At 44.7% G+C, this 144,179-nt stretch overlaps 1 protein-coding gene across 6 annotated transcripts; it reads right to left on the reverse strand.

Annotated features, from left to right (window-relative positions):
• Positions 1–22,870: 22,870 nt before the first annotated feature.
• Positions 22,871–97,964, reverse strand: LOC139571333 (inactive rhomboid protein 1-like). 6 transcript variants are annotated; one of them, XM_071394120.1, is made up of 17 exons: positions 97,635–97,964; positions 52,676–52,828; positions 51,193–51,332; positions 30,774–30,882; positions 29,807–30,013; positions 28,494–28,613; positions 28,136–28,305; positions 27,635–27,892; positions 26,970–27,081; positions 26,721–26,795; positions 26,444–26,605; positions 25,969–26,069; positions 25,717–25,875; positions 25,380–25,556; positions 24,995–25,148; positions 24,337–24,560; positions 22,871–24,156 (listed from the first exon to the last, which is right to left on the reverse strand). In XM_071394120.1, exons 2-17 carry the CDS (start codon positions 52,790–52,792, stop codon positions 23,961–23,963), a joined length of 2,481 nt encoding a protein of 826 aa, XP_071250221.1. In that variant the 5' UTR covers positions 52,793–52,828; positions 97,635–97,964; the 3' UTR covers positions 22,871–23,960. The 6 variants fall into 6 exon arrangements, with proteins under 6 accessions (XP_071250221.1, XP_071250219.1, XP_071250220.1 ...); XM_071394118.1 differs by having other exon boundaries at positions 22,872–24,156; positions 30,663–30,882; positions 97,635–97,963; XM_071394119.1 differs by lacking the exon at positions 97,635–97,964 and adding an exon at positions 68,972–69,083 and having other exon boundaries at positions 22,872–24,156; positions 30,663–30,882.
• Positions 97,965–144,179: the final 46,215 nt, after the last annotated feature.

Here is a 144,179-nt window from a genome sequence, read left to right on the forward strand (position 1 = left end):
CTGTGTAATCTGAGGGAAATATGTGTCTTTAATATGGTCATACATTTGGCAGATGGCGAAGCAGTCAGATGTCTTTTGTCCTCGCCTTGTCCCGTGTATATATCTTTTTAATATTTTCTTCGCATATCTTTTTTTTTTATTATTCACCTCGTATTCGGAATCCCGCAACAGAAACAAGCCAGCTCACTAGCTACTAGCTACTAGTCAGCTAACCACTGCTAGCGGTCATCAGCTAACCTTTAACTCGGAAAGCTCTCGCCAGTTTGTACAACGCTACTCAAACCAGAGCATAGCGGACATATTTTCTCTCCATATCCCTGGATTCCTACCGCAAGCTCTGGACATTTTCACCTGGATCTTCGCAGCTAGCTAGCTGCTATCCGAGTACTGGCTAACATCGGTCCCGGAGCAAGCACCAATTAGCCTGGAGCTAGCCCATTCCAGGGCCTTTCTCCCGGCTAGCTAAAAGTGGCCCATCAGCCACTCCTGGGCTACAATACCCGGACCCCTTTTACTGCCGGTACGGGGCACGGAACCCCGCCGATCCTTTATGACTGGACTACAACGTAATCTGCTCGAGGGGGTACTAAACTGGCCTCTACATCACGAACCGTACTAATCCATCACGACTGATCTATCAATGTCACCGCACTCGGAGGCCAAAACAGACTTTCCTCCGTCGAGACGTCCCTCTAAGGCCCTTCTGCTAGCTTGCTAGCCCCAGCCTGCTAGCTTGTTAGCCCCAGCCTGCTAGCTGTCTGAATCGCCATGTCTCCTGCCAGCCCAACCACTCACTGGACCCCTATTGATCACCCGGCTACGCATGCCTCTCCCTAATATCAATATGCCTTGTCCATTACTGTCCTGGTTAGTGATTATTGTCTTATTTCACTGTAGAGTCTATAGCTCTGCTCAATATGCCTTAACCTACCATTTAATTCCACCTCCCACATATGCGGTGACATCACATGGTTTAAACGTCTCTAGAGACAATATCTCTCTCATCATTACTCAATGCCTAGGTTTACCTCCAATGTACTCACATCCTACCATACCTCTGTCTGTACATTATGCCTTGAATCTATTCTATCGTGTCCAGAAACCTGCTCATTTTACTCTCTGCTCTGAATGCACTAAACGACCAGTCCTGATAGCCTTTAGCCGTACCCTCATCCTACCCCTCCTCTGTTCCTCTGGTGATGTAGAGGTTAATCCAGGCCCTGCAGTGCCTAGCTCCACTCCTACTCCCCAGGCGCTCTCTTTTGTTGACTTCTGTAACTGTAAAAGCATTGGTTTCATGCATGTTTTAACATTAGAAGCCTCCTCCCTAAGTTTGTTTTATTCACTGCTTTTTTCACCCGGATGTCCTAGCCGTGTCTGAATCCTGGCTTAGGAAGACCACCAAAAGCCCTGAAATTTCCATCCCAAACTATAACATTTTCCGACAAGATAGAACTGCCAAAGGGGGTGGTGTTGCAATCTACTGCAGAGATAGCCTGCAGAGTTCTGTCTTACTATCCAGGTCTACTATCCCATTGCACTGAGGCTAGGAAACACTGTTACCACCGATTAAATCCACTATAATTGAGAATTTCAATAAGCATTATTCTACGGCTGGCCATGCTTTCCACCTGGCTACCCCTACCCCGGTCAACAGCCCTGCGCTCCCCACAGCAACTCGCCCAAACCTCCCCCACTTCTTCTTCACCCAAATCCAGATAGCTGATGTTCTGAAAGAGCTGCAAAATCTAGACCCCTACAAAACAGCCGGGCTAGACAATCTGGACCCTCTCTTTCTAAAATGATCTGGCGAAAATGTTGCAACCCCTATTACTAGCATGTTCAACCTCTCTTTCGTATCGTCTGAGATTCCCAAAGATTGGAAAGCTGCCGCGGTCATCCTCTTCTTCAAAGGGGGAGACACTCTAGACCCAAACTGCTACAGACCTATTCTCGGGCCGACTCTTTTCTCCATATATATCAATGATGTCGCTCTTGCTGCTGGTGATTCTTTGATCCACCTCTACGCAGACGACACCATTCTGTATACCTCTGGCCCTTCTTTCGACACTGTGTTAACTTCTTATGGCTGGGGGCAGTATTGAGTAGCTTGGATGAATAAGATGCCCAGAGGTGCCCAGAGTAAACTGCCTGCTCCTCAGTCCCAGTTGCTAATATATGCATATTATTAGTATATTTTGATAGAAAATACTCTGAAGTTTCTAAAACTTTTTTAATTATGTCTGTGAATATAACAGAACTCATATGGCAGGCAAAAACCTGAGAAAAAATCCAACCAGGAACTGGGAAATTTGAGGTTAGTCGATTTTCAACTCAGCCCCTATTGAAGATACAGTGGGATATTGGTCATGTTGCACTTCCTAAGGCTTCCACTAGATGTCAACCGCCTTTAGAAACTTGTTTGAGGCTTCTACTGTAAAGGTGGGCTGAATGAGAGGGGATTGAGTCAGAGGTCTGGCAGAGTGCCAGGAGCAGGTCACGCGCATTCAGATGAGAGGTAGTTCCCGTTCCATTGGCTTTTTCTGAAGACAAAGGAATTCTCCGGTTGGAACATTATTGAAGATTTATGTTAAAAACATCCTAAAGATTGATTCTATACATCGTTTGACATGTTTCTACGGACTGTAACGGAACTTTTTGACGTTTCGTCTGCAACTAGTGAACGCGCTTCGTGAGTTTTGATTTGTTTACCAAACGCTCTAACAAAAATAGCTATTTGGACATAAATGATGGACATTATCGAACAAATCAAACATTTATTGTGGAACTGGGATTCCTGGGAGTGCATTCTGATGAAGATCATCAAAGGTAAGTGAATATTTATAATGTTATTTCTGACTTCTGTTGACTGCACAATATGGCGTAAATCTTTTTGTCTTGATTGGGCTCTGAGCGCCGACCTCAGATTATTGCATGGTTTGCTTTTTTCTGTAAAGCTTTTTTGAAATCTGACACAGCGGTTGCATTAAGGAGAAGTGGATCTAAAATTCCATGTATAACACTTGTATCTTTGATCAACGTTTATTATGAGTATTTCTGGAAATTGATGTGGCTCTCTGCAAAATCACCGGATGTTTTTGGAACTACTGAACATAACGCGCCAATGTATATAGATTTTTTTAATATAAATATGAACTTTACCGAACAAAACATGCATGTATTGTGTAACATGAGGCCCTATGAGTGTCATCTGATGAAGACCATCAAAGGTTAGTGATTAATTTTATCTCTATTTCTGCTTTTTGTGACTCCTGTCTTTGGCTGGAAAAATGGCTGTGTTTTTCTGTGATTTGGCGGTGACCTAACATAATTGTTTGTGGTGCTTTCGCTGTAAAGCCTTTTTAAAATCGGACACTGGTGGGATTAACAACAATATTACCTTTAAAATGGTATAAGATACTTGTATGTTTGAGGAATTTTAATTATGAGATTTCTGTTGTTTGAATTTGGCGCCCTGCACTTTCACTGGCTGTTGCCATATCAATCCCGTTAACGGGATCGCAGCCATAAGAAGTTTTAACTAACCTCCAGATGAGCTTCAATGCCATACAACTCTCCTTCCGTGGCCTTCAACTGCTCTTAAATGCAAGTAAAACTAAATGCAGGCTCTTCAACCGATTGCTGCCAACACCTGCCCGCCCGTCCAGCATCACTACTCTGGACGGTTCTGACTTAGAATATGTGGACAACTACAAATACCTAGGTGTCTGGTTAGACTGTAAACTCTCCTTCCAGACTCACATTAAACATCTCCAATCCAAAATTAAATCTAGGATCGGTTTCTTATTTCGCAACAAAGCATCCTTCACTCATGCTGCCAAACATACCCTCGTAAAACTGACTATCCTACCGATCCTCGACTTCGGCGATGTCATTTACAAAATAGCCTCCAACACTCTACTCAACAAATTGGATGCAGTCTATCACAGTGCCATCCATTTTGTCACCAAAGCCCCATATACCACCCACCACTGCGACCTGTATGCTCTAGTTGGCTGGCCCTCGCTTCGTATTTTATTGTGTAAATCTTATATTTTATAATGTTTCATGTTTTTCCCCAAACACCACTTTCCATCGATTTGTATATTAGAGCCTCACGCCAAATTGAGTCAAAGGCTTTTTTGAAATCAACAAAGCATGAGAAGACTTTGCCTTTGTTTTGGTTTGTTTGTCATTTAGGGTGTGCAGGGTGAATACGTGGTCTGTCGTATGGTAATTTGGTAAAAAGCCAATTTGACATTGTTTTCATTGAGGAAATGTACGAGTCTGCTGTTAATGATAATGCAGAGAATTTTCCAAAGGTTGCTGTTGACTCATATCCCATGGTAGTTATTGGGGTCAAATTTGTTTCCACTTTTGTGGATTTGGGTGATCAGTCCTTGGTTCCAAATATTGGGGACGATGCCAGAGCTGAGGATGATGTTAGAGTTTAAGTATAGGCAATTGGAATTTGTGGTCTGTATATTTTATAATTTATAACACCACAGGCCTTTTTGGGTTGGAGGGTTTTTATTTTGTCCTGTAGTTCATTCAATGTAATTGGAGAATCAAGTGGGTTCTGGTAGTCTTTAATAGTTGATTATAAGATTTGTATTTAATTTTTTTAGGGCCAAAGGTATGGGTAAACCACTTCTTCAATATATCTCAATTTTGGATAGATAACTCTTTGTGTTTGTTTTGTGTTTTCCAATTTTCCCAGAAGTGGTTAGAGTCTATGGATTCTTCAATTACATTGAGCTGATTTCTGACGTGCTGTTCCTTCTTTTCCCGTAGTGTATTTTTCTATTGTTTTAGTGATTCACCATGGTGAAGGCGTAGACTCAGGGTTTCTGTGTCTCTCTGTTTTTGTTTGGATAGGTTTCTCAATTTCAGTCATTGTTAATTTTCTTCAGTTTTCTGTTTGACACTTTTTGATTTGATAGGGAAGCTGAGAGGTCAAATATACTGTTTAGGTTTTCTACTGCCAAGTTTACACCTTCACTATTACAGTGGAAAGTTTTGTCCAGGAAGTTGTCTAAAACGGATTGAATTTGTTGTTGCCTAATTGTTTTTTGGTAGGTTTCCACACTACATTCCTTCCATCTATAGCATTTCTTAATATTATTCAGTTCCTTTGGCTTTGCTGACTCATGATTGAGTATTGCTCTGTTCAAGTAGACTGTGATTTTGCTGTGATCTGATATTGGTGGCAGTGGGATGACTGTGAACGCTCTCTAGCTCTTTCTCTTTCTTTCATCATTGGTGTACAGACTCAGTGTGCCAATGGCATGAATGTGAATCGTGAATACAGTGTGTGGGGGAGTTGAGACAAATGGGTTAGAAGTGACTCCTTGGTGTGGTTTTGGAGATCAGTCAGGCTGGTAGGAGGGTCTAGGCCTCTTTAATAGCTGATGGAGGCAAAAGATGATTGCTTGGTCTGAAGAGCCACACTCCATCAAATGTGTGCTGTAATTTTGTCGCTGGGCACTGACAGGATCTGTCTGTGATTGGAGGAGAGTGTGTGTGTGTGTGTGTGTGTGTGTGTGTGTGTGTGTGTGTGTTTGTGTGTGTTTCCTTGTGCCTCAGACCTTGGGAGGGCTGACTGAGCAAGCCTGAGCTTGCCCTGGTGATGTTACAAAGCCTGTCAGAGTTGAAGGATAGTGGCAACGCCAGCTAGGATAATAATTCCCTCGTCATGCGTTATCAGACCAAATACACAAACACCACGCAATAGTCATTATATATCTACCAAACCTAAATCAAATGCATAAGGTCAAATACTTGAGCTGTGCTTGGTTAGTTTTGCCCAGTGCAATGGAACCAATGAAATAGCATGGAGTTTGCACTTTTGGAACTAAATCAAGGGGCACCTCAAATACTTTTATTATACATATTTGACGCTATTTGACATATGTATTTGACCCAGGTCTGGTACTGTATCAACCTAGGTCATATCTGTACGTCAATATTTCTTCTTTATCACTGCTCCAGCTGAACAGGAGTTTTGCTTCGTTATCCCCTGGAGGAAGACTCTCAATCAACGGTTGTTGACGCAGGTGACTGATAGCTAGATAGCAAACAGAAGGGAGAGACGTTTAAGGTACGTGATTTAAGGGACAGGCAGGCTGCCAATACAGGTGTGAGTCTCCCTGCTCACAGCCACAAATCTATAAGAAACAGATACAACATAACTGTGGTTTGTAGTTGGTTTGAGATAGTCTGTTTCACTGTTTGGGAAGGCTGTGATTCCAGTAACAGCAATCTAATCACTTTGACTTTTAATTGACTGTAAATCATGTTAGAGCAGTGTTTCTCAATTCCTGAGTATCCTCAGGGTTGCACTGTTTTGTTCCAGCCCAGCACTTGAATCAACTAGCCACAGATTTTATGAGTGGTCCTCTTTAGCTCATTTTGTAGAGCATGGCTCTTGCAATGCCTGGAAAGTTGGTTTGATTCCCGGGGTCACCTATATTTTTTTTTAGGTTGTTTTGGATAAAGGTGCCTGTAAAATGACATACACCGACTGTACCAAACATTAACACCTCCCTAATATGGAGTACTGCAGGTGGTGGTGAGTACTGCACGTGGACAGATAAGTACTGCAGGTGGTGGTGAGTACTGCACGTGGACAGGTAAGTACTGCAGGTGGTGGTGAGTACTGCACATGGACAGGTAAGTACTGCAGGTGGTGGTGAGTACTGCACGTGGACAGGTAAGTACTGCAGGTGGTGGTGAGTACTGCACATGGACAGGTGAGTACTGCACGTGGACAGGTGAGTACTGCAGGCGGATACTGCACGTGGACAGGCGGATACTGCACGTGGTGAGTATTGCACGCGGACAAGTGAGTACTACAAGCGGACAGGTGAGTACTGCTGGCGGACAGGTGAGTAATGCAGGCGGACAGGTGAGTACTGCAGGCGGACAGATGAATACTGCTGGTGCAGTATTCAAAGCCCAATACAGTACAGTACACCTATTTACTACACCCTTCACTCTGTGTTTGAGATATTGAGTTTTTCGGGTCTGTCACTGACAATTTACCTAGCCTGCAATTACCCTAAAAGAGTTCAAGAATCTGCAGAAACTATAGCTAATTTTTTGTGGATGGTGGGCAATCATCAGGAGACCCAGGCTCTGACAGAAACCCTGCCACCCACCACAGACACACAGTACAGCTACAACTCTGGAAACAGAATTGGACTGTTCAGGTCTTGATGATCATCAGTCTGGCTGTGTTTTCATGTGATGGGGTCAATAATAATCTATGGATCTGAGCTCTGGAGTGATGAAGGGAGCAAGAGAATAGAGAGAGAGAAGACATGAAGAGACGAAAAACAAAGGAGACAAGATAGATAATTTACAATGTGAGCTGATTGGTGACAAATAAGTAACTCTTGAAGAAAATTACCCCAAATCATCTGTTTGGTAAATGATATAGACTATAGTGTACAAAACATAAGGAAAACCTGCTCTTTCCATGACATGGAAGGTGAATCCAGGTGAAAGCTATGATCCCTTATTGATGTCACCTGTTATATCAAATCAAAATCAAATGTATTTATATAGCCCTTCATACATCAGCTGATATCTCAAAGTGCTGTACAGAAACCCAGCCTAAAACCCCAAACAGCAAGCAATGCAGGTGTAGAAGCACGGTGGCTAGGAAAAACTCCCTAGAAAGGCCAAAACCTAGGAAGAAACCTAGAGAGGAACCAGGCTATGAGGGGTGGCCAGTCCTCTTCTGGCTGTGCCGGGTGGAGATTATAACAGAACATGGACAAGATGTTCAAATGTTAATAAATGACCAGCTTGGTCAAATAATAATAATCACAGTAGTTGTCGAGGGTGCAGCAAGTCAGCACCTTAGGAGTAAATGTCAGTTGGCTTTTCATAGCCAATCATTATATCCACTTCAATCAGTATAGATGAAGGGGAGGAGACAGTTTAAAGAGGGATGTTTTAACCTTGAGACGAATGAGACATGGATTGTGTATGTGTTCCATTCAGAGGTTGAATGGGCAAGACAAAAGATTTAACTTCTACTTGCTACGCATCCCGGATCCGGGAGCACCCCCCACAGTAAAAAAGCTGACTAGCATAGCCTAGCATAGCGTCACAAGTAAATACTAGCATTAAATATCATTAAATCACAAGTCCAAAACACCAGATGAAAGATACAGATCTTGTGAATCCAGCCATCATTTCTGATTTTTAAAATGTTTTACAGGGAAGACACAATATGTAAATCTATTAGCTAACCACGATAGCAAAAGACACAACTTTTTTTTTACACCATTTTTTCCCTGCATGGGTAGCTATCACAATTTCGACCAAATAAAGATATATATAGCCACTAACCAAGAAACAACTTCATAAGATGACAGTCTGATAACATATTTATTGTATAGCATATGTTTTTTTAGAAAAATGTGCATATTCCAGGTATAAATCACAGTTCTACATTGCAGCTGCAATCTGAAATAGTGCCGAAGCTGCCAGAATAATTACAGAGACCAACGTCAAATACCTAATTACTCATCTTAAAACATTTCTGAAAAATACACAGTGTACAGCAAATGAAAGCCCAACATCTTGTGAATCCAGCCAATATGTCAGATTTTTTAAGTGTTTTACAGCGAAAACACAATATAGCATTATATTAGCTTAGCACAATAACCAGAAACACAAGCAATTTACCAGCAGCACAGGTTAGCGATCGTAACAATCCAGCAAAAGATATATAATTTTTGACTAACCTTGATATACTTCATCAGATGACAGTCCTGTAACATCATATTACACAATGCATATAGGTTTTGTTCGAAAATGTGCATATTTAGCAGCACAAATCGTGGTTATACAATGTGATCAGTGGCAACAGTTCATGCATTCTGGCTCGCGCCATCTTGGAAAGGCACCTAATCTAATCAATAAATAATCGTAAACTTGACTAAAAAATACAGGTTGGACAGCAAATGAAAGATGCATTAGTTATTAATGCAACCGCTGAGTTAGATTTTTTAAAATTAACGTTACTAGACATACAGTGTGCGTTACAGCCAGACTAGTGCCGCAATAATGGCGGACAAATCCGTTTACATTTTTCCACATAAATACGGAATAACATCATAAATAACTCTTACTTTTGGACGAGCTTCCATCAGAATCTTGGGCAAGTTGTCCTTTGTCCAAAAGAATCGTTGCTTGGTTGTAAAACGTCGTCTTCAACTTCGGAATTAGCAGCTAACAATAGCTATGTGGCCACAACATGCCCAAATGTTCAAAACGCAATACTAAGGAAATTCCGAAAATAGCAATATACTCGCATAAACTGATATAACTCGGTTTAAAATAACTTCGTTATGATGTTTCTAACACCTATATCGAATTAAATTACAGACGGATATATCTAAGGCCGATAACTGAGCGTTTCAAAATGCCATCCTGAGGTCTTGCTTTGCGTAATGACGAACGACGAAAAGAGAGCTCCCTTCGTTCCTTGGCCTTTTATAAGGTCTGAGATCTACGCAGAAACTCCATTCCAATTCTCATTGGTTACTGGCATCCAGGGGAAGGCGGGTGCAGTTCATGTCAACCCATAGGATACATACAGAGCTTTAAACTGATCTGAGAACAGAGCCTCATTTTCAGACCTTCGCAGTTCCTGTCATGAATTTCGCTGCAGAAAGAGTTCTGGTTCACCCACAGACATAATTCAAACGGTTTTAGAAACTAGAGATTGTTTTCTATCCAATAGTAATACTAATATGCATATTGTACGAGCAAGAATTGAGTATGAGGCAGTTTAATTTGGAGACGATATTTTCCAAAGTGGAAACAGCACCCCCTAGATTGACAAAAGGTTAACGGGGTATGGTAGTAGATGCAAGGTGCACCAGTTTGTGTCAAGAACTGCAACGCTGCTTGGTTTTTCACACTCAATAGTTTCCCATGTGTATCAAGAATGGTCCACCACCCAAAAGACATCCATCTAACTTGAAGCAACTGTGGGAAGCATTGGAGTCAACATGGGACATCATCCCTGTAGAATGCTTTCGACACCTTGTAGAGTCCATGCCCTGACGAATTGAGGCTGTTCCGAGGGCTAAATGGGGTGCAACTCGTTATTAGGAAGTTGTTCCTAATGTTTTGTACAGTCCGTGTATGTCCCTAAGTCAAGTCAAGGGGGGGATTAAATAATATGTCATGGTCTTTCAGTCCATCTGATAATGCTGTTGATGATAATAATTGATGAGAAATAAGACTTAATTCATCACTTGAGGACGCAGAGGATTCTGTCAACCAAATTTAAGCAGGGGAATAGTTCATGAGGTATATAACCAGTGATGGGGACTGGCTGATCCTGGCTCTCACACATTCAATATATTGATATAGGGTGATTTGAAACCAATAACAATATGATCATTCATCCAAATCTACAGTAGCCTTCATGCGTGTGTGCAACGCAACCGTTTGTGTGTGAGTGCATGCATGCGTGTGTGTTTGTTCTGTTCCCAGTGCTGAGTCAGAAGGGGACAATACATTAGGCCCTGACCAGTGATATGGGCTGCTCCTTGGTCCAGGCAGGCCTCTACTTGCCCTGTTTACTGATTAAACAGGTGTGTTTTACCAAGACACATAGTATAACAATGGCTGCCTGCTTCCTCACAACTGTTGACCCATCACACAGTACAGTCAATGGAACACAGTACAGGGAGACAAGACATTCTAGTTCTTTGGAACAAGAGGTCATGTGGACATTGCATTCTGGAGTGACGTCATCCATCATGATGGATGGAAATATTTATACTTTCTCTATCTGGTTAAACATGGTGAATTACCTGTGTGTGTTTGAAAGGATGTGAAGATAGTAGTACACTGATTCTCTCCCCCCCCCCCCCTCTCCTCTCCACCCCGTAGCTATAATAACAATCCCTGACCTTACCCAGAATGCATCTGTTCTATAAAGGCCACCCACATCCCTCTGAGAAACCAACCATTAGAGAGACCTTGAGAGAGAGGGGGCATTCATGGAACCAGCCTTGTTAAAGAGATCCCTAACGAGTAGAGTGTGTGTGTGTGTGTGTGTGTGTGTGTGTGTGTGTGTGTGTGTGTGTGTGTGTGTGTGTGTGTGTGTGTGTGTGTGTGTGTGTGTGTGTGTGTGTGTGTGTGTGTGTGTGTGTGTGTGTGTGTGTGTGTGTGTGTGTGTGTGTGTGTGTAATTAGAGAGAGAGGACCAGAGAGAGGGGGCTTAGGGGATCAGGACGGGGAGACTTCTGCAGGGCTGCTGGGGGACACAGGGCCTTAGCAGGATGGGGTCTGGAGCTGACAGGTGACAGGAAGCGGGACAGGAAGGTGTTTTTTAAAGAGCAGATGTAATCTGGAGTTGATAGTGCAAACCTCACACCCCTCTGATGGACCAGGAGCCCAGGCAGTCACACAACCACAACAAACCAAGAGAACCACACACCCCTCTGATGGACCAGGAGCCCAGGCAGTCACACAACCACAACAAACCAAGAGAACCACACACCCCTCTAATGGACCAGGAACCAGTGTGGATGCTATTAGCTCAGTGTATTAGACTGCTCTCTCGCTCTCTCTCTTTCTGCCAGGGGGAAGGGGGCCAGTCAGTCACAGAACAGGTGGCAGATAGGCCATGTGTGATTCAGGCTACCATTATTCACAATCAGCCGTGTCATTGGAGGTGGGCTCAGACAGGTGCACTGTGGACTCTCTCCCATCCCCCTCACCTAGCCTCCCATCCCCCTCACCTTGGCTAAGAGCCTGGGGGCCTGTGGGCCTGGTGTGTGTGTTGCTCAAGGCAGAATGAAGAGAGAGAGCCTGTCAGTGACCACCTGCCGAGCAGCTGTCAGGGTCCAGTTTCAGGGTCGGCTTTCCAGCCAGGGTTGCAGTACCTGCCCGCCTGCCCATATCCACCCATCTATCAATTTATCCATCCATCCACCCATTTAGCCATTCATCCATCCATTTAGCCATCCATCCATCCATTTATCCATCTATCTATCATCCATCCATCCACCCATTTATCCATCTATCCATCCATCTATCTTTCAACCCATCCATTTATACATCTATCTATCATCCATCATCCACCCATTTAGCCATTCATCCATCCATTTAGCAATCCATCCATCCATCCATCCATCCATCCATCCATCCATCCATCCATCCATCCATCCATCCATCCATCCATCCATCTATCTATCTATCCATCTATCTATCAACCCATCCATTTAGCCATCCATGTATCCACCCATCCATCCATCTATCTATCAACCATCCCTTTATCCATCCATTTATCCATTCATCCATCTACCCATCCATTTATCCATCCATCCATCCATCTATCTATCAACCCATCCCTTTATCCATCCATCCATTTATCCATCCATCCATCCATCCATCTACCCATCCATTTATCCATCCATCAATTTATCCATCCATTTATCCATCTATCCAAGTTCCCAAGTCAAGTCGGGAGTCCCTTGATAGGCAAAAAACTGCGGTCCATCAATCTTTGAAGCAACATTTCATAATATAGAAAGCTAGCTGACTTACGGTGTTGCACATTAGTAGGACTAGCTAGCTAATACAGTAGCTACTGCAGTGAACTAAGCAAGACTTTCTGACATCACTACTGGACAAGTCAAATCAAAGTTTATTTGTCACGTGCGCCGAATACAACAGGTGTAGACATTACAGTGAAATGCTTACTTACAGGCTCTAACCAATAGTGCAAAAAAAGTATTAGGTGAACAATAGGTAGGTAAAGAAATAAAACAACCTTAAAAAGACAGGCTATATACAGTAGCGAGGCTACATACAGACACCGGTTAGTCAGGCTGATTGAGGTAGTATGTACATGTAGATATGGTTAAAGTGACTATGCATATATGATGAACAGAGATTAGCAGTGGCGTAAAAGAGGGGTTGGTGGGTGGGACACAATGCAGATAGCCCGGTTAGCCAATGTGCGGGAGCACTGGTTGGTCGGCCCAATTTGAGGTAGTATGTACAGTGTAAAAAGAGGGGTTGGGGGGGGGGGCACACAATGCAAATAGTCCGGATAGCCATTTGATTACCTGTTTAGGAGTCTTATGGCTTGGGGGTAAAAGTCTAAGTCAGGTGGAGTTCTGGACTTGAGTACTTCAACACTGTGTTGAGATATCTGACGTAAGACAATGGTTTTAGATTGGAAAGACAGACATAACATTTCCATTATGGCTATTCCATGGAAGGCGTGATTGAAGTGGGTATGCATAAGGGTGAAAAATGACAAATGTCCTTACAATAAGAACATTTACTTAATTAGAGTGGAGAGAGGGAGAGAGAGAGAGAAACATAGCAAACTAGAATGCTATTTGGCCCTAAACAGAGAGTACACAGTGGCAGAATACCTGACCACTGTGACTGACCCAAAATTAAGGAAAGCTCTGACTATGTACAGACTCAGTGAGCATAGCCTTGCTATTGAGAAAGGACACCTTAGGCAGATCTGGCTCTCAAGAGAAGACAGGCTATGTGCACACTGCCCACAAAAATAGGTAGAAACTGAGCTGCACTTCCTAACCTCCTACCAAATGCTATGACTATATTAGAGACACAGATTTTCCTCAGATTACACAGATCCACAAAGAATTCGAAAACCAACCCCATTTTGATAAACTCCCATATCTACTGGGTGAAATACCACAGTGTGCCATCACAGCAGCAAGACCGGATGAAGAACAAACACCATTGTAATTACAACCTATATTTATGTATATTCATTTTCCCTTTTGTTCTTTAACTATTTACACATTATATGACATTTGAAATGTCTTTATTCTTTTGGAAATTTTGTGAATGTAATGTTTACTGTTCATTTGTATTGTTTATTTCACTTTTGTTAATTTTCTACTTCACTTGCTTTGGCAATGTTAACATGTTTCCCATGCCAATAAATCCCTTAAATTGAAAATTGAATTGAATTGAGAGAGTGAGTGAGTAAGAGGAGACAGAGAGAGAGATAAGGAGGGGAGAAGAGAGGTATAGCCCACTTAAAATCTAATCAGCATCTCTATAGGGCCATGGATGGAAGAGAGAGGAAGGGGAGGATTGGGGATGGGAAGAGAGAGGCTGGGTGAGTTTAATGGCACTGTGTGCCCCTCTCAGTTGTCTTAAAGAGAGAGAGAATGGGAGAGAAACAAAGAGAGAGAGAGAAAGAGAGCGCGAGAGAGAGCGAGCGAGAGAACGCTGCCCTGGGTCTGAACCCCGCCCTGTGCAACTGGGTCCTGGACTTTCAGATGAACCGCCCCCAGGTGGTGAAGGTAGGAAACAACACCTCCACTTCACTGATCTTCAACACTGGGGCCCCACAAGGATGCGTGCTCAGACACCTCCTGTACTCCCTGTTCACCCATGACCGCGTGGCCACGCACGCCCTCCAACTCAATCGTTAAGTTTGCAGACGACACAACAGTTGTAGGCCTGATTACCAACAATGACGAGACAGCCTACAGGGAGGAGGTGAGGGCCCTGAGAGTGTGGTGCCAGGAAAATAACCTCTCACCCAACATCAACAAAACAAAGGAGCTGATCGTGGACTTCAGGAAACAGCAGAGGGAGCACGCCCCTATCCACATCGACGGACCGCAGTGGAGCAGCTGAAAAGCTCCTCGGGCTTCCTCGGGGTGTACACATCACTAACGATTTGAAATGGTCCACCCACACAGACAGTGTGGTGAAGGCGCAACAGTGCCTCTTCAACCTCAGGAGGCTGAAGAAATTTGGCTTGGCACTTAAAACGCTCACATACATTTACAGGTGCACAACTGAGAGCATCCTGTCGGGCTGTATCACCGCCTGGTACGGCAACAGCACCGCCCGCAACTGCAGAGCTCTCCAGAGGGTGGTGCGGTCTGCCCAACGCATCACCAGGGGTAAACTACCTGCCCTCCAGGACACCTACATCACCCGATGTCACAGGAAGGCCAAAAAGATAATCAAGGAAAACAACCACCCGAGCCACTGTCTGTTCATACTACTATTATCCAGAAGGCGAGGTCAGTACAGGTGCATCAAAGCAGGGACTGAGAGACAGGGACTGAGAGACAGCTTCTATCTCAAGGTCATCAGACTGTTAAGGGAAAGGGGGTAACCTAGTGAGTTGTACAACTGAATGCATTCAACTGAAATGTGTCTTCCGCATTTAACCCAACCCCTCTGAATCAGAGAGGTGCGGGGGCTACCATAAATTGACAACAATGTCTTCGGCAATCAGGGATTTGATCCAGCAACCTTTCGGTTACTGGCACAACGCTCTAATCACTAGTCTACCTGCTAAATAGCCATCACTAGCACATTAGAGGCTGCTGCCCTATAAACATAGACTTGAAATCACTGGCCACTTTATAAATGGAACACTAGTCACTTTATTATTGTTTACATATTTTGCATTACTCATCTCATATGTATATACTGTATTCTACCCTATTCTACTGTATCTTAGTCTATGCTGCTCTGACATTGCTCGTCCAAATATGTATGAATTCTTAATTCCATTCCTGATTTGTGTGTTTTGCTGTGAAATTGTTAGATATTACTTGTTAGATATTACTGCACTGTTGGAGCTAGAAACACAAGCATTTCGCTACACCCGCAATAACAGCTGCTAAACACGTGTATATGACAAATACAATTTGATATGATTTGAGAAAGAGAGAGCGCGAGAAAGAGAAATACGTTTTGAGGGAGAGGGGTATACAATAGAAAATACAAAGTTGAGAGGAGAAAGTGAGCCTACACTAGTCCTAAACTAGTCCCATCTAAAAGGTCTGGATGAGTGAACGTAATATGGCATACTGCACTCTTTCATCACTGTACTCTATACTCCTCTGTAAACTGGTGATCTCTGTATACCTGTCGCAAGACCCACTGGTTGATGCTTATTTATTAAAACCCTCTTAGGCCTCACTCCCCCCTATCTGAGATATCTACTGCAGCCCTCATCCTCCACATACAACACCCGTTCCGCCAGTCACATTCTGTTAAAGGTCCCCAAAGCACACACATCCCTGGGTCGCTCCTCTTTTCAGTTTTCTGCAGCTAGCGACTGGAACGAGCTGCAGAAAACACTCAAACTGGACCGTTTTATCTCCATCTCTTCATTCAAAGACTCAATCATGGACACTCTTACTGACAGTTGTTGTGACATGGTGAGGTTGGACCCAGGTGCAGAGAAAAGACCAGACAAAGAATCAGTGGTTAAGGATGACTTTACTGAGAAACTGTAACAGAAGGATCACAGTAACACTGGAAAAACAACAAACACTAAGTCTCAAACTCACTCAGGAGACAAACGCACACAGCACACAATTCAAGCTTCAGCAAAGAACAGAAAACACACAGAAAACACACAGAAAACACACCTCTTAACAGGGAAATCATAATGAGTAAATAGGACACACCCGAGAGTCGTTCATGTCTCTAGAATGGTCTGTGCCGCCCTCTGGTGACAGGTGGAACCATGACAGTACTCTCACTTGTAAGAGCGGCTCCAGCCCGCGACATCCCAGATCCAGAATGTCGCGGGCAGGCACCCACGCACGCTCATCGGGATCATGGCCCTCCCAGTCCATCAGGTACTGCAGGTTGCCTCGGACCGGACGAGCCTCCAACAGATGCCGGACAGTGTAGGCCGGGGGACCATCGACAAGTCGAGGGGGCGGAGGGGCAGGTGTGGGACGAGAGAAGGGACTGGTCCTTACCAGCTTGAGAAGGGAGACATGGAAGGAATGGACAGACCCTCATAGACCTGGGAAGCTGAAGACGATAGGTGACCAGGTTGATGCGACTCATGATCTTGAATGGTCCAATGTAGCGTGGAGCGAGTTTCCACGAGTCCACCTTTAAGGGAAGATCACGGGTGGACAGCCACACTCGTTGACCCGGTAGGAGGAGCCGAAGAGGCCTTCGGTGCCGGTTTGCCTGGTGTTGGTGTCGGGCAGATGAGCGGAGAAAGGAGTATCGCGCTCTGATCCAGGTGCAGAGACATCGTCGAATGAACGCCTTGACTGATGGCACCCCGTTTCGGCCTCTTGTTCAGGAAATGGGGACGGGGGGTGAGCATACTTCGCCCAGATGAGGAACGTGCTCCAGTTGCTGGCCTGGGTGGAAATGAAACAACTTCTCCAGCTCCTGGTTGGCCTGCTCCGTTTGTCCATTCGACTGTGGGTGGAACCCCGAGGAGAGACTCACTGACGCACCCAGAAGGCTTTCCAATACCGTGCGACGAACTGGCGCCCACGATCCGAGACAATGTCCTGGGGAAGTCCGTGTAGTCGAAAGACATCGGTAATTATGAGATCAGCGGTCTCTTTCGCTGAGGGCAACTTGGGTAAGGCAATAAAATGGGCTGCCTTGGAGAACCGATCAATGACCACCGGGATAGTGGTAAGCCCTTGAGATGGAGGTAACCCTGTGATAAAGTCTACGGACAGGTGGGACCAGGGCCGGCTGGGAATGAGCAGAGGTTGGAGCAACCCAGCCGGTCTCTGTCGAGAGGACTTGCTTTGGGCATAGGTGGAACAGGCCCCAACAAAGGATTTCACATCCTCAATTAGGTCGGCCAACCAGAATTTCCATCTCAGGAACTCCAGTGTCCGATTAACCCCTGGATGCCCAGTTAATTTAGAGGAGTGTCCCCATTGTGGCACTCGAGAACGGGCTGATCGCGGAACATAAAGTCTGTTAGTGGGACCCCAGCCGGGGTCAGGTTCTCGGGTCTGGGCTTGTCATATCATGGTCTCTACTCTCCATAACACAGGAGCCACAATGCGGGAGCTGGGGATGATGGGCTCGGAGTCCCTCTCCTCGTTAGAGACATCGTGTTGGCAGGACAGGGCATCTGTTTTCTGATTCTTGGATCCCGGGCGATAGGCTAGAGTGAAGTTGAACCTGTTAAAAAACAGAGCCTATCTTGCCTGGCGAGTGTTCAACCTCCTGGCTTCTTGAATGGAGACCAAGTACTTATGGTCCGTCCAGATCACGAAAGGATGAGGTTCCCGTCCAACCAGTGTCTCCACCCCTCAAGGGCCCACTTGACTGCCAAGAGCTCCCGGTTACCTACATCATAGTTGTGGTCTGCTGGAGAGAACCGCTTGGAAAGAAAAGCACATGGGTGCATTCTCTTGTCCCCCTCGTTCCGCTGTGAAAGGACCACCCTGCTCCGGTGTCTGAGGTGTCCACCTCTGCCATGAAGAGAAGAGTAGGATCAGGATGAACGAGGATGGATCCGGAGGTGAAACATCCCTTAATCTCCATGAATGCCCTGTCAGCCTCAGGGGTCTAGCCAAAACGGTTCTGGGACTTGCGGGTTAGGGCTGTGAGAGGAGCTGCCACCACACCAAAGTTCCGAATAAAACACCTGTAAAAATTGGCAAACCCGAGGAACCGCTGGACTTGTTTGAGTGAGGCGGGACGGGGCCAGTCAGTGACCACCCTAACCTTAACAGGGTCCATTTGGATGCCTGCAGTAGAGATAATGTGGCCCAGGAAAGAGACTTGGGATACATGGAACTCACACATCTCAATCTTGATGTATAGTTGACTCTGCATGAGGCATCTCAGGATTTGGCGGATGTGCAGGATGTGTTCCGGAAGGGTCTTGGAGAAGATCAGGATGTCGTCGAGGTAAACAAAGACAAACCGATTCAACATATCCCTAAGAGGGTCATTGACCAATGCTTGGAAGACTGCTGGTGAGTTCAATAATCCGAATGGCATGACTAAATACTCATAGTGGCCAGGGGTGTTAAAGGAAGTTTTCCATTCATCTCCCTTCCTGATTCTCACCAGATTGTAGGCGTTGCAGAGGTACAGTTTGGTGAAAAGATCTGGGTCCCCTGGGCTAGCTGCAAGGCAGCGGACATCAGGGGTAAGGGGTAACGGTTCTTAATCGTGATCCTGTTCAGCCCTCGGTAGTCGATGCAGGGAAACAGACCTCAATCCTTCTTTCCCATGAAGAAGAAACATGCACCAGCTGGGGATGTTGAGGAGCGAATGAAACCTGCCTCCAGCGACTCCCGGACAAATGTAATTGTCCATGACTGCAGCTTCAGGGATCGAGAGGGAGTAAAGACGGGCCCGGAGAGGGGTGGAACTGGGTAGGGGTTATATGGCGCAGTCATATGGACGATGAGGAGGGAGGGTGGCGGCTTGCCTCTTACTGAAGGCCTCCGGGAGGTCTAAGTATTCGGGAGGGAGAGTGGAGAAGTCTTGGTCTTCAATGGATGCAGGTGGACGCAGCAAGGCTCTAGGTGGGGTCTTAGTCCACAAAGGCTTGAATCTGGTGCTGATGGTTGTCCCAGTGGAGGGTTGCGGGTAGTGACAGACGGTGACTGGGTAGCCGAGGGGTAACTGCACAGTTCGTCAGGGTCTCCCCTTGTCCTGGCGAGCCCTGGCATTTCCCGTCAGCTCTGGGCAGGTAGCATGGAGATGGTCGAGACCTCCGCAGTAGAGGCAGCAGCCTTCACTCATGCGCCTGTCACGCTCCTGTGGGCTCAGACATGTGCGTCCCAGCTGTATGGGCTCCTCAATGCTGGGTTCGGGGGGCTTGGGTTGCTCAGGAAACCGGGATACTGGGGTGGTGTCAAAAAAGCGCCATCTCATGCGTTCTCGGAGGCGGTTGTCGATCCTGATTGCCAGGGTTATCAGGGACTTGAGGTTCTCTCCCAGTTTCTGAGAGGCCAGTTCATCCTTGATGGAGCTAGACAACACCTGGTGGAAAGCACTGACCAGTGCCTCCGTATTCCACCCATTCTCGGCGGCGAGGGTGCGGAACTCAATGGCGAAGTCAGCCACTGGTCTGGCCCCTTGGCGGATGATGAACAGTTGGCTGGCCGCTTCTCATCCGCCGACTGTGGGGTCAAAGACTCGTCGCAGCTTGGCAGTGAAGGCTAATATGGAGATGCAGGATGGTGGCTGCTGTTCCCACACCGCCGTTGCCCACGCCAGGGCCTTGCCTGAGAGTAGAGAGATTATGTAAGCGATCATGGCCCGATCATTATGGAACGAGGAGGACTGTAGCTCGAACACCAGAGAGCCCTGGGTGAGGAACCCCTTGCATCCTCCCGGGTGGCCGTCATACCGCTCGGGGGCTGGGATCTTGGGTTCCCGGTGCAGGTTTCCTGGAGGAACTACGGCGACACCTGTAGCACTGGATGATGAGACTTGGGCATTGGCTGCTCCTGGGTTGGGGTTAGACTGTGGTTGGAGGGAGTCGGTAAGTGCCCGGAGGGTATCTGATGTCAGGAAGAGTTGTTCTTGCTGCCACCCCAGCAATGCTCCTGGGTGATCTCTGCTGGGTCCATGTTGTAGGCTGAAGCTTGCTGTGACATGGTGAGGTTGGACCCAGGTGTAGAGAAGAGACCAGACAAAGAATCAGCAGTTAAGGATAAACATAATACTTTACTGAGAAACAGTAATGGAAGGATCACAGTAACGCTGGGAAAACAACAAACACTAAGTCTCAAACTCACTCAGGAGACAAACGCACACAGCACACAATGTAAGCTTCAGCAAAGGACAACAGAAAACACACTTCTTTTAACAGGGAAATCATAATGAGTAAATAGAACACACCTGAGTGTTGTTAATATCTCTAGGACGTCTCTGCCGCCCTCTAGTGACAGGTGGGAACATGACAGTTCTGACTTGCCCTTGGTGCTGTTGTCTGTGCCCAATAATGTTTGTACCATGTTTTGTGCTACTACCATGTTGTACTGCTGCCATGTTGTGTTGCTACCATGTTGTTGTCATGTTGTGTTGCTACCATGCTGTGTTTTCATGAGTTGCTGCCATGCTATGTTGTTGTCTTAGGTCTCTCTTTATGTAGTGTTGTGGTGTCTCTCTTGTCGTGATGTGTGTTTTGTTCTAAATTTTTATTTTTAATCCCAGCCCCGTCCCCGCAGAAGGCATTTTGCATTCTGGTAGGCCGTCATTGTAAATAAGAATTTGTTCTTAACTGACTTGCCTAGTTAAATAAAAAACAATCTATAGGTGGAGAAGCATCTGTAAGGTGAGATTCGTGGAATAGCACCTAAACATACTATGTAGCTATTATACCTTGGCTGAAAATAAGGGTTTGTCATAATCAGCTTTCCTTCAACAGGAAGCTTGAGTGTACATACTAATTAACACTCAATTACAGACTCTCTCTCTCTCTGTGTGTGTGTGTGTGTGTGTGTGTGTGTGTGTGTGTGTGTGTGTGTGTGTGTGTGTGTGTGTGTGTGTGTGTGTGTGTGTGTGTGTGTGTGTGTGTTGGAAGGGGCTGGTGAATCAAGGAGAGGGGGATGGAAGAGAGAATTAGTAAACGACAAAAGAGAGGACTTGAAGTCCACCATAAATTATAGACTGTGTGTGTGTGTGTGTGTGTGTGTGTGTGTGTGTGTGCGAATGTGTGGGAAGGGGTTGGTGACTCAAGGAGAGGAAGAGAGAATTAGTAAACAGCAAAAGAGAGGTATTGACGTGCACCATTAAGAGTTGTGTGGGATAAACATATCAAACACTGAAATCATGAGAGGCCAGAGCCATGGAACAACATGGGGTCTCTAGTTGACATTAGCCTACATATCCTCTTGCAGAGATAATGTTGATAACACAGAGTATTATAAATGCATTATACATCTTACTTTAACAGCCATTTAGACTAGGTTTGTTGAAGCTTATATATGAAGGCATCAGATATGCATCTTATGTGACATGTCCCTGATAGAAGCCACTTACTCAAAAAAAACTCTGCCCTCTACTGGGGGAGGCTCTGCCCTCTACTGGGGGAGGCTCTGCCCTTTACTGGGGGAGGCTCTGCCCTTTACTGTTGGAGGCTCTGCCCTTTACTGGGGGAGGCTCTGCCCTCTACTGGGGGAGACTCTGCCCTCTACTGGGGGAGACTCTGCCCTCTACTGGGGGAGACTCTGCCCTTTACTGGGGGAGACTCTGCCCTTTACTGGGGGAGGCTCTGCCCTCTACTGGGGGAGACTCTGCCCTCTACTGGGGGAGACTCTGGCCTCTACTGGGGAGACTCTGGCCTCTACTGGGGGAGGCTCTGCCCTCTACTGGGGGAGACTCTGCCCTCTACTGGGGGAGGCTCTGCCCTCTACTGGGGGAAACTCTGCCCTCTTCTGGGGGAGACTCTGCCCTCTACTGGGGGAGACTCTGCCCTCTACTGGGGGAGACTCTGCCCTCTACTGGGGGAGGCTCTGCCCTCTACTGGGGGAAACTCTGCCCTCTTCTGGGGGAGACTATGCCCTCTACTGGGGGAGGCTCTGCCCTTTACTGGGGGAGACTCTGCCCTCTACTGGGGAGACTCTGGCCTCTACTGGGGGAGGCTCTGCCCTTTACTGGGGGAGGCTCTGCCCTTTACTGGGGGAGGCTCTGCCCTTTACTGGGGGAGGCTCTGCCCTTTACTGGGGGAGGCTCTGCCCTTTACTGGGGGAGGCTCTGCCCTTTACTGGGGGAGGCTCTGCCCTTTACTGGGGGAGACTCTGCCCTTTACTGGGGGAGGCTCTGCCCTTTACTGGGGGAGACTCTGCCCTCTACTGGGGGAGACTCTGCCCTCTACTGGGGGAGACTCTGCCCTTTACTGGGGGAGACTCTGCCCTCTACTGGGGGAGGCTCTGCCCTTTACTGGGGGAGACTCTGCCCTCTACTGGGGAGACTCTGGCCTCTACTGGGGGAGGCTCTGCCCTTTACTGGGGGAGGCTCTGCCCTTTACTGGGGGAGGCTCTGCCCTCTACTGGGGGAGACTCTGCCCTCTACTGGGGGAGACTCTCCCCTCTACTGGGGGAGGCTCTGCCCTCTACTGGGGGAGACTCTGCCCTCTACTGGGGGAGGCTCTGCCCTCTACTGGGGGAGGCTCTGCCCTCTACTGGGGGAAACTCTGCCCTCTTCTGGGGGAAACTCTGCCCTCTACTGGGGGAAACATGCATGTGCAGCAAGACACATTCACACAACAGAAATTAAGTGGACACAGACAGAAAGCTTTAGTTTGTGTTGCTGTATTGTCAGGTACAGATAAGCAGGTAGCTAAAACGCTACCCTCCAAACACTCACCACTCTTAGACAGCAGTATACAGTACATGTTAAGCTACAAGTGGTTTGTCTAGTCTAACACAGAGCACATCTCAAATGCCACACTATTCCCTATCCCCTATGTAGTTCACTACTTTTTCAAAACGTAGTGCACTATATAGAGAATAGACCCAATATAGTGCACTAATAAGTTCACTGTATAGGGAATAGTGTGCCATTTGAGACCTAGACTTGGACTTAGATTTAGACCTAGACTTGACATTAATAACCAAGGCACCAGCGGCAGTCATCCTACAGTACTAAACATATATTTTCTTTCTTGGGAGATAGCTTCCTGTCTGAGGTCATCCAATAAAACTCTTAGTTGGCTTTATGACTTGTGTAGAAAAATACAAAACAAAATCCATCCACAACTGTGTGTGGAGTCAGTGGCTGTTGTGTGGTCTGATGGCCACAAGGTGGTTCTGTTGGATCAGTTTTAATAAGAAGAGAGGGGAGTGAGATCAGTGTCAAGGCAAAACAGTCACATATTACCCCTTTCCACCTCTCTCTGTCTTTATGCTTTGAAAGTGACCGGTCACTCGCTAGCAATGTCCATATAAACAAAACTGAATGGAGACAGATCAACAGTTCAACAGTTATTAAGATCAACCGTTATCAGTTCATTTTTCCAAGATTGGCAATCTTCACGTCCAATGTCCTGAATGCTACACCAAATATTTCCGCTGGTCCGGTCCATGCCGTGACGTTGCTTTAAGACTAGTCTTGTTCACCAGACTTGTGTCCTGCTATCCTGGTGCGTGAGGCTATACTTCTTTGAGAATGTCCATTCTAGTTATTGTAGTTGCACGGTCAAAGGCCTGGTCAGTGGAGGTGGGCGTTGAGGTCGTACTTGTCACAGAACTTGTCAGTGAGGGGAATACAGGTGAGGTACTCACACCACTCACACTTGACCTGGTGGACGTAGAACAGGACAGCCAGCCCTGAGAAGAGTCCCAGGAACACCAACAGGAACACACAGATCTGGACACGCTTACGGTACATGTCCGAACGGCCAAAACTGGAAATAATAAGAATAGATCATATAATCAGATAGTGACGATGATTTGCCAATAATTAGTAATACTAAAATCCCTCTAATTACCCCAAGCAACTTCAACCCAACAACCGAGTCATGTATATGTCAAAGCGTTTACATACAAACAAACAAAAAATATCACGAAATCAACAAACTTCTCACCTGATGTACGGCAGGAAGGCGAAGGAGAGGAAGAGTCCAGAGATGAATCCGGAGATGTGGGCGAAGTTGTCTATCCAGGGCAGCAGGCCAAAGGAGAACAGGAAGAGGACGACACACAACAGCTTGGTGAAAGCCCTCCACGGACGCTCCAGGATCTGCCAGCTCTGGAACAGCTCAACAAACAGACAGGCCAGAATACCAAACTGAGAGCCTGCTGGACCCACCTGGGGAGGAAGGGAGAGTGGGAGTGTATTTTACCTCAGCTCTGTAGGGCAGGTATCACGGTACAGTGTATCTACAGTATTTACCTCAGCTTTGTAGGGCAGGTATCACGGTACAGTGTATCTACAGTATTTACCTCAGCTCTGTAGGGCAGGTATCACGGTACAGTGTATCTACAGTATTTACCTCAGCTTTGTAGGGCAGGTATCACGGTACAGTGTATCTACAGTATTTACCTCAGCTCTGTAGGGCAGGTATCACGGTACAGTGTATCTACAGTATTTACCTCAGCTCTGTAGGGCAGGTATCACGGTACAGTGTATCTACAGTATTTACCTCAGCTCTGTAGGGCAGGTATCACGGTACAGTGTATCTACAGTATTTACCTCAGCTCTGTAGGGCAGGTATCACGGTACAGTGTATCTACAGTATTTACCTCAGCTCTGTAGGGCAGGAAGATAGCGCTGGCCAGGTTTCCAGTGATTCCAGAGACAATGTAGATGATAGAGATCCTCAGCCAGCCAGCCAGCTTCTCTAAGTCCCTCAGGATGGTCATCTGGAACAGCACCGACACCAGGCAGTGCAGGATCCTGCACACACACACACACACACACACACACACACACACACACACACACACACACACACACACACACACACACACACACACACACACACACACACACACACACACACACACACACACACACACACACACACACACACACGTTATACATTAGTAATGCGGGAAAGACCCTGAAAAAGACACAACACCATGACGGACATGAGACACTGTGATTCTGGGGGAGTTCCAGTCTCACCCAGCATGGAGGAATAGAGAGAGCCAGAGTCTGTAGAACTGGTCTGGGATCTCAGGGTTGAGGAAAGGCAGCAAGCCACACACATCATCCAGACAGGCCACCTGAGAGCAGAGAGTAGTCTCCTCGTGGAAGTAGCCCTTCATAAAGTCACAGTACTCTCTGGACGTGATCTCACACCTGAACACACAACACATTACATTATTACAACACACACATACCGTTCTTACAACATTAACAACTTATAGCAGCCTGCACACACAACACACAGTATTACATCACAATACCATCGCAGCGACAACGTATAGCTGCAGAGACAGAACAAACAGAGTGTCCTTACCTCCCTTTCGTCCCGATGCAGCAGGGCCGTCCTGTGATGGCACAGTCTACGTGGGGGAGGTTAGTGTGGTTGCCTGGGTTGTACCTGGTACACACTGGCCACTTGGTGATGTCATCAGGCCACTCATGAGGCGATACAGAGGCTGGCTCCAGGCAGATCCTGGAAGGAGAGGAACAGAGGAAAGAACGTTAGAGGAATAGAGGGAAGAGGAGATATAGAAGAAGAGAGGGACAGAAAAAAGCAGTCTATTACCTGGGGTCCTGGTGGCAGACTGAGCCGTGCTGACGGACCTTCCCCTTCAGGAGAGGAGCACTGGGGTGATGAGGCCACTTCACCCACACTGCTAGAGTAGACTGGAGAGAGAGAACAGGGGAAAGAGAGAGATGGAGAGACAGATAAAGAGATGGATAGAGAGAGAGATAAAGAAAGAGAAAGCGAGAGAGAATGAAAGAACGAGAGAGAGAGAGACAGAGACAGAGAAAGAAAGAAACCACAGGGATAGAGAGAGAGAGGGATAGAGAGAGTGAGAAAGAGAGAGAGAGAGAAAGCATGAGAGAACAAAAGAACGAGAGAGAGAGAGAGACAAGAGGGATACAGAGAGAGAGAGGGACAAGAGGGATAAAGAGAGAGAGAGAGAGGGACAGAGAGATATCAGATCTCGTAGGACGTTAACCAGTACACGACTCTAACATTAGTCTAACATTAGTCTAACACCAGGGTGACTCACAGAGCACTCCTCCTGTGAGGTCTGGAGACAGCCGGAGCGGTCGTTCCTCACACAGCAGGCTGAGTCCCTCTCTCTTCCTCTCTTCTCCTGGATCAGGTCATGGACCTGCTGGTCCTGACGCATGCAGGGGGAGAATTTAGCCCCCAGGTGGATCAGCGCCTCCTGCAGGCCAGGGGGAGGATGTGCAGTCAGAACACAGACAAGGTCTCATACTGTACCTGACATTGAGGTTTAAATGATGAAACGAAGTCCATTCGCCTAAAAAATATACACTTACCGAATTTGGTCCCACCCAAAAGTTTTCTTGTTGCACAAACTTGACATTTTCATGAACACCTTTATTTCTCAATACCTAAAGAGAGAGAGGGGAAATGCCAAAGGGTTTACAAAGTCAAATACACAGACATACCACACGGATTCAATGGATCACTCATCACATAAGGCACAACCTTCATAGCAACGACGATACACCCGCCACTGTAACTTGTAGAACCCAAACTACAGTATAAAACAATCAGTGACTGACCGAGTCGACGGTCTCGTGCTGGGAGAAGCCAACAGGGGCAATGCCGTACAGACACACAGTCAACATGGTGATCAACAGGTGGACAAACATGATCCAGTAGGTGAAGAAAGGCCTGCAGAGACACACAATATGAATAGGGTATCCCAGACAGTATAGCAGCTTGCCTCCTCTGTTAGAAACAGTACCTCACTATGTCAGTGTGGGCTTCCCACTGAAAACAGCTGCAGCGACTAGGAGAACAGTTTGTAGTGTACACCAGTGTACACCATTGTTTCCCACATGGAGTGCCAGGGACTCGAGAGTGGACCATCTGTTACTGAGTCACACAGTCCTGCTGTATCTAGAGGCCAGGTCAGTCAGAAAAAAGGGTGCTTTCATGTGAGTCATGGTGCAGTAATGTTTGGGAACCACTGGTCTACACTATCCTGTGATGACTCATGCTGTATCTTATCTGGGGCCAACTCAGACACAGCTGCTACCTCCGCTACGGCTGTGACTGAGCTCTTCTCCTGTAGTATCGTAACATGTTAGACATGTGACCATGTTAAAGTGCAACTATGTGACCATGCCAGAGTTGAAGTCAATTGCATAGCAATGTAGCAAATTCTGAATTTGAAATAGAAATTAAGAAGAATCTGAAAATCCTCTAAGACAATAAAGTGTACCTGTGGTCGTCCATGTCCTCTATCTGTTGCTGGACGAAGCTGTCGATGCGTTTGCGGTAGGTTCTGTTGGTGAGCCGTCCCACCATGCCTAGGCCGTAGGGCCTCTTCTCCCTGGCAAAGAGCTTCTTGACAGGCACTGTGATCCGCTGGCCCCGTCGCTGCACACTCACACTCACCACCTCCTGCTGCAGACGCACCTTGGGCTGGACCAGAGAGGTCCCAGGTTCTTTACCCTTACGCCAGCCTCTTTCTAGGGGTCTGTTGAGCAATAGAAAAAGAGAGAGAGACAGACAGACAGAGAGAGAATGAGAAAGATATGGTACCGAAGGAGAGAGAGAGGGTCAGAAGAGGGTGTGTGTTAGGTGAAAACAGGCTACAGTAGCAGAAACAACTTGTTTGTGTCTGTCTGTGTGTCTGTGTGTCTGTGTGTGTCTGTGTGTGTGTGTGTCTGTCTGTGTGTCTGTGTGTATGTCTGTCTGTCTGTGTGTGTGTTAAACTCACATCATTAGGTGACTCCTCTCCAGTTCGTTCTTGTCCAGGGCGCCACCTGTGAGGTCACTCTCATCTGCAGCTGTGTTAGACTCCTCCTCTTTAATGGCGGCCTCAGACGGAGAGTCAAACACATCGTCTGCATAGGTAGACAGCTCCTCATCTCCTCTCCTCAGACCATCCTGCATGGAGGAGGAGGAGGAGAGGAGGAGGAGGAGGAGGAAACGAGAGGAGTGGAGAGGAGAAGAAGGAGGAGGAGGAAGAGGAGGAAAAGATGTGAAGAGGGACAGGAGAAACTGTGTGAGTGTGTGTGGTATCTGTGCGTGAATGTGTGATGGGACAGGTGTGTGTATGTGCGTGTGTTACTCACCCTAGCAAAGAAGGAGGTGTCCAGCTCATCAGGGAAGTCCACTGTGTCGTCCTCCAGGAAACTCACTGGCATGAAGCTCCGCCTGCGACACCGCTGGTCCCTCTCCCAAACCGTACGGCCCTGACACACACCATCATCACCATCGTTGTCATCATCACCGTCAATGTTATACCCTCTGTTATACATTTATTGCATGATAATACATTACTGTTGTGTGTGACAGGAAGATCAATTCCATTTAAATTCCGTCAGTAGGAAGTAAATTTAAAATAGAAATGGAATTGACCCCAACCTCAACCCGAAATCAAGAACATACCAAGTAAACAAAGGGTTGACAGTGTCCCCAGACAAAACTACACAAATGATTGTCCTCTCTGGCTTCTGACAACCAGCTGTGAACAGTGGCCATGATGATTATGATGCTTTGACCTCAGGAGGCGGGATTAGCCCTGTATCATTCAATGTTCCAGTTCCAGAACACACAACACTCTACTGGATAACAGACCAGACACACAGCTGAGCCTTCTGACTGGAGGACAGGACTGACAGCAGTGTTATCCTACTGCCATCTGTTAATGGGGTTAGGGACATGGACCAGGGCCCTGTTCAAAAGTAGTGCACTATATAGAGAATAGGGTGCCATTTGGGATGTAAACATTTTCTCATCAATCTAGTCATCTATCTAATGTCCCCCCCCGACCCTGCCTGACACCCAAGAACATGTAGATAGATCTATCTGTACCCCCCACCACCCTGCTGGACACCACAGGACATGGAGATAGATCTATCTGTACCCCCCACCACCCTGCTGGACACCCCAGGACATGGAGATAGATCTATCTGTACCCCCCACCACCCTGCTGGACACCCCAGGACATGGAGATAGATCTATCTGTACCCCCCACCACCCTGCCTGACACCCCAGGACATGGAGATCTATCTATCTGTACCCCCCACCACCCTGCCTGACACCCCAGGACATGGAGATCTATCTATCTGTACCCCCCACCACCCTGCCTGACACCACAGGACATGGAGATAGATCTATCTGTACCCCCCACCACCCTGCTGGACACCACAGGACATGGAGATAGATCTATCTGTACCCCCCACCACCCTGCTGGACACCCCAGGACATGGAGATAGATCTATCTGTACCCCCCACCACACTGCCTGACACCACAGGACATGGAGATCTATCTATCTGTACCCCCCACCACCCTGCCTGACACCACAGGACATGGAGATAGATCTATCTGTACCCCCCACCACCCTGCCTGACACCCCAGGACATGGAGATAGATCTATCACACCTTGACCAGCGCGGCGGTGGCCTTGAAGCTCATGACAGCGACAGACTCTCGTTTGCGTCTCCGTGGTAACCTGTTGAGTGCGGAGCGCGAGCTGGAGAAGGAGCAGAGAGATGTGGCACCAGGGGTGATGGGAGTCTGCGGTACGCTGTAACCATCTACCTCCTCCACCAGGCGAAATGCACGGCCCCGCGCCAGGGGGTCCACAATCTACACACACACACACACACGCACGCACGCACGCACGCACGCACGCACACACACACACACACACACACACACACACACACACACACACACACACACACACACACACACACACACACACACACACACACACACACACACACACACACACGCACGCACGCACGCACACACACACACACACACACACGCACATGCACACGCACAAAGACAGAGGCAGACACTGTAATGTCCGATACTGTAGTAAACAGCACGGAGGCAAGTATATTATTTGATGTTATTTAGTGGTGAACTCACATGCTAAGTGGGTACATGACAGGTCAAGTTCACAGTCATATCAATACGCAGGTTACCATAGTGATGGACCTATAATAGTTGCATTACTCCATGTATTAATACGTATGACATGGGAAAAATATTACCCGAAATAAGCTAAATATACATTCTGATATCTATATTGAATTGTATTGAATAATGTTATTATTCCAAAGGGAGGGATAGGATTGATATTGGTAAAGAAACACTACACATCACAACACCACACATGACACATGCAAGATGTATGGCAAGCTCCTAACATCCTAAACAGTAAGAGATAGAGAAAGAGAAGAAGAGAGGAAGAAAGCCAGTCTGTCTGTGGGTGGAGCTGCCCTACCCTCTGCATGCCATAGGGGTGTTGGTGTGGGGGGAGGTAGAGGGGTGGTGGGGTCTCAGTGCTGGTTAGAGACAGGTTGTCCTGGCTGGACAGCTCCATCTCCCTCATCACCTGGGCCTTGAGACGGCCGTAGCGCCGGTTGCAGTGCTGCAGGCTCTTCCTCCGCCATCGCTGGGTGCTGTCGTTTTCCTTACTGACCCCGAACCAGGCTGCCGTACCCCTGAGGGGACATAGACAGAGGTTAGAGCAAGGGGAATCTCCGTTCGGGATGTTCTTGGTTAGTGATAGTTGGTTGTAACAGTTTAAATTGAGTTAAAAGAGACAGTATTTGGGTTGAGTGTGGGCTCGTCTTTGCAGAGAGTGTACAGAAAAGACAGAAACAGATTACAATAGCAACCCAGGCACAGCAGTGGGTTTCTAGTTTATTTGTGTACGGAACGAGGCCATTTGGATTACCATGTGAGTGTGTGTTCCCCCACTCCCCAGCCCCACAGTTTCAAACCCTAACCCGGTGTAAAGCCTGAGACATTTGGAGGGACTGACCGGGCCAGAGCATTAGTGTTGTGCATCACCACTCAGTCAAACAATGACAGAGTACAGCAGGATTACATCAGTTCTACTCACACAGACAGGAAGTCAACTGCAGTTGACAAATATGTGCCTTGACATGCCACTCACACAAAACCATGCTCAGACACACACATTAAAACCCTAATGGATACACACGAGCACGTTCACACACTCATAAAACCCAGTGACAAACAGTGCAAGCCCTCATTCTTCTTTTAGTGCATAGTGAATGAGCTGATGTTCTCTGTTAGTCCTGGGCAGACAGCCAGCCCCCTGGTGGACCTCTGGGTTTGTAGGAGCGTCTCAGAGTGGATAGGAAAAGTGTTCTGTGAAGAAGCAGGATGTGGGTTGGGGAGTAGCAGACACTCAATAATAACACAGTCTCCATCATTAGAGAGAAACCAGCCAGCTGGGGAAGCCTTTTAAGGCTGCGCAACGCCAGGGGAGAGAGGGAGGGAAGTGCCACACTGATTCTTGTCCTCCCGGAAGGCAGGAATGTTTTAAGAGGGGTCACAAGTTTTGGTTGGGAGGGTTTAGGAGGGTTGGGGGGGGTAGATTGAGTGGTGGTGATTCACAGAGAGAGGCTCTCAGGGTAGCAGGATTATTATAAACACCACAGAAGAAGAAAACAGAGTGACACATCCATCTTCACTGAAACAGACTGTGTGAGATGAGGTTCTGGGAAGACTCATACCCTCTGCAGAAGGCTGTTTCTAGGAAAATAAACACCTTGATTCATTAGGCTACAAACCTAGTGTGTATGTGTGTGTGTGTGTGTGTGTGTGTGTGCACGTTTGCCTGTGTGTGTTTGAGCAGCCAGATCACCAGTGGTACAAGTCAGTATTCAGTAGAGACCATCCAAATCAACAGCTATAGCCAGTAGAGACCATCCAAATCAACAGCTATAGCCAGTAGAGACCATCCATATCAACAGCTAGAGCCAGTAGAGACCATCCATATCAACAGCTATAGCCAGTAGAGACCATCCATATCAACAGCTATAGCCAGTAGAGACCATCCATATCAACAGCTATAGTCAGTAGAGACCATCCATATCAATAGCTATAGCCAGTAGAGACCATCCAAATCAACAGCTATAGCCAGTAGAGACCATCCAAATCAACAGCTATAGCCAGTAGAGGCCATCCAACTCAACAGCTATAGCCAGTAGAGACCATCCATATCAACAGCTATAGCCAGTAGAGACCATCCATATCAACAGCTATAGCCAGTAGAGACCATCCATATCAACAGCTATAGCCAGTAGAGACCATCCAAATCAACAGCTATAGCCAGTAGAGACCATCCAACTAAACAGCTATAGCCAGTAGAGACCATCCAACTCAACAGCTATAGCCAGTAGAGACCATCCAAATCAACAGCTATAGCCAGTAGAGACCATCCAAATCAACAGCTATAGCCAGTAGAGACCATCCAAATCAACATCTATAGCCAGTAGAGATCATCCATATCAACAGCTATAGCCAGTAGAGACCATCCATATCAACAGCTATAGCGAGTAGAGACCATCCAAATCAACAGCTATAGCCAGTAGAGACCATCCAAACCAACAGCTATAGCCAGTAGAGACCATCCATATCAACAGCTATAGCCAGTAGAGACCATCCATATCAACAGCTATAGCCAGTAGAGACCATCCAAATCAACAGCTATAGCCAGTAGAGACCATCCATATCAACAGCTATAGCCAGTAGAGACCATCCAAATCAACAGCTATAGCCAGTAGAGACCATCCAAATCAACATCTATAGCCAGTAGAGACCATCCATATCCACAGCTATAGCCAGTAGAGACCATCCATATCAACAGCTATAGCGAGTAGAGACCATCCAAATCAACAGCTATAGCCAGTAGAGACCATCCAAACCAACAGCTATAGCCAGTAGAGACCATCCATATCAACAGCTATAGCCAGTAGAGACCATCCAAATCAACAGCTATAACCAGTAGAGGCCATCCAAATCAACAGCTATAGCCAGTAGAGACCATCCATATCAACAGCTATAGCCAGTAGAGACCATCCAAATCAACAGCAAAAGCCAGTAGAGACCATCCAAATCAACAGCTATAGCCAGTAGAGACCATCCAAATCAACAGCTATAGCCAGTAGAGACCATCCAAATCAACAGCTATAGCCAGTAGAGACCATTCAAATCAACAGCTATAGCCAGTAGAGACCATCCAAATCAACAGCTATAGCCAGTAGAGACCTTCCATATCAACAGCTATAGCCAGTAGAGGCCATCCATATCAACAGCTATAGCCAGTAGAGACCATCCAAATCAACAGCTATAGCCAGTAGAGACCATCCAAATCAACAGCTATAGCCAGTAGAGGCCATCCAACTCAACAGCTATAGTCAGTAGAGGCCATTCAACTCAACAGCTATAGCCAGTAGAGACCATCCAAATCAACAGCTATAGCCAGTAGAGACCATCCATATCAACAGCTATAGCCAGTAGAGAACATCCATATCAACAGCTATAGCCAGTAGAGACCATCCAAATCAACAGCTATAGCCAGTAGAGACCATCCAAATCAACATCTATAGCCAGTAGAGACCATCCATATCCACAGCTATAGCCAGTAGAGACCATCCATATCAACAGCTATAGCGAGTAGAGACCATCCAAATCAACAGCTATAGCCAGTAGAGACCATCCAAACCAACAGCTATAGCCAGTAGAGACCATCCATATCAACAGCTATAGCCAGTAGAGACCATCCAAATCAACAGCTATAGCCAGTAGAGGCCATCCAACTCAACAGCTATAGCCAGTAGAGACCATCCAAATCAACAGCTATAGCCAGTAGAGACCATCCATATCAACAGCTATAGCCAGTAGAGACCATCCATATCAACAGCTATAGCCAGTAGAGACCATCCACATCAACAGCTATAGCCAGTAGAGACCATCCAAATCAACAGCTATAGCCAGTAGAGACCATCCATATCAACAGCTATAGCCAGTAGAGACCATCCAAATCAATAGCTATAGCCAGTAGAGACCATCCAAATCAACAGCTATAGCCAGTAGAGACCATCCAAATCAACAGCTATAGCCAGTAGAGGCCATCCAACTCAACAGCTATAGCCAGTAGAGACCATCCATATCAACAGCTATAGCCAGTAGAGACCATCCAAATCAACAGCTCTAGCCAGTAGAGACCATTCAAATCAACAGCTATAGCCAGTAGAGACCATCCAAATCAACAGCTATAGCCAGTAGAGACCTTCCATATCAACAGCTATAGCCAGTAGAGGCCATCCATATCAACAGCTATAGCCAGTAGAGACCATCCAAATCAACAGCTATAGCCAGTAGAGACCATCCAAATCAACAGCTATAGCCAGTAGAGACCTTCCATATCAACAGCTATAGCCAGTAGAGGCCATCCATATCAACAGCTATAGCCAGTAGAGACCATCCAAATCAACAGCTATAGCCAGTAGAGACCATCCAACTCAACAGCTATAGCCAGTAGAGGCCATCCAAATCAACAGCTATAGCCAGTAGAGACCATCCATAACAACAGCTATAGCCAGTAGAGACCATCCAAATCAACAGCTATAGCCAGTAGAGACCATCCAAATCAACAGCTATAGCCAGTAGAGACCATCCATAACAACAGCTATAGCCAGTAGAGACCATCCATATCAACAGCTATAGCCAGTAGAAACCATCCAAATCAACAGCTAGAGCCAGTAGAGACCATCCAAATCAACATCTATAGCCAGTAGAGACCATCCAAATCAACATCTATAGCCAGTAGAGACCATCCAAATCAACAGCTATAGCCAGTAGAGACCATCCAAATCAACAGCTATAGCCAGTAGAGACCATCCAAATCAACAGCTATAGCCAGTAGAGACCATCCAAATCAACAGCTATAGCCAGTAGAGACCATCCAAATCAACAGCTATAGCCAGTAGAGACCATCCATATCAACAGCTATAGCCAGTAGAGACGATCCAAATCAACAGCTATAGCCAGTAGAGACCATCCAAATCAACAGCTATAGCCAGTAGAGACCATCCATATCAACAGCTATAGCCAGTAGAGACCATCCAAATCAACAGCTATAGCCAGTAGAGACCATCCATATCAATAGCTATAGCCAGTAGAGACCATCCATATCAACAGCTATAGCCAGTAGAGACCATCCATATCAACAGCTATAGCCAGTAGAGACCATACATATCAACAGTTATGGCCAGTAGAGACCATCCAAATCAACAGCTATGGCCAGTAGAGACCATCCAAATCAACAGCTATAGCCAGTAGAGACCATCCAAACCAACAGCTATAGCCATTAGCGACCATCCATATCAACAGCTATAGCCATTAGCGACAGAAACTACTGCTATTATTCCCACTACCAGAGGCAAATGCGTAGCTTTGGCAGAGACATTTAGTGACGGTTGAACATCCTCATTTACATCACACTGATCAGCGCTATCAGTGCTATTTCCCTTGTTCTATTACATGTTGGTCACTTTACAAAAAACAAGCATCCCTCAGCTAAGACAAATAAAAAGATAAATGGCTCTTCTGTAAAATACTTTCAGTGATCTCTCTCCTCCTATCTCCCCTCCCTCAACCTCTCTCTCTCCCACCCACCCTTCCTCTCTCTCACTTCTTTCCTCTTCCCGACTCCTTCCATCCCTTCTGTTTCCCACCTATTCCTCTACCCAGTCCCACACTGTCTTACATGTCCAGCACCCTCCCCCGTTCCATTCCAACAGACTAAAGTACCTCCACCTGTATCTCCATCTTCCCACCTGTATCTCCATCTTCCCACCTGTATCTCCATCTTCCCACCTGTATCTCCATGGATTTTCTCTCTCCAGCTGTCTGATCCTCAGTGGGAATGGACAACAGATCTACTGTCTATGAATCTCTGTTCCCACCTCCCTAAAATACTTTTACAAGCCTCTCCCTCTTTCTTAATCTCTCCCTCTTTTCCTTCCTTGACCTCTCTCTCAATTCAATTCAATTCAAGGGGCGTTGTTGGCATGGGAAACGTATGTTAACATTGCAAAAGCAAGTGAAGTAGTTATAATATACAAAAGTGAAATAAACAATAAAAATGAACAGTAAACATTACACTGTTTACTGTTAAAAGACATTACAAATGTCATATTATGTATACGTATTTACAGTGTTGTAACGATCTGCAAATGGTTAAAGTACAAAAGGGAAAATAAATAAACATAAATATGGGTTGTATTTACAATGGTGTTTGTTCTTCACTGGTTGCCTTTTTTTTGTGGCAACAGGTCACACATCTTGCTGCTGTGATGGCATACTGTGGTATTTCACCCAGTAGATATGGGAGTTTATCAAAATTGGGTTTGTTTTTGAATTCTTTGTGGATCTGTGTAATCTGAGGGAAATATGTGTCTCTAATATGATCATACATTTGTCAGGAGGTTAGGAAGTGCAGTTCAGTTTCCACCTAATTTTGTGGGCAGTGTTCACATAACCTGTCTTCTCTTGAGAGCCAGGTCTGCCTACGGCGGCTTCTCTCAATAGCAAGGCTATTATCACTGAGTCTGTACATGGTCAAAGCTTTCTTTAAGTTTGGGTCAGTCACAGTGGTCAGGTATTCTGCCACTGTGTACTCTCTGTTTAGGGCCAAATAGCATTCTAGTTTGCTCAGGTTTTTTGTTAATTCTTTCCAATGTGTCAAGTAATTATCTTTTTGTTTTCTCATGATTTGGTTGGGTCTAATTGTGTTGCTGTCCTGGGGCTCTGTGGGGTCTGTTTGTGTTTGTGAACAGAGCCCCAGGACCAGCTTGCTTAGGGGACTCTTCTACAGGTTCATCTCTCTGTAGGTGATGGCTTTGTTATGGAATGGTTGTATGAATGGTTGTAGAATTTAATGGCTCTTTTCTGGATTTTGATCAGTCGCGGGTATCGGCCTAATTTTACTCCGCATGCATTATTTGGTGTTTTTGCAGAATTCTGCATGCAGAGTCTCAATTTGATGTTTATCCCATTTTGTGAATTCTTGGTTGGTGAGCAGATCCCAGACCTCACAACCATAAAGAGCAATGGGTTCTATAACTGATTCAAGTATTTTTAGCCTGATCCTAATTGGTATGTCAAATTTTATTTTCCTTTTGATGGCATAGAACGCCCTTCTTGCCTTGTCTCTCAGATCGTTCACAGCTTTGTGGAAGTTACCTGTGGCGCTGATGCTTAGGCCAAGGTATGTATAGTTTTTTGTGTGCTCTAGGGCAATGGTGTCTAGATGGAATTTTCTGTTAATGGTAATGCAGAGGATTTTCCCAAGGTTGCTGTTGACACATATCCCACGGTAGTTATTGGGGTCACATTTGTCTCCACTTTTGTGGATTGGGGTGATCAGTCCTTGGTTCCAGATATTGGGGAAGATGCCAGAGCTAAGGATGATGTTAAAGCGTTTTATTATAGCCAATTTGCATTTGTTGTCTGTATATGTTATCATTTAATTTAGGATACCATCAACACCACAGGCCTTTTTGGGTTGGAGGGTTTGTATTTTGTCCTGTAGTTCATTCAATGTAATTGGAGAATCCAGTGGGTTGTGGTAGTCTTTAATAGTTGATTCTAAGATTTGTATTTGATCATATGTTTTTGCAGTTTGTTCTTTGTCATAGAGCCAAAAAGATTGGAGAAGTGGTTTACCCATACATCTCCATTTTCGATAGATAATTATTTGTGTTGTTGTTTGTTTCGTGTTTTCCAATTTTCCCAGAAGTGGTTAGTCTATGGATTCTTCAATTACATTGAGCTGATTTCTGACGTGCTGTTCCTTCTTTTTCCGAAGTGAATTTCTGTTTTGTTTTAGTGATTCACCATAGTGAAGCCGTAGACTCAGGTTTTCTGTGTCTCTATGTTTTTGGTTGGACAGGTTTCTCAATTTCGTTCTTAGGTTTTTGCATTCTTCATCAAACCATTTTTCATTGTTGTTCATTTTCTTCGGTTTTCTGTTTGAAATGTTTAGATTAAATAGGGAAGCTGAGAGGTCAAATATACGGTTAACATTTTCTACTGCCAAATTTACACCTTCACTATTACAGTGGAACGTTTTGTCCAGGAAGTTGGTTGTCTAGAAGGGATTGAATTTGTCGTTACCTAATTGTTTTTTGGTAGGTTTCCACACTACATTCCTTCCATCTATAGCATTTATTGATATTACTCAGTTCCTTTAGCTTTGATGCCTCATGATTGAGGATTGCTCAGTTGAAGTAGACTGTGATTTTGCTGTGGTCTGATAGGAGTGTCAGTGGGCTGACTGTGAACGCTCTGAGAGACTCTGGGTTGAGGTCAGGGATAAAGTAGTCTACAGTACTACTGCTAAGAGTTGAGCTATAGGTGTACCTACCATAGGAGTCCCCTCGAAGCCTACCATTGACTATGTACATACCCAGCGTGTGACAGAGCTGCAGGAGTTGTGACCTGTTTTTGTTGGTTATGTTGTCATAGTTGTGCCTAGGGGGGCATACGGGGGAGGGAATGCTGTCACCTCCAGGCAGGTGTTTGTCCCCCTGTGTGCTGAGGGTGTCGGGTTCTTGTCCGGTTCTGGCATTTAGGTCGTCACAGACTAGTACATGTCCCTGGGCCTGGAAATGATTGATTTCCCCCTCCAGGATGGAGAAGCTGTCTTCATTAAAGTATGGGGATTCTAGTAGGGGGATGTACTGTCGGTAGCACACAGAACGTTTTTCTCTGTTAAGATAATTTCCTTTAGAATTTCTAGCCAAATGTAAAATGTTCCTGTTTTGATTAATTTAATGGAGTGAGTTTGGTCTGCTCTATACCAAATTAGCATACCCCCTGAATCCCTTCCCTGTTTCACACCTGGTAGTTTGGTGGATGGGACTACCAGCTCTCTGTAACCTAGAGGGCAACCAGTGGGTCAGTCTCCTTCTTGTAGGATGACAATGTCTGTATTTCCAATTTCTTTGATGAAGTCCAGGTTCCTGCTCTTCAGGCCAAAGGCAGATGACCTCAGGCCTTGGATATTCCAGGATTAGATAGTGAAGGCTTTCTGTTCCATAAAGTGTCCAATATTGTTGGTCGTGTGGTTTGGCCTCAGGCCAGTAAGTGTGAGCAGAGCCTGCTGAGCATCTGGTACATGCCATTGGCTTGGGCTAGTGTAAGAGTGGGGGTTGGGCCTGTTTGCCTCCTCACGGCCTGGGCGTATGTGTGACTTCCATGTTGAGGCCCTCTTTGCGGGGGTGAGGTGCATGGGGTGGGCAGGAGGGGCATACAGTAGGTCTGATCTGACGAGGCCTAAATGGGGTGTGAGCATGGTTGACTTCGGGGGTGTTGATTGGTTGGGGTGGGGATGTGGCTGGTGGTGTTGTGGTGTTGTGGTCTGGATGTAGGTCTTCTCGTCGTGGATCCTCAGTGTAGGTCTGGGGGGGGGGGGGGGGGGGGGGGTCCTGCAGGTCTGGGAGAGTGTCTCGCTAGTCTGGGCGGGGTGTCTATTGATCTGTTGCTCCTGTGTGAAGTGTTGGGTCTGCGTTTGCGTTGGACTTTAGAGTCCGGGCGAAGGTGGGCACTGCTGCCTTGTATAGGTGGACCTGGTCATAAAGGCTGTTCAAGTCCAGGGTGGAGTGGTGGGCCAGGTAAACATTTGGTTTTGAGCCACAGTCACAGAAAAAACTTGCATTTACACGCTGTACGGTAGCAGGGTGGATATAACCACTTGTGCATTGGGGAAAGTAGAAGAAGCTTTTTCAATCACTCCCTTGAGTGCTGTGGCCAACCTTTCCTGCTGTGCTCTCAGGTCATGTGTGTATTATTATGTGGCTAGGTGAACCTAGTTGGTCCTCAGACAGAAGGTCTAGGGCATGGGTGTCAAACTCTGGCCCGCGGGCCAAATTTGTATTTGGGTAATTATATTTGGCCCGCGAGACAATACTTAATTACTATTAGAGCTGGCATTATACAGCGCATTCACCGCTAATACTACGAATCCCATAATGCTCTGCTGTTGTTTTCGCGCGCCAATCAGGACAGGACCCAGAAACGCCCTCTCCTCTGTGACAGTAGTCATAGCAACATAGACGCTACAACTGTCAGCGCGCTATCCCTTCCCAAAAATGGCGAAAAGAAAGGCAGAAAACAGGAGCTTTCTGGACAAGTGGGAGGCAGAATATCTTTCTCTGTGACATCTCGAGCCATCTCGATGCGCTGAACCTGCAGCTTCAGGGGCGGGGGCGCATCATCACAGACATGTACGCTGCAGTGAGGGCCTTTAAAACTAAACTGTGCCTGTGGGAGAATCAGATGCTGCAAGGAAACCATTGCCATTTTCCCTGCTGCCAAACCATAAAAGCGCAGTGTTCCCATGCGCACAGTTTGCTGAAAAACTCAGTGTTCTCGCCGCTGAGTTTAGCCGGCGATTTGCCGACTTCGATGTCCAGAAATGTAGGTTTGAACTGCTTAGTAATCCCTTCGCAGTTGATGTGGAAAATGCACCAACCAACATCCAAATGGAGCTGATTGAACTCCAGTGCAACAACACGCTGAAGTCAAAGTATGATGCTGTGGGCGCCGCACAGTTTCCACGGTTCATCCCTGACACAATGCCTCAGCTCCGCACCCAAGCTGCTCAGATGCTCTCCATGTTCGGCAGCACTTATCTATGCGAGCAACTTTTCTCCTCGATGAAGATGACCAAAACAACTCACAGGAGACGTCTGACTGATGAACACCTTCGCTCGATACTGAGGATTTCTTCAGCTCAGAGCCTGAGCCCAGACATTGATGAACTAGCATCCAAGAAGAGATGCCAGGTATCTGGCTTGGGCACATCAGATTAGATCAGTGTGCAATAATTAACGTTTTCTTTGTGCACTTTTTCTTGCTACAAGGCATGGGCTTGAATGGTTGATTGATTTATTATCATTTTATTTGTAAAATTATTAGCCAGTGGAAAAAGTTTATTTTGGTATTTAAATCAGAAGGCTGCAAATAGAAAAGAGGCATACGATTTTTATTTAAATTTTATTTATTTAATAAATGAATGCCATTGATGTGTTTTTTCATTTGAAATTCGATTTTGCATGTCTCCAATTATATATTGTATGGTAATAAGCGATGCTTGTTCCATATTCAATGTTAAAGCAAAACTTGTTTGGGTCCATATTAAAAGGTTCATTTGTTCAATGTTGGCCCGTGACTTTGTTCAGGTTTTACATTTTGGCCCACTGGGTATTTGAGTTTGACAACCCTGGTCTAGGGCGAGCTGGGTGTTTGGACACCAGAGTTTAGACACACTGTTTGGGAAAACGTTTTTTTTTCTTGTATATATTTCCCATTTGAGTCCATAAGGAGTACAATCTGTGTCTTGTGTATGTCCTCAGTGGGTGTGGGGAAGTTGTCAAGAGGGCTATCAGGGTGGCTGATGGGGGGATGCTCAAGGGTTCTTCATTTGTCTGTCCCGCTGTGATGTCGACATGGTCAGGGTCTGGGGTGGACTGTTCTGCTGTGGTGTCGAGACTTTTGTCGGGAGCTGAGGTGGGCTGTTCTGCTGGCTTCTCTGTGGGGGTAGCCACCTCTCTAGTGGGTTGTTCTCGGTCACACGCCATCCCCCTCACCCTCTCCTTCAGCAGTCTGATCCTCTCCTCTAGTTCGCTGTTCTTCTCCTGCTCCTGATTTTTATCCTGTTGAAGTTGGCTCACCACAGTCCAGAGTGCAGATATGTCTCTCTCCACCTCCACCTCTCTGGGTCTGGTTAAGGGGGTGTTGTTGTGCTGGACTGTTGTCTGGGTCTGTGCTGACTGGAGTGTAATCACCTGCTGTTCCAGCTCCACCTGCCTTACATCAAGCTGGGTAAATGTATCCTTCATTTCAATGAGGGAGTAGTACTCTGTGTTGGGAGGTTGACTTTCCGCTTGGGGTTGCTCGTCTGTGGGGTTATATAACGTCTGGTCTGACCCGCTCGGGGTGGGGATATCTTTCTCAAGGGAGAGCTTCTCCTGCTGAGCTAATTCTTTGATTAGGTGAAAGTCCAGCGGAAACTGTTTGGGGTTGCCCTGTACCAATACTGTTCCAGACTTCTAGAGATTTATATTAGCTGACTCAGAGTCTTCGTTGTCTAGTATCCTGAGTTTTCACCCCTCGTTACCCCCCCCCCCTCTTAACAGAGGGTTAGTGTGCTTATATAGCACTGTGCCATGCCAGGGGATGGTTTGTGTGGAAGATGAGGTTGCTGATGTTCCCATTTTTATAATAGTCAGCAAGAAGTGTCTCTTGATTTTCCGTAAGGAGCTTCATTTTGTGCTCTTTTTGTGTCTTATCATTCTTTACATACACAGGGTACTGTATTTTAATTACCTCTGAACAGCGGGAGGCAGCTTCTAAGGCCTCTCCATTTGGTTGGAGTAGACAGTGCGACTCTCCTGCCATTGTTGGGCTAAAGGGCTTTGACACCTCTCACTTGACATGACAGTGCTAATTGTTGTATCAAGCTTGGCAGCCTTAATTTAGCATTCAGTACTTATAAAGTAATGTAATGTATTTCTCTCCCTCTCTCTCCCTCCCTCTCCCTCTCTCTCCCCCTCCTTCTCCCCCCCCCCATCCCTCTCCCTCTCCCCCTCCCTATCCCTCTCTCCCTCTCTCCCTCTGTTTGGGGAGTGTGTGTAAATGTAAACAGGCCAATACTCCCACTAACATACCAGCACTTCTCAGGAAGAGAGATTAGAAGGACATAAAGAAACGAGGGAGGTTGTACATGTCAGGCAGAGGAGGGAGCCACAACAAACAGGACAAATCTATCTAGTAGACATATGTAAACATATGTTCCCCATGCCAATAAAGCCCTTAAATTGAAATTGAATTGAGAGAAAGAGAACGCACACAAGGTTGCAAAGTCCTGAACATTGTGCCTGAAAAGGTTAAGTAAGGTATTCTATGTGTTGTGTCTGGGCTGTGTTCTCAAGCTAATGCCTAGGCTTTGGCTCAGCAGGCTTACACAGTACTGTGGCACACTGATAACCCAGGGGTTCAAACTCAGTCAGTCACATACAGTATCATCATGTCTATGAATATAGCAACCTAGGTGTGACAATGGCTGTGTGTCAATAGAAAGTTAGCTGACATTACTATCAGCCTCTTACAGGCCTTGGCTTGTCATTACAGTGTCCCCTTGGCTTGTCATTAAAGTGTCCCCTTGGCTTGTCCTTACAGTGTCCCCTTGGCTTGTGATTACAGTGTCCCCTTGGCTTGTCATTACAGTGTCCCCTTGGCTTGTCATTAAAGTGTCCCCTTGGCTTGTCCTTACAGTGTCCCCTTGGCTTGTCCTTACAGTGTCCCCTTGGCTTGTCATTACAGTGTCCCCTTGGCTTGTCATTAAAGTGTCCCCTTGGCTTGTCATTACAGTGTCCCCTTGGCTTGTCATTACAGTGACTTTAACCACATTTTGTTACATGACAACCTTTTCTAAAATTGATCAAATAAATTTTTCCCCTCATCAATCTACACACAATACCCCATAATGACAAAGTGAGAACAGGTTTTTAGAAAATGTTGCACATTTAGTAATAATTTAAAAAAGAAATGCCTTATTTACATAAGTATTCAGACCCTTTGCTATGAGAATCGAAATTGAGCTCAGGTCCATTGATCATCCTTTGATCAGGTCCATTGATCATCCTTGAGATGTTTCTACAACTTGATTGGAGACCAACTATCGTAAATTCAATTGATTGGACATGATTTGGAAAGGCAAACACCTGTCTATATAAGGTCCCACAGTTGACAGTGCATGTCAGAGCAAAAACCAAGCCATGAGGTCGAAGGAATTGTCTGTAGAGGCCCGAGACAGCATTGTGTTGAGGCACAGATCTGGGGAAAGGTACCAAAACATTTCTGCAGCATTGAAGGTCCCCAAGAACACAGTGGCCTCCATCATTCTTAAATAGAAGAAGATTGGAACCACTAAGACTCTTCCTAGAGCTGACCGCCCAGCCAAACTGTGCAATTGGGGGAGAAGGGCCTTGGTCAGGGAGGTGACCAAGAACCCGATGGTCACTCTAACAGAGCTCTAGAGTTCCTCTGTGGAGATGGTAGAGTGGCCAGACGGAAGCCACTCCTCAGTAAAAGGCACATGACAGCCCGCTTGGAGTTTGCCAAAAGGCACCTAAAGACTCTCAGACCATGAGTGTTACGTTCTCCAGTTTCTGTGTTGTTGTGGGTTTGTATGTGTGTGTATTTCAGAAAATTGCTTCCTGGATTCTAAGCAGCTGATTGGTCGGCTGATCCCTCCCTCTCGTCTGGGGATACAGCTGTCTCGGCAATTACCAACACCTTCTCCAGCTTGATAAAAGCCAGTGTTCCTTTGTCAGAAGAGAGCTTCTTTTATGTCCTGTGTTGATTGTTGTGGCGGTCAGTAAAAGTTTTGTGGATATTATTTTGTAGCCGCTCCTTCCGAGGTATGTGTATGACAATAGGACTTAGTGTTTTTGGTTAATTAAAATTTTTGAGTATTGGTAAATTCTTCTGTTTCATTTGTTCCTAGGGGGGAAGGGAACGCACCTTGAGAGTGTTTACGCAAGAGGCCTGCGGGCATACATAAACCGTAGTATTTAATCTGTCTATGCACACTAGGTAAGACCTGTGCGGACCACCCCCTGTATTTTGGTTAGCGCGCCAGGTGGTGCTAAAGGTTTGGTAAGTAGTGGTAAGGCAGGAGAGGGGACTCTTTAATTTTTACCTCTTTGCATTGGTTCCATCCAGCCCCTTTTCTCCACTTTACCGTGTTAAGGAGGAATAAATTCCCCGTAAACGGTATTTTTCTCTGCCTCTGTCGTCCCTCCCTGCACCTATGATCACATACTTTTTCTCACTCCACGGGGACTTGAGATGTAGCGGTGTGCTGCATTCCCTCCTCCAAGAGGCGTACGTATCATAACGGGGGCTCATCCGGGATCATTAAATCCACAGAACCCCGCTGCTCTGAGCGCTCTGTGATTGGTGATTGAGGCGCTGTGAGGTTGTGAGTTTGGGTGACTTACTTAGTTACCGTGTGTTCAATAGGCTGCTGTATACAAAATGGCTGCCTCAGCCGTCTCCAATTTTTTTTACGTACCCTCTGTTGATCGGTTGGTGGGGTTGTGTAAAGTAGACCTTTGCGCCATAGCTGACCATTATGGACTCTTCGACCCTGAGAAAGCCCTAAAGGCTGAGCTTTTGGTGTTAGTCAAGGAGGGTTAAATGGGAGAAAAAAAATTCTCGTTGAAAGATGAGCAGAGGGAGGCTTCAGGAGAGGAGACGTGTAGACCTTCCGATGCCAAGTCGGAGGACGGCGGGGAGGCAGCCTTCTGCTTCAGGTGGTTCAGGCGGAACTGCTAGGTTAAAGGTGAGGCCCGTTTGGAAATGGAGCTAAAAGATAAAGAGCGCGTTAGACAGCTGGAGTTTGATTCAGAAATGAGGAAAATGGAAATAGAAGCCTACAAGGTGGTGAGGATCCGACAACTGGAGCTTGACGCTGGCTCCAGTGCGACTCCACAACCTGCCCATCATCAAGCCCACTTCGAAGTGAGTAAAAAATATTGCGTTAGTCCCTCCATTTCGGGAGTCGGAAGTTGATTCGTATTTCTCTGCGTTTGAGCTGTGCTGCCATGGCCACTCAAGGTTTAGCCGCTCCTGTTGCAATGTAAATTGTCTGGGAAAGCCCAGGAAGTTGTAGCCGCTCTCTCCCTGGAAGACAGTTTACAGTACAATACAGTTAAAACTACCGTGTTGCGGGCTTATGAGTTGGTGCCTGAAGCTTATAGGCAGCGCTTCAGGAACCACAAAAAACCCTCTCACTGTACTTTTGTTGAGTTTGCTAGGGACAAATAGTCTCTGTTTAATCGCTGGTGTTCAGCCAGCAAAGCTAACACCTTTGCTGATATTCGGGAGTTGATGCTGTTGGAGGATTTTAAAAGCAACCTGCCTGATAGAATTGTAGTTCATTTAAATGAACTGAAAGTGGCGACATTGGCCCAGGCAGCAGTGTTGGCAGATGAGTACGCTCTGATACACAAGACTGTGTTTGGTGCGCCTCGTTTTGAAGGCCGAAAGATTATGTCATCAGTGCTGCGTTCGGGTCATTTTTCCCCTCCGACGACCCTAAGCCTAAAATCCGTGAATGTTTTTACTGTCACCAAAAGGGTCACGTGATTGTGGACTGCCCGGTTTTGAAAAATAAACCGAAACATTCCCTATAACCATTAAAAAGCGTGAGTTTAGTTCAGTTTGTGGCTCATCCGTTGGATCGACTTATTGATTCAGCATTTGGGAAACCGGATCCTATCTATGCTCTGTTTAACTCTACCGGTTGTGTTTCCTTAACTGTAGAACAAGCTGATCAAAAGCCCATACAAATCTTATGAGACACTGGGGCGGCGCAGTCAGTAATCGTTACTGATGCGTTACCCTGGTCTCCTGAAGCGTATTGTGGCTCGCATGTCATATTACAGGGTATAGAGACAAAAACCGTACCTGTACCATTACACTGGGTCCACTTAGTGTCAGACTTGGTGTCAGGACGTTTCCGTGTTGGTGTAGTGTCTACAAGCCCAGTAAAAGGAGTCACATTGCTACTAAGGAATGATATTGCTGGTGGTAATGTGACTCCTGTGTTAGAAGTAGTAGACAACCCAGAAATCAAAACTGCAGATGATAAATTGGTTCAATCATTTCCCCATGTTTTTCCTGCTTGTGTGTTAACGAGGGCACAATCTCGCATGCTGGGAGATGTGGTGGATTTGTCTAGTTCCATTTTTGAGAATATTGAGGTAGAAGACAATGCACCGAGTAGTCCTTCTGCAAGGCCGACGGTTTCTACCTTCCCTGCACCTACGATCACATACTTTTTTTCACTCCACGGGGAGTTGAGATGTAGCGGGGTGTTGTGTTCCCTCCACCAAGAGGCGTACATAACAATGAGAAACAAGATTCTGGTCTGATGAAACCAAGATTGAACTCTTTGGCCTGAATGCCAAGCGTCACGTCTGGAGGAAACCTGGAACCATCCCTACGGTGAAGAATGGTGGTGGCGGCATCATGCTGTAGGGATGTTTTTCAGCGGCAGAGACTGGGAGACTAGTCAGGATCGAGGGAAAGATGAACGGAGCAAAGTACAGAGAGATCCTTGATGAAAACCTGCTCCTGAGCGCTCAGGACCTCAGACTGGGAAGAAGGTTCACCTTCCAACAGGACAATGACCCTAAGCACACAGCCAAGACAACACAGAAGTGGCTTCGGGACAAGTCTCTGAATGTCCTTGAGTGTTCCAGCCAGAGCCCGGACTTGAAACCCATCGAATATCTCTGGAGAGACCTGAAAATGGCTTTGCAGCGACCCTCCCCATCCAACCTGACAGAGCTTGATAGGATCTGCAGAGAAGAACGGGAGAAACTCCCTAAATACAGGTGTGCCAAGCTTGTAGCATCATACCAAAGAAGACTTGAGGCTATAATCGCTGCCAAAGGTGCTTCAACAAAGTACTGAGTAAAGGGTCTGAATACTTATGATTATGTTTTATTTTTAATGTCAACATTTCTAAAAAACAGTTTTTGCTTTGTCATTATGGGTTATTGTGTGCCGATTAATGAGGGGGAAAACAACTATTTAATCCATTTTAGAAAAAGGCTGTAACATAACAAAATGTGGAAAAAGTCAAAGGGTCTGAATACTTTCCGAATGCACAGTATATAGACATGGAATCACTGGCCACTTTAATAATGGAATACAAGTCACTTTAATAATGTTTACATACTGCTTTACTCATCTCTAATGTATATACTGTATTCTATTCTACTGTATTTTAGTCTAATATTTCTATATTTCTTAATTCCATTCTTTTACAATTAGATTTGTGTGTATCGTTGTGAATTGTTAGATAATACTGCTGTCGTGTCTTTGGCTATGCCGGATTAAGTGATATGACATGTTATTCTATAAAATCGTTTCTCTGTAATTAATATTACCTGATTGAGCTAATCATGTAAATGTAATTAACTAGAGTCGGGGCACCACAAAATAATATTTATAGAGCTGTTATCTTCCGAATAAACTCTTAAAGACCTAGTAATATTTTACATCAATAGCAGTCAATATTAATCGTCACCTTAATTCAGTCTCATCTGAAAGTTGTAAATTCTTGGTTATCTTCACGAACCCTGGCTAACAAGTTGAATCAGCAATACAAAATTGGGTTTAATTATTTATTTACTAAATACCTAACTAATCACACAGAATTATATATACACAGAATGAATCATACCTTGATTACAAATTAGGTCATAAAGGAAAACGTCCCTAGCGGACGGAACAGATATGACAGCTGGTTACACAAAAGAAAAGGGGGCTGGGTTTTAGTGAAAGAGCGGGAAGGCTTGAGGAACAAAGGGAGACGCCATGCTATCGTAAATACAGTATCTTATGCATTCTAAATTACCGCCCATTTGGAAAAGGAAAATGCAATAAATATTTACTCTGAGCTGCGCTTCAGTAGGTTGGTGGTAGATGGAAGGCTGTGTTGCCCAACCGAGTCCTTTGTCCTTTGAATAATGTCTCTGCTGGTAAATTGGATACGTTGTAGTAACGCCGTTGTGTGGTAGACGGGATACTCTGTCTGTTCTTTCCTAGCCCACGTTTGCAGCTGCTGTTGCTAACTCAACGGCTAGGAGGTATCACTTCTGTAGTGAATAATAGTTCAAAGTTCATACCATTCGCAACCAAAGCTCACGCTGAGGTTGGCTTAGTTCTATAGTTGACATGTTAGTCATTTTAACGCAGAGGCTGCAGACCTCACGTACTTGGAACAGGTTATATTGTCGTCAAGGCTTTATATAGGAAGGGAGAGGAGGGTGTGTTTGAAAAGTTTTATAACCCATGTCTCTTCACAGGGGCGGGCCACTGATTGAGCAGAGCCCTAACCTTATGAAAACCCACATCTCTCATTTGGAAGCAAAAATTTCTTCACCAATAATTTTATATTCAAACATTTAAATTGAACAACAATTCCATGTGACTCCGATAACTACAATGTGCAGACTTTCCACTGTATTGTTTATGTTATTCTATCATTGATCAGAATGTCTCAGATGACAACCAAACTGACATCATATTCATTAAGTACCACCGCATATGATCAATTGGTCGGATTACCAGAATATAGTTAATTTCCCCCCACCTTCTGATGTTCCCAGAATCTCTATGTTAACCAAAGGATTTTCAAATGTCACATCAGTAGGGTAGAGAGAGGAAAAAGGGGGGGAGAGGTATTTATGACTGTCATAAACCTACCCCCAGGCCAATGTCATGACACTGCACTGTTGGAGCTAGGAACACAAGCATTTCGCTACACCCGCAATAACATCTGCTAAATATGTGTACGTGACCAATAACATTTGATTTGACTTACAGTGTCCCCTTGGCTTGTCATTACAGTGCAATTGTATCAGGCTGCCACACAACTCTCCTACTGGAATCCAATTGGACCACACACACGCATACACAAAATGGTGTGAAAGCCTGGCCAGCCCTTTAAAGTGATAGCTGGTGTTTGTCCACCATCACTCCGTTAGCTGAACACACAAACCAGCTCTACAGAGCTCAGATGGATTCACAGTGGCCTTGATGTGGTCAAACTCTCATGGGAGGCCAGGGAAATGAGGAATTTTGTAATTGAGTGTGTGTAATTTTGTGAGTGTGTATGAGGGGTAATGGGTGGGACAAAGGTGTGTATGCATCCTCTATGCGTCATGGAACATCGCCAAGATGATGAAAACATCTGTGATGTGTTGTTTGCTGTAGGGCAGAGGTGTCAAACTCATTCCATGGAGGTCCTATTGTCTGCTGGTTTTTGGTTTTTCCTTTCAATTAAAACAACCAGGTGAGGGGAGGGGAGTTCCTTACTAACTAGTGACCTTAATTCATCAATCACGTACCAGGGAGGAGCGAAACCCTGCAGACACTCGGCCCTCCGTGTAATGAGTTTGACACGTGTGATGTAGAGAATTCATCCTCAGTCACAGGTCATGTGATACCTTCAGGGGATTCATCCTCAGTCACAGGTCACGTGACACCTTCAGGAGATTCATCCTCAGTCACAGGTCATGTGACACCTTCAGGGGATTCATCCTCAGTCACAGGTCACGTGACACCTTCAGGAGATTCATCCTCAGTCACAGGTCATGTGACACCTTCGGGGGATTCATCCTCAGTCACATGTCACGTGACACCTTCAGGGGATTCATCCTCAGTCACATGTCACGTGACACCTTCAGGGGATTCATCCTCAGTCACATGTCATGTGACACCTTCGGGGATTTCTCAGTCACAGGTCATGTGACACCTTCAGGGGATTCTAAAACGGTTGTATTAACACATGATCTTAACCTTTCTTTCCTTCATCCTACTCTCTTTCTCCCACTCCCTCTGTGTCTCTCTCTTTCTCCCACTCCCTCCGTGTCTCTCTCTTTCTCCCACTCCCTCCTCTGTCTCTCTCTCTCTCTTACTTGATGAATTGTTTGGGGATGGACGAGCGGCGCCAGGTGACCAGTTTGGGGACACAGGAGCTCCTGCCGAGTACAGAAACCCGCCGGGGGCCCCTCTGGCCCTTATGAGGGACCGTGTTGACCCGCTTGAAATGCACCCTCTTCCCACTACACACACCAGACGGGGGGAAGACGGGGAGGTAGGTAGGCAGAGAAGGAGAGAGATGGAAAACATATAGAGAAAGGAGAGAGAGTGGGAAGTAAAAGAGAGGAAAAATGTCAATAAAAATAGTATAAAGTTCAGATCAGCTGGAAGAAGAGTCAGTCAGTAAAAGTTAGGGTTTAGAAAAGATATTCAGGGCATGCAGAAATCATAGTAGTGAGCAGTTAAGCAAGGATAGTGGATGGTGTGGTGTGTGATGCAAGCACGTGTGTGTGTGGTCTCACCTCTTGATGGTCTCTGTGATGGAGGGCTGGCGCTGCAGAGGGGGTCGGAGATAATTGCTGGGGTCAAAGGTTGCGATGCCTGGTTGTGTGATCTCACAGGGCATGCTCACACTGTGCAGGAACCTCTGCCTCTTCACCGGCTGCAACACACACCAGACAACAAAAAGTTATTTCTCCTCAATAGCTCAGTGGATTTACTGTAGCTGGTTGTCACTGTAATGCATCTATTGAAACTGTATGTAAGCCAGATTACAGTACCTGTATGTAGGCCAGATTACACTACCTCTACCTGTATGTAGGCCAGATTACAGTACCTGTATACAGGCCAGATTATAGTAACTGTATCTATGAATGTGTGTGCTGTACCTGTATAAGTGTGTTTTCGGTCTATCGATTTGCATTGTATCTGGAACATAAGGTGTGAGTGAGTGAGTGTCCAGAAAACCTTCTATAACAAAGCCATCACCTACAGTGAAATTAACCAGGAGAAGAGCCCCCTAAACAAGCTGGTCCTGGGGTTCTGTTCACAAACACAAACAGACCCCAGAGAGCCCCAGGACAGCAACACAATTAGACCCAACCAAATCATGAGAAAACAAAAAGATAATTACCTGACACATTGAAAATAATTTACAAAAACACTGAGCAAACTAGAATGCTATTTGGCCCTAAACAGAGAGTACACAGTGGCAGAATACCTGACCACCGTGACTGACCCAAACTTAAAGAAAGCTTTGACTATGTACAGACTCAGTGAGCATAGCCTTGCTATTGAGAAAGGCTGACGTAGGCAGACCTGGCTCTCAAGAGAAGACAGGCTATGTGCACACTGCCCACAAAATGAGGTGGAAACTGAGCTGCACTTCCTAACCTCCTGCCAAATGTAGATATTAGAGACACATATTTCCCTCAGATTACACAGACCCACAAAGAATTCAAAAACAAATCCAATTTTAATACACTCCTGTATCTATTGGGTGAAATACCACAGTGTGCAATCACAGCAGCAAGATTTGTGACCTGTTACCACAAGATAAGGGAAACCAGTTTGCACACACTGTACACAGATTTTTCTATTGTGTTATTGACTGTACGTTTGTTTATCCCATGTATAACTCTGTGTTGTTGTTTTTGTCGCATTGCTTTGCTTTATCTTGGCCAGGTCGCAGTTGTAAATGAGAACTTGTTCTCAACTGGCCTACCTGGTTAAATAAAGGTGAAATAAAAATAAATAAAATAAAAACTATTTGCACATCATTACAACACTGTATTTAGACATAACATGATATTTGAAATGTCTTTATTCTATTGTAACTTACTTATGTGAGTGTAATGTTTACTGTTCATTTTTTATTGTTAATTTCACTTTTGTTTATTATCTACTTTACTTGCTTTGGCAATTTAAACATGTTTCCCATTCCAATAAAGCCGCTTAAATTGAATTGAGAGAGATAGATCGAGAGAGAGAGGTGTTTCATCATACCTGTATTAATGTTAAGGGCTCATCCAGGGACAGCTGTGGGGGGATGTCCACTTTGAGCCATGGAGGTTTCTTCCTCTGCAGACTGCTGCTCTCCTGGGGCTGGCTGGGCTCAGCCATGCTCTCTACCGCCCCCTACCGCGCTACACCTGCCAGCTGGAGACACAGGGAGAGGAAGGAGAGATGTGAGACAGAAGTTCAGAACGCACACACAAGCACACACACACACACCCACACACAGTAGCCGTACTACAGATAAACCCAGCGATCTGACTCAGAGTGGAGCGCATTGAGCAGCTTTATTGAGTACTTTTCATGATTGGGTAATTCCATAATCCTAATGCTGCTAGCGCAGCCCATCACAAACAGACAGACTGCCCTCTAAACTGGACATACCCTGCCCTGTGTCCACTGTCTGTCTGCCCATCTGGACACAGCCTCAGATTTAGGCTTTAGAGCAGTCTGCTCTGGGCTCTTTATGTACATTCACAGCCTTTCTTCCATTCTGTGTAGTCATATGTCTTTGTGTCGGGTGTGCTATCACTGTACCACTGCATGACCAAGGCAGACCTATGATTTCCATGGACTGTTTTTCAAGTCTTTGTACTACTATAAACTCCCACAAGGGGGCAGTGATTGCCTCTAAATCTTATCCCCAATAAATGTTGTATTTACTGTTAGTCTTTGAACTCAGCCACCTCTGCGTGGGGGGTGGCTGAGGATGTTTATACACACACACACACACACACACACACACACACACACACACACACACACACACACACACACACACACACACACACACACACACACACACACACACACACACACACACACACACACACACACACACACACAACCTTTATACAGTAAACCTCTAACAAGCTGCTAATCAAGGCCAACCCCTGGAAGCAGCCATCTGCACCGGAACCGCTGCATCAAAGGACCAGCCTGACTCAAGTATAATGAGGGGTTCAACTCCACACATATAGTACTGAGGAATCCTGTGGACAGAACCACAGAGAGGGATTGATTGGGATACTGTACACATACAATTCAAACCTAAACCCACACCGTCTACAGACTGGCAGGGGGTTTCTCACTAAGGAGTTGACTAATATATTGCTTGCCATGTGTCAAGAGCTAGGATATGATCTTTGATGTAAGCCTTAGGCAAACTTGTATTGATATAATCATTCATTCATTCAGCAGGTTGGTCTTGTAATTGATTGTTGAGGCTGAATATTCAGCCAAGTCCAACAAGCTGTGTGCTATTCAATACCAGCAGAGACTCACTAGCCAGCCAGGCAGTGAGAGAGGCTGTTTCCAAACCCAAGATAATGGAGTTTTACAGAAAGAATTCAGAAAAAAGCAGCACATAAGAATGTGCAGTTTTTCCTCGCCTGGCTGTGTTTTGTGTGTTCTGTGTGTTCTGTGTGTTCAGTGTGTTCTGTGTTTTATGTTCTGTGTTCAGTGTGTTCTGGTGTTCTGTGTTCTGTCTGCTCTTTGTTCTGTGTGCTCTTTGTTCTGTGTGCTCTGTGTTCTGTGTCTTTTGTGTGCTCTGTGTTCTGTGTGTTTTGTATTCTGTGTTCTGTGCATTCTGTGTGTTCTGTGTTTTGTGTGCTCTTTGTTCTGTGTGTTATGTGTTCTGTGTGTCCTGTGTTCTGTGTGTTGTGTGTTCTGTGTATTCGGTGTTCTGTGTGTTCTGTGTGTTCTGACAGTCATTCTGTGGTTGGTTCTAGAACCCTGTGTGCTCCTGCATTCACGGTAAACGCTGCATATGTAGGCTAAATCGTAAATTACCTTTACATTTCTATTGTGCAATCTGTAACAGTTCAGTGATCCAGACTGATTAGGGCTCCTACAAATAGCACGATAACAATACGACCACATCCTAAAACAAAACAATAAAAACGAAAGCACTGCCTCTCTCACCCCCCTTTTGACACAAAATACATTGTTTGTTATTTCATGATCCCTCTATCGCTCTATTCCTCTTTCACCCAGTCAGTTTTCTACATCTCTGTGTGTGTGTCGTATGACAAGCAGATTAAGGCTTTACCCTCCTCCTGTATGTCAGCCTAGCAGGCCTGGGCAACTCCAGTCCTCGGGGCCTGATTGGTGTCACACTTTTGCCCCAGTCCCATCTAACACCCCTGACTCCAACAATCAACTAATCATGATCTTCAGTTTAGAATGCAATTTGATTAATCAGCGGTGTTTGCTAGGGATGGAGAAAAAGTGTGACACCAATCAGGCCCTCGAGGAGTTGCCCACCCCTGGAGGGAGATCAGGACAGGAACTGGATGGGTGATATCATAAACATCAAGAATCTCCAGGAATTCACCCTGCACCAGTAGTCAAATGGAACTGAATGGAAGTGAGTTTTCATTGAATGGAACATTGAATGGAACAGAATGAATGGGTTTGCTCTTGTGTCATGAACCTTGGTGTTGATTTCACTACAGTACATGGATGGATTGGTGGGCAACTCCAGAGATCCACTCCAGAGATGGATCTTCTCTAACAGTTGCGTAACTACAGTAAGTACTTGGGCCTGTTTTACATCCATGGACAGTTCCTCCAGACACATCTTATTGAAATTCAACAGAATGTCACTTTGCATATAATAGCTGTCAAAACATTGTCTTCTCCTACCATGTTTGCTGTACTCATGATAAGAGCTTTGCACTGTATGGTACTGGGGTTGAATGGAGCTCAAGTTACGCCTCATTGTGTCTATATCAATAGCCTTGCACTTTCCAAACCAATGGCTCTCTCTCTCTCTCTCTCGAACTCTCTCTCTCGCTCCCTTTCTCCTACTCTCTCTCTCCTCCTTCTCTCCATCTCTACTTCTCCCTCTCTCATTTCAACCTTCCTTCCTCGAGAAAAGAAATGCCAAGCTGCATTTTTATGACATTATAACTGGCACAAGGTCAGTGTAACCTTACAGAGCCTGATCCCAGCTCTTCTCATTTCAGCTTAACAGAGCATTGTAGAGGAGCTCTGCTTTCTTTATGCTTTATGGACAAACCAATAAGCCTGATAGGATCTCAGTCCAAACAGTGATATTTCCCCACTTGTGTCATGTCAATGGACTTCTGTGTTATGCATCTTTGGCTGGAATCAATATTTGATGTGTTAGAAAAAATCTGATCCTGTATCTAATATTTGACGTGTTTCTGTTATTTATTTTTAATTCATATCTCAGTTCAAATGAACCAAATGCAACTTTACCCATCATCTAGGCATGCCTCCCCCTCCCCCTATGTGACATTCGAGGTCTGTGTAGTGGGTTTTGATTTGTGCCAGATGTTAGTCATATCTGTGTGTGTGTGTGTGTGTGTGTGTGTGTGTGTGTGTGTGTGTGTGTGTGTGTGTGTGTGTGTGTGTGTGTGTGTGTGTGTGTGTGTGTGTGTGTGTGTGTGTGTGTGTGTGTGTGTGTGTGTGTGTGTGTGTGTGTTGTGTTCCTCTTCTGGGGCCTTCCCTCGTTTTGTGTGATTACAACAGCTCACACCTGCTGCAAAAAACACAGAGTTAATAAAACATCAGCCTGACAACAGTGAGTATCATAGAGAAGACAACAGTGAGAATCATAGAGAAGACAACAGTGAGAATCATAGAGACAATAGTATCATAGAGAAGACAATAGTGAGTATCATAGAGAAGACAACAGTGAGAATCATAGAGAAGACAACACTGAGAATCATAGAGAAGACAACAGTGAGAATCATAGAGAAGACAACACTGAGAATCATAGAGAAGACAATAGTGAGTATCATAGAGAAGACAACAGTGAGAATCATAGAGAAGACAACAGTGAGAATCATAGAGAAGACAACAGTGAGAATCATAGAGAAGACAACAGTGAGAATCATAGAGAAGACAACAGTGAGTATCATAGAGAAGACAACAGTGAGAATCATAGAGAAGACAACAGTGAGAATCATAAAGACAATAGTGAGAATCATAAAGACAATAGTGAGAATCATAGAGAAGACAACATAGAGTATCATAGAGAAGACAACAGAGAGTATCATAGAGAAGACAATAGAGTATCATAGAGAAGACAACAGAGAGTATCATAGAGAAGACAACAGAGAGTATCATAGAGAAGACAACAGAGGGTATCGTAGAGAAGACAATAGTGAGTATCATAGAGAAGACAACAGAGAGTATCATCGAGAAGACAATAGAGTATCATAGAGAAGACAACAGAGAGTATCATAGAGAAGAAAATAGTGGGAATCATAGAGAAGACAACAGAGAGTATCATAGAGAAGACAACAGAGAGTATCATAGAGAAGACAATAGTGGGAATCATAGAGAAGACAACAGAGAGTATCATAGAGAAGACAACAGAGAGTATCATAGAGAAGACAATAGTGGGAACAGAGAGTATCATAGAGAAGACAATAGAGTATCATAGAGAAGACACCAGAGAGTATCATAGAGAAGACAACAGAGAGTATCATAGAGAAGACAACAGAGAGTATCATAAAGAAGACAATAGAGTATCATAGAGAAGACAACAGAGAGTATCATAGAGAAGACACCAGAGAGTATCATAGAGAAGACAACAGAGAGTATCATAGAGAAGACAACAGAGAGTATCATAGAGAAGACAACAGAGAGTATCATAGAGAAGACAACAGAGAGTATCATAGAGAAGACAACAGAGAGTATCATAGAGAAGACAACAGAGAGTATCATAGAGAAGACAATAGTGGGAATCATAGAGAAGACAACAGAGAGTATCATAGAGAAGACAATAGAGTATCATAGAGAAGACACCAGAGAGTATCATAGAGAAGACAACAGAGAGTATCATAGAGAAGACAACAGAGAGTATCATAGAGAAGACAACAGAGAGTATCATAGAGAAGACAACAGAGTATCATAGAGAAGACAACAGAGAGTATCATAGAGAAGACAACAGAGAGTATCATAGAGAAGACAACAGAGAGTATCATAGAGAAGACAATAGTGGGAATCATAGAGAAGACAACAGAGAGTATCATAGAGAAGACAACAGAGAGAATCATAGAGAAGACAACAGAGAGTATCATAGAGAAGACAATAGTGAGTATCATAGAGAAGACAACAGTGAGAATCAGAGAGTATCATAGAGAAGACAACAGAGAGTATCATAGAGAAGACAATAGAGTATCATAGAGAAGACAACAGAGAGTATCATAGAGAAGACAACAGAGAGTATCATAGAGAAGACAATAGTGGGAATCATAGAGAAGACAACAGAGAGTATCATAGAGAAGACAACAGAGAGTATCATAGAGAAGACAATAGTGGGAATCATAGAGAAGACAACAGAGAGTATCATAGAGAAGACAATAGTGGGAATTTTTTTCTTTTCTCAATCTTGAAACTGAACAGAGAGAAATGCCTTAGTGTGACAGAGTGTGACAGAGTTGACTGTCGTTGGAGACATCATCAGCAGTGGAGGCATCAGACCTGACCTGAGAAAAATATCTGCTGTGGATAACAAGCCAAAACTAGAGAGTAAAAAGGATGTCCAGAGGTTTAATGGCAGGGTCAACTATTTGGGAAAATTCATACACAGCCTCTCAGAGAAGATCGCTCTGCTGAGAAGACTGACGTAAAATAATATAGAATGGGAATGGAATCATGAAAATGAGACTGCAAGGAACAACTTGAAAAAAACAGCTGGCAGAGGAACCAGTCTTTAGGTTTTACGGCCCAGCGAGACCCATCAATATATCATTGGATGCATCACAGTGTTCAGTTGCAGAAATATGACAACAACTGGCAAACAGTGGCATATGCATCTCGTTCAATGACCCGTTATTCTCGAATTGAAAAGGAGTTGCTCAGCATAACATATGCTTGTGAGAGATTCCATTGGTTTGTGTCAGGACAAGTGATCAGCGTTGAAACGGATCACAAACCACTGATTCTGCTGTTTCAAAAGCCATTGAATGACTGTCTGCTGAGAGTCCAAAGAATGTCTAAAAATGGCACCAGAGAAGAAGGCAGACGTTTTAAGTGTTCCCAACCGATTGTGTTTTTCCCCCGTTTTATTAGCGTTTTTGTAACTTATTTTTTTACTTATTTTGTACATAATGTTGCCGATACCGTCTCTTATGACCGAAAATAACTTCTGGACATCAGGACTGCGATTACTTACCACGGACTGGCAGAAAACTTTTTTTCCTTTAACGAGTCTGACACTATCAACATACAGCCAGCTGGTTATACACTGTACCGGCAGGATAGAACTGTGGCGTCTGGTAAGACAAGGGGTGGCAGGCTATGTATTTTTGTAACATTTTTGTAAACAGCTGGTGCAAGGAAGTCTCAAGCTATTGCTCGCCTGAGGTAGAATATCTCACGATAAGCTGTAGACCACACTATCTACCTAGAGTGTTTTCATCTGCATTTTTCATAACTGTTTACATACCAACACAGTCAGAGGCCGGCACTAAGACAGCATTGAATGAGCTGTATTTCGCCATAAGCAAACAGGAAAACGCTCACCCAGAGGCGGCACTCCTAGTAGCCGGAGACTTTAATGCAGAAAAACTTAAATCCATTTTACCAAATTTCTATCAGCATGTTAAATGTGCAACCAGAGAAAAAAAAAACTCTGGACCACCTTTACTCCACACACAAAGCTCTCCCTCGCCCTCCATTTGGCAAATCTGATCATAGTTCTATCCTCCTGATTACTGCTTACAAGCACAAATGAAAGCAGGAAGCACTAGTGACTAGATCAATAAAAAAGGGGTCAGATGAAGCAGATGCTAAGCTATAGGACTGTTTTGCTAGCACAGACTGGAATATGTTCCGGGATTCCTCCGATGGCATTGAGGAGTACTCCACATCAGTCATTGGCTTTATCAATAAGTGCATCGATGACGTCGTCCCCACAGTGACCGTACGTACAAACCACAACTAGAAGCCATGGATTACAGGAAACATCCACACTGAGCTAAAGGCTAGAGCTGCCACTTTCAAGGTGCGGGACTCTAACCCGGAAGCTTATAAGATATCTCGCTATGCCCTCCGATGAAGCATCAAACAGGCAAAGCGTCAACACAGGACTAAGATCAAATTGTACTACACCAGCTCTGATGCTCGTCGGATATGGCAGGGCTTGCAAACCATCACAGACTACAAAGGGAAGCACAGCTGAGAGCTGCCCAGCGACACGAGCCTAGCAGACGAGCTAAACTACTTCTATGCTCGCTTCAGGGCAAATGGCACTGACACATGCATGAGAGCACCAGCTGTTCCGGAAGACTGTGTGATCATTCTCTCTGCAGCCAATGTGAGTAAGACCTTTAAACAGGTCAACATTCACAAGGCCGCAGGGCCAGACGGATTACCAGGACGTGTACTGCGAGCATGTGCTGACCAACTGGCAAGTGTCTTCACTGACATTTTCAACCTCTCCCTGTCTGAGTCTGTAATAACAACATGTTTCAAGCAGACCACCATAGTCCCTGTGCCCAAGAACACTAAGGTAACGTGCCTAAATGACTACCGACCCGTAGCACTCACGTCTGTAGCCATGAAGTGCTTTGAAAGGCTGGTCATGGCTCATATCAACACCATTATCCCAGAAACCCTAGACCCACTCGAATTTGCATACAGCCCCAACAGATCCACAGATGATGCAATCTCTATTGCACTCCACATTGCCCTTTCCCACCTGGACAAAAGGAACACCTACGTGAGAATACTATTCATTGACTACAGCTCAGCGTTCAACACCATAGTGTCCTCAAAGCTTATCAATAAGCTAAGGACCCTGGGACTAAACACCTCCCTCTGCAACTGGATCCCCCGACTTCCTGACGGGCCACGCCCAGGTGGTAAGGGTAGGTAACAACATATCCGCCACGCTAATCCTCAACACAGGGGCCCCTCAGGGGTGCGTGCTCAGTCCCCTCCTGTACTCCCTGTTCACTCATGACTGCCAGGCAGGACTCCAACACAATCATTAAGTTTGCCAGTGGTTGGCCTGATCACCGACAACGATGAGACATTCTATAGGGAGGAGGTCAGAGACCTGGCCGTGTGGTGCCGGGACAACAACCTCTCCCTCAACGTGATCAGGACAAAGGAGATGATTGTGGACTACAGGAATAAGAGGACTGAGCACGCCCCAATTCTCATCGACGGGGCTGCAGTGGAGCAGGTTGCGAGCTTCAAGTTTCTTGGTGTCCACATCACCAACAAACTAACATGGTCCAAGCACACCAAGACAGTCGTGAAGAGGGCGCGACAAAATCTATTCCCCCTCAGGAGACTGAAAAGATTTGGCATGGGTCCTCAGATCGTCAAAAGGTTCTACAGCTGCACCATCGAGAGCATCCTGACTGGTTGCATCACTGCCTGGTATGGCAACTGCTCGGCCTCCGACCGCAAGGCACTACAGAGGGTAGTGCAAGCTTCCTGCCATTCAGGACCTCTATACCAGGCTGTGTCAGAGGAAGGCCCTAAAAATTGTCAAAGACTCCAGCCACCCTGGTCATAGACTGTTCTCTCTGCTACTGCACGGCAAGTGGTACCGGACCGCCAAGTCTAGGTCCAAGAGGCTTCTAGAAGAAAAAGAAACGCACACCTATTTCAGCGAGGTGCTGGCTAGCGGAGTGGAAAACTTGAAAATAAAGGAGAGCCGCACACTCTAAGAGATCAGGCCGAGGACAAAGTCTACTTCTGGAGAAACCCTGACAAGGGAGGTCCTGCTCCTCCTCTCCATGGCAGACGCAGGAGGGATGCCGCTTACCTATATCCACCTCCGTCTGATCAACACTCTACAACCAGCGCCTCATCGGCTTCCAGTGGCAGTTCTTTATTCAACGAGAGACTGGACTGACGGAAGGGCGGAGGTGGCCGCAGGCACGCGCACCGATGAGATGCCGCACCCGACGGGGTAAGAAGAAACGACTACCAGAGTCAGAGGGGACCATTCACACAGTCCCAGAACCCACGGGACTGAGTGTCATTAATTTATCAAGCAAGATATTGAGCCCTGCCCATGTCTCCTTTCTTAATAAAGGGTTATTTTTTGTGCCTACAAAAGTCAAGGAGAGGGGGTACAAAAATGATCAGATTAATACTGCCATTGAGAAAATTCTAAACAAAACATGACCTTTTTCAAGGTCAGTCTCGTAAAAATAAGCATTTTTGCGTTCTAACTATCCGCTATTCAAAGTGCTCTGAACAAATTATGGGAGTCGTTCACAAACATTGGCACATTCTTAAATCCGATGATAGTCTCGGTAATGTGTTTTCGGACCTTCCCTTGGTCGTATTCTCGCGGGGCAGAAATCTCCGAGACCAATTGGCCCCAAGATATCCCTGAACAACGTCTATTTGCGCCACTACTGGATAGAAATTACAAGTGTAATGGCTGTGTTCAATGCAATGGCACTTATAAATGTAGATCCTTCAAACACCTCCAAACAGGGAAACAGATCCCAATCAAAGGTGTTATTACGTGCTCCACTAAGGCAGTTATTTATCTTATAACATGCCCTTGTGGTAGAAATGATGTGGGTAAAACAAAGCGCGAATTAAAAGTACGTATCTCAGAGCATCGTAGCACCATTAGGTGCAAAAACTCGCCTTACCCAGTTGCGGCCCACTTTTTGGAAGCAAACCACTCGATTTCGTCTCTGCGTTATATTGGCATCGAACATGTCACCCTCCCTAGGAGAGGGGGTGACCTCGACAATTTATTGTTAAAACGAGAGGCTGCCTGGATCCTTAATTTAAAGACCCTTGCTCCCTTCGGTCTCAACATAGACTTTGATCTGAAGCCATTCTTGTGATTATTGTGACTTTGCCATTGTAATTGTTTGTAAGCTTATGTAGTCTAAATCGAATCTATGATCGTATGCTATCCATTTGTTTTTTGTATGTTGTTCTTTGTATGTCATTTTAATATTTGAGAATTAACCAATGATATTAGGCCATACTTGGCCATGATTAAAGACACCTGTGTGTGTCTTTTGACACTATATAAACAAGTCACCCAGCAGTGTTTGTGATTATACCCTGATGAAGACAGCTTGCCTGTCGAAACGTTGGACATTACATTTTTGCATCTGAGCTCTTAGAGTGTGCGGCTCTCCTTTATTTCCAAGAGGCTTCTAAACAGCTTCTACCCCCAAGCCATAAGACTCCTGAACACCTAATCAAATGGCTACCCAGACTATTTGCATTGCCCCCCGCCCCTCCCCCTCTTTTACACCGCTTCTACTCTCTGTTGTTATCATCTATGCATAGTCACTTTAATAACTCTACCTACATGTACATATTACGTCAACTAACCGGTGCCCCCGCACATTGATCCTGTACCGGTACCCCCCCTGTACATAGTCTCACTATTGTTATTTTACTGTTGCTCTTTAATTACTTGTTACTTTCATTTCTTATTCTTATCCGTATTTTTTTAAACGGAGTTGTTGGTTAGGGGCTCATAAGTAAGCATTTCACTGTAAGGTCTACACCTGTTGTATTCGGCGGATGTGACTAACAACATTTGATTTGATGATGATCAAACTACAACGCTCTGAATGTAGAACACACACCAAGAAAGATGTGCACAGCAGAAACTCTTTCTAGAGCTGATGACCCGAAGGCGCTAGCGAGCACCAAAGCAGATGAACAAGTGAGAGCATACGTGGACATGATCACAACAGCATTGCCAGTCGCATATGCAGATGGAAATCATACAGACTGAGACAGAAAAAGACACAACACTGACAAACCTGAAGAAAACAATCATCAATGGATGACCTAACATGAAACAAGACTCTTCATAAGACATAACTGAATACTGTAATTGCAGAGCTAAGCTGATAGCAATTGGAAACATTATCTACAAGGGAAGCAAAATACTAATTCCGAAAAGTCTGAGAAAGGAAATGCTAAATAAGATGAATGAAGGCCACATAGGAACCGAGAAGTGCAAGAACCCTGCTGAGCCATTAAAGCCCTATCCTGCACCTGAGAGACCATACCAAAAGGTAGGAGCTGACCTTTTCATATGTAATTGAATGGATTACCTTGTTGTCACAGAGTCCTACTCCCTGTATCCAGAGGTTTGTAGGCTGAACACTACCACCAAAGATGCTGTGATAACCTGTTTGATATCCATATTCTCCTGACGCCTGAGATAATGGTCCGCAATTCTCCAATGCAAAATTCAAACAATTCAGCAAGGACTGGGACTTCGTCCACACTACATCAAGTCCACGCTTCCCACAATCAAATGGAATGGTGGAGAAATCTGTTCAGACAGTGAAGAGACTGATGTACAAAGTAAAAGACAGTGGAACTGCCTTCTACAGGAACCTGCTTGTATACCGCACAACGACACTTGAGACCAGCACAGCTCCTCATGGGACGCAGACTGAGGACCAACTGACCCATCAAGGAGAACCTCCTAAAAATGAAAGAGAGAGAAAAAGTGAGGAAGTTCAAGGAACAACAAAAAACTAAGTAAAAGTTCTCCTATGACAGAGGAACAAGAAACCTCCATGAACTCCAACCTGGGGACAATGTGAGGAACAAGAAACCTCCATGAACTCCAACCTGGGGACAATGTGAGGGACAAGAAACCTGCCTGAACTACAACCTGGGGACAATGTGAGGGACAAGAAACCTCCATGAACTCCAACCTGGGGACAATGTGAGGGACAAGAAACCTCCATGAACTCCAACCTGGGGACAATGTGAGGGACAAGAAACCTCCATGAACTCCAACCTGGGGACAATGTGAGGGACAAGAAACCTCCATGAACTCCAACCTGGGGACAATGTGAGGGACAAGAAACCTGCCTGAACTACAACCTGGGGACAATGTGAGGAACAAGAAACCTCCATGAACTCCAACCTGGGGACAATGTGAGGAACAAGAAACCTGCCTGAACTACAACCTGGGGACAATGTGAGGGACAAGAAACCTGCCTGAACTACAACCTGGGGACAATGTGAGGGACAAGAAACCTGCCTGAACTACAACCTGGGGACAATGTGAGGGACAAGAAACCCTGCCTGAACTACAACCTGGGGACAATGTGAGGGACAAGAAACCTCCATGAACTCCAACCTGGGGACAATGTGAGGGACAAGAAACCTCCATGAACTACAACCTGGGGACAATGTGTGGGACAAGAAACCTGCCTGAACTACAACCTGGGGACAATGTGAGGGACAAGAAACCTCCATGAAGTCCAACCTGGGGACAATGTGAGGAACAATAAACCTCCATGAACTCCAACCTGGGGACAATGTGAGGAACAATAAACCTCCATGAACTCCAACCTGGGGACAATGTGAGGGACAAGAAACCTCCATGAACTCCAACCTGGGGACAATGTGAGGGACAAGAAACCTGCCTGAACTACAACCTGGGGACAATGTACAGACCAGTATCCCTTCTTTCTTTTCTCTCCAAAACTCTTGAACGTGCCGTCCTTGGCCAGCTCTCCTGCTATCTCTCTCAGAATGACCTTCTTGATCCAAATCAGTCAGGTTTCAAGACTAGTCATTCAACTGAGACTGCTCTTCTCTGTGTCACGGAGGCGCTCCACACTGCTAAAGCTAACTCTCTCTCCTCTGCTCTCATCCTTCTAGACCTATCGGCTGCCTTTGATACTGTGAACCATCAGATCCTCCTCTCCACCCTCTCCGAGTTGGGCATCTCCGGCGCGGCCCACGCTTGGATTGCGTCCTACCTGACAGGTCGCTCCTACCAGGTGGCGTGGCGAGAATCTGTCTCCGCACCACGTGCTCTCACCACTGGTGTCCCCCAGGGCTCTGTTCTAGGCCCTCTCCTATTCTCGCTATACACCAAGTCACTTGGCTCTGTCATATCCTCACATGGTCTCTCCTATCATTGCTATGCAGACGACACACAATTAATCTTCTCCTTTCCCCCTTCTGATAACCAGGTGGCGAATCGCATCTCTGCATGTCTGGCAGACATATCATTGTGGATGACGGATCACCACCTCAAGCTGAACCTCGGCAAGACGGAGCTGCTCTTCCTCCCGGGGAAGGACTGCCCGTTCCATGATCTCGCCATCACGGTTGACAACTCCATTGTGTCCTCCTCCCAGAGTGCTAAGAACCTTGGCGTGATCCTGGACAACACCCTGTCGTTCTCAACTAACATCAAGGCGGTGACCCGTTCCTGTAGGTTCATGCTCTACAACATTCGCAGAGTACGACCCTGCCTCACACAGGAAGCGGCGCAGGTCCTAATCCAGGCACTTGTCATCTCCCGTCTGGATTACTGCAACTCGCTGTTGGCTGGGCTCCCTGCCTGTGCCATTAAACCCCTACAACTCATCCAGAACGCCGCAGCCCGTCTGGTGTTCAACCTTCCCAAGTTCTCTCACGTCACCCCGCTCCTCTGCTCTCTCCACTGGCTTCCAGTTGAAGCTCGCATCCGCTACAAGACCATGGTGCTTGCCTACGGAGCTGTGAGGGGAACGGCACCTCCGTACCTTCAGGCTCTGATCAGGCCCTACACCCAAACAAGGGCACTGCGTTCATCCACCTCTGGCCTGCTCGCCTCCCTACCTCTGAGGAAGTACAGTTCCCGCTCAGCCCAGTCAAAACTGTTCGCTGCTCTGGCACCCCAATGGTGGAACAAACTCCCTCACGACGCCAGGTCAGCGGAGTCAATCACCACCTTCCGGAGACACCTGAAACCCCACCTCTTTAAGGAATACCTAGGATAGGATAAAGTAATCCTTCTAACCCCCCCCCCCCTTAAAAGAGCTAGATGCACTATTGTAAAGTGGTTGTTTCACTGGATATCATAAGGTGAATGCACCAATTTGTAAGTCGCTCTGGATAAGAGTGTCTGCTAAATGACTTAAATGTAAATGTAAAATGTGAGGAACAAGAAACCTCCATGAACTCCAACCTGGGACAATGTGAGGAACAAGAAACCTCCATGAACTCCAACCTGGGGACAATGTGAGGGACAAGAAACCTGCCTGAACTACAACCTGGGGACAATGTGAGGGACAAGAAATCTCCATGAACTCCAACCTGGGGACAATGTGAGGAACAAGAAACCTCCATGAACTCCAACCTGGGGACAATGTGAGGAACAAGAAACCTCCATGAACTCCAACCTGGGGACAACGTGAGGGACAAGAAACCTGCCTGAACTACAACCTGGGGACAACGTGAGGGACAAAGACAAAACAAACACATGGAGACAGAAAGGAACAGTAATCACTGAAGTACAGCCAAGGTCACACAACATACAAACAGAAGATGGAGCTATTTTACGGAGAAATGGTTGCGATCTTCTAAGGGGCCATCAACAGACGATCATGACACAGACACTGATGAAGAGGCTGAAAGCACAGCTTTGACAGCAGTGGGGCGTGAAGAACAAACCATCATGACACAAACACTGTTTTTCCCAAGATGGCGTAGCAGTGCGGATGTGTTTGTTGTTGTCCCGTGTAAATTTGATGTTTTTTTCATATTTTTTGTATATTTCAATCTCTTTTTCCATTTTTAAATTAAATATACCTTCCGGCAACCCGCCTCACCCAATGTGATACGGATCTGCTATTTTTAGGCCTTATAGCTAGAACCTCCATCAGAAGCTAGCCATCAGACGCTAACCAGCTAATTAGCTACTAGCTATTTAGTCATTGTTAGCCACTGCTAACGGCCTTTACCTTCAGCTCAGACACCAGCCACTTTTAGCCTGGATAATACCTGCCAGTCTGCACAGCGCGATATAAACCCTGAGCATACCGGACTGCTTTTCTCCACGACATCACCGGATTCCTGCCGTAAGCTCTGGACCATTACACCGGATCATCGCAGCTAGCTAGCTGCTACCGATTGGCCCATCTCCCGGCCTGCTCAGTGGACCCTATGATCACTCAGCTACACAGCTGATGCCTCCTGGACTCTTCACTAACACGACTAGAAGCCACTACATCACCGGATTCCTGCCGTAAGCTCTGGACCACTGGATCATCGCAGCTAGCTAACTGCTACCGAGTGGCTATAGTGGCTAACGCCCTTGTCCCGAAGCTAGCACCAGTTAACCTCGAGCCAGGCGCATCTCCCGGCTAGCAAACACAATTACTCCAGCTACAATATCTCTTTTGCCAATTGGCCTGGACCCTTTGTCGACACGGAGCCCAACCGATCCATCACGACTGGTCTGCCGACGTAATTCCATCCGATTTGCCCTCAACCGGCCTTTGCCGGACGTCGGTGACTCCCTTGTCCCGAAGCTAGCACCAGTTAGCCTCGAGCCAGGCGCATCTCCCAGCTAGCGTAGTAACGACTACCAAACGGCTTCCCTGTTTCATCTATTGCTGTTCACTGGACCCTATGATCACTTGGCTACATAGCTGATGCCTGCTGGAGTGTTCATTAATCACGGTACTCCATTTTGTTTATCTGTCGGCCCCAGCCTTGAACTCAGGCCCTGTGTGTAATTAACTGACCCTCTCTGCCCATTCATCTCCATTTTACCTGTTGTTGTTGTCTTAGCTGATTAGCTGTTGTTGTCTTACCCGTTGTTGTCTTAGCTAGCTCTCCCAATCAACACCTGTGATTGCTTTATGCCTCGCTTTATGTCTCTCTCCAATGTCAATATGCCTTGTATACTGTTGTTTAGGGTAGTTATCCTTGTTTTATTTTACTGCGGAGCCCCTAGTCCCACTCAACATGCCTCAGAGAGCTCTTTTGTCCCACCTCCCACACATACGGTGACCTCACCTAGCATAACTAGTGCCTCCAGAGACGCAACCTCTCTTATCATCACTCAATGCCTAAGTTTACCTCCACTGTACCCGCATCCTACCATACCCCTGTCTGTACGTTATGCCCTGAATCTATCCTACCACACCCAGAAATCTGCTCCTTTTATTCTCTGTTCCCAACGCACTAGAGGACCCGTTCTGATAGCCTTTAGCCGTACCCTCATCCTACTCCTTGTCACGCCCTGACCTTAGAGAGCCTTTTTATGTCTATTTGGTTTGGTCAGGGTGTGATTTGGGGTGGGCATTCTATGTTTTGTTTTTCTATGATTTTGTATTTCTATGTTTTGGCCGGGTATGGTTCTCAATCAGGGACAGCTGTCTATCGTTGTCTCTGATTGGGAACCATACTTAGGTAGCCCTTTTCCCTCCTTTCTTTGTGGGAAGTTAACTTTGTTTGTGGCACATAGCCCTTAAGCTTCACGGTTGTTTTGTATTGTTTATTGTTTTTGTCGGCATCATCCTAATAAAAAGGAATATGTACGCTCACCACGCTGCGCTTTGGTCTACTTCATTCGACGGCCGTGACACTCCTCCTCTGTTCCTCGGGTGATGTAGAGGTTAACCCAGGCCCTGTGTGTCCCCAGGCGCTCTCGTGTTGACTTCTGTAACCGTAAAAGCCTTGGGTTCATGCATGTTAACATCAGAAGCCTCCTCCCTAAGTTTGCTTTATTCACTGGTTTAGCACACTCCGCCAACCCTGATGTCCTTGCCATGTCTGAATCCTGGCTTAGAAAGGCCACCAAAAAAAATCGAAAATTTTCATCAAGATTGCAACTCCTCCCTCTTTGGTAGTTCGATCTACTGCAGAGATAGCCTGCAAAGTTCTGCCATACTTTCCAGGTCTATGCCCAAACAGTTCGAGCTTCTAATTAAAAAAATTAATCTCCAGAAATAAGTCTCTCTGTTGCCGCCTGTTATAGACCCCCCTCAGCTCCCAGCTGTGCCTTGGACACCATATGTGAATTGATTGCCCCCCATCTATCTTCAGAGTTCGTTCTGTTAGGTGACCTAAACTGGGATATGCTTAACACCCCGGCAGTCCTACAATCTAAGCTAGATGCCTTCAATCTCACACAAATTATCAAGGAACCCACCAACTACAACCCTAAATCCGTAAACATGGGCACCCTCATAGATATTATCCTGACCAACTTGCCCTCCAAATACACCTCTGCTGTTTTCAATCAGGATCTCAGCAATCACTGCCTCATTGCCTGCATCCGTTATGGGTCTGCGGTCAAACGGCCACCCCTCATCACTGTCAAACGCTCCCTAAAACACTTCTGCGAGCAGGCCTTTCTAATCGACCTGTCCCAGCTATCCTGGAAGGATTTTGACCTCATCCCGTCAGTAGAGGATGCCTGGTTGTTCTTTAAAAGTAATTTCCTCACCATCTTAAATTAGCATGCCCCTTTCAAAAAATGTAGAACTAAGAACAGATATAGCACTTGGTTCACTCTAGACCTGACTGCCCTCAACCAGCACAAAAACATCCTGTGGCATACTGCACTAGCATCGAAAAGTCCCTGCGATAAGCAACTTTTCAGGGAAATCAGGAACCAATACACACAGTCAATTAGGAAACAAAGGCTACCTTTTTCAAACAGAAATTTGCATCCTGTAGCACAAACTTCAAAAAGTTCTGGGACACTAAAGTCCATGGAGAATAAGAGCACCACCTCCCAGCTGCCCACTGCACTGAGGCTAGGAAACACTGTCACCACCGATAAGTCCACGATAATCGAGAATTTCAATAAGCATTTCTCTACGGCTGGCCATGCTTTCCTCCTGGCTACCCCAACCCCGGCCAACAGCTCCGCACCCCCTGCAGCTACTTGCCCAAGCCTCCCACAGCTTCTCCTTCACCAAAAACCAGATAGCTGATGTTCTGAAAGAGCTGCAAAACCTGGACCCATACAAATCAGCTGGGCTAGACAATCTGGACCCTCTCTTTCTAAAATTATCCGCTGCCATTGTTGCAACCCCTATTACTAGTCTGTTCAACCTCTCTTTCATATTGTCCGAGATTCCCAAAGATTGGAAAGCTGCTGCGGTCATCCCCCTCTTGAAAGGGGGTGATACTCTAGACCCAAACTGTTACAGACCTATATCCATCCTGCCCTGCCTTTCTAAAGTCTTCGAAAGCCAAGTTAACAAACAGATCACTGACCATTTTGAATCCCACCGAATCTTCTCCGCTGTGCAATCCCGTTTCCGAGCTGGTAACGGGTGCACCTCAGCCACGCTCAAGGTACTAAACGACATCATAACCGCCATCAATAACAGACAGTACTGTGCAGCCGTCTTTCATCGACCTGGCCAAGGCTTTCGACTTTGTCAATCACCGTATTCTAATCGGCAGACTCAACAGCCTTGGTATCTCAAATGACTGCCTCGCCTGGTTCACCAACTACTTCTCAGATAGAGTTCAGTGTGTCAAATCGGAGGGTCTGTTGTCCGGACATCTGGCAGTCTCTATGGGGGTGCCACAGGGTTCAATTCTTGGGCCGACTCTTTTCTCTGTATATATCAACAATGTCGCTCTTGCTGCGGGTGATTCTCTGATCCACCTCTACACAGACGACACCATTCTGTATACATCTGGCCTTTCTTTGGACACTGTGTTAGCAAACCTCCAAACGAGCTTCAATGCCATACAACACACCTTCTGAGGCCTCCAACTGCTCTTAAATGCTAGTAAAACTAAATGCATGCTTCCCACACCCGCCCGCCTGACTAACATCACTACTCTGGACGGTTCTGACTTAGAATATGTGGACAACTACAAATACCTAGGTGTCTGGCCAGACTGTAAACTCTCCTTCCAGACTCATATTAAGCATCTCCAATTCAAAATTAAATCTAGAATCGGCTTCCTATTTCGCAACAAAGCCTGTCACGGCCGTTAAAGGAAGAGGACCAAGGTGAGCGTAAATTTTCTTTTATTAATAAAAATGACGCTGAACAAAAACAATAAACACTACGAAAACAAACCGTGAAGCTAAAGGCTAAGTGCCCTAAACAAAGTCAACTTCCCACAAACACAGGTGGGAAAAAGGGCAGCCTAAGTACGGTTCTCAATCAGAGACAACGATAGACAGCTGTCCCTGATTGAGAACCCTACCCGGCCAAAACATAGAACTACAAAACATTGAACATAGAATACTCACCCCAACTCACACCCTGACCAAACCAAAATAGAGACATAAAAAGGATCTCTAAGGTCAGGGCGTGACAAAGCCTCCTTCACTCACGCTGCCAAACATACGCTCGTAAAACTGACTATTCTACCGATCCTCGACTTCGGCGATGTCATTTACAAAATAGCCTCCAACACTCTACTCAGCAAACTGGATGTAGTCTATCACAGTGCCATCCATTTTGTCACCAAAGCCCCATATACTACCCACCACTGTGACCTGTATGCTCTTGTCGGCTGGCCCTTGCTACATATTCGTCGCCAAACCCACTGGCTCCACCAAGTCTTTGCTAGGTAAAGCTCCGCCTTATCTCAGCTCACTGGTCACCATAGCAACACCCACCCGTAGCACGCGCTCCAGCAGGTATATCTCACTGGTCATCCCCAAAGCCAACACCTACTTTGGCTGCCTTTACTTCCAGTTCTCTGCTGACAATGACTGGAACGAATTGCAAAAATCGCTGAAGTTGGAGACTTATATCTCCCTCACTAACTTTAAGCCTCAGCTGTCAGAGCAGCTTACCGATCGCTGCAGCTGTACACAGCCCATCTGTAAATATCCCATCCAACTACCTACCTCATCCCATATTGTTTTTATTTACTTTTTTTTCTCTTTGCACACCAGTTTTTCTACTTGCATATCATCATCTGCACATCTATCATTCCAGTGTTCATTTGCTAAATTGTAATTACTTCGCTAATATGACCTATTTATTGTGTTACCTCCTTACTCCATTTGCACACACTGTATATAGATTTTTCTATTGTGTTATTGACTGTACTTTTGTTTTATCCCACGTGTACCTCTGTGTTGTTTTTTGTCGCACTGCTTTGCTTTATCTTGGCCGGGTCGCAGTTGTAAATGAGAACTTGTTCTCAACTGGCCTAATTGGTTAAATAAAGGTGGGAAAAAATAAAATAAAGGTGGCAGCAGCCCAGCGTGAAGAACAGACCATCATGACACAGACACTGTTGAAAAGGCTGAAAGCACATCTCTGGCAGCAGCCCAGCGTGAAGAACAGACCATCATGACACAGACACTGTTGAAAAGGCTGAAAGCACATCTCTGGCAGCAGCCCAGCGTGAAGAACACCATCAGAAGATTCACACATCAGTTATAGTACCAGAAAGACTTACTGAGTTGTTAGGGACTCTAAGGACAATTAAAACAGTTGAGAGTATATTACTACTGTAGTATTTTAACTAGTTGTCCTACTAAGCATATAGTTAATAGCATTTTGTTGACAACATTGAAATGCTGTTTACAATTCATTTTGTTATTACACTTCGAGTACAGAAAGAAATGGTTCATTTTGAAAAGTAAAATACTTTCATTTAAAGAAAGGGAGATGTAATGATATAAGCAAACAGTGTTTGCTAGATTGATTACAATACCTGAACGGATAACGCATGCACAGGAGAGCTACTCTTTGGCAGTTGAACATGACAGAGTTGTATGAATACGTGCCTACCGTCAAGATGTAAACACTATATTCTTTCAGTAAACATGAATTATGTTTCATTACGTTGTATTCATTGAACCCTAATAGCACAACACCAACAACCAGCCTGAGAGGCCTAGAACTCCATCCATATTCTATTCAGAGTTTAGAGAAATTAATCTAATTGGAAATTAGCTTTCATCAGGCTGGTTAATGCCATGCATGTCTGTTGAATTTGGAGAAATCCACGTGCACTCTGCCCCGCCCCACCTATTCAGTCAGTCAGGGGCCGCTACTGCGTAGTCAGGGGCCGCTAGTGCGTAGCTACTGCGTAGCGGCCGTGGCATACTGCTTGCTTTTTACTAAACAGTACGTGCTAAATTGTATGTGACGATGAGTACATAGTATGCAGTTTAAGTATTCAAACACGTACAGTTTCACCTAGAGTGAGTTCACCAGGTCCCACTCAATTATCTATCTCCACTAATCTTCTTCAGATCTGGTATCAGTATAGAGTTTTCTCTAATTGAGGCAGCTGCTTGATAGTCATGGCATTTACCACAAAGCATTGAACCTGGTTGGCTCGATGCTTCGTGGTAAATACCTCACATTCCTCCAGGCCAGGCCGTTCCTCCCCATTTCATCCCACTCAGTTCTGCTTCTGGTGGCATGAACCGTGATGGTGTGGAATGGCTGTACAGCTGCAGAACCAAAACCACTCTGCCAGCCTGATTCAGCTACGAGTCTTTTGGGAAACTAACCCCCTAGGCTTCAGTCATAGGCATGAGAATGCAGGCATAGCAGAGATACCATCTTATTTCTAAGTTCTCATCAATCCAATGGAGATGAATTACTTACACACAAATTAAGCCTCAAACATCAACAGTTGTAGTCATTCTTTATCCTTGGCTAGTTCAATACTGTATATAATAATCACATACATGTAAAGGCTTGCTATGCTGAACTTGGAACAGGGTTGAATCTATCAATACCATTTCCAGGAATTTCTAAGCAGTAGTAAAGACTTTCTATTCAGTATTGCAGGATTCCAGCCCAGCTGGAGCTCTGAGTGTCAGACTGACAGCATGTGTAAGAGGATGGTTATCAGCCAACCTCTCAGTCCCTCAGGAGATTACCAAGCCGTGAAAATTAAGGAGAGGAGAGAGAGAGAACACAAAAAGGAAGAGCAGAAGAAAAACCCATGACATGTGGAAGAAGAAAAGAGACAGAAGAAAGAGAGGGAGGAGAGAGAGAGAGAAGAAAGAGAGAGAGAGAGAAGCGCTGTGGTAATTCTACTGGGACCCTAGGGCTGATGACCCTAAGCTAGCAAGCTGTGATCAACTCAGTTTGTTTCTGAGCTAAAGTGTCACGCCCTGACCTTAGTTATCTTTGTTTTCTTTCTTTATTTGGTTAGGTCAGGGTGTGACAAGGGTGGAATGGGTGTTTTGTCTTGTCTAGGTTTTTTTTGTATATCTATGGGATTTGGTATTGTCTAGGTAATGTAGGTCTATGGTGGCCTAAACTGGTTCCCAATTAGAGACAGCTGTTTATCGTTGTCTCTGATTGGGGATCTTATTTAGGTTGCCATTTTCCATTTTGGCTTTGTGGGTTATTGTTTATGGTTAGTTGCCTGTGTCTGCACTTGTTTATATATATAGTGTCACGTTTGTTTTGTATAGTTTGTTAGTGTTCTTCGTGTTTAATCGTCTTCTATTAAAAATATGTATTCACATCACGCTGCGCTTTGGTCTCCTCACTACGACGAACGTGACATAAAGGTCCTATGTTCACAAGGATAATAAAGCAGGAAATGTCTATACAAGGTATAGTATACTGTTCCTATGCCTTATACTGAAGGTCTGCTTCTAGATACAGGTAACTACCAAAATAATGGAAACATTTGAGTAACTTAGGGATACAAAGTATATTGAAAGCAGGTGCTTCCACACAGGTGTGATTCCTGAGGTAATTGAGCAATTAACATCCCATCAGGTTTATTTTTTTTAAATTATATATATTTCACCTTTATTTAACAAGGTAGGCTAGTAGAGAACAAGTTCTCATTTAAAACTGCGACCTGGCCAAGATAAAGCAAAGCAGTTCGACACATACAACAACACAGAGTTACACATGGAAAAAACAAACATATGGTCAATAATACAGTAGAAAAAGTCTATATACAGTGTGAGCAAATGAGGTAAGATAAGGGAGGTAAGGCAATAAATAGGCCATGGTGGCGAAGTAATTACAATATAGCAATTAAACACTGGAATTGTAGATGTGCAGATGATGAATGTGCAAGTAGAGATACTTGGGTGCAAAGGAGCATAAATAAATAAATAAATACATTATGGGGATGAGGTAGTTGGATGGGCTATTTACAGATGGGCTATGTACAGGTGCAGTGATCTGTGAGCTGCTCTGACAGCTGGTGCTTAAAGCTAGTGAGGGAGATATGTGTCTCCAGCTTCAGTGATTTTTTTCATTTCTTTCCAGTCATTGGCTGCAGAGAACTGGAGGTAAAGGCGGCCAAAGGAGGATTTGGATTTGGAGGTGACCAGTGAGATATACCTGCTGGAGCGCGTGCTACGGGTGGGTGCTGCTATGGTGACCAGTGAGCTGGGATTAGGTGGGGCTTTACCTAGCAAAGACTTGTAGATGACCTGGAGCCAGTGGGTTTGGCGACGAGTATGAAGCGAGGGCCAGCCAACGAGAGCGTACAGGTAGCAGTGGTGGGTAGTATATGGGGCTTGGTGAAAAAAATGGATGGCACTGTGATAGACTGCATCCAATTTGTTGAGTGGAGTGTTGGAGGCTATTTTGTAAATGACATTGCCAAAGTCGAGGATCGGTAGGATGGTCAGTTTTACGAGGGTCTGTTTGGCAGCATGAGTGAAGGATGCTTTGTTGCGAAATAGGAAGCTGATTCTAGATTTAATTTAGGATTGGAGATGCTTAATGTGAGTCTGGAAGGAGAGTTTACAGTCTAACCAGACACCTAGGTATTTGTAGTTGTCCACATATTCTAAGTTAGAACCGTCCAGAGTAGTGATGCTGGGCAGGTGCGGGCAGCGATCGGTTGATTTAGTTTTACTAGCATTTAAGAGCAGTTGGAGGCCATGGAAGGAGAGTTGTATGGCATTGAAGCTCATCTGGAGGTTAGTTAACACAGTGTCCAAAGAAGGGCCAGAAGTATACAGAATGGTGTTGTCTGCGTAGAGGTGGATCACAGAATCACCAGCAGCAAGAGCGACATCATTGATGTATACAGAGAAGAAAGTCGGCCCAAGAATTGAACCCTGTGGCACGCCCTGCCGATAAGAATGTGGTGATTGACAAAGTCGAAAGCCTTGACCAGGTCGATGAATACGCCTGCACAGTATTGTCTCTTATCGATGGCGGTTATGATATTGTTTAGGACCTTGACCGTGGCTGAGGTGCACCCATGACCAGCTCTGAAACCAGATTGCACAGCGGAGAACGGTGGGATTCGATATGGTCGGTAATCTGTTTGTTAACTTGGCTTTCGAAGACCTTAGAAAGGCAGGGTAGGATAGATATAGGTCTGTAGCAGTTTGGGTCTAGAGTGTTTCCCCCTTTGAAGAGGGGGATGAACACGGCTGCATTCCAATCTTTGGGAATCTCAGAAAATATGAAAGACAGGTTGAACAGGCTAGTAATAGGGGTTGCAACAATTTCGGCAGATCATTTTAGAAAGAGAGGGTCCAGATTGTCTAGCCCGGCTGATTTGTAGGGGTCCAGATTTTGCAGCTCTTTCAGAACATCAGCTATCTGGATTTGGATGAAGGAGAAATGGGGGAGGCTTGGGCGAGCTGCTGTGGGGGGTGCAGGGCTGTTGACTGGGGTAGGGGTAGCCAGGTGGAAAGCATGGCCAGCCGTAGAAAAATGCTTATTGAAATTCTCAATTATAGTGGATTTATCGGTGGTGACAGTGTTTCTTAGCCTCAGTGCAGTGGGCAGCTGGGAGGAGGTGCTCTTATTCTCCATAGACTTTACAGTGTCCCAGAACTTTTGAGTTTGTGCTACAGGATGCAAATTTCTGCTTGAAAAAGCTAGCCTTAGCTTTCCTAACTGCCTGTGTATATTGGTTCCTAACTTCCCTGAAAAGTTGCTTATCACGGGGGCTGTTTGATGCTACTGCAGAACGCCACAGGATGTTTTTGTGCTGGTCAAGGGCAGTCAGGTCTGGAGAGAACCAAGGGCTATATCTGTTCTTGGTTCAAAATTGTTTGACTGCTTATGCTTATTTAAGACGGTGAGGAAAGCACTTTTGAAGAATAACCAGGCATCCTCTACTGACGGGATGAGGTCCATATCCTTCCAGGATACCCGGGCCAGGTCGATTAGAAAGGCCTGCTCGCTGAAGTGTTTTAGAGAGCGTTTGACAGTGATGAGGGGTGGTCGTTTGACCGCAGACCCATTACGGATGCAGGCAATGAGGCAGTGAACGCTGAGATCTTGGTTGAAAACAGCAGAGGTGTATTTGGAGGGCAAGTTGGTTAGGATGATATCTATGAGGGTGCCCGTGTTTACGGCTTTGGGGTTGTACCTGGTAGGTTCATTGATAATTTGTGTGAGATTGAGGGCATCAAGCTTAGATTGTAGGATGGCCGGGGTGTTAAGCATATCCTATTTTAGGTCACCTAGCAGCACGAGCTCTGAAGATAGATGGGGGGCAATCAGTTCACATATGGTGTCCAGAGCACAGCTGGGGGCAGAGGGTGGTCTATAGCAAGTGGCAACAGTGAGAGACTTGTTTCTGGAAAGCTGGATTTTTAAAAGTAGAAGCTAGAATTGTTTGGGTACAGACCTGGATTGTATGACAGAACTCTGCAGGCTATCTCTGTAGTAGATTGCAACACCGCCCCCTTGGCAGTTCTATCTCTATTTTTTTTACCCCTTTTTCGTGGTATCCAATTGTCCCATCGTTGCAACTCCCGTACGGACTCGGGAGAGGCGAAGGTCGAGAACCGTGTGTCCTCCAAAATACAACACAGCCAAGCCACACTGGTTCTTGACAGAACACCCACTTAACTCGGAAACCAGCCGCAACAATGTATCGGAGGAAACACCGTACACCTGGCAACCGTGTCAGCATGCATTGCACCTAGCATGCCACAGGAGTCGCTAGTGCACAACGGGACAACAACATCCCTGCCCTAACCCGGGTGACACTGGGCCAATTGTGCACCACTCCGTGGGTCTCCCAGTCGCGGTCGACTGGGACATAGCCTGGACATGAACCAGGATCTCTAGTGGCAAAGCTAGCACTGCGGTGAAGTGCCTTAGACCATTGCACCACTCAGGAGATTATGGAATCTATTGCGGAAGAATGGTGTCTTATCCCTCCAATAGAGTTCCAGAAATTGGAGAATCCATGGCAAGGTGCATTGAAACTGTTCTGGCTCGTGGTGGCCCATTGCCCAATTAAGACACTTTATGTTGGTGTTTCATTTATTTTTGCAGTTACCTGTATCTTATAGATGTAGTATTCTCTCAATTTTCAAGCTAAGCTTATATCTCATAAATTATGTAAATGAAAAATTATATTCAAAATGGATTGGAAAAATCCTATATGGAAAACTCACTGAAGTTTCAACAGTGGATTATGGCATATTTGACTGCCAGGAAACCCTGAAAAAAAATATATATATCATGCCAGGTGAGTTCAAAAGCCTGGGCAGAAGGCAGATCTTCCCGTCTGTCAGTTTGTCATTTTTAAAAAGTGAGTTGATGACAGAGACCCAGAATGAGAGGGAAAGAGAGAGAGGCAGGGGGGAAATGGACAGACCTGCCACAAAGCTCTCTCATTGGAGAAGAGAGAGGCAGGGGGGAAATGGACAGACCTGCCACAAAGCTCTCTCATTGGAGAAGAGAGAGGCAGGGGGGAAATGGACAAACCTGCCACAAGGCTCTCTCATTGGAGAAGAGAGAGGCAGGGGGGAAATGGACAGACCTGCCATAAAGCTCTCTCATTGGAGAAGAGAGAGGCAGGGGGGAAATGGACAGACCTGCCATAAAGCTCTCTCATTGGAGAAGAGAGAGGCAGGGGGGAAATGGACAGACCTGCCACAAGGCTCTCTCATTGGAGAAGAGAGAGGCAGGGGGGAAATGGACAGACCTGCCACAAGGCTCTCTCATTGGAGAAGAGAGAGGCAGGGGGGAAATGGACAGACCTACCATAAAGCTCTCTCATTGGAGAAGAGAGAGGCAGGGGGGAAATGGACAGACCTGCCACAAGGCTCTCTCATTGGAGAAGAGAGAGGCAGGGGGGAAATGGACAGACCTGCCATAAAGCTCTCTCATTGGAGAAGAGAGAGGCAGGGGGGAAATGGACAGACCTGCCATAAAGCTCTCTCATTGGAGAAGAGAGAGGCAGGGGGGAAATGGACAGACCTGCCATAAAGCTCTCTCATTGGAGAAGAGGCAGGGGGGAAATGGACAGACCTGCCATAAAGCTCTCTCATTGGAGAAGAGAGAGGCAGGGGGGAAATGGACAGACCTGCCATAAAGCTCTCTCATTGGAGAAGAGAGAGGCAGGGGAGAAATGGACAGACCTGCCATAAAGCTCTCTCATTGGAGAAGAGAGAGGCAGGGGGGAAATGGACAGACCTGCCATAAAGCTCTCTCATTGGAGAAGAGAGAGGCAGGGGGGAAATGGACAGACCTGCCATAAAGCTCTCTCATTGGAGAAGAGAGAGGCAGGGGGGAAATGGACAGACCTACCATAAAGCACTCCCAGGGGAGAGTAGAGAGGCAGAAGTCTGAGTGTCTCCTCTCCAACTGGCACAAACTGCCTGGGAACATTAACACTATTACACTGTCACAACTACCCACTGCAGTCAGTCTGCAGATTAAGGTCTCAAATGCATGGCACCCTTTTCCATATAGTGCACTACTGTGATGTGGATTCACATATCACAGTCTCAAGCCAACCGTCCCATCACCTGGCAACAACATTGCATCCAAATTCCATAAAGACAGTGTGGAACCAGCTCTGAATAGAATGTGAGCTGATATTCCAATTCTGTTTTATTCCATTCTGGAATGGACCTCAGAGAGCTATTTGCATATCAGAATGACACTGGTAATATGAATAGAGTCAGAGCAGGTAACAGCCCATAGTACCCATTAGCAAAGAGGGAATTATGAGGCATTAGTTACAGCTTCGTAGGGGTACACATCCACTGAAAGCACTGCCTCTAAGCTGCTATACGCTTCATGGAGCCCACTGACTAATGAAGGTGTGAATCAATTATAATCTTACATTACTTTGGTTCTCTCTGATGCAGCAGGAAGGATCCAACTTTAACTCACACCCAAGCCTGCCAGAGACACAACTCCACAGACCTGTTACCCTGTATAATATGCCATGGTTGAAATTAACTCCGACTGCTGCCTGGTCTGTCTACTGCACTCACGTTACACTGTAAATGACAGTTATAATGGCAGTAAATCTGCTCCCGTTCACAGCGTTGGTTTTGATACTGATACCCAGTGGATAGTGCTTGACTAATATGCAGAGACTGGAGGAGACTTGGCCAGAACAAATCAGTTGGACGGGCATTTGATTTCTATAGGGGGGCACGGTTTTTTCATGGGACTTCCTATGTGTTTTTTAAATGGGTTTTATAGTAAAGACATGTCATTTAACTGTCAAAATGTGTAACCTTTTAATGTGGCATGAAAACAACCAGTCATCATGTTTTTATCTGATTGTCAAACAAATCACTTCAAAAAGTAGGTTACCTTCGTACTTTGTCCACAATAATCCAAGCATCCGAACAGTGCACTGTGCACTCGCCAAATGTCCTTCAATTCCAGTGGAGTAGTGCTCTTCTTTTAGGTGAGGAAGTGCAAAAAGAACATGTATGACGTCATCATTTCTCAGTCAAAGTTTGTACCGACAGATGCAGCCTATTGAATATCATTGTAGAATATGCCTATGCATAAAATGCATCCTCCAATCACAACGTCTGCCTATGCCCACACGTACTGTCTCAAGAACATGTTCTATTTTTAATACCCTCAAACACCAAGTTAGGCATACCTCATTTCAAAATAGGCCATCATCACTGTCAATTGTTAATGATAATTCTTCACATTTTACCTGTGAAATAAATGTCCAAACTGCATCTTGCCAATCATTTGATGTCAATCAGTTTCATGGGAATACGCATTTAGATCTTCTTGAATGACTGTTTCGTGAGCGAATTAAAACAGACGGTGTTAACAAACTATTAACCTTTCTTCTATGCATACTTTCCATCAAAGCATATATCCTGCCTAGTGGCATGCACTATATTGAGTTTTGGCCGCATGAGGAAATAAATGTGACTATTCAGCCAGATGAGGAAGATGTGTTTTTGGTGTAACATATTGTAGGCCTACTATGCTGCAGTATATGGTACCATATTCGGTTCTGTTATGTAAAATACTAATGAATCATTATGTGGTCTTGCGAGATATTTGATTCAGCTTTGATCTAACTTAACTAAACAAGCACCTTTGAGTAAACAAGCACCTTTCTATTTGTAATAATAATAATAATGTGATGAGTAGGATTATTAGGAGTAGGCAACAGAACTTGATGAGGGTTATTTTAAGCAATTTGAGCGCCCTTTGAATCATGGTGCTGAAAGGACAGCAGCGTAACCAAGTGGAGACATGTCGTTCTGGGTTCCACTGCAAAAGAGGGGGTCCGTGGAGTTATGAACATCAAGCCAGACACGCGGTGAATTTGGATCCCAGATCTCGTTGGTGTGATGAGGTTCATAAGGTGGATCTGTTTATTTGTATATGCTATAAAGGTGGTATGTTTCTGTAAGCTAAGCACTCGGAAAGTAGGGTGAGTTAAAATGTGTCGTACATGAGCCCCAAGTCCATAACAAACTGTTTTGAGGACATCTGTTTTAACCATCCCTGGCAGAGTTTTCTGTCTGTGGCTGTTCTTGTTCGGTCGGATTTGGCCCGCTCCAAGTGGTCAAGCCTTTGACCGACCGGCCTCTGCAGACATGCCTACAGTTGTTCATAATTCGCGCCACCGCCAGAGAGAGAGAGAGAAGACAGGTAAAAAAAAACATAATTTACCCAGCTATAGGCTGCTATAGCCTACATATTTATTTCATTTGTCATTCTAATGTTTTCATAAAAAATGTTTGGCAATTAACTACTGTTATCTGGCCGGAGAAAGCATCTGAGCGAGCGAAACGGCGCCCGCTGTCTTTCTATATGTAGCCCATGTACCATGGCATACATACTCTTTGTCCAGACAGCATCAGATACATGGGCTACACATATCAATTCATAAACTAACAAAAACACCACAGACATTCAAAAGGCCATTCCAATGTCACTTTATGTTTTGCTGGAAAATGTAACGTGCCCCATGTGCTATGGATATTTAGCCTGTACACTGTCATTGTGTCAAAGGCACCAATGGCTTTCTGAAGTCTGCTTGGAATGGGACAGATGACAGATATTTAGATGACACAGTCCCATAGCTATTAACAAAGGCCAAAAGCGAGAAGGACAGACAAAATGGTTTGATGAAGAATGCAAAAACCTAAGAAAGAAATTGAGAAATCTATCCAACCAAAAACAGAGACCCAGAAAACCTGAGCCTACACCTTCACTATGGTGAATCACTAAAACAAAACAGAAATACAATGTGGAAAAAGAAAGGAACAGCACATCAGAAATCAGCTCAATGTAATTGAAGAATCCATAGACTAACCACTTCTGGGAAAATTGGAAAACACTAAACAAACAACAAGAAAATGTATCTATCCAAAATGGAGATGTATAGATAAACCACTTCTCCAATCTTTTTGGCTCTATGACAAAGAACAAACTGCAAAAACATATATGATCAAATACAAATCTTAGAATCAACTATTAAAGACTACCACAACCCACTGGATTCTCCAATTACATTGAATGAACTACAGGACAAAATACAAACCCTCCAACCCAAAAGGCATGTGGGTGTCACGCCCTGATGTGGGGTGGGCATTCTATTTGTGTATTTCTTTGTGTTTGGCCGAGTGTGGTTCCCAATCAGAGGCAGCTGTCTATCGTTGTCTCTGATTGGGAATCATAGTTAGGTAGCCTGTTTTCCCACCTATGTTGTGGGATCTTGTTTTTTGTTAGCTCTGTGAAGCCTGCAGAACGTTTCGTTCTTTATTCCGTTTGTTGTTTTTGTTTGGTGTTCTGAGTATTAAAGATCATGAACACTTACCACGCTGCACCTTGGTCTACTTCTTCAGACGAGTGTTACAGTGGGGTTGATGTTATCCTAAATGAAATGATAAAATATACAGACCACAAATTCTAATTGGCTAAACTTAAACTCTATCATCCTCAGCTCTGGCATCTTCCCCAATATTTGGAACCAAGGACTGATCATCCCAATCCACAACAGTGGAGACAAATTTGACCCCAATAACTACCGTGAGACAGCAACCTTGGGAAAATCCTCTGCATTATCATTAACAACAGACTCGTATATTTCCTCAGCGAAAACAATGTACTGAGCAAATGTCAAATAGCCTTTTCACCAAATTACCGTACGACAGACCACGTATTCACCCTGCACGCCCTAATTGATAAACAAACAAACTAAAACAAAGGCAAAGTCTTCTCATGCTTTGTTGATTTCAAAAAAGCTTTTGACTCAAATTGGCATGAGGGTCTGCTATACAAATTGATGGAAAGTGGTGTTGGGGGAAAAACATACGACATTATAAAAATCCATGTACACAAACAAGTGTGTGGTAAAATTGGCAAAAACAACACATTTCTTTCCACATGGCCGTGGGGTGAGACAGGGATGCAGCTTAAACCCCACCCTCTTCAACATATATCAACAAATTAGCGAGGGCACTAGAACAGTCCGCAGCACCCGGCCCCACTCTACTAGAATCTGAAGTCAAATGTCTACTGTTTGCTGATGATCTGGTGCTTCTGTCCCCAACCAAGGAGGGCCTACAGCAGCACCTAGATCTTCTTCACAGATTCTGTCAGACCTGGGCCCTGACAGTAAATCTCAGTAAGACAAAAATAATGGTGTTCAAAAAAGGTCCAGATGCCAGGACCACAAATACACATTCCATCTAGACACCGTTGCCCTAGAGCACACATAAAACGATACATACCTTGAACTAAACATCGGCGCCATAGGTAACTTCCACAAAGCTGTGAACGAGCTGAGAGACAAGGAAAGAAGGGCATTCTATGCCATCAAAAGGAACATAAATTTCGCCATACCAATTAGGATCTGGCTAAAAATACTTCAATTAGTTATAGAACCCATTGCTCTTTATGGTTGTGATGTTGTGGGTCCGCTCACCAACCAAGAATTCACCAAATGGGACAAACACCAAATTGAGACTCTGCATGCAGAATTCTGCAAAAATGTCATCCGTGTACAACATAAAACACCAAATTATGCATACAGAGCAGAATTAGGCCGATACCCACTAATTATCAAAATCCAGAAAAGAGCCGTTAAATTCTACATCACCTAAAAGGAAGCGATTCCCAAACCTTCCATAACAAAGCCATCACCTACAGAGAGATGAACCTGTAGAAGAGTCCCCTAAGCAAGCTGGTCCTGGGGCTCTATTCACAAACACAAACAGATGCGACAGAGCCCCAGGACAGCAACACAATTAGACACAAACAAATCATAAGAAAACAAAAAGATAATTACTTGACACATTAGAAAGAATTCACAAAAATCAGAGCAAACTACAATGCTATTTGGCCCTAAAAAGAAAGTACATAGTGGCAGAATACCTGACCACTGTGACTGACCCAAAATTAAGGATATCTTTGAGTATGTACAGACTCAGTGAGCATAGCCTTGTTATTATGAAAGGCCGATGAAGGCAGACCTGGCTTTCAAGAGAACAGGCTATGTGCACACTACTCACAAAATGAGGTGGAAACTGAGCTGCACTTCCTTAACTTCCTGCCAAATGTATGACCATATTAGAGACACATATTTCTGTCAGATTACACAGACCCACAAAGAATTTGAAAACAAATCCAATTTTGATCAACTCCTATATCTATTGAGTGAAATACCATAGTGTGCAATCACAGCAGCAAGATTTGTGACGTGTTGCCACAAGAAAAGGGCAACCAGTAAAGAACAAACACCATTGTAAATACAACTTATATTTATTGATTTTACCTTTTGTACTTTAACTATTTGTACATCATTACAACACTGGATATAGACATAATATTATTTTACTTTATTATTTTGTTACTTTTGTGAGTGTAATGTTTGCTGTTCATTTTTTGTATATTTCACTTTTGTTTATTATCTATTTCATTTGCTTTGGCAATGTAACCATGTTTCCCATGCCAATAAAGCCCCTTAAATTGAAAACTGAATTGAAATGGAGAGAGACAGAGAGAGAGACAGACACAGACAGAGAAACACAGCGAGAGACAGAGACACAGAGAGAGTGACAGAGACACACAGAGAGAGACACACAGAGAGAGAGACAGAGAGACACACAGAGAGAGAGCGAGAGACACACAGAGAGAGAGCGAGAGACACACAGAGAGAGAGCGCGAGACACAAAGAGAGAGAGCGCGAGACACAGAGAGAGAGCGAGAGACAGACAGAGAGCGAGAGACAGACAGAAAGCGAGACACAGACAGAGAGCGAGAGACAGACAGGGAGAACAAGAGACACAGGGAGAGCGAGAGAGAGAGTCAATCTCTTTTTTGAAGACTCGTTTGTCTCAGCTAGCTGTTGGAAGTGAAGACCATTGCTCTGATGAATAGAGCTCCTTATGGACAATCCACATGCTGTGACTTAGACATAACAGCTTCCTCTGTTGGCTCGCACTGGATAAAAAACCCTAATGGTAATTGCACACAGATGCTGCATTGGAAAAAAGAGGGAGGAGAGGGAGACAAGTGACACTGAAAATACTATTTAGAGAGAATAATGAAGAATGTCATAATTGTGGCTGCTTTGAAATGGAGCACTCAGTCTGGAGTCCCCATGGAGAACTCTGGCCTTTGTGACAGCACTGACATCATCCATGTTAATTTACATTAATGAAAGATGGGACTAGACTTTGGTAAAGGATTTTCCATTCATCCACTCATGTTTGGAGAGACTTATGGGGATTCTAGCATCCATTCCACACCTACATTTACATATTGTCTCTCTACATCTTAGCCAAAATATTCCCTCTCCTCAAACTACCGCAATCTCCCTAAATATCCACTATGGCTCTCCCACTGTTGTTGCCCCTAGCAACACAGAAACCCAGCCTCCATTACTAGATCACATCCCAGATCATCATCATCAGAGGATCATCTTAGATCATATCCCGGATCACCTCAGATCACATCCCGGATCACCGTTGTCATGACGTTGGCCTGTTGGGGGAGGTTTATGACCCCCATAAATACCTTTCCGCTTTTCTCTCTCTCTACTTTATAGAGTTGACTCTTGTAAAGCCTTTGTAACATAGAGTCTGGTAACATCAAAAGGTGGGAGACGGAACCATATTTCGGTAATCCAACCAGTTGAAAATATGCGTTGGTACTTAATGAATATGATCTCAGATCAGTTGTTGTCTGAGACATTACTACTAATGATAGTATGACATAAACTGTATCTTGGAAAATCTACACATTCTAGTTATCAGATTCACATGGAATTGTTGTGCAATTTAAATGTTTAAATATGAAACTATTTGTGAAATGTAATTTTAGCTTCTTAATGAGAGAACGGTTTGTCATAGAGTAAACTCTGCTCACTCAGAGGCCCCTCCCAAGTGAACAGACATTGGTTGTAAACTATGAAACATGCCCTTCTCTTCACCACGATATAAGCCTGTTGAAGAAAATCCAACTTTCTGTTCCAAGGACGTGAGGACTTGCGGTCCCTGCGTTAACTTCTCTAGGATAGGGGGCAGCATTCGAAATTATGGATGAAATGCATGCCCAAATTAAACTGCCTGCTTCTCGGGCCCAGAAGATATGATATGCATATAACTGGTAGATTTGCATAGTAAACACTCTAAAGTTTCCAAAACTGTTAAAATAGTGTCTGTGAGTAAAACAGAACTGATTTGGCAGGCGAAAACCTGAGAAAAATCCATTCAGGAAGTAGTTTTTTGTGTTGGTTTTGTAGTTTTCTATTCAATGCCATTACAGTATCCATTGATTTAGGACTCAAATTGCAGTTTCTATGCCTTCCACTAGATGTCAACAGTCTTTAGAAATTGTTTCAGGCTTGTATTCTGAAAAATGAGGAAGTAAGAGCAGTCTGAATGAGTGGGCCCTAAAGTGTCACAGAGCTTTTTCGTGCGCGAGACGGAGAGAGTGCGTTTCTTGTTAACCTTTTAAATTGACGACGTTATTGTCCGGTTGAAATATTATCGATTATTTAGGCTAAAATCAACCTGAGGATTGAATATAAACATCGTTTGACATGTTTCTATGAACTTTACGGATACAATTGGGATTTTTTTGTCTTCCTGTTTTGACTGCGTTTGAGCCTGTGGATTACTGAAGAAAACGCGCGAACAAAACTGAGATTTTTGGATACAAAGAGACTTTATCGAACAAAAGGAACATTTATTGAGTAAATGAATATCTGCTGAGTGCAACCATATGAAGATCATCAAAGGTAAGGGATTAATTTTATCTCTATTTCTGATTTGTGTAACTGTTCTACTTGGCTGGTTACTGTTTGTAATGATTTGTCTAGTGGGCTATGTTCTCAAATAATCGTACGGTATGCTTTCGCCGTAAGGCAGTTTTTTAATCTGACACCGTGGATGGATTCACAAGAAGTTCATCTTTAAACCTATGTAAAATATGTTTTGTTTTCTGAATTTTTATAATGAGTATTTCTGTATTTGAATTTGTCGCCCAGCAGTTACACTGGCTGTTGAAGAGGTGGGACGCTAACGTCTCACATACCCAAGAGAGGTCAAAAGGACAAGATCACCTACAGAACTAAGCCAACCTCAGCGTGAGGTCTGGTTGAACGACAAGAACCTAACGAAATTAGCATCGAATTTCAACGTGAAGATGACGATCAACACGCCGAAAGGATGAATTTCGACTATACCAGCTAGAATATAGCATGAGCTTAAAGTATGGCAACTTGGTATGAACTTTGAACTCTTATTCACTAAAGAAGTGATACCTCCTAGCCGATTGAGTCAGCCGCAGCAACTGTAAACGTGGGCTAGGAGAGGACGGACAAAAGATCCATTCTACCATGCTCCAGTTCACCACTAGACATTCTTCAGAGGACAAGAGATCCATGCTGGACAACCCGGCCTTCTATCTATGACCAATCTACCGAAGCGCAGCTCAGAGTAAATATTTATCGCATTTTCCTTTTCCAAATGGGCGGCTATTTAGAATGCATCAGATACTGTATTTACGATAGCATAGCTGCCTACGGCCCGATAGAGACACAAAACCTTTTTGTTCCTCAGTCTTCCCGCTCCTTCACTCAAACCCAACCCCCTCTCTTTGTGTAACCAGCTGTCATATCATTTCCGTCCGCTAGGGATGTTTTCCTTTATGACATCATTTGTAATCAATGTATGATCCATTCTGTGTAGATGTAATTCTGTGTGATTATTTAGTAAATAAATAATTAAACCAAATTTTGTATTGCTGATTCAACTTGTTAGCCAGGGTTCGTGAAGATAACCAAGAATTTACAACTTTCAGATGAGTCTGAATAAGGTGATGATTAAATATTGACTGCTATTGAGGTAAAAGATTACCAGGTCTTTAAGAGTTTATTCGGAAGATAACAGCTCTATAAACATTATTTCGTGGTGCCCCTACTTTCTAGTTAATTACATTTACATGATTAGCTTAATCAGGTCACTTTAATTACAGAGAAATGATTTTATAGAATAGCATGTCATATCACTTAATCCGGCATAGCCAAAGACACGACACCATCATGGAGGATAATCTCAGATCACGTCCCAGATCACCACCCCGGAGGATCATCTCAGATCACATCCTGGATCACCATCATGTATGATCATCTCAGATCACATCCCAGATCACCACCCTGGAGGATCATCTCAGATCACATCCCAGGTTATCACCATGGAGGATCATCTCAGATCACATCCCAGGTCATCACCATGGAGGATCATCTCAGATCACATCCCAGATCATCACCATGGAGGATCATTTCAGATCACATCACAGATCGTCATCATAGAGGATCATCTCAGATCACATCCCAGATCATCTCAGATCACATCCCAGATCACCATCATGGAGGATCATCTCAGATCACATCCCAGATCACCACCCTGGAGGATCCTCTCAGATCACATCCCAGGTCATCACCATGGAGGATCAGCTCAGATCACATCCCAGGTCGTCATCATAGAGGATCATCTCAGATCACATCCCAGATCATCTCAGATCACATCCCAGATCACCATTATGGAGGATCATCTCAGATCACATCCCAGATCAACACCCTGGAGGATCATCTCAGATCACATCCTGGATCACCATCATGGAGGATCATCTCAGATCACATCCCAGATCACCGCCCTGGAGGATCATCTCAGATCACATCCTGGATCACCATCATGGAGGATCATCTCAGATCACATCCCAGATCACCACCCTGGAGGATCCTCTCAGATCACATCCCAGGTCATCACCATGGAGGATCAGCTCAGATCACATCTCAGATCGTCATCATAGAGGATAATCTCAGATCACATCCCAGATCATCTCAGATCACATCCCAGATCATCATCATGGAGGATAATCTCAGATCACATCCCAGATCATCAACATGGAGAATAATTTCAGATCAAATCCCTGTGGGGGAAGCCATTCAAATTAATGGCTTTACAGCAACAATCACAGTAAACAACAGTGCTGTCATAATCAAATCAAATTTTACTTGTCACATGCGCCAAATACAACAGGTATACAACCTTACAGTGAAATGCTTACTTACAAGCCCTTAACCAGCAATGCTTTAAGAAGTTGTCACATTGTATAATGATAGGAGACAGGCGCAGGAATACAAAAATCTTTTTATTTTATTTCCCTAACTAAAATGGAATACGTCATGAAAATGACGGTGACGAAGCCCAAAACAAACGTGTGTATATATATATATACACTGGGATGTAACCCAAACGAAAGAGCGAGGTGTAAACCTCTAATAAATACACAGGACGAGACCAGTGATAACAATACACGGGACGAGACCCGTAATAACAAGTGCACACTAACACGAAAGCCGATTATAACAGGACCAACAGATTATAACAAGACCAACGGACATGAAACAATAATCAGCAAGGACAATGGGGAACAGAGGACACAATTATACACATACTAATCAGGGGGAATAGGAGCCAGGTGTGCGTAATGAGACAAGACAGTCCGGGGTTGGTGGTAATGATCCAGTTCAGTGACGCCTAGAAGGCCGGTGACGTAGACCTCTGGAGCTGGTGAACGGAATGAGCAGCAGTACCGGGGGGATCCGTGACAAGTTTTAAGAAAAAATAAGTGTTAAGTAAAAAATAGATAAGTAAAAATTTTAAAATAAAAGTAACAAATAATTCAACAGCAGCAGTAAAATAACAATAGCGAGGCTAAATACAGGGGGTACAGAGTGAATGTGCAGGGGCAACGGTTAGTAGAGGTAATTGAGGTAATATGTACATGTAGGTAGAGGTAAGTGACTATGCACAGATAATAAACAGAGAGTAGCAGCAGTGTAAACGAGGGGTCTGGGTAGCCACTTGATTAGCTGTTCAGGAGTCTTATGGTTTGGGGGTAGAAGCTGTTAAGAAGCCTCTTGGGCCTAGACTTGGTGCTCCAGTACCACTTGCCATGCAGTAGCAAAGAGAACAGTCTATAACTAGGGTCACTGGAGTCTTTCACAATTTTTAGGGCCTTTTGACACCGCTTGGTATAGAGGTCCTGAATGGCAGGAAGCTTGGCCCCAGTGATGTACTGGGCTGTACGCACTACCCTCTGTAGTGCATTGCGGTCAGAGGCCGAGCAGTTGCCATCCCAGACAGTGATGCAACCAGTCAGGATGCTCTCGATGGTGCAGCTGTAGAACTTTTTGAGGATCTGAGGACACATGCCGAATCTTTTCAATCTCCTGAGGGGGAATGGGTTTTGATGTGCTCTTCACAACTGTCTTAGTGTGTTTGGACCATGATAGTTTGTTAGTTTGTTAGTTCTACACCTATCATCTGAGGGAGGAGGAGAGAGCGAACGTGGCCCCTGTTCTCATTTGTACTGATCCATCATGATGGAAAAGCCCATCTCCCTTCACACAGGGATGAGTGTATGCAGTTCGGACCTCTCAGTGTAATGGTTAAGGTGTTCGACTGACAGTTGCAGAGAGTTGCAAAGTCCCGGCCGGGTTACCCCTGAATTCAGTGAAATATCCTACCAAACACTTTCCTTGAACCCTCTAATATAACAGATTGTGATGGCGGGCTCAACACAGTCTTACCAGGAGAGATGGGGTCGACTATATTTTAACTCAGTCAAATTCAATTTCTAAATAGAAAAATCCCCTTTAAAATGGGTGCTTTTTCATTATCCTGAATTGACAGGATTCAAATCGAACTGAACCTAACCAGATCTAACCAGATCTAACCAGATACTCACATGGAACCAGGTGATAATACACAGTAGACTGACACTGGCCTACCACTACTAGCTAGGGGGTGGCAGATAGCTTCCAGGTAAGTGCGTTGTGTCAGTCACCGACAGGTCACAGGTTCAAATCCTGTCGCAGTGCCCTTTATCAAAGCACTTAACCACAATTGCTCCGGCTGGACAATAGAGAGCAATAGTAAGGGTGTCTTTCTGTAGGCACTTTTTGTGAATTTTGAAGCATGTATGTCACAAAAAAGCACATTAAGCACATAACCTTTATGGATTATAAAGCCATTGTGTTAACTGACTGCTATTATCTCAGAGAACAACATGTATAAGATCTCTGTAGCCTGTGTTAACCTCAGATATTTTTAGAGGCATTTATCCCAAAACCCTATTCTTTCCCAATTCATTTTCCCCATAAGAATGGCTGAACTAGCATTGCTAGCACAGACTGGAATATGTTCCGGGATTCCTCCGATGGCATTGAGGAGTACACTACATCAGTCATTGGCTTCATCAATAAGTGCGTCGATGACGTCGTCCCCACAGTGACCGTACGTACATACCACAACTAGAAGCCATGGATTACAGGCAACATCCGCACTGAGCTAAAGGCTAGAGCTGCCACTTTCAAGGAGCGGGACTCTAACCCGGAAGCTTATAAGAAATCCCGCTATGTCCTCCAACGAACCATCAAACAGTCATAGCGTCAATACAGGACTAAGATCGAATCGTACCCCACCGGCTCTGACGCTCGTCGGATGTGGCAGGGCTTGCAAACCATTACAGATTACAAAGGGAAGCACAGCCGAGAGCTGCCCAGTGACACGAGCCTACCAGACGAGCTAAACTACTTCCATGCTCGCTTCGAGGATAATAATACTGAAACTTGCATGAGAGCACCAGGACGTGTACTGCGAGCATGCGCTGACCAACTGGCAAGTGTCTTCACTGACATTTTCAACCTCTCCCTGTCCGAGTCTGTAATACTAACATGTTTTAAGCAGACCACCATAGTGCCTGTGCCCAAGAACACTAAGGTAACCTGCCTAAATGACTACCGACCCGTAGCACTCACATCTGTAGCCATAAAGTGCTTTGAAAGGCTGGTCATGGCTCACATCAACACCATTATCCCAGAAACTCTAGAACCACTCAATTTGCATACTGCCCCAACAGATCCACAGATGATGCAACCTCTATTGCACTCCACATTGCCCTTTCCCACCTGGACAAAAGGAACACCTACGTGAGAATTCTATTCATTGACTACAGCTCAGCGTTCAACACCATAGTGTCCTCAAAGCTCATCAATAAGCTAAGGACCCTGGGACTAAACACCTCCCTCTGCAACTGGATCCCGGACTTCCTGACGGGCCACGCCCAGGTGGTAAGATTAGATAACAACATATCCGCCATGCTGATCCTCAACACAGGGGCCCCTCAGGGGTGCGTGCTCAGTCCCCTCCTGTACTCCCTGTTCACTCATGACTGCACAGCCAGGCACGACTCCAACACCATCATTAAGTTTGCCAATGACACAACAATGGTAGGCCTGATCACCGACAACGACGAGACAGCCTATAAGGAGGTCAGAGAACAACAACCTCTCCCTCAACGTGATCAGGACAAAGGAGATGATTGTGGACTACAGGAATAAGAGGACCGAGCACGCCCCCATTCTCATCGACGGGGCCGCAGTGGAGCAGGATGAGAGCTTCAAGTTTCTTGGTGTCCACATCACCAACAAACTAACATGGTCCAAACACACCAAGACAGTCATGAAGAGGGTGCGACAAAATCTATTCCCCCTCAGGAGACTGAAAAGATTTGGCATGGGTCCTCAGATCCTCAAAAGGTTCTACAGCTGCACCATCGAGAGCATCCTGACTGGTTGCATCACTGCCTGGTACGGCAACTGCTCGGCCTCCGACCGCAAGGCACTACAGAGCGTAGTGCGACTGGCCCAGTACATCCTAGGGCCAAGCTTCCTACCATCCAGGACCTCTATACCAGGCTGTGTCAGAGGAAGGCCCTAAAAATTGTCAAAGACTCCAGCCACCCTGGTCATAGACTGTTCTCTCTGCTACTGCACGGCATGGCACCCAGACTATTTGCATTGCCCCCCCCCCCCCCCCCCCCCCCGCCTTTACACTGCTGCTACTCTCTGTTGTTATCATCTATGTATAGTCACTTTAATAACCCTACCTAGGTATTGACATGTTGAATGCACCGAGCTACACCGAGCTGTCTGTCTAAACTACTGGCACACAGCTCGGACACCCATGCATACCCCACACGGCATGCCACAAGAGGTCTCTTCACAGTCCCCAAGTCCAGAACAGACTATGCGAGGCACAAAGTACTACATAGAGCCATGACTACATGGAACTCACATCAAGTAACTCATGCCAGCAGTAAAATTAGATTTAAAAAAACAGATTAAAAAATGCCTTATGGAACAGCGGGGACTGTGAAGCAACACAAACATTGGCACAGACAAATGTATACACACTCACACACACACGAGAACATAGGCACTATACATACACATGGATTTAGTACTGGGGCCTGACGGCACATAGTGTGTTGTGAAATATGTGAATGTATTGCAATGTTTTTAAAATTGTATAAACTGCCTTAATTTTGCTGGACCCCAGGAGAGTAGCTGCTGCAATGGGGATCCATAATAAATACAAATACATGTACATATTACCTCAAATAACCGTTGCCTCCGCACATTGACTCTGTCCCGGTGCCCCCCTGTATATAGTCTCACTATTGTTATTTTACTGCTGCTCTTTAATTACTTGTTACTTTTTTTAAATCCATATTTTTTTTAACAGCATTGTTGGTTAGGGGCTCGTAAGTAAGCATTTCCCTGTAAGGTCTACACCTGATGTATTCAGCGCATGTGACTAATACAACACAATTTGATTTGATTTGAACGAACCAGAGGTAACTCATTTGGCAAGCTCTATGGTGAACCTGGCCAAGACCACACTCCCTGCGGTTGTCTAAGGGGGAGTTGGAATATATTAGAAATACATTTCCATTACGTGTGTATAACAGGACAAATATAAGCAACCCCAAAATGATTGCTGCTGCTGCACGACGACGACTACTACTTCCGATTGATTGATTCATCTTATTTCCGTGTCGTACACCAATTGGTGCCCAGACAGTATGGGCTTATAAGACACGATATCAAGTTTGTGTGCTGTCCACAAAACACAAAATAAATTAAATGCATAATTAGCACTCATAACAAATTACAGCAGCAGCTTTGCAAGTGACGGGTCAGGATAGCACAACAGCACTAGCCTTGATATAAACCTGACAAATAAGATTCCTGCTGATTTGATTCACTACTTACTGTGCCGTGCACAAAGTATGCCCAGACACTCCCTAGAGCGTTCGATGGCTGCCAGGTGTGTGTGTGTGTGTGTGTAGGAGGACTGAAGTTGACAATGGAGGGAAAAAAGGGGACACACACTACTAAGTTTTAAACAGAGCCAGGAAATGGTTAGGTAGATGTCTGGATATCTACTCTCCTTTAATTCTTTCTTTCTTTCTATGTCTCTCTCTCTCTCTCTTTGTAGGATAATGAACAACATGCTTTAACACTGCATAACTCTGATTCCAAATTACTCCCATATCAGAGTAACACGATATCATCCACTGACTGTTGCTAAACACCTGACCAACACCTTGCTGCTGTAGAAAGGAATTCGGAAGCTGTCATTCACTGGAATTGCCCTCTAGGAAACCATTGGATATCATACCCTTCAATCTGTTGGTGTATGGAGGATAGGCCTTAGACCAGTGTGCTGTATTGTTCTCCCATCTGTTCTCAACGAATCACGGTCAATGCAGACATTTTCTATACTGAAACAGCATGGGTTTGGGATGTCTCAAACCCCCAGCATTGAGTTTATATAGAGGAACATCATTGTTATAAGCAATGTATCCATATTGTAAAACACTCTGTAACACCATAGTGTGATACACCATGAATGCTAGTTAGTGTGTGGGACCAAATGATCCAGATGGTTCAGTCTGATTCAGAACCATAACAACATCTACTATTAACATTACTTCTACAGAGAAGCCTTCAGTCAACAGAAGTAACTTCTACTCAGACAAGAAACCAAACAAACACTCAAGGCTATGGGTCAGTGAAGAACAAACACCATGTAACTACAACCCATATTTATGCGTATTTATTTTCCCTTTTGTACTTGAAATATTTGCACATCGTTATAACACTGTATGTAGCCATAATATGACATTTGAAATGTCTCTATTCCTTTGAAACTTTTGTGAGTGTAATGTTTACTGTACACGTTTTATTGTTTCTTTTGTTTATTATCTATTTCACTTCCTTTGGAAATGTAAACATATGTTTCGCATGCCAATAAAGCCCTTTGAATTTTATTTAATTGAGAGAAAGAGAGTGAGAGAGGATTGGCTCCCACAGTGCCAGAATGCAGTAACAGGAAATGTGAATTAATATATAGATTATAATTAATGGACATTTTTGTAAGTGTTGATACATTTTTCATTAGGGCAAATCAAGTCTGAAATTACAAACTTCAGAAGCCTTTTTAAGACTCAAATACACTACAAGTTTGCATTTCCTGCTGTGTGCAGGAAAATACTCAGCAAGTGGTCGAATTATGATCCTACATCTGTAGAGTTGGCATGATACAGTCTGAAATGCAATGAGCAGATTATGTTTGTCTGGTGTTGTTGATCTCATAAATCCACACACAACCACACACAGCGACTGTGATCTAATCTCAATTAATGAGGTAAAAAAAATGTAGATTCCGAAATGGTATTGGTGGTGTTTCCCAAATCATAATCCAAGTATCTCTATGTCCAAAACTCTACACCAGACATTTAGTCATCTTGAATAGAGATGTGACAGTACTGGTAAAGGATATGGAAATCACTTTGCCCTTTCCCACCCCACAAGACTCAAAACAAATACATGAGATCATACTTGACTTCCCTCAGACAAGTGTTGAGATCCCACCCTGTGTGTGTGTGTGTGTGTGTGTGTGTGTGTGTGTGTGTGTGTGTGTGTGTGTGTGTGTGTGTGTGTGTGTGTGTGTGTGTGTGTGTGTGTGTGTGTGTGTGTGTGTGTGCGCTCGCAGTAGACATAAACCTGTCGCGATGTCATGCGTGTTGACAAGCCGGAGTAAATGTCATGCATGTGCTTTGAAATAGAAACCAAATATGCCTAGGCTACAGCATCCTGGATGTAATTACTATCGGTTTGTCACCGTGGGCTATACAGTCGAAATCATGTTTTGAAAGATTGGAAAATTAAGTGAGTTGGATTAAGGCCAAATGCAATCCTCTCTCAATCTTCAAAACTTGTTTTATATCGAATAGCCTACAATGTGCATAGATCATATAGATTTGGTATCTTTAGTTTTAAAAAGCTTGAATGTTGTCAACTGGCCAAAAACTGCTTGAATCAACGTTATTTCCACGTCAATTCAACCAAAAATTATACGTGATGACGTTGATTCAACGTGGAAAACTGATTGGATTTGAAATATATATATAAATGTAAGTGATTGTCTAATTTTTTCCACCCAACTTTTAACCTAAATCCAATGACATTGTGACATAGTTTGTTGATTTCACGTTGAATTCACGTTAGTGTGCCCAGTAGATAATGTGTTTGTTTAATTCTATGTTTTATTTTTCCCGCAATATTTTACAGAAGACTATCAAAGCATGGTCTCATAATTACCAGTTGCCTTTAGGGGTAAATTGCCAGAACACCTTACCTTACTGAAAATGCTCCGGTCCTCAACAGCTCGATCCACCCTCTTGGTGGCACTCCGATGACCAATATACCGTGGTAGTCAAATCACTTCATAACTCAGTCATGCAACAGACAGATTACATAAATAAAAAATCACTTCTAAAACTGCATCCGAAAGGGGGGACTCTGAGGATCTCACTCACAACATCGCGAAAAGATGCTGAAACTGCGGGAAACAGTGTTATCTTCTTGCCTCCCGTTCTAGAGACACTCTCCCACCGCTGTCTGTTCCAGTCTCGTTTCGGCTCGTTCCGCAGCGAGCTTCAGTCCGTCTGTATTTCAGTTTCGTTGCTGGGTAGCGGGAACGCCCACGCGAGGTTGACTGTGCTGTGCTGGAGAGGGCAGAGAAAACAGAGTTGTCAAACGTCACCGCCGACCGGTGTGCCCCGCGCTATAGCAGGCGCGCGGGCGTCTTCTTTATGATGAAGTATGAAAACATAAACACAGTGTTAGGCTATCTATCTATGTATGTTCTACCAGAGAGAGCCACATGGTTCCTGTAGTTGTGAGAGCATGCTTTATTCTACCTGTATACTACCTCACCATAAAACCCCTATCCTGGTGGGCTCTCTTCTCCCTCCTACAGAGCCTGCGGGCTGGGTGTCCATATGTGTCCTGTTCTGTCTATAGGTCCTGTTTCTGTCTATTTGAACCACACCACAGAAGAATAACACCACACCATAGAACACCTCCTTTGTCTCTGGGTTTCTATTTCTGTCTAATAACACCTGAGAGCAGAAGACCCCTTTTGATCTATTCACCTGATCACTGTTACTCACCAGTCACTGTGTGACTCACTACAGGAGAAGTGTGGCAAAGAATGACAGCCTGAACAGGGATACATCTGTAAGCTGAAGAATGTCAGCCTGAACAGGGATACATCTGTAAGCTGAAGAATGTCAGCCTGAACAGGGATACATCTGTAAGCTGAAGAATGTCAGCCTGAACAGGGATACATCTGTAAACTGAAGAATGTCAGCCTGAACAGGGATACATCTGTAAGCTGAAGAATGTCAGCCTGAACAGGGATACATCTGTAAACTGAAGAATGTCAGCCTGAACAGGGATACATCTGTAAGCTGAAGAATGTCAGCCTGAACAGGGATACATCTGTAAACTGAAGAATGTCAGCCTGAACAGGGATACATCTGTAAGCTGAAGAATGTCAGCCTGAACAGGGATACATCTGTAAGCTGAAGAATGTCAGCCTGAACAGGGATACATCTGTAAGCTGAAGAATGTCAGCCTGAACAGGGATACATCTGTAAACTGAAGAATGTCAGCCTGGACAGGGATACATCTGTAAGCTGAAGAATGTCAGCCTGGACAGGGATACATCTGTAAGCTGAAGAATGTCAGCCTGAACAGGGATACATCTGTAAGCTGAAGAATGTCAGCCTGAACAGGGATACATCTGTAAGCTGAAGAATGTCAGCCTGAACAGGGATACATCTGTAAGCTGAAGAATGTCAGCCTGAACAGGGATACATCTGTAAGCTGAAGAATGTCAGCCTGAACAGGGATACATCTGTAAACTGAAGAATGTCAGCCTGAACAGGGATACATCTGTAAGCTGAAGAATGTCAGCCTGGACAGGGATACATCTGTAAGCTGAAGAATGTCAGCCTGAACAGGGATACATCTGTAAGCTGAAGCTTCTTCTTCTGTGCCTTAAGTTTTTGTGTAAATCAAGAGAGGATCTTGGAGAGCCAGGTGGCCTTAGGAAGAGGAGGAGAGAGAGAGTGTCTACTATCAAATGTGTGGTGTGTGGTTGGAATATGATAGAGTTACTGAACAATCAAAATAAATGATGGTATTGGCCACCGATGCAGCTCATTGTCTGAGCTTTAAACGATCCCTGAAACTTTGTTTTAACAACATTTTTATAATTCAAATGACAACAGTTATCACCCCAACTCAGGTTGATGAGGCCATACTAGGTATAGGCAACAACCAACAAGTGGGTCTAGCTTCAACACATGCATTGTAACCCTGGCAACAACAGATGTGGGATCAGTACCCTGCATCAACAATGAAGTAAGAGTGGGACGATGGTATACTGTAAATCTAGAGTTCCAGGAAGAAATACGTTTTTTTTTTCTGGCATTATGTCACACGCATTAATAAGTTACTTCCTCATTAATGGATAGAATGGTTGAAAGAAAGAAAGAAAGAAAGAAAGAAAGAAGGTAATAAGGAAAGAAAGGAACAGAGGCAAATCAGGGACTTGATCCAATTCAACAAAATCTGTTTGAGTCATCGGGAAAACAAACATCTGCTTGTTTAGAATAACATGTGTTTTAATATGGCTCTACAGGCCTGTCCTCATTGGTGCATGACAGCTTCTGGAGCAGGTGTCAGAGAATGTTTCTGAGAGAGAAAACATGGACATGGCATAAAGAGAGGAAACATAAATAACATCAGCCAGAGATTATCTCAAAATTCTCTGTAGCATGACACTATCCTGCCTGCACTGTAACATAGAGATTGTATCTAAAACAGTGGCTGTGTCCAAATACCCATACCTGCATTCTAAATACTAGGCTTTTTGGGCATGCGAAAAAATAACGTTTTAAAGTATGTGAAATTTCAAAACAATTGTACTCTTTATATGCCAGGATGTCAAACACATTTTGGCTTTTCATCAAGTACACTGTTAAAAAAATATCCTGTTGTTTTTACGGTAACTTACTGGCAGTCAACCTGTAAATTACTGTAAAAAAGGTATAGTATGTTAACGTAAATTCCAAAGGTGGTTTAACAGTACATTACTATTACACTATTGAAGAAGAGAATTGTCTTTTCACACTCTGATTGACAACAGCTCATAATCAGAATATGGGACGAGCTCTACAAAAATGAACAAATGGCGGGTAACAAGCGCATTAGATAACGCCTTGTAGCATGTTAATATTTTTTGCTCACTGCATAAATGTTTACTAAACAGTAGACTACATTCTAAATAGCCCCTAAAACCATCACAAACTAATAAATGCACCATTGAGAGCATCCTGCCAGGATGTATCATCGCCTGGTACAGCAATTGCACCGTCCGCAAACGCAGGGCTCTCCAGTGGGTGGTGTGGTCAGCCCAACACACCATCGGGGGCACACTGCCTGCCCTCCAGGACATCTACAGCACCCGGTGTCAGAAGAAGGCCAAGAAGATCATCAAGAACCTGCTACACAAGCCACGGCCTGTTCACACCACTACCATCTAGAAGGCGGAGACAGTACAGGTGCATCAAAGTTGGGACCGAGAGACAGAAACACAGCTTCTATCTTCAGGCCATCAGACTGTTAAACAGTCACCGCTAGCTGGTCTCCACCCAGTACCCTGCCCTAAACCTTAGTCACTGCTACTAGCTGGCTACCCACTGGTACTCTACCCTGCACCGTAGAGACTGCTGCCCGCTGTACAGAGTCATTGAACACAGGTCAATTTAGTAATGTTTACATACTGTTTTACCCACTTCATATGTACAGTTGAAGTTGGAAGTTTACATACACCTTAGCCAAATGTATTTAAACTCAGTTTTTCACAATTCCTGACATTTAATCCTAGTAAAATTCCCCGTCTTACGTCAGTTAGGATCACCACTTTATTTTAAGAATGTGAAATGTCAGAATAATTGTAGAGAGAATTATTTATTTCACTTTAATTTCTTTCATCACATTCCCAGTGGGTCAGAAGTTTACATTCACTCAATTAGTATTTGGTAGAATTGCCTTTAAATTGCTTAACTTGGATCAAATATTTCGGGTAGCCTTCCACCAGCTTCCCACAATAAGTTGGGTGAATTTTGGCCCATTCCTCCTGACAGAGCAGGTGTAACTGAGTTAGGTTTGTAGGCCTCCTTGATCGCACACACTTTTTCAGTTCTGCCCACAAATTTTCTATAGGATTGAGGTCAGGGCTTTGTTGTCCGTAAGCCATTTTGCCACAACTTTGGAAGTATGCTTGGGGTCATTGTCCATTTGGAAGACCCATTTGCGACCAAGCTTTAACTTCCTGATGGATGTCTTGAGATGTTGCTTCAATATATCCACATAATTTTCCTGCTTCATGATGCCATCTATTTTGTGAAGTGCACCAGTCCCTCCTGCAGCAAAGCACCCCCACAACATGATGCTGCCACCCCCGTGCTTCACGGTTGGGATGGTGTTCTTCGGCTTGCAAGCCCCCCCCCCCCTTTTTCCTCCAAACATAATGATGGTCATTATGGCCAAACAGTTCTATTTTTGTTTCATCAGACCAGATGACATTTCTCCAAAAAGTCCGATCTTTGTTCCCATGTGCAGTTGCAAACCGTATTCTGTCTTTTTTTATGGCAGTTTTGGAGCAGTGGCTTCTTCCTTGCTGAGAGGCCTTTCAAGTTATGTCGATATAGGACTCGTTTTACTGTGGATACAGATACTTTTGTACCTGTTTCCTTCAGCATCTTCACAAGGTCCTTTGCTGTTGTTCTGGGATTGATTTGCACTTTTCGCACCAAAGTACGTTCATCTCTAGGAGACAGAACGCGTCTCCTTCCTGAGCGGTATGACGACTGCATGGTCCCATGGTGTTTATACTTGCGTACTATTGTTTGTACAGATGAACGTGGTACCTTCAGGCATTTGGAAATTGCTCCCAAGGATGAACCAGACTTGTGGAGATCTACCATTTTTTTTCTGAGATCTTGGCTGATTTCTTTTGATTTTCCCATGATGTCAAGCAAAGAGGCACTGAGTTTGAAGGTAGGCCTTGAAATACATCCACAGGTACACCTCCATTTGACTCAAATGATGTAAATTAGCCTATCAGAGTTTTCTAAAGCCATGACATAATTTTCTGGAATTTTCCAAGCTGTTTCAAGGCACTGTCAACTTAGTGTATGTAAACTTCTGACCCACTGGAATTGTGATACAATTAATTATAAGTGAAATAATCTGTCTGTAAACAATGGTTGGGAAAATGACTTGGGTCATGCACAAAGTAGATGTCCTAACCGACTTGCCAAAACTATAGTTTGTTATTAACAAGAAATTTGTGGAGTGGTTGAAAAACAAGTTCTAATGACTCCAACCTAAGTGTATGTAAACTTCCGACTACAACTGTATATACTGTGTGTGTGTGTGTACCCATGCTGCAGCAGCCCCAGTTGCCCAGCTCTCTGCTGCCAGAGCTGTTTCCTGCTCAGAGCTGCTGCTCAGGCAGGAGGAAGCGCGTTTAAAACTAGTTTTAATGACTCCAACCTAAGTGTATGTAAACTTCCGACTTCAACTGTAACTACTGCTGTACACACCTTTTCTATTCATATAACTGTCCATATTGTCTATACACACCATCATATACATATATATTTATATTCTGGACTCTGACATTGCTCATCCTGATATGTTTTATTTATTTTGGGGATTTGTGTGTATTGTTGTGTATTGCTAGATATTACTGCACTGTTGGAGCTGGAAACATTATAATTTCGCTACATCTGATAAATATGTGTATGAGACCAATTACATTTGATTTGATTTAGTACTATTAGTACACTGTATGTTGTTTCAGTAGGCCAGACAGATATCGGACATGGCCTGTGTGTGTATATGTGTATGTGTCCGTGCGGTTGTGTGTGTGTGTGTGTGTGTGTGCATTTGTGTTTTCCCACCTCCTTCCTGAAATTCATTAGCATTCCTCCTGCAGGATGGACAAACTTCCGGATGGGAATATCAGGAAGGGAGGCTGACTTCACCATTTCCTCCCTTAATAACACAGGCAGAAAATCCTCCTTGAACACAGAGAGAAAATCCTCCTTTAACACAGAGAGAAAATCCTCCTTGAACACAGGGAGAAAACCCTCCTTGAACACAGGCAGAAACCCCTCCTTGAACATAGGCAGAGAATCCCCCTTTAACACAGGGAGAAAACTTTCCTTGAACACAGGTAGAAAATCCTCCTTTAACACAGGGAGAAAACCCTCCTTGAACACAGGGAGAAAACCCTCCTTGAACACAGGCAGAAAATCCTCCTTTAACACAGGGAGAAAACCCTCCTTGAACATAGAGAGAAAACCCTCCTTGAACACAGGCAGAAAATCCTCCTTTAACACAGGGAGAAAACCCTCCTTGAACACAGGGAGAAAATCATCCTTTAACACAGGCAGAAAACCTTCATTTAACACAGGGAGAAAACCCTCCTTTAACACAGGGAGAAAGTCATCCTTTAACACAGGGAGAAAGTCATCCTTTAACACAGGGTAAAGTGTGGCTGAAGTTATGCTACTACTATGTAACTACTATGTAACAGTGGTCTACCTCTGCAACATTAGAGCAGAGAAGTGGAGTCAACAGTTAGTAACATTCAGAGCAGCAGATCATCTGACAGAGAGCACTGGTTGACTTTAAAGCGGCAATCAGCAATTGAAACAGTAACAAAGTGTTCCACCCTCCCCAGTTTTGGTGAAAAGCTGAGGGATGGTGCTGGAAAAATGTAACCACTCAAATTCATAGGCAAAGAAATGGATGCAAGGACTGACCATCCATGGTATCACAATAAGTCATAGTGAATACAGAGCAGAACCCATTTTTTTTAGAAAACTAAATCACATTGAGCCCCTTAAGCAAATTTTTCTGACATCCACTGAGACTGTGGAACAGTCAAATAAAATAATAGTTATAGAGAAAAATAAATCTCACAACAGGTTGTTGTAGTATTACCCTATGAAGACAGGCCCAACAAATCCTGTCGTCAGGTTGACCTTGTGAACGCTCTGTCAGAACCTAAATATAAACGACCAGGGAGACTTCCAACATTTGATTTAAAAATCCCTACATCCTAGAATCTTTACCCACAGGACCGCAGTGTGTGTGTGTGTGTGTGTGTGTGTGTGTGTGTGTGTGTGAGAAAACTCTCCTTGAACACAGGGAGAAAACCCTCCTTGAACACAGGCAGAAAACCCTCCTTGAACACAGGCAGAAAACCCTCCTTGAACACAGGCAGAAAATCCCCCTTTAACACAGGGAGAAAACCCACACACACACACAGTTGAAGTCGGAAGTTTACATACACTTAGGTTGGACTCATTAAAACTTGTTTTTCAACCACTCCACAAATTTCTTGTTAACAAACTATAGTTTTGGCAAGTCAGTTAGGACATCTGCTTTGTGCATGACACAAGTCATTTTTCCAACCATTGTTTACAGACAGATTATTTCACTTATAATTCACTGTATCACAATTCCAGTGGGTCAGAAGTTTACATACACTAAGTTGACAGTGCCTTGAAACAGCTTGGAAAATTCCAGAAAATTATGTGATGGCTTTAGAAGCTTCTTTGTGGGTAGTTGTTTCCTGTTTTGTGATGTGTCACCTTGCAGGACTGTTTCGATTTTCGTTGTTTCACTTTTGTTATTTTGTATTCTGTGTTCAGTTATAATAAATTTTAACATGGACACGTACCACGCTGCATTTTGGTCCGATCCTTCCTAATCCTCGTCCAAAGAAGACGACGATTGTTACAGGAAGTTAAAGCTTGGTCGCAAAGGGGTCTTCCAAATGGACAATGACCCCAAGCATACTTCCAAAGTTGTGGTAAAATGGCTTAAGGACAACAAAGTCAAGGAATTGGAGTGGCCATCACAAAGCCCTGACCTCAATCCTATAGAACATATTGTGGACAGAACTGAAAAAGCTAGTGCGAGCAAGGAGACCTACAAACCTGACTCAGTTACACCAGCTCTGTCAGGAGGAATGGGCCAAAATTCACCCAACTTATTGTGGGAAGCTTGTGGAAGCCTACCCGAAATGTTTGACCCTGTCACGATCGTGTGGAAGAGATTCGGACCAAAACGCAGCATGAGGAAAATAAGCCATCTTCTTTTAATATAAAGACGAAGATGAACAAGAAACGAAACACTTTACAAACTAACAAAACAAACCAACAAAACGACCGTGAAGCTACTAACGTCGTGCACACACACAGGCTACAAACGTTTAACATAGACAACTACCCACAAAAGCCTACTGCCTATGGCTACCTTAAATATGGCTCCCAATCAGAGACAAATGAATGACAGCTGTCTCTGATTGAGACCCAATCTAGGCAGCCATAGACATAACTAGACAACCTCACAATTATCTATCCCATACACAATACAACACCCATAGACTAAACAAAACACACACAACATACAATGCCCACCCCAACTCACGCCCTGACCAACTAAACATAATCAACATAAAAATAGGTCAGGAACGTGACATAACCCCCCCCTCAAGGTGCATACTCCGAACGCACCACCAAAAGTCTAGGGGAGGGTCTGGGTGGGCATCTGTCCACGGTGGTGGCTCAGGCTGAGGGCGAGGTCCCCACCCCACCATAATCAATCCCCGCTTCTTTATCCCCCTCACAATGCCCACCCTCCAAATAACCCCACCTAAATTAAGGGGCATCATCAGGATAAGGAGCAGCACCGGAATGAGGGGCAACACCGGAATGAGGGGCAACACCAGAATGAGGGGCAACACCAGAATGAGGGGCAACACCAGAATGACTGGCGGATCCTGGCTGGCTGGCTCTGGACGCTCTTGGCTGGTTGACGGCTCTGGACGGTCATGGCTGGTTGACGGCTCTGGACGGTCATGGCTCGCTGACGGCTCTGGACGGTCATGGCTCGCTGACGGCTCTGGACGGTCATGGCTCGCTGACGGCTCTGGACGGTCATGGCTCGCTGACGGCTCTGGACGGTCATGGCTGGCTGACGGCTCTGGCTGGCTGACGGCTCTGGCTGGTCATGGCTGGCTGACGGCTCTGGCTGGTCATGGCTGGCGGAAGGCTCTGGCTGATCCGGTCTGGCGGAAGGCTCTGGCTGATCCGGTCTGGCGGAAGGCTCTGGCTGATCCGGTCTGGCGGAAGGCTCTGGCTGATCCGGTCTGGCGGAAGGCTCTGGCTGATCCGGTCTGGCGGAAGGCTCTGGCTGATCCGGTCTGGCGGAAGGCTCTGGCTGATCCGGTCTGGCGGAAGGCTCTGGCTGATCCGGTCTGGCGGAAGGCTCTAGCGGCTCCTGTCTGGCGGACGGCTCTAGCGGCTCCTGTCTGGCGGACGGCTCTGTAGGCTCATGGCAGACGGGCGGCTTTGCAGGCTCATGGCAGACGGGCGGCTTTGCAGGCTCATGGCAGACGGACAGTTCAGACGGCGTATGGCAGACGGGCAGTTCAGACGCCGCTGGGCAGACGGGCAGTTCAGGCGCCGCTGGGCAGACGGGCAGTTCAGGCGCCGCTGGGCAGACGGGCAGTTCAGGCGCCGCTGGGCAGACGGGCAGTTCAGGCGCCGCTGGGCAGACGGGCAGTTCAGGCGCCGCTGGGCAGACGGGCAGTTCAGGCGCCGCTGGGCAGACGGGCAGTTCAGGCGCCGCTGGGCAGACGGGCAGTTCAGGCGCCGCTGGGCAGACGGGCAGTTCAGGCGCCGCTGGGCAGACGGCAGACTCTGGCCGGCTGAGACGCACTGTAGGCCTGGTGCGTGGTACCGGAACTGGAGGTACCGGGCTAAGGACACGCACCTCAGGGCGAGTGCGGGGAGAAGGAACAGTGCGTCCAGGGCTCTGGAGACGCACAGGAGGCTTGGTGCGTGGTGCCGGAACTGGAGGCACTGGGCTGGAGACACGCACCATAGGGAGAGTGCGTGGAAGAGGAACAGGGCTCTGGAGATGCACTGGAAGCCTGGTGCGTGGTGTAGGCACTGGTGGTACTGGACTGGGGTGGGAAGGTGGCGCCGGATATACCGGACCGTGAAGGAGGACACGTGCTCTTGAGCACCGAGCCTCCCCAACCTTACCAGGTTGAATGGTCCCCGTAGCCCTGCCAGTGCGGCGAGGTGGAATAGCCCGCACTGGGCTATGCAGGCGAACCGGGGACACCACCTGTAAGGCTGGTGCCATGTACACCGGCCCGAGGAGACGTACTGGAGGCCAGATACGTTGGGCCGGCTTCATGGCATCCGGCTCGATGCCCAACCTAGCCCTCCCAGTGCGGCAAGGTGGAATAGCCCGCACTGGGCTAAGCACGCGTACTGGGGACACCGTGCGCTTTACCGCATAACGCGGTGTCTGACCAGTACGACGCCCTCTTACTCCACGGTAAGCCCGGGGAGTTGGCTCAGGTATCCAACCCGGCTTCGCCACACTCCCCTTTAGCCCCCCCCCCCAAGAAATTTTTGGGTGAGCCTCTCGGGCTTCCAGCCTCTCTTACGTGCTGCCTCCTCATACCAGCGCTCCTGGGCTGTGGCTGCCTTCTTCTCCTCCCTCAAGCGGCGATTCACACCAACCTTAGCCCAGGGTCCTTCTCCATTGAAAATTTGCTCCCAACTCCATTCCTCTTCTCTCCATTGCTTTAGTTCCTTCCCTCCTTCCTCAATCCGCTTGGTCCTGTTGTGGTGGGTAGTTCTGTCACGATCGTGTGGAAGAGATTCGGACCAAAACGCAGCATGAGGAAAATAAGCCATCTTCTTTTAATATAAAGACGAAGATGAACAAGAAACGAAACACTTTACAAACTAACAAAACAAACCAACAAAACGACCGTGAAGCTACTAACGTCGTGCACACACACAGGCTACAAACGTTTAACATAGACAACTACCCACAAAAGCCTACTGCCTATGGCTACCTTAAATATGGCTCCCAATCAGAGACAAATGAATGACAGCTGTCTCTGATTGAGACCCAATCTAGGCAGCCATAGACATAACTAGACAACCTCACAATTATCTATCCCATACACAATACAACACCCATAGACTAAACAAAACACACACAACATACAATGCCCACCCCAACTCACGCCCTGACCAACTAAACATAATCAAAATAACATAAAAATAGGTCAGGAACGTGACAGACCCAAGTTAAACAATTTAAAGGCAATGCCACCAAATACTAATTGAGTGCATGTAAACTTCTGACCCACTGGGAATGTGATGAAAGAAAGAAATGCTGAAATAAATCATTCTCTCCTATTATTCTGACATTTCACATTCTTAACATAAAGTGGTGATCCTAAATGACCTAAAACAGGGAATTTTTACCAGGATTAAATGTCAGGAATTGTGAAAAACTGAGTTTAAATGTATTTGGCTAAGGTGTATGTAAACCTCCGACTTCAACTGTTGAACCAGAATGTATACACAAACACTGAAATACCATAACTAACCCTCCGCTGTCTGTATGGTACATCCTGTAGATTTACAGGGACACAGCTTAGATAATCAGCCAGAACAGAGAGAAATCTCAGTTTCTAATGCTTTATGGCTCTCTGGTCGTTGGAGGGCCATATCTGTGATGTACGGGACAGAGCCGCTGGTACCTTTTGAACAGGTCAGTCAGCCCCAGTGGAGCAGAGCTGAAACTAGAGGAATAAAGACTCCCAGACTCCCAGATGTCAGAGGTCAAAGAGCGGGAGCAGAGGGGAGTGCTGGATTTGTCATGCTTTACCCGGTTTCTCAGCCATTGTCGTTGTGTGTGACCCACACACACACACACACACACACACACACACACACACACACACACACACACACACACACACACACACACACACACACACACACACACACAGTAATCAGGGGTTTTTGGCTCTGGTCTGTTGAGTAGTGTATGGTCATGTCATCACGAGCAGCCAGACTCATGGCCTAACTGCCTACGGCCAGATCCATAAAATACCGGGGGCCAGTGATGGCAGAAGGGACGAGATGAAATCATCCAGAAGTGCAAGGGACTACCGTACAGTATTCTATTACACAACCACATCCATGTATTATTAGATGATGTGATTGTCTCACCTAGCTATCTGAAGATGAATGAACTAACTGTGATAAGTGGTTGTCTCACCTAGCTATCTGAAGATGAATGAACTAACTGTGATAAGTGGTTGTCTCACCTAGCTATCTGAAGATGAATGAACTAACTGTGATATGTGGTTGTCTCACCTAGCTATCTGAAGATGAATGAACTAACTATGATATGTGGTTGTCTCACCTAGCTACCTGAAGATGAATGCACTAAGTGAATCCTCTGCAGAATTAGGCCGATACCCGCTAATTGTCAAAATCCAGAAAAGAGCCGTTAAATTCCACAACCACCGAAGCGATTCCCAAACCTTCCATAACAAAGCCATCACCTACAGAGAGATGAACATGGAGAAGATTCCCCTAAGCAAGCTGGTCCTGGGGCTCTGTTCACAAACACGAACAGACTCCACAGAGCCCCAGGACAGCAACACAATTAGACCCAACCAAATCTTGAGAAAAAAATATATATTACTTGACACACTGGAAATAATTAACAAGAAAACAGAGCAAATGAGAATGTTATTTAGCCCCAAACAGAGAGTACACAGTGGCAGAATACCTGACCACTGTGACAGACCCAAAATGAAGGAAAGCTTTGACGATGTATAGACTCAGTGTCACGGCTGTTTAAAAAAGAGGACCGAGGTGCAGCGTGGTGAGCGTACATTTTATTTTTAATAATAAAAATGACGCCGAACAAAACAATAAACACTACAAAAACAAACCGTGAAGCTAAAGGCTATGTGCCCTAAACAAAGTCAACTTCCCACAAAGACAGGTGGAAAAAGGGCTGCCTAAGTATGGTTCTCAATCAGAGACAACGATAGACAGCTGCCTCTGATTGAGAACCACACCCGGCCAAACACAAAGAAATAGAAAACATAGAAATAAAGAAACTAGAATGCCCACCCTAGTCACACCCTGTCCTAACCAAAATAGAGAATAAAAACCTCTCTATGGCCAGGGCGTGACACAGTGAGCATAGCCTTGCTATTGAGAGAAGCCGCCTTAGGCAGACCTGGCTCTCAAGAAAAGACAGGCTCTGTGCACACTGCCCACAAAATGAGGTGGAACCTGAGCTGCACTTCCTAACCTCTTGCCAAATGTATGACCATATTAGAGACACATAGGTGACTGCTAGCCCCTAGTTGACTGAGTCAAGGTGTTACCCAGTAACAGTTCAGGAACACTTACGGCTGTGGTCCTGACAGTGTTGCTTTATTTGTCAGTAACTTTGTGCCTTTTCCAGATGACACTCTCTGCAGTCTGGACAGTGTAGGAGACAGGACCAGTCTGAGCAATGACTGTATCAGAAAACTACTTCAGTCCTTCAAAGTAGTTCCTAGCTAAGACATTTTCTCCAGGATTGAAAGCTCTGTCCTTTGCGCTCAGTTCGCAACGTTTGACTTGACTCTCCTGTTGACTTCTCCTTTGCTTTCTGAGGTTTGAGTAGTTGAATCTTGTGCATAGGTCTCTCTTCATGAGTAGCGATGCAGGCGAAGCTTTGGTGGTTGCATGAGGCGTGTTCCTGTACGATACCAGGAAGCTGTTCAAGCATTGGTGCACTGTCCCTCGACACAAGATGCTTTTAAGGTATGTTTCATGGTCTGTACGAACATCTCTGCCAGCCCATTGGTTGATGGGTTGATGGGAACAGATTACACAGACCCACAAAAAATTTGAAAACAAATCCAATTTTGATCAACTCCTATATCTATTGGGTGAAATACCACAGTGTGCAATCACAGCAGCAAAATGTGTGACCTGTTGCCACGAGAAAAGGGCAACCAGTGAATAACAAACACCATAGTAAATACAACCCATATTTTTTAAATTACTTTATTTAAAAAACTTGAACTATTTGCACATTGTTACAACACCGTATATAGCCATAAAAGGACATTTGAAATGTCTCTATTCCTTTGTGAGTGTAATATGAGTGTAATGTTTACTGTACATTTTTTATTGTTTATTTCCCTTTTGTTTAGTGTCTAGTCCACTTGATTTGGCAATGTAAACATATGTTTACCATGCAAATAAAGCCCTTTGAGTTGAATTGAATTGAGCGAGAGAGTGAGAGAGAGAGAGAGAGAGAGAGAGAGAGAGAGAGAGAGAGAGAGAGAGAGAGAGAGAGAGAGAGAGAGAGAGAGAGAGGCTACAATTAGTCATCAAAGTATACGTTCTAATCTACAGAGTGGTTGGCTCTTGCTACCTCTCTGCTCAGCTTGTTCTATAGTAAACAGGATTTCCTGCAACACGCACACATGCACATGCAGCGCATGCACCCAAGCACACTCACACACTCATTGAAAAGCTACCTTAACCGTGTAATAGCTTTTACAAGGCAGGCAGGCTTTTTCCTCCTTTATAATTGTTTTGTCTGTGTAAGCCCTAAACTATGTGCAGGAAATTCAAAAAGCCACTTCCCATTTGAATAGGCTGATGAAAATGCACAGACAGAACAAATGAGCTTTCAGTCCCATCTGTGTTGGTCAAAATGGCGGGAAGGTTTACACGATATAGTGGAGGAAAACACATTGAGATCTTTTTGTTGTTGCAAATGAGATATAATTCTTCCATTCTAAGAGTTACTGTACAAAGAAAAGTTTGCTATAGCTTTCTAGACCCTTCTCCTTAGTGTTCCTATGCAGTATAACAACCTGAAACTAAAGGGTTAATCCAAAAAGAAAGCGGTGGACCCAACCACCATGTATGAGCCACCAATTATAGGTAATGGAACATGTGGTTCAACAATGTTACTAACACCTGAGAGAGCTCTAAATACATCTCTTTAAAGGACATAGCTCCAGGCTAAATTCTTGTTATTTGTTTTTGGGTCCCACCTTCCTTAATGTTCAAAGTCTATTTTTAGCTTTCAAAGTGGGTTGTGTGGGTTTGTGTTTTTGATGAATGACTAACACATGTAGACGCAAATAGGCGGACCATGAGATGAGTCATCACCTTAGAGATACTGAGGTCACCAGGTGACACAGAAAACTAGGTCCCGCCTCACCTCACCTCTCACTATGAGAGACCAGGCAGAGGACACAGTTACAGAGAGTTAGAGAGAGAGTGAGGGAGAGAGCGAGAGAGCGAGAGAGAGAGAGAACAAATAACAACACAAAGAGTTATCTATCCAAAACAGAGGGGTATGGGTAAACCACTTCTCCAATCTTTTTGGTGGCCCTATACCAAAGAATAAACTGCAAAAACATATACATGATCAAATACAAATACAGTACATGTTAGAATCAACTGTTAAAGAATACCAGAACCCACTGGATTCTCCAATTACATTGAATGAACTGCAGGACAAAATACAAACCCTCCAACCCAAAAAGGCCTGTGGTGTTGATGGTATCCTCAATGAAATGATAAAATATACAGACCAAACATTCCAATTGGCTATAACATCATCCTTGGCTCTGGCATCTAGAAGAGCTCTTTAGCTCTTAGGAAACTTTGTAGCATTTAGTTTTTTTATGTATTATTTTTTACATTGTCAGCCCAGAAATGATTTTGTGTTACTACATACTGGTGGGAAGAACTATTGGATATCAGAGCGGCGGTAACTCACCAGCAATACTAGCATTACGACCAGGAATATTACTTTCCCAAAGCAGATCCTTTGTTCGTACCCCCCAGGGCAATTTAACTGATTCCAGAGGCCGACCCAAAACAACGCCGGCGGAGGAGAGGTACATGGAGTGGTCTTCTAGTCCGACTTAGGAGGCGTGCACACCACCTACCGCTTCCGAGTATCTTACTCGCTAATGTTCAGTCTCTGGATAATAAAGTTGACGAGCTCAGGGCGAGGGTTTCTTTCCACAGAGACATCAGGAATTGTAACATACTCTGTTTCACATAAACATGGCTCTCTCGGGATATACTGTCTGTTGGTCCAGCCAGTTGGGTTCTCAGTTCATCGCTCAGACAGGAATATATATCTCTCCTGGAAAAAGAAGGGCAGGGGTGTATGTTTCATGATTAACGACTCATGGTGTAATTGTGATAACATATAGGAACTCAAGTCCTTTTGTTCACCTGACCTAAAATACCTCACAATCAAATGCCGACCATATTATCGCCCAAGATAATTTTCCTTGGTTATAGTCACGGCCGTGTATATCCCCCCTCAAGCCGATACCATGACGGCCCTCAAAGCACATCACTGGACTTTATGCAAACTGGAAACCACATATCTGAAAATGGCGCCGACAGAGAGGGCTGCCTCGCTTCTAGCTCTTAGGAAACTTTGCAGTATTTTGTTTTTGGGCGACAGGTAGCCTTGTGGTTAGAGAGTTGGGCCAGTAAAGTTTGCAGACGACACAATAGTAGTAGGCTTGATTACCAACAATGATGAGACAGCCTACAGTTAGGAGGAGAGGGCTCTGAGAGTGTGAAAAACAAAGGAGATGATTGTGGACTTCAGGAAACAGCAGAGGGAGCACCCCCCTTATTCACATTGACGGAACGTGGAAAGCTTCAAGTTCCTCGGTGTACACATCACTGACAAACTGAAATGTTCCACCCACACAGACAGTGAGGTGAAGAAGGCACAACAGCACCTCTTCAACTTCAGGATGCTGAAGAAATTTGGCTTGGCACCTAAAACCCTGACAAACTTTTACAGATGCACAATTGAGAGCATCCTGTCGGGTTGTATCACCACTTGGTATGGCAACTGCACCGCCCGCAAACACAGGGCTCTCCAGAGGGTTGTGCGGTCTGCCCAATGCATCACCGGGGGCAAACTACCTGCCCTTCAGGACACCTACAGCACCCGATGTCACAGGAACGCCAAAAAGATCATCAAGCACAACAACTTCCTGAGCCACTGCCTGTTCACCCTGGTATCATCCAGAAGGCGAGGTCAGTACAGGTGCATCAAAGATGGGACCTAGAGACTGAAAAACAGCTTCTATCTCAAGGCCATCAGACTGTTAAATAGCCATCACTATAGCCATCACTAGCTGCTGCCTATATACAGAGACTTGAAATCCCTGGCCACTTTAATAAATAGAACACTAGTCACTTTAATAATGTTTACTTATCTTGCATTACTCACCTCATATGTATATACTGTATTCTATACTATTCTACTGTATCTTAGTCTTTTGGCTCCCGAGTGGCGCAGCGGTCTAAGGCACTGCATCTCAGTGCTAGAGATGCCACTACAGACCCTGGTTCAAATCCAGGCTGTATCACAACCGGCTATGATTGGGAGTCCCATAGGACGGCGTGCAATTGGCCCAGCGTTGGCCGGGTTTGGCCGGGGTAGGCCCGTTATTGTAAAATAAGAATTTGTTCTTAACTGAATTGCCTAGTTAAATAAAGGTTAAAAAAGAAAATTGCCGCTCTGACATTGCTCGTCCATACATTCTTAATTCCATTCCTTTACTTTTTTGAGTATATGTTGTGAAATTGTTAGACATTACTTGTTATATATTACTGCACTGCCGGAGCTAGAAGCACAAACATTTCGCTACACCTGCAGTAACATCTGCTAAACACTTGTATGTGACCAATAAAATGTGATTTGATTTGATTTTATGCTTTTATAAATTCAAAAAAGCTTTTGACTCAATTTGTTATGAGGGTCTGCTATACAAATTGATGGAAAGTGGTGTTGGGGGAAAAACATACGACGTTATGAAATCCATGTACACAAACAACAAGTGTGCTGTTAAAATTGGCAAAAAAACAACACATTTCTTTCCACAGGGCCGTGGGGTGAGACAGGGATGCAGCTTGAGCCCCACCCTCTTCAACATATATATCAACAAATTGGCGAGGGCACTAGAACAGTCTGCAGCACCCGGCCTCACCCTACTAGAATCTGAAGTCAAATGTCTACTGTTTGCTGATGATCTGGTGCTTCTGTCCCCAACCAAGGAGGACCTACAGAAGCACCTAGATCTTCTGCACAGATTCTGCCAGATCTGGGCCCTGACAGTAAATCACAGTAAGACAAAAATAATGGTGTTCCAAAAAAGGTCCAGATGCCAGGACCACAAATACAAATTCTATCTAGATACCGTTGCCCTAGAGCACACAAAAAACTATACATACCTCGACCTAAACATCAGTGCCACAGGTAACCTTCACAAAGTTGTGAACGAGCTGAGAGACAAGGCAAGAAGGGCATTCTATGCCTTCAAAAGGAACATAAAATTCGACATACCAATTAGGATCTGGCTAAAAATACTTGAATCAGTTTTAGAATCCATTTCCCTTTATGGTTGTGAGGTCCGGGGTCCGCTCACCAACCAAGAATTCACAAAATGGGACAAACACCAAATTGAGACTCTGCATGCAGAATTCTGCAAGAATGGCCTCAGTGTACAACGTAAAACACCAAATAGTGCATGCAGAGCATACAGAGCAGAATTAGGCCGATACCCACTAATTATCAAAATCCAGAAAAAGAGACGTTCATTTCTACAACCACCTAAAAGGAAGCGATTCCCAAATCTTCCATAACAAAGCCATCACCTACAGAGAGATGAACCTGGAGAAGAGGCTCCTAAACAAACTGGTCCTGAGGCTCTGTTCACAAACACAAACACACCCCACAGAGCCCCAGGACAGCAACACAATTAGACCCAACCAAATCATGAGAAAACAAAAAGAGATCATTGGGTGAAATACCTTAGTGTGCCATCACAGCAGCAATATTTGTGATATGTTAACACAAGAAAAGGGCAACCAGTGAATAACAAACACCATTGTAAATACAACCCATATTTATGTTTATATATTTTCCCTTTTGTACTTGAACTATTTGCACATAATATGACATTTGTAATGTCTTTATTCTTTTGGATCTTTTTAATGTTTACTGTTAATTTGTACTGTTTATTTCACTTTTGTTTATTATCTAGTTCACTTGCTTTGGCAATGTTAACATATGTTTCCCATGCCAATAAAGCCCCTTGAATTGACATTGAATTTAATTGAGTTGAGAGAAAGAAAGAGAGAGAGAGAGAAACAGAGACAGATGTTTATTGTTTATTTCAATTGCTTTGGCAATGTAAACATACAATATATTTCTTATGCAAATAAAGCCCCTTTGAAATGAATTGACATTTCGTGAGAGGGTGGGGAGGAGAGCAGAGAGAGAGAGAGAGAGAGAGAGAGAGAGATAATCATCTTGATTAGAGGAAAGCTGGCTGTTGTTCAGTCCTCATCCTCTCCGCCTCTTCCTTCACAATCCCTCTATGGTGCAGGAACACTCACAGGAAGAGTGACAGGAAGAACTAAGAGTATGCACGGCACACTCTCACCACTGATTGTGTGTGTGTGTGTTTACACACTGAATGTTCTATGTCCCACTGCATGACAGAGGTCAGGGTTCATCTCCTATGGATCAGTCACCAATATCCTTCCTTTCTGTCTGTGCATGTCAGGCAGGGCCGTTCACAGACTTTGGATGGGCAGGTGCTCAAAGTGGATCCCGCAACACACACACACACGCAACAACAACAACAACAATTTTACCCAAAATCCTTACTTTCTTAATTCTCTACTGCTCATAGACAAATTTCAAAAAATATTATTTGAGCATTTTTCTTTTCAGCAAAAACATTCTTTAAGCAAGCTACCTAGTCTACTACTCACAGAAAGGGGATGTAGGGGAGTATCAGCTGATCATAGCAAATGTAGATGATGTAAATCAGTTCACTAGTTAGCTAGCTAACTGTTATGTTGTAACAATGTAGCTATTCTTTACCTGTGATTGGAGTTTGTTCTGCTGTTGTAACAATGTAGCTATTCTTTACCTGTGATTGGAGTTTGTTCTGCTGTTGTAACAATGTAGCTATTCTTTACCTGTGATTGGAGTTTGTTCTGCTGCTAACATCTGTGTTGTAGGCCTCCTGAAAACAGTCAAACTGAACCCTTCCCTGACCCCGACCCTGTCCTTGACCCTGTACCTGACCCTGTCCCTGACCCTGACCTTTTCCCTGACCCTGTCCCTGACCGTGAGAGACGACGTGCAACTCAAAAAGTAGCCAGTATGCCACTACTCATACTACCGCTAGGCGCCCGTAACTTCTGCTTGTGCAGCAGGAGGAGGAGGATGTTGGGGCAGAGGAGCGGGGAGGGGCAATTTTCTAAAATTCCAAAATAAGATATTATCTAGTTTGATGGGTAATTCTTTGACATTCCACTTGTAGTTTGTGTTTGATATAGCCCCTTAGGATAGGTAGAGGAAAATACCTCTCTGTCACATCCTGCAACATTAATTGGTTTACCCTCACTGTACAACCAGTCACCAGGCTGATGCTCTGCAATTTGATAACACTGTGGATGAATCAAGTTATTGATCATATTTCCTCTGTGTCCACATCACTAAGGGCCTATCATGGTCCAAACACACCAACACAGTCATGAAGAGGGCACGACAACACCGCTTCCCCCTCAGGAGACTGAAAAGATTTGGCATGGGTCCTCAGATCCTCAAACAGTTCTACAGCTGCAACATTGAGAGCATCTTGACTGGCTGCATAACTGCTTGGTATGGCAACTGCTTGGCACCCGACCGTAAGGCGCTACCGAGGGTAGTGCGTACAGCCCAGTACATCACTGGGGCCAAGCTTCCTGACATCCAGGACCTCTACACTAGGCGGTGTCAGAGGAAGGCCCTAAAAATTGGCAAAGACTAGAGCCATAGACACAGTCATAGACTGTTCTCTCTACTACCTCATGGCAAGTGGTACCGGATCTCCAAGTATGGGACCAAAAGGCTCCTGAACAGCTTCTACCCCGAAGCCGTAAGACTGCTGAACAATTAATCAAATGGCTAGCCGGACTATTTGCATTAGACTCCCAGACTCCCTTTTTTTTTTGCATTGACTCTCTTGCACTGGCTCTATGCACACTAACTGAACTCTACCCACACACTCATACTACACTGACACTCCAACACACTCATATACGTATGCACACACACACACACACACACACACACACACACACACACACACACACACACACACACACACACACACACACACACACACACACACACACACACACACACACACACACACACACACACACACACACTAGTCTAAGCGTCTGAGTCATTGGAACAGGCAAGGTGACAAGCAGAAACAAAACAACACTCTTTCACACTCTTTTCATACGCTGCTGCTACTCTGTTTATTATCTGTTCTGAGTGCCTAGCTACTTTTACCCCTACCTACATATTACCTCAATGACTTCAACTACCTCATACCCCTGCACATTGACTCGCTACCGGTGCTCCTTGTATATAGTCCTGTGTCGCTCAGTTGGTAGAGCATGGTGCTTGCAATGGGTTTGATTCCCACTGGGGACAAGTAAGAAAAGTACAAACATATATGCACTCACTACAGTAAGTCACATCTGCTAAACAACTCAAATGTAAAACATATTGTTTGTACCATGTAGCTCAGTGGGTAGAGCGTGGCACTTGCAACACTGTGGGTTTGATTCCCATGGGGGACCAGTATAAAAATGTATGCACTCACTACTGTAAGTTGCTCTGGATAAGAGTGTCTGCTCAATTACTAAAATAGATATGTTATTTTATTGTGTTACTATTCCCTTTTTTTGTGCTTTTTTTTTATAACTTTTTTTACTTGCGAATGGGCTCGAAAGTAAGCATTTCACAGTAAAGTCTACATCTGTTATATTCGGCGCATGTGACAAATACTCATTTATTTGCTTTTGATTTTATATTGTGGTTGTTTGTATGACAGAGAGCAGTCTCCATTCTTGTAATAGGTCTTGTTCACTTGCAATTCTTATAACTCAATTACAGATAGAGTTACAGTATGTAGACAGAGCAGAGGACTACTCTCGTTTACCAGCCAAAAGCCGAGCCTAGAGGTCTGAGTCAAGGTCTTGGAAGTCTTAACACAATGATGTCACCTGCTGGACACTCATTGTAACTGCACTTTGTTATGAATCCCAAATGGCACCCTATTCCATATCAAGTGCAATACTTTTAAGGCCCTTAAAAAAAGCAACAAAGTTAGACCTTGACCTGAAAGGTACTACAGAAACCTCCATCAGCAATTAAATAAAGTGAGATGCATTTTCCTCATGAAAGTCTTGTTTTTTAACAACAGTATCATGTTGCAGGACTCGCATCTCATGACTGTCATCTTTCTCCATACAGGCTGATGAGTCCAGTGGGCTCAATTTTGTACCCATCCTGGTAGCTTTACGAGCCGCGTGCAGGGCAGGCGATGCTAGATTAGAAACAACCCAATTTGGGTTATTTGGTAACCCAGTTCTGGGTAAATATTGGACAGAACACACGCTGGGTTATTTTGACCCAGCCAGTTGGGCTGTGTGAATAACCCAACATATTGGGTTGTTGGGATTACCCAGACATGGGGTTGACCCAGCATGTGGATCCTTTTTATGAAATTCATAGGTTATTTTGAGGAGGCGTGGCCTATTAGGGCCATGGCTTTCAGATAATTATTTTTGGCCACCTGTAAGAGTAAATGTAATTCCTGTTGATGATGTTGACAAACTTAAGTTTGTACATGGCAAAGTTCAATTTTCCTCTAATATTTTCACACATTTAATATTCTGATATAAAATTTGTATCCAAACATTTAGTTACTGTAACGAGGAGGATTAGTAAGGATCGGAGGACCAATGCGCAGCGTGGTACGTGTTCATGCTCTTTAATAAAACAATCGAACACTGAAACAAAACAATAAACGACACGTGAAATAACCAACCGAAACATTTCCGTGTGGAACACACAGACACAGAAAATAAACACCCACGAAACACAGGTGGAAAAAGGCTACCTAAGTATGATTCTCAATCAGAGACAACTAAAGACACCTGCCTCTGATTGAGAATCATACCAGGCCAAACGCAAAAACCAACATAGAAAAACGAACATAGATAACCCACCCAACTCACGCCCTGACCATACTAAAACAAAGAAATAACAAAAAAACTAAGGTCAGAACGTGACAGTTACATTTGGATATGCATAGGCTAAGCCATGCCTCCAGTCTTCTGATCGGTCCCGCTGGGTTATATCTTAATAAACCATCTACAATAACGCAGCCCCCAGCATCAATAACCCAGCAGTTTTTAAAGAAAACAATGAGGCCAATGAGAGGTTTTGAAACCACCAGTCGGCCATATTGGCAGTCCTCCATAGGAATGAATTAATGGAATTCTACAGTATTTCAATTAAATGTTTCAAGGACAAAATTATGTGTATATTTAAAAAAGAATATGTATTGGAAATTTAGCTCACCATAAAATAATGTAAAAGTATGCATCAAGGTGTCTGTAATACAATGCATGTGGCAAAAACAGATGTCGAAATTAATAAATGCATTTTTACAGCTTCCAAAATATTTTTTACAATAGGGGGTACTAAAATGGAGCGGTGGCTTCAAAACAGCGCCCCCTGTAAGTCATCTAGTGTATATATAAATCATTGGTTATAACTGAATAACTTTTATGAGGTCTAAAACCATGGGTGAATTAGAACAATTGAAGCGTTTTGAAACATCTAGAAGCTATGCATCAGTCTTTATGTGTTTCCCAGAGTTAGTTTTGACAGTCTCTGTTCAGTAGCTTGAGGTGTGATAATCTGTGTCTGTGTGATGGACAACTTCATCAGGGATCTGTCTGAATTACCTTCCACCACCTGTGATCCCTGAAAATGTCCTCGATTGAGGAGTCTGTTTCTTAGCTTCAATAAGCATTTTTCTACGGCTGGCCATGCTTTCCACCTTGCTACCCCTACCCCGGCCAACAACTCAGCGACCCCTGCAGCAACAGCCCACGTAGCACGCGCTCCAGCAGGTATATTTCACTGGTCATCCCCAAAGCCAACACCTACTTTGGCCTCCTTTCCTTCCAGTTCTCTGCTGACAATGACTGGAACGAATTGCAAAAATCACTGAAGCTGGAGACTTATACCTCCCTCTCTAATTTATGCATCAGCTGTCAGATCAGCTTACCGATCACTGTACCTGTACACAGCCGATCTGTAAATAGCACACCCAACTACCTCATCCCCATATTGTTATTTATCTTCTTGCTCTTTTGCACCCCAGTATCTCTACTTGCACATCATCATCTGCACATCTATCACTCCAGTGTTAATGCTAAATTGTAATTATTTTGCCTCTATGGCCTATTTATTGCCTTACCTCCCTAATCTTCTACAATTGCACACTCTGTACATATATTTTTCTATTGTGTTATTGACTGTACGTTTGTTTATGTGAAACTCTGTGTTGTTGTTTTTGTCGCACTGCTTTGCTTAATCTTGGCCAGGTCGCAGTTGTAAATGAGAACTTGTTCTCAACTGGCCTACCTGGTTAAATAAAGGTGAAATATTTGTATTTAAAAAAAATATCTTGATCCTCCAGCTGTTTGAAACCTCTCTCTGTCTCACACTGTATCTCAGTGTCTCTCCCCCTCTCTCCCCCTCTCTCCCTTGTGGTCCTCACCGCCTACAACTACAAGGGCACAAGGCGAGACCCAGATGCAGACACGGGAGGCAGATGGTTTGAGTCTGATAGTTATTAATCAATCCAAATGGGGTAAGCAAGAGAATGGTCGTGGACAGGCAAAAGGTCAAAACCAGTTTAGAGTCCAGGAGTTACAGAGTGGCAGGCAGGCTCGAGGTCAGGACAGGCAGAATGGTCAGTCAAGTGGGTGCAAAGTCAAGAAAACAGGCAAGGGTCAAAACCTGGAGGACTAGCAAAAAAATAATAAAAGCAGGAGAACGGAAAACACGCTGGTTAACTTGAAAGACATACAAGACGAACTGGCACAGGGAGACAGTAAACACTGGGATAAATACACCAGGGAAAATAAGCGACACCTGGAGGGAGTGGAGACAATCACAAGGACAGGTGAAACAGATCTGCTGACTACTTGGTGGGTGGAGGGGTGTGTACGTGTGTGTGAGAGCATTACAGATATTGATTTTGGTCTAGTAAACTGCAATGCTCTCTCTCTCTCACACTATCTCTCAATTCAATTTAAGGGCTTTATTGGCATGGGAAAAAAATATTTTACATTGTCAAAGCAAGTGAAATAGATAATAAACAAAAGTGGCATAAACAAAAATAAATCTACAGTAAACATTACACTTAATAAAGTTCCAAAATAATAAAGACATTTCAAATGTCATATTATGTACTGTATATATATACAGTGTTGTAATGATGTGCAAATAGTTAAAGTACAAAAGGGAAAATAAATATAGGTTGTATTTATAATGGGAATGGTTCTTCACTGGTTGCCCTTTTCTTGTGGCAACAAGTTATAAATCTCGCTGCTGTGATTGCACACTGTGGTATTTCACCCAAAATATATGGGAGTTGATCCAAATTGGATTTGTTTTTTAATTCTTTGTAGGTCTGTGTAATCTGAGGGAAACATGTGTCTCTAATATAGTCATACTATCACGTTTGAAGGTAAGACCCAGGTGCAGACAGTGTCGAAGTAACAAAAGTTTATTAAATTGAACATGGGCAGGAAAAGGTATAGGACGGCAGGCAGGTTCAGGGTCAGGTCAGGCAGAGGTCGGTAATTCAGAGTAGTGGGGCAAAGGTACAATACGGCAGACAGGCTCAGGGTCAGGGCAGTCAGAGGTCGGTAATCCAGAGTAGTGGGGCAAGGGTACAGGACGGTAGGCAGGCTCAGGGTCAGGGCAGGCAGAAAGGTAAAAACCGTGAAAACTAGAAAAACAGGCACTATAGACAAGACAAGAGCAAGGGGGAAAACGCTGGTAGGTTTGATGAACAAAACAAACTGGCAACAGACAAACAGAGAATACAGGTATAAATACACAGGGGATAATGGGGAAGATGGGCGACACCTGGAGGGGGTGGAGACAATCACAAAGACAGGTGAAACAGATCAGGGTGTGACAGTACCCCACCTCTAGGGGTGCCACCTGGCGTCCTACCTGGGCGCATACCTGGTTGACGGCGTGTCAGCGTTGGAAATCTGCGATGAGGCCTGGGTCCAGGATGTCTCTGGCGGGGACCTAGCGCCGGTTTCTGGAGGCGATCCGCTTGTCGCCGATACCTGGAGGTGGTCTTTAAGAGAGCTGACCGGGCTCTCCTCCAGGTATGATGACAGCGGCGGACAAACATCTGGGCAGAAGGTATGCCGACCTCTTCTTCCTGCTCAGGGAAAAGCGGGGGCTGATACCCCAGGGAACACTCAAAGGGAGATAGGCCCGTGGCAGAGCAGGGAATGGTTTTGCGGGCGTATTCGACCCACACCAGCTGCTGGTTCCAGGTAGTAGGATTGGCAGAGACCAGGCAGTGAAGAGCAGTCTCTAGGTCCTGGTTGGCTCGCTCCGACTGGCCGTTGGACTGGGGGAACCCGCAGGAAAGGCTGGCCAACGACCAAATGAGGGTGCAGAATGCCTTCCAGAACCCGGACGAGAACTAAGGGCCATGTCGACTGGTAGTCCATTGATCCGGAAGACGTGCTGCACCATGAGCTGGGCTGTCTCTTTGGCAGAGGGTAATTTGGGGAGATGAATGAAGTGGGCGGCTTTGGAAAACTGATCCACCACAGTCAGGATGGCAGTGTTTCCATCAGATGGGGGAAGAAAGTCCAGGGAGATGTGGGACCAGGGACAGTGAGGGACAGGCAGAGGTTGGAGGAGACCAGCCGGAGCTTGTCGAGGAGTCTTGTTTTGTGCACAAACCGTGCAAGCGGTGGCAAATGCGGAGACGTCAGGTCCACCAAAAGTGTTGTTGCACAAACGTCAGTGTCCGGCGGGAGCCCGGGTGGCAGGCCAGTCTGGAGGAGTGGGCCCACTCCAAGACCGCGGAGCGGACCGGGTCAGGCACGAACATTCGGTTATCTGGGCCCCCCCGGGTTTCGGCTGGTAATGCTGCGCCTCCCGGACCTGCTTCCCTATACCCCAGCTGAGTGCCGTCGCCAGGCTTGATGTGGGGATGATGGTCTCGGGCTCAGCAGGGCCCATCTAGCTTGCCTGGAGTTGAGACGTTTGGCGGTACGGAGGTACTCCAGATTCTTGTGGTCGGTCCATACGATGAACGGATGTTTCCACATCTTCCAGCCAGTGCCTCCAACGGCATCTTCACTGCGAGAAGCTCACGATTCCACACATCGCAATTTTTCTCTGTGGCAATGGGAGAAGAAGGCGCAGGGATGTAGCTTCAGGTCCAGGGCAGAACGCTGGGACAGGACCGCCCCCACTCCTACATCAGAAGCATCGGCCTCCACCACGAACTGACGGGAAGGGTCAGGATGAACCAAGATGGGAGCAGTGGTGAAGTGGTGTTTGAGGTTCCGGAACGCCCGGTCAGCAGCGGGGGACCACGTGAACGGAACCTTGGGAGAGGTAAATGTTGACAGGGGGGAAGCCAGGGTGCTGTAATCCCAGATAAAGCGATGATAAACGTTTGTGAACCCCAGGAAACGTTGCAGCTGCACCCTGGACGTGGGCTGGGGCCAATCCACCACCGCTCTCACCTTCCCGGAATCCATCTGGACACTCCCAGTTGAGATGGTGTACCCAAGAAAGGGGATGGTGGAGCGATGGAACTCACACTTCTCTGCCTTAACAAACAGCTGATTCTCCAGGAGGTGTTGAAGAACCTGTAGATCATGGAGCACATGTTCTTGGGGGGAGCGGGAAAAGATGAGGATGTCATCAATGTAGACGAAGACGAACTGGTTCAACATGTCGCAGAGAACATCATTTACCAGAGTCTGGAACACAGCAGGGGCATTGGTGAGACCAAATGGTATGACCAAATACTTGTAGTGGCCGCTGACCGTATTGAAGGTGGACTTCCACTCATCCCCCTCCCGTATCCGCACCAGATGGTAGGTGTTCCGTAGATCCAGCTTGGAAAACATGGTGGCCTCCTGGAGCGGCACAAAGGCCGAGGAGATGAGTGGTAGCGGGTAACGGTTCGTCACCATTATGTCATTGAGTCCCCTGTGGTTGATGCACGGGCACAGGGTCTTGTCCTTGCGCCGGTGGGAGAGGACGAAGGACGTATAAATCCTGCAGCTAGGGAGTCCCCAATGTAGGTTTCCATTGCCTTAGTCTCTGGTCCCGACAGCGAGTACAATCGTCCTCGGGGTCAGAGTGGTGCTAGGGAGAAGGTCAATCCCGCAGTCATAAGGTCAGTGCGGTGTAAACGAAGTGGGACGGGCCTTGTTGAACACCTCCCGAAGGTCCTGGTACTCCGCGGGAATGGCGGAGAGGTTCGGGGCACCTTCCGAGCACCCAGGAAGAAGTCCCGGGGCAGGTTGTGCTGACTTCAGACAATGGGCGTGGCAGAATGGACTCCAGCCCATGATGGAACCAGTAGACCAGTTGATGGGGGATTGTGAGCGCCCATCCAGCGCTCTAACATCCATGGGAATGGAGAGGGGCTCTTGGCAACGGGACCGTCGGGAACTTCCGGGATGACTCAGAGGCAAGGTGGATTCCCTGGACATGCGAGCGAAGTCGAATTTCCTCTCCCTCCGTTTTTCCCGTAGTCGCCCATCGATTCGGATGGTCAAAGCGAAGAGGGAATCACGATCCGTAGGTAACTCCCGCTCTGCAAGCTCATCCTTGATCTCCCCCGAGACACCATGCAGGAACATATCAAACAGTGCTTCCTGGTTCCAAGCACTCTCCGCTGCCAACGTGCGGAAATCCACCACTTAGTCTGCCACACTGCGGGAGTTCTGCCCGAAGCTGGATTAGCTTCCGGGCAGCTTCTCTCCCGGAGAACGGGGCATAAAAAACCTTCTTCACCTCTCCCACGAACCCCTCCAGACTAACACATATGGCCAACTGTTGTTCCCATACCACAGTAGCCCAGGTGAGAGCCCTGCCGGACATCAGCGTGATGAGATAGGCTATCTTGGAGCAATCCGAGGGGAAGGAGGAGGGCTGAAGCTCGAAAATGAGGGCACACTGAGCTAGAAATGCCCGACAGGTGCTCGGCTCTCCATTGAAGCGTACCGGTGGGGGGGGGGGTGTAAGCTGGGCTCCCGAGAAGGTGGAGTGAGATGAGATGGCACTGCTACCTGCTGAGTTACTGAGGGGCTGTGGGGTTACCACCGTGGTAGGCTGCCTCCCAGACAATCCACGGAATTGCTCCAGCACAAAATGTCCAATGCCTGGTCATGGCGTTTAGCCAACGTTTGGAACCCCTCCATCAGGCCACAAAGCAATTCCTCATGCCTACCGATGGTGGCTACTTGGGAGGAGATGGCATTGCGCAGCTGGCCCTGGTGGGTCAGTCATGGCCAGTTCGTACTATCACGTTTGAAGGTAAGACCCAGTTGCAGACAGTATCGAAGGAACAAAAGTTTATTAAATTGAACACGGGCAGGCAAAGGTACAGGACGGCAGGCAGGCTCAGGGTCAGGGCAGGCAGAAAGGTAAAAACTGGGAAAACTAGAAAAACAGGCACTATAGACAAGAGAAGAGCAAATGGGAAAACACTGGTAGATTTGATTAAAAAATGATCTGGCAACAGACAAACAGAGAACACAGGTATAAATACACAGGGGATAATGGGGAAGATGGGTGACACCTGGAGGGGGGTGGAGACAATCACAAAGACGGGTGAAACAGATCAGGGTGTGACATACATTTGGCAGGAGGTTAGGAAGTACAGCACAGTTTCCACCTTATCTCTCTCTGTCACTATCTCTCACTCTCTCACTCTCGCTCACTCTCTCAATTTCTCAATTTAAGGGCTTTATTGGCATGGGAAACATATGTTAGCATTGCCAAAGCAAGTGACGTAGATAATAGTCTCTCTCTCACTCTCTCTCTCTCACCCTCTCGCTCTCTCGCTCTCTCCCTCACATGCCCTCGCTCTCTTTCTTTCTCTCTCTCTCTCTCGCTCTCTCTCTCTCACTCTCTCTCACTCTCTCTCTGTCTTTGTCTCTGTCTCACTCTCTCTCTCTGTCTCACTCTCTCTCTTTCTCACTCACTCTCTCTCACTCTCTCACTCTCTCTGTCTCTCTCTGTCTCACTTTCTCTCTCTCTCTCTTTCTCTCTCTCCCTCTCTCTCTCTCTCTCTCTCTCTCTCTTTCTCTCACACACACACTCTCACATTCTCTCTCACACACACACTCTCACATACTCTCTCACACACTCTTCACACTTTCTCTAGTACTCTCTCTCTCTCTCTCTTTATTCTCTCCCTCTCTCTTTACAGTAGATGGCGCTGTGCCATAATATCATAAATTCCACCATAATCCACTTCACAGAACACAATAAATGATCAGGCCTAAAATAAAGAAACAAAAAAGACACTGTGAATTTAGGTTTGACATGAAGTCTGGGGTTGACTTTCAGTGCATGGAAAGTACTCTGGAGAGTGGAGTGTTAGTGGGTGGGCTTTTGGGTCTGATTAAATGCAGACAGGGCTGGGCATTGATTGGCATGATGACAGCCAGCTAGTGCAGAGGAGTTAGAGCAGTAGTGTGCAGTAGTTTAATGGAAGACTCATTGGGGACTTGAATACAACACTAAAGAGAAAACTAGCTTAGAATGGAATTCTCCTTTTAACCAGGAACAGCTGCTCATGTGACTTGTAAGGGATTTCTTTGCTCAATGTTACAGCAAAAACAGGATTTTTGTCAAGCGATTTGGTCACTACGTTCAGGGATATAGATACTGTGGTTCCAGTCTGAGGAAACATTTAAACAGATGACAAACCAGAGACATCTACATAGTCTGTCTGACAGCATTGGATATTTTGTTATTATTTTGTTATCTAGTCATGATTATGTCATTATTTTGTAATTACCTTTTAATTTTGAGTATATATTGAGTAAATGAAACATAACATTATATCATTGATTCATCAGGCTCATCCTATAGTCTGTAATTAGGTTAGCAGAGAGATCCATCTTTCTGGTGAATCATGCTTCTGCCTCTAAACACAGTATGTAGAAGCTGCCCTAACCATAGGTCCAGAGTCAGCTATGTTTTAAACTCCCTAATGGGTAGGGTTAAACTTGGAGTTAGGGGTAATCTTATCCTGGATCTGTGGTTAGGGACTTATACCTTCTACTTCTACACAGTGTGTCATAGTGCCCTGGCCCCCGCCCTGACCCGAGTCCCATTCTGGTGCCGCTGATAGGGGCAGCTGGATGCCTTTATCAGCCCCCTCCCTCCCTTTCTGAGAAACCTGGTCTGACCTCTCCTCTTCCAGACCTGGGCCATGACCACTGGAGTTCCAACCATAGATATACAGACAAATGGAAATTGGGCACATCTGGTTTTAACAAAAATTGCGTGGTTCTACAGTAAATAAAAAGCAATAAATACCCACAGATGTATCTCAGAGCATGTTGTTGTTTTTTCCATTTATGTCAGTGTAAGATCTAACCCTACTGTTGTACGCATATGTATGAATATGTATTACCTATGTTTTGCATACTGTACACTACTGTAGGATAAAGACTATGATCCTACAAGATGTTGCAAGCTCTCTTGGATTTTGGTTTTATTGTAATATGTTTGTTGGGACCCTTGAATTGGACTTGTATGCAGATGCTATATTTCAAAGATTTTGTGGAAACTAGAAACATGGGCAGGGCAACCACTAGTGCACTGTTCCAGGTGATAAGCAAACCTTCACTGCAACCTGGCTTGGGTTGAATACCTACATAGAGGCATCTAGTATGGCTCATAAATGGGTCATTGTAGAGAAGTGGTGCAAATATGGGGTTGGAAAACAATTCAAATTAGTATCCTATTTCTTCCAAACTTTTATCACACATGTCTTCCAACATATGTCAGATAGACATAACTACTACTCACACGTCTTCCAACATATATCAGATAGACATAACTACTACTCACACGTCTTCCAACATATGTCAGATAGACATAACTACTACTCACACGTCTTCCAACATATGTCAGATAGACATAACTACTACTCACACGTCTTCCAGCATATATCAGATAGACATAACTACTACTCACACGTCTTCCAACATATATCAGATAGACATAACTACTACTCACACGTCTTCCAACATATGTCAGATAGACATAACTACTACTCACATGTGTTCCAACACATGTCAGATAGACATAACTACTACTCACACGTCTTCCAACATATGTCAGATAGACATAACTACTACTCACACGTCTTCCAACATATGTCAGATAGACATAACTACTACTCACACGTCTTCCAACATATGTCAGATAGACATAACTACTACTCACACGTCTTCCAACATATGTCAGATAGACATAACTACTACTCACACGTCTTCCAACATATGTCAGATAGACATAACTACTACTCACACGTCTTCCAGTATATGTCAGATAGACATAACTGCTACTCACACGTCTTTCAGTGTAACGGATGTGAAATGGCTAGCTAGTTAGCGGGTACGCGCTAGTAGCGTTTCAATCAGTTACGTCACTTGCTCTGAAACCTAGAAGTAGTGTTGCACCTTGCTCTGCAAGGGCCGTGGCCTTTGTGGAGCGATGGGTAACGATGCTTCGTGGGCGACCGTTGTTGATGTGTGCAGAGGGTCCCTGGTTCGCGCCCGTGTCGGGGCGAGGGGACGCCGTAAAGTTATACTGTTACATCAGCATATGTCAGATAGACATAACTACTACTCACACGTCTTTCAGCATATGTTAGATAGACATAACTACTACTCACACGTCTTCCAACATATGTCAGATAGACATAACTACTACTCACACGTCTTCCAGTATATGTCAGATAGACATAACTACTACTCACACGTCTTCCAACATATGTCAGATAGACATAACTACTACTCACACGTCTTCCAGTATATGTCAGATAGACATAACTACTACTCACACGTCTTCCAGCATATATCAGATAGACATAACTACTACTCACACGTCTTCCAACATATGTCAGATAGACATAACTACTACTCACACGTCTTCCAACATATGTTAGAAAGACATAACTACTACTCACACGTCTTCCAGTATATGTCAGATAGACATAACTACTACTCACACGTCTTCCAAACATATGTCAGATAGACATAACTACTACTCACACGTCTTCCAGCATATATCAGATAGACATAACTACTACTCACACGTCTTCCAAACATATGTCAGATAGACATAACTACTACTCACACGTCTTCCAACATATGTCAGATAGACATAACTACTACTCACATGTGTTCCAACCATATGTCAGATAGACATAACTACTACTCACACGTCTTCCAACATATGTCAGATAGACATAACTACTACTCACACGTCTTCCAGCATATATCAGATAGACATAACTACTACTCACACGTCTTCCAGCATATATCAGATAGACATAACTACTACTCACATGTGTTCCAACCATATGTCAGATAGACATAACTACTACTCACACGTCTTCCAACATATATCAGATAGACATAACTACTACTCACACGTCTTCCAACATATGTCAGATAGACATAACTACTACTCACACGTCTTCCAACATATGTCAGATAGACATAACTACTACTCACATGTGTTCCAACACATGTCAGATAGACATAACTACTACTCACACGTCTTCCAACATATGTCAGATAGACATAACTACTACTCACACGTCTTCCAACATATGTTAGAAAGACATAACTACTACTCACACGTCTTCCAGTATATGTCAGATAGACATAACTACTACTCAAATGTGTTCCAACACATGTCAGATAGACATAACTACTACTCACACGTCTTCCAGCATATATCAGATAGACATAACTACTACTCACACGTCTTCCAACACATGTCAGATAGACATACCTACTACTCACACGTCTTCCAACATATGTCAGATAGACATAACTACTACTCACACATCTTCCAACATATGTCAGATAGACATAACTACTACTCACACGTCTTCCAACATATGTCAGATAGACATAACTACTACTCACACGTCTTCCAACATATGTCAGATAGACATAACTACTACTCACACATCTTCCAGCATATGTCAGATAGACATAACTACTACTCACATGTGTTCCAACATATGTCAGATAGACATAACTACTACTCACACGTCTTCCAACATATGTCAGATAGACATAACTACTACTCACACATCTTCCAGCATATGTCAGATAGACATAACTACTACTCACACGTCTTCCAACATATGTCAGATAGACATAACTACTACTCACACATCTTCCAACATATGTCAGATAGACATAACTACTACTCATACGTCTTCCAACATATGTCAGATAGACATAACTACTACTCACACGTCTTCCAACATATGTCAGATAGACATAACTACTACTCACACACTTTGTTTATATTGCATATTTGAAATATTGTCCTGAATTCCTGACCACTCCACTAAAATTCTCACTACTGAAATATAGTGGAAAAGTTGCAGTAAAGGGAGAACCAGGCACAGTAATGCTAATTTTGATTAACCTTCTATTACAGATACATTTTACAAAACAATATGAAACATTTACAAATATAATCTCTATTTTTCTTTGTAAAATTTTCTATTTGGTTTTATGAATCTGACACTTATTGATTGATTGAAGTACTTATGCATCTAATTAATTATGTTGTTATATGTTTAAATAGTCACTTTCCCATTTTTTTTGTGGCAAAATATCAGTTGTTTCAGTAGTGACGTCATTGTTTTGGATGTGACCTGGCGTATACAGTGGGTATAGAAAGTCACCACCCCCTTTCAAAATGTTCACCTTTTGTTGCTTTACAGCCTGAAATGAAAACACATAAAATCAGACTTTTTCCGGCTTTATTTATACACAGTTGTCACACCCTAATCTGTTTCACCTGTCCTCGTTATTGTCTCCACCCCCTCCAGGTGTCGCTTGCTTTCCCCAGTGTATTTATCTCTGTGTTTCCTGTCTCTGTGCCAGTTTGTCTTGTATGTTCCAAGTTAACCAGGATTGTTTTCCTGTTCTCCAGTTTTTTTGCTATTCTCCTTTTTCTAGTCATCCCGGTTTTGACCCTTGTCTGTTTCTGGACTCTGTACCCTCCTGCCGGACCATTCTGCCTGCCTTGACCACGAGCCTGTCTGTCACTCTGACAGGTGCTCCAGTCCCTGCTTAAGAGAAACACCCTCTCAAAAGGATACTGCCACCGCCGTGCTTTACTGTAGGCATGGTGTTCTTTACTGTAGGCATGGTGTTCTTTACTGTAGCCATGGTGTTCTTTACTGTAGGCATGGTGTTCTTTACTGTAGGCATGGTGTTCTTTACTGTAGGCATGGTGTTCTTTACTGTAGGCATGGTGTTCTTTACTGTAGGCATGGTGTTCTTTACTGTAGGCATGGTGTTCTTTACTGTAGCCATGGTGTTCTTTACTGTAGCCGTGGTGTTCTTTACTGTAGCCATGGTGTTCTTTACTGTAGGCGTGTTGTTCTTTACTGTAGGCATGGTGTTCTTTACTGTAGCCGTGGTGTTCTTTACTGTAGCCATGGTGTTCTTTACTGTAGGCATGGTGTTCTTTACTGTAGCCATGGTGTTCTTTACTGTAGCCATGGTGTTCTTTACTGTAGGCATGGTGTTCTTTACTGTAGGCATGGTGTTCTTTACTGTAGGCATGGTGTTCTTTACTGTAGCCATGGTGTTCTTTACTGTAGGCATGGTGTTCTTTACTGTAGCCATGGTGTTCTTTACTGTAGCCATGGTGTTCTTTACTGTAGCCATGGTGTTCTTTACTGTAGCCATGGTGTTCTTTACTGTAGCCATGGTGTTCTTTACTGTAGCCATGGTGTTCTTTACTGTAGCCATGGTGTTCTTTACTGTAGCCATGGTGTTCTTTACTGTAGGCATGGTGTTCTTTACTGTAGCCATGGTGTTCTTTACTGTAGCCATGGTGTTCTTTACTGTAGGCATGGTGTTCTTTACTGTAGCCATGGTGTTCTTTACTGTAGGCATGGTGTTCTTTACTGTAGCCATGGTGTTCTTTACTGTAGCCATGGTGTTCTTTACTGTAGCCATGGTGTTCTTTACTGTAGCCATGGTGTTCTTTACTGTAGCCATGGTGTTCTTTACTGTAGGCATGGTGTTCTTTACTGTAGGCATGGTGTTCTTTACTGTAGCCATGGTGTTCTTTACTGTAGCCATGGTGTTCTTTACTGTAGCCATGGTGTTCTTTACTGTAGCCATGGTGTTCTTTTGGGTGAAAAGATGTATTGGGTTTTCGCCAGACATATCTTTTTGCGTTCAGGCCAAAAAGTTATATTTTGGTCTCATCTGAACACTGCACCTTTTGCCACTGGGCCTCGGAACCTACAATGTGCTTTTTGGCAAAGCTCACACGAGACTTGATGTGGCTTTTTTGAGGAGTGTTTTTTTTCTTGCCACCCTCTCATAGAGGCAAGATTTGTGGAGCGCTTGTGATAATGTGGTCACATGCATACATTGACCAGTCTTTGCCATAAAGGCCTGAAGTTCCTTCAAAGTCGCCATTGGCTTCTTGAAAGCCTCTCTGATCAGTCTCCTCCTTGCCCGATCATCCAGTTTGGAGGGAGAGCCTGATCTATGCAGGGTCTGGGTGGTGCCAAACGTCTTCCACTTCTTAATAATGGTCTTAACTGTGCTATGAGGGATAGACAAAGCCTTTGAAATCTTTTTTATATCCATTCATGGTGACTTTCTATACCCACTGTACATTCTGAACTTAATTGATACCATATCTAAATGGGGCATGTGATTCACACATCACAATCAATAGAAGACACAAGTCTTTCTAACTGTGTCTTTATGCCTTTTCCCTGTGCTGTCTTTGACTTGAACTCCATCTTGCTCTTGTGTACCTCTTCTCCCTCAGATAAATATTTAGACTAATTTGACCTTACCCTCTTTCTTTCTCTTAGTATTTACGTATTTCCCTTTCCTTTTCAGATATTCTTGATGTCGCACAGGGTCAGACTTCATCCTCTCTCTGTACTCACAGGGTAAGACTTCATCCTCTCTCTGTACTCACAGGGTCAGACTTCATCCTCTCTCTGTACACCCAGGCTCATACTTCATCAGCTCTCTGTACTCACAGAGGCAGACTTTATCCTCTCTCTGTACTCACAGAGGCAGACTTTATCCTCTCTCTGTACTCACAGAGGCAGACTTTATCCTCTCTCTGTACTCACTGACTGTCTGCTCTACTTTTCGGCATGTTGGCACCTTCTGGATGTCTCTGTCCTTCAATAACTCTACAAATAATCCAAAATATCAATAATGATCTATGTGTTTAATGTAGATTATCATTTCAGGTGTTTAAAAAAACTTTTTTTGGGGGGGGAATGCAGTGGATTAACAATTGTGCCAATCATAGAGATATAACCCGTTTTACTTTGGACATTGCAATTGATGGATTCCATTTTAAAGGGGTATAGTTCAGTACAGTCAAGTAGAGTAGGTTATAGTTCAGTACAGTAGAGTAGGGTACAGTACAGTACAGTACAATAATTGATAGACCTCTATCTTTGGTCTCTTGGAGGGTTGAAGCCCCCTGCTGGCTATGCATCTCAATACACTTTTTAATTGAAGTGTGCACTTGTCAACTACCTACATGGTGGTCCTCTGTAGCTCAGTTGGTAGAGCATGGTGCTTGCAACTTTCAAATGGAGATAGCTCCATGCCATCACAGGCACTATATAATGGCACAGATTCAAAGATGATACCTCTATATGTCTATGGTGTACATTTTTTTCTGTTGTGGCTGTTTTAGACTTTCATGTATTCTCATAGCATTCTCATTCTCATATGGCTCACTAGCTTTCATTTGGACAGATGAACATCCCAGCAAACATATATTTTAGTCCCAAAACCATACTTTACATATTTCTTGAAATATTAGATGTTCGGTAATGACACTTCTTAAACATACATGATTTACCAACTTGCTCACTCATCTTCTGCTAAATGTTTGCAGACAGACATGCAGCCATGCTGGAAAGGGGTGATATATGTAGGGGTGTGGCTTAAGGCAAAATCATTCTACAGTCTTTTAAATTGTGTGTTAGCGAGGTCGGGCACTGATGTTGGGAGATAAGGCATGGCTCGTAATCGGCGTTCCAATTCATCCCAAAGTTGTTTGATGGGGTTGACATCAGGGCTCTGTGCAGGCCACTCAAGTTCTTCCACACCGATCTCGACAAACCATTTCTGTATGGACCTTGCCTTGTACACAGGGGCATTGTCATGCTGAAACAGGAAAGGGCCTTCCCCAAACTGTTGCCACAACGTTGGGAGCACAGAATCGTCTACAATATAATTGTATGCTGTAGCGTTAAGATTTCCCTTCACTGGAACTAAAGGGCCTTTCCCGAATCATGAAAAACAGCCGCAGACAGGTTCTACGGTTCTAGAAACATAAATCCCTCTACTTTCAAATCACATTCAAATAATTTCATAAATGCAAAATAAATACTTATTGTACACTGTTTTAACAGGTTTTAAGAGAGTTGCAGCTGACAGTATTTTTCACTGACAACATGTTTGTGGCATCTGTCTTCCTTTTACACACAGGTGTTAAGAGATGCCGATAGCTAAAAAGCCCGGATAGTTTACTTTTTTCCCTTCTGTTTTCCTAAACATGCTGTAACACATGTTGATATGGTCAGTGTGCGAACACTAACCCTATAAAGGTGTGTATTTACAACAACAAAAATATGTTTACGGATAAGAAAGATAAGGTCCTTATGCTTCCAAAAACGTGATGCGTGTTAATGTTCAGACCAATGTTCCAAACTCCTACGTAGCCTACCTAAAGAAGACGCCTTCATCGATAACTTCTATGTGGAATGGAACTGAAAGTCATTATCAAGGGCTACTTTGTGACACACCGACTGCAATTTCACACATTCACCCAAACCACTGTATTCTGTGCATTTTACGCAGACCTGTGCCGTGCATCTTTCCATACATTTATCTACAGTTGAAGTCGGAAGTTTACTTACACCTTATCCCAGTCTGCTGTTCCCACATGCTTCAAGAGGGCCACCATTGTTCCTGTTCCCAAGAAAGCTAAGGTAACTGAGCTAAATGACTACTGCCCCGTAGCACTCACTTCCGTCATCATGAAGTGCTTTGAGAGACTAGTGCTTTGAGAGACTAGTCAAGGACCATATCACCTCCACCCTACCTGACACCCTAGACCCACTCCAATTTGCTTACCGCCCCAATAGGTCCACAGACGACGCAATCGCAATCACGCTGCACACCGCCCTAACCCATCTGGACAAGAGGAATACCTATGTGAGAATGCTGTTCATCGACTACAGCTCAGCATTTAACACCATAGTATCCTCCAAACTCGTCATCAAGCTCGAGACCCTGGGTCTCGACCCCGCCCTGTGCAACTGGGTCCTGGACTTCCTGACGGGCCGCACCCAGGTGGTGAGGGTAGGTAACAACATCTCCACCCCGCTGATCCTCAACACTGGGGCCCCACAAGGGTGCGTTCTCAGCCCTCTCCTGTACTACCTGTTCACCCACGACTGCGTGGCCATGCACGCCTCCAACTCAGTCATTAAGTTTGCAGACGACACTACAGTGGTAGGCTTGATTACCAACAACGACGAGATGGCCTACAGGGAGGAGGTGAGGGCCCTCGGAGTGTGGTGTCAGGTAAATAACCTCACACTCAACGTCAACAAAACAAAGGAGATGATCGTGGACTTCAAGAAACAGCAGAGGGAGCACCCCCCTATCCACATCGACGGGACAGTAGTGGAGAGGGTAGAAAGTTTTAAGTTCCTCGGCGTACACATCACGGACAAACTGAAATGGTCCACCCACACAGACAGCGTGGTGAAGAAGGCGCAGCAGCACCTCTTCAACCTCCGGAGGCTGAAGAAATTTGGCTTGTCACCAAAAACACTCACAAACTTTTACAGATGCACAATCGAGAGCATCCTGTCGGGCTGTATCACCGCCTGGTACGGCAACTGCTCCGCCCATAACCGTAAGGCTCTCCAGAGGGTAGTGAGGTCTGCACAACGCATCACCGGGGGCAAACTACCTGCCCTCCAGGACACCTACACCACCCGATGTCACAGGAAGGCCAAAAAGATCATCAAGGACAAGAACCACCCAAGCCACTTTCTGTTCACCCCGCTATCATCCAGAAGGCGAGGTCAGTACAGGTGCATCAAAGCAGGGACCGAGAGACTGAAAAACAGCTTCTATCTCAAGGCCATCAGACTGTTAAACAGCCATCACTAACATTGAGTGTTAGTAATGGATAATGGAAAAATGTATGTAATAAATGTATCACTAGCCACTTTAAACAATTCCACTTCATATAATGTTTAATACCCTTCATTACTTATCTCATATGTATATACTGTACTCTATACCATCTACTGCATCTTGCCATCTTGATGTAATACATGTATCACTAGCCACTTTAAACAATGCCACTTTTATATGTTTACATACCCTACATTACTCATCTCATATGTATATACTTTACTCTATACCATCTACTGCATCTTGCCTATGCCGTTCTGTACCATCACTCATTCATATTTTTTTTTATGTACATATTCTTATTCATTCCTTTACACTTGTGTGTATAAGATAGTTGTTGTGAAATTGTTAGGTTAGATTACTCGTTGGTTATTACTGCATTGTCGGAACTAGAAGCACAAGCATTTCGCTACACTTGCATTAACATCTACTAACCATGTGTATGTGTCAAATAAAAAAATATTTGATTTGACCTTAGCCAAAAACATTTCAACTCAGTTTTTCACAATTCCTGACATTTAATCCTAGTAAAAAAATCCCTGTCAGTTAGGATCCCCACTTAATTTTAAGAATGTGAAATGTCAGAATAATAGTTGAGAGAATGATTTATTTCAGCTTTTATTTCTTTCATCACATTCCCAGTGGGTCAGAAGTTTACATACACTCAATTAGTATTTGGTAACATTGCCTTTAAATTGTTTAACTTGGGTAAAACGTTTCGGGTAGCCTTCCACAAGCTTCCCACAAGCTTCCCACAACAATAAGTTGGGTGAATTTTGGCCCATTCCTCCTGACAGAGCTGGTGTAACTGAGTCGGTTTGTAGGCCTCCTTGCTCGCACACGCTTTTTCAGTTCTGCCCAAAAATGTTCTATAGGATTGAGGTCAGGGCTTTGTGATGGCCACTCCAATACCTTGACTTTGTTGTCCTTAAGCCATTTTGCCACAACTTTGGAGGTATGCTTGGTGTTATTGTCCATTTGGAAGACCCATTTAAGCTTTAACTTCCTGACTGATGTCTTGAGATGTTGCTTCAAAATATCCACATGATGCCATCTATTTTGTGAAGTGCACCAGTCCCTCCTGCAGCAAAGCACCCCCACAACATGATGCTGCCGCCCTGAGCTTCACGGTTGGGATGGTATTCTTCGGCTTGCAAGCCTCCCCCTTTATCCTCCAAACATAACAATGGTCATTATGGCCAAACAGTTCTATTTTTGTTTCATCAGACAAGAGGACATTTCTCCAAAAAGTGCGATCTTTGTCCCCATGGGCAGTTGCAAACCGTAGCCTGGCTTTTTTATGGTGGTTTTGGAGCAGTGGCTTCTTCCTTGCCGAGTGGCGTTTCAGGTTATTTCAATATAGGACTCGTTTTACTATGGATATAGATACAGTGGGCCAAAAAAGTATTTAGTCAGCCACCAATTGTGCAAGTTCTCCCACTTAAAAAGATGAGAGAGGCCTGTAATTTTCATCGTAGGTACACTTCAACTATGACAGACAAAATGAGAAAAAAAATTCCAGAAAATCACATTGTAGGATTTGTTATTTTTTTATTTGCAAATTATGGTGGAAAATAAGTATTTGGTCACCTACAAACAAGCAAGATTTCTGGCTCTCACAGACTTGTAACTTCTTCTTTAAGAGGCTCCTCTGTCCTCCACTCGTTACCTGTATTAATGGCTCCTGTTTGAACTTGTTATCAGTATAAAAGACACCTGTCCACAACCTCAAACAGTCACACTCCAAACTCCACTATGGCCAAGACCAAAGAGCTGTCAAAGGACACCAGAAACAAAATTGTAGACCTGCACCAGGCTGGGAAGACTGAATCTGCAATAGGTAAGCAGCTTGGTTTGAAGAAATCAACTGTGGGAGCAATTATTAGGAAATGGAAAACATACAAGACCACTGATAATCTCCCTCGATCTGGGGCTCCACGCAAGATCTCACCCCGTGGGGTCAAAATGATCACAAGAACGGTGAGCAAAAATCCCAGAACCACACGGGGGGACCTAGTGAATGACCTGCAGAGAGCTGGGACCAAAGTAACAAAGCCTACCATCAGTAACACACTACGCCGCCAGGGACTCAAATCCTGCAGTGCCAGACATGTCCCCCTGCTTAAGCCAGTACATGTCCAGGCCCGTCTGAAGTTTGCTAGAGAGCATTTGGATGATCCAGAAGAAGATTGGGAGAATGTCATATGGTCAGATGAAACCAAAATATAACTTTTTGGTAAAACTCAACTCGTCGTGTTTAGAGGACAAAGAATGCTGAGTTGCATCCAAAGAACACCATACCTATTGTGAAGCATGGGGGTGGAAACATCATGCTTTGGGGCTGTTTTTCTGCAAAGGGACCAGGACGACTGATCCGTGTAAAGGACAGAATGAATGGGGCCATGTATCGTGAGATTTTGAGTGAAAACCTCCTTCCATCAGCAAGGGCATTGAAGATGAAACGTGGCTGGGTCTTTCAGCATGACAATGATCCCAAACACACCGCCCGGGCAACGAAGGAGTGGCTTCGTAAGAAGCATTTCAAGGTCCTGGAGTGGCCTAGCCAGTCTCCAGATCTCAACCCCATAGAAAATCTTTGGATGGAGTTGAAAGTCCGTGTTGCCCAACAACAGCTCCAAAACATCATTGCTCTTGAGGAGATCTGCATGGAGGAATAGGCCAAAATACCAGCAACAGTGTGTGAAAACCTTGTGAAGACTTACAGAAAACGTTTGACCTCTGTCATTGCCAACAAAGGGTATATAACAAAGTATTGAGATAAACTTTTGTTATTGACCAAATACTTATTTTCCACCATAATTTGCAAATAAATTCATTAAAAATCCTACAATGTGATTTTCTGGATTTTTTTTTCTCATTTTGTCTGTCATAGTTGAAGTGTACCTATGATGAAAATTACAGGCCTCTCTTATCTTTTTAAGTGGGAGAACTAGCACAATTGTTGGCTGACTAAATACTTTTTTGCCCCACTGTACTTTTGTACCCGTTTCCTCCAGCATCTTCACAAGGTCCTTTGCTGTTGTTCTGGGATTGATTTGCACTTTTCGCACCAAAGTATGTTCATCTCCAGGAGACAGAACGCGTCTCCTTTCTGAGCGGTATGGTGGCTGCGTGGTCCCATGGCGAAATACTTGCGTACTATTATTTGTACAGATAAACGTGGTACCTTCAGGCATTTGGAAACCATTTGGAACCAGACTTGTGGAGGTCTACAATTTTTTTTCTGAGGTCTTGACTGATTTATTTTGATTTTCCCATGATTTCAAGCAAAGAGGCACTGGGTTTGAAGGTAGGCCTTGAAATACATCCACAGGTACACCTCCAATTGACTCAAATGATGTCAATTAGCCTATCAGAACCTTATAAAGCCATCACATAATTTTCTGGAATTTTCCAATCTGTTTAAAGGCACAGTAAACTTAGTGTATGTAAACTTCTGACCCACTGGAATTATGATACAGTGAATTATAAGTGAAATAATATGTCTGTAAACAATTGTTGGAAAAATTACTTGGGTCATGCACAAAGTAGATGTCCTAACTGACTTGCCAAAATTATAGTTTGTTAACAAGAAATGTGTGGAGTGGTTGAAAAACAAGTTTTAATGACTCCAACCTAAGTGTATGTAACCTTCCGACTTCAACTGTTTGGTTAACCTGTTCCAATAATTTTGCAATTCAAATGGTTTCATGATCTATTTACCCAAACTTGGTGGGAATGAAGCTAACATCAGAGGTCTCTCTTGGACCTGTTGTCAGTAGGGCTGCACAATTCATAGATTTTTTATCGAAATTGCAATTATGACATGTGAAATATATCCATAGGCTATATCTCAATATGCTGCAATTTTTTTTAAACGCCATATGTAATGTTCAAATGTAATAAGGGTCCCCTGTGAAACTCTGATCAACACTGTAACAACAACTTCTACTGTACCTTTTATTAGTTCTTATGCCAAACAACACCAACCATAGAATTAGAATACTGATGTTATTTATATTATTCCAACAGCTCACCCAAGCGTTTTGATCTAAATAGTAAAATCGCAATAGCATTTTATTTTATTTTATCACAATTCGATTATTTTCCCATATCTTGCAACCCTAGTATGATATGACGCCCAAATCGAGACCTTTACTTTATCACTGTATCACAGGATGATGACAACTTTTCCCGGGACAAAGACATACTTACAGCAGGTGTATCTCACTGGTCACCCCCAAAGCCAATTCCTCCTTTGGCCGCCTCTCCTTCCAGTTCTCTGCTGCAAATGACTGGAACGAACTACAAAAATCACTGAACCTGGAGACACTTATCTCCCTCACTAGCTTTAAGCATCAGCTGTCAGAGCAGCTCACAGATCACTGCACCTGTGCATAGCCCATCTGTAAATAGCCCAAACAACTACCGCATCCCCTACTGTATTTATTTATTTATCTTGCTCCTTTGCACCCCAGTATTTCTACTTTGCACATTCATCTACTGCACATCTACCATTCCAGTGTTTAATTGCTATATTGTATTTACTTTGCCACCGTGGCCTATTTATTGCCTTACCTCCCTTATCTTACCTCATTTGCACACATTGTATATAGACTTGTTTTTCTACTGTATTATTGACAGTATGTTTGTTTAATCCATGTGTAACTCTGTGTTGTTGTATGTGTCGAACTGCTTTGCTTTATCTTGGCCAGGTCGCAGTTGTAAATGAGAACTTGTTTTAAACTTGCCTACCTGGTTAAATAACGGTGAAATAAATAAATAAAATACTTCACCCACCTGGACATCGGACCCCAGTCCCGCAGTTGCTGTCCCACGGGAAGAAGATCGTTCTGGCAATAGCAGAGTGTTCCAAAGACATCAGTTCCATGATGGTCACCCTGGCACCGCTCCAAACACTGCATGCCTACCAACTGAGAATAGACCCCTGCAACTTTAAGGTGCCTCCCCTATTTCTTTTGATGTACTGTTCCAGCAGATATTAGATATTACATTTACATATTTGACACCCATGATTACTTTGTGTATGTTCATTTCTACAGTAATTATTATTCAACATGTCCTCATCTAGGATTTGAACTCTCAAACTCTTGGTTCACAGCATTCCGATTTTCCTGCAACGCCACCATAAATTCACCTGTATTCCTACACTTTCGACTTCAAAGTAAATCTCAGCTTCGTATAATAGTGACTCAGGAGTATCATTAAACCAGAATAATATGCCCCTCCAACATTAGACAACTATACAGAAAACACTCAAATTGATGAGATAAGTCAATTTAAGCATTGATGAGAGAATAGTCAGATGAACTGATAAGTAAAATAGCAGTCAGATGGTACTCCTTTACTAAGTGGAGAGGTCTATTATAGGTCATGAATGGTTAGGGGACTTCTGAGAATGCTACAGACTTAATGATGCAGTAGAAAGATCAGCGTACCCCAAATCCAGAGTTTGTGAGTTCAAATTCCAGTACGGGTCATATTGAAAACTTCAGGACTAATTGATCATGTCAAATGTAATCATATTGTTTTTGATTCAACATTTGTACACTATTTTAGCTGAACAGCATACCACTTACCTTAAAACCAACATACATACAATTTCAGTACTTCCCTTACATAAAAATAACTGTTTTCACATGTTGAGCCAAAATGTTAATATGCAGCCCATAGCTCCTCCTCCTTCTTATAGCTCAATCACAGGCCTACATCATGCCGTTGGTTATTTGTTCCTTTGTGTTTTGTTATTTTTCGCACAGCTTCTTTGTCACTGTATTTTCGTGACTTTGGCGGCTCACATGGGTGATGAGTTCAGTCCTGTCGCGCACGCAGCCATGGACAAGTACCTCTCGGCCTTTGCAGCCGTCCTGGCAGAGAAATACAGATAAGGAGATTAATAGAAACCAAATGTTGCTGTTTCATTAATTTAGTATACATATTTTATTCGTGTGTTTTTATCTTGTAATAAAACATGACAAAAACCCTCATGATTTCTCTTGTGTGATTAACACTATAATGTGGAGGAAATCGTTACTTGTTCAGCTGTATTATGTTCTGTCGTTCAGTAGTGACAGAGTTGCCAACAATACTGATTTGATATAAACTAAACCGTCTGCGGTGGACCATACATTTCTAATTGACAACAGATGGATATCATTTTTTGTTGGCAAAATTAAGTATAAAGTGTATTAAAATGTATTTTAATTTGGTTTTTACTAAACAAGTCATTATTGACATCATTGTGGCACATGGGCACTCAATGCCCCAGGTAGAAAGTCAAATGGCACAGTGCGTAAAGGTGACGTTTCAAAGTGGACTATCATTGCGTAATGTTTTGATTATCCTGCAGCTGCATACAGTTGCTCTTTAATATATTGGCACCC

Source organism: Salvelinus alpinus, chromosome 3, assembly GCF_045679555.1.
Source record: "Salvelinus alpinus chromosome 3, SLU_Salpinus.1, whole genome shotgun sequence".
Taxonomy (NCBI): domain Eukaryota; kingdom Metazoa; phylum Chordata; class Actinopteri; order Salmoniformes; family Salmonidae; genus Salvelinus; species Salvelinus alpinus.

Excerpts from the sequence above, each read along its gene's own strand:
- LOC139571333 (XM_071394118.1), bottom strand. The coding sequence starts at position 52,792 with ATGGCTGAGCCCAGCCAGCCCCAGGAGAGCAGCAGTCTGCAGAGGAAG. Across the intron at positions 28,614-29,806 it reads CCACCGCCGCGCTGGTCAAG|GGCCGTACGGTTTGGGAGAG; the intron begins GTGTGATAGATC and ends GGTGTGTGTCAG. Across the intron at positions 25,149-25,379 it reads TCTCTATTCCTCCATGCTGG|GATCCTGCACTGCCTGGTGT; the intron begins GTGAGACTGGAA and ends GTGTGTGTGCAG.